We start from the raw sequence: 110,549 nt of genomic DNA on the forward strand, positions 1-110,549 counted from the left end.
AGAACCTTTGGCTGCTTGGCTGCTAGGCTGCTGGGCTGCTGCTGCTGCCATCAAAGTCGCATTCTGGAGCTTCCTGCTTCCTGGCCGAGTATTTATTTAGTGCTTGGCCCTGGCTCTGGCATTATCAACTACCAAAGCCTCATTTGGGGTCCAAGACATTTAAGCACAAGGTCGGTAAGTACAAGTGGGGGTCGGGGGTTATCTAACTAATTTTGCTAGTCTTTTATTGAAAACTTTATTCAGCCCAAAACTAAACTCTATCACCATAATACCTCATTCTCCCCATGGTTTTTAGCCACTTAAAAGATCCCCAGCTTATGAGTTTGAACTTTATTTACAATTTCTGAAAAATATGCAAACATGTATGTATAAGCAACAAAAGCAAAAAATGATGTACAAACTTCAAATTTTTTAACAAGCAAACATAAAAAGGATAAAATGGTGGGAGGGATGCAAATTATGAAATACCCAAAAAAGAAAACAACTAAGTAAAATGCCTATTGGGGGCGGGTTAGTAAGGCACTCCTAACCTAATTCTAAGTATGGAACGCCCACTGTTTTCTGACTAAAGTTGAAAACAAGCAGGTCGTTCTCTAGTGGGGAGTGTGGGACCTAAGGATGATCATTCAAAAAACAAATTTAATTAGGATGGGAACATAGGGAATGGACGGCATCTTTCAAGATCAATGTATGTATATGAGCAAACAGACCAGGGACAAAACAAAGGGTAGAACGGGCATCTTTGGAAGCTCTCCTAGTACCAATAAAATAAAAACAGGGACAGGAACTTCACTTAGGCTTTCCTTAATCTACAACCTAACAAAAGTTTTTTTTCACCCGAAATGGTTACATCCTAACTAGCCTAACTCTATAAAAACATTGATCAGGTCTGGGTTCTGCAGAACGTTAGCACCGCCTGACCAATACAATTGGGCAGGAAAACAAACTCAAACCAAGCTAGTGATGTGTACCCATCTCCTATCGAAGTCCATGCGATATAAACTCTTCCAATTGCATCTGATCTTTACTTTAAGCTGATGCTTAAAGTAAGCAACCAGATCCTGATTGGAAACAGATCCAACCCCATGGACCATGTCAAGATGTGTAATCCACGTCACTAACCTAGCTACTGCTAGAATTGCGAGAAACACCATTCGTTTCTCCCCAGTAAACGGCGGGTCCATGTTGTCGACAACGTATGCCAAATCAAGGGACACCAGCTACTTGGGGTCAATGCAAGCCATTACCTCCAAAACTCCAAAGTCAATTGGAAAGGAAAAAGGCATGTTCTTTGGTTTCATCTATTGTTGCAGTGCAGACAGAAGGGAAGCTTGTATGCTCTTCCTTCATCCCTGGCTAGTTTGTCATAGAGTGGCAGTGCATCCCAGACTAGCCTCCATGTAATAGAAAATTCAGAGTTGTTTAAGTAACTTTGGCTTGGCACCAAATTCCACCATGAGTGAACCTCTTTCCTCCACATGCATAGCCGTTTAACCAATGGATCCTTTGTGGGTCCCATTGCTAAGTCCCGATATAGTCTCTTTCTAGACCAAGCAAGGTCACTGGACTCTGGCAATGCCTTAAGAGCGGCCCAGCATTTGGCAAAAAAAGCGTCTCCCCACCTGGTCTTCGACGACTTTTAGTGGAGTGGTCGGGTATGAATCGAGGAAAGGAGCGTTCGACCACAGGGACCCACAGAGAATCTTCAAGTAACATGCGACTCAGGAAAACCAACCTTTCAGTGTGTCGATGACACTCCAGGTCGGGCATCCCCAAGCCTCCTTCACTAATAATACAAACCTGTCTGCAGACAAACGACTTTCTTCCTTTTCAAAGAAGCTTGAAGAAGTAAGTAAATAAATAAATTAAAAATGTTAAAATAAAAAAGGTTTTTGTAAATAAATAAATCAATTAAAATCTTTCTCGCATGCGTATCTAGCCTTTACATGAGCCGTTCACTTGAAAAATAAATATCTGTGTGCCCAGTATCGTTTTTCCCGGGAGTACCACATTTTCAAGTTAATTTGTACTTAAAAATGTTCATGGTGTAAAAAAACAAAACAGTCTTACAATGAAAATTCCTTCAAAATGGTATTAAAACAGGTTTCAGTTACACAAAAAGTTTGCGCTGCTGAAGAAACAACAAATGCAGTCGGTAGAAAATTTTGGTCAGTGTCTAAAAGACAAAGAGTTAACAGTTTTAACAATAATTGAAAATAGAAAATAGATTAAAAAAAACAATAACAATTCACTCAAATGGCAGACTCTACAAAATATGATATTTATTTTCAAGTTAATCCGAATTATTTTTTCATTACAATAAATCTGCTGAGCCCAAAATAGCCTTGTGGCTTTTCGAGATCTTGTGGCCCCCAGGGAGCCTGCCCCCCCTACAATTGCGGGGTCTGTGGGGGCGTTAAGCACGGCCCTGCTGCTGCTGCTGCTGCTGCTGCTGATGATGATGATGATGATGATGATGATGATGATGATGATGATATTTTGTGTGGTATATCACTGAAGAAGTATGACAATTTTCTATAAAGGGCACTCATTCAGTTTTTTGGCAATTGCAATTATTCGTTGTTCTATGATTATTTATATCAATGCTTGTGTCTAAATGCAAATTATTAAATTCAACCAGAGAATTCTCCATCAGCTTGACTTCCTACATAGGATTCCTATGCAATCTGTTTTGCATAGGCGGCGCAATAACTAAGGTCGGTCCTGATTTTGTCATTGCTTTTCAGCATTTTATTGATGTGTTTCTTTACAATTTTTCCTAAGTTGTTGGTTGAGCTATAGTTCCGTTTTAATTTGCTTTTATTAAAAATTGTATGCAGTTTATTACTTGGTGTAAAGTGTTTACCGATGATATGTAGAAATTTATTGCCTATCTTAATTTTTAACATTAGATTGAAGGAGGGTGTAAACTTAATAAACTTTCAACACTGATTTCTCGACCCATTTGTATTGGTTTCTATATTTCATATTCTTTAAATTAATTTTGTGTATTCACTGTTTTTAGGGTGGTGCTATAAATGCTTTTATGTTTATTAAACGTTACTTCATCTATTCTTACTAATTCTATTTTCTATAGACTTAGGTATGGGCTTAATTATGGAGAGTGGGTGGTTTAGTGACAGATATTCATATATGAAGTTGGCATTTACTTTCATAAGATGTTTATATCTGTTTGTTTCTAGATTAAATATGACACTCAAGAAATCTACCTGTTTAACGTTGCCAGTAATCTCAACCATAAGTCTCTGTTTTTTCTCCTTATGTATTATCTTTCTAATTCTGTCATATTTAGTGTTAGTGGAGTCTCTAAATATCATTACACCATCATTTCTATATAATCCTATATCCCTTACAGCTATGTTTTTATTCTCTGTAATATTGCGCAGTATATATAATCCTGCTAAGTTTGATGCCTCTGCGGAATCCAATGACCTGTGGAAACATTGAAACTTTTGTTTGTTTTTATTTTTGTTTTTTAAGTTATTTATTTCAACAATTTTTCCGGGTATTTCCAGGATGTTGACGTGTCATTGCACAAAAAAAAAAAAAAAAACATAGAATCGAACTTTTATTTCTCCTTTTATGGAGACAAAGAGTAAAGGTTTATTTATCGTTCATTATTTATCTTGGTTTGAATTTTTACCTGCTTCTCAATTGTAACACTATTAAACAGAGTTAGTTTAATGAGTGGCTAAAATCCAGCATCATAGAAGGAGGGTAGTCTAGAATGGTAAAAATAGGTCTGTTAGGGGCGTTTCAGGTGACCGCCAATAGCCCACCCGCTCACTCATTCCAAAGGGAAGATAATGCCTGGGAGCATAACCTTCTAGGATTGGGCCGAACCATTTAAACAAAAAGGTCCTGCATCCTATTGAACCATACACATCAGTATGTGTCGGTAAATCAAAAGGATTCCCAACTCTAAGTAAAATCGGTGTTAAGTCAAAATGTGTTCCTGGTATTAAATATTTCTCATTTGGGTTAAAGATAAATAATCAAATAGATGTTAAAGAATATCAGGCAAAGTTTTTATTTTAGATAATTTATTTTATAAAAGTAACTATTTAAATCGGTGGTTTGATTTATTTCGGAAAATATAATAAAATGGGATCAATTAAAGATTAGATATCCTGTAGCAGAAGACAAAGATTGTCGAACATTTCAAGTGGCACCAGTTGGTCGACCTTGACATCGCCTTTGGTTGTTTGTAAACACGTCAAATAGCAAACATGATCGAATGTTCGCGAGCAAGATTTTTAAAAAAATATATTTACAAAATTTTTAAAGATTTAAAAAAAAATATATACGGTTAACTAAACTGCAGAAGCACCTATTAAGCCACATAAGTTCTATAATTGAATCCCCCTCACGCAAAAAAAAAACCCCGAAAAATATAAAAATGTTTGGTGCTTATGTTTTTGTAAACCGCATTAAAAACTATGAGACAAAAAAAAAAAAGGTCCCCCAATTTGTTGTACTTTTCTTTAACTGTAAGTCATAAAAAAATTGTCAGTCCATAATTTTTTGATTGGTACGCCATGTGAGAAGGCAGTTAGCTCGGTGGAGCAAGCCATCGTTCATGTTGCAGCGCGCGCATGTAGCGTAAACGGAAGCTGCAAAATGGTGAAAAGTAGTTCATAGGTTCAGGGGTTAACACCATGCAAACGGTAAATTTGCCCCAAGTTTGACTATCAGATTCGTTGTCAGCGAACTCAATTACCTATTAAAAACAAATTAGAGTGGTCGGTGTTCTGTTGTAGCGGATCTGGATATTTACCTTCATTTTTATTTAAAAAAAAAATAAAACAAAAAACTTGCTATTTGCTTACTTCTCCATGAAGACAAATTAAGTACAAGTAAGTTTAGCGTCCGAAATTTTCAGTTTCTAATGTTTTGTAATTAATATAGTTCATTCTTTTTATTTTTTTATTTTTATTATGATTATAATTAATTATTATTAAAGTTCTGTAAATATATTTTTTAAAATGCACTCAGAAAGACACCCATTTATTTTATTAAATTTATGTTTTGTGTAAATAGAAAAAAGTTATTTTTTTTTATCCTTAAAAGTTTTGTAAATATTTAATATTAAAGAAACTGTTTTGTAAATATATATTTTTTCTTTTAAATCTTAAAAAGTTTTGTAAATATATTTTTTAAAAATATCTTGCTTGCCAACATTCGCTATTTGACGTGTTTACAAACAACCAACGGCAATATCAAGGTCGAACAACCGGTGTCCCTTGAATTGTTCGCCTATCTTTGTCTTCTGCTACGAGGTATCTAGTCTTTACTTGATCCATAAAATGTTGTTTGCTTTCTTTTTATATATACTTATTTGTATTTTAAATAATTTATTTCACAAAATAAGTTTGAGTTTTTTATTGGGGGAATCAAATAGGTGACTCTTTTTCTTTGTTTTTCAAACATAATAAAATGTTGTTTTTTTTGGGGGGGTTGTATTATACTATGCATAGTTTATTATTTGCTACCAATTAAATAAAGTTGACGTTAAATGGGCTGGTAAACAACAAAACAAAATAAACCAAATACAATACGCAAAAGTCCAGCTATAATTCATCACAACTTTCTCTCTCAACTTCCAGCACATCTCTCCCCACTGCCTCTGCCAACAGACATTTTATCAGAAAACTGACCCCATTCTATTTGCATATATGTGCAGTGGAAGATGAGATCTCGTGAGATTCCGCGAGACTACACCTTATAAATCCATGGCTGCCATCTTTAATTTCTCTTTCTCTCAGATCCCATCCGAAGGTAAGTTGTATGACCGCACAACACAAACACACACACACACACACACACACACACACACACACACGGGGACGCTTTCCTCTTTGATTGTTACATTAAACTCTACACTCTCCCCTGGTCTCTAGACCACACAATTGGCATGGTGGACGCGGTCGTTTGTTGTGGGCACTCCTACGAAGGGGGATTGGCTGGACTACTTCATCTTCATTGGAGCCCTCAGAAGATGTGTCAGAACCATTAGCATCAGCGTTAGGGTGTACAGTCATATCATCAGGCTGGACTTCTTATTCTTCATTGGAGCTCTCAGAAGGGTGCTGGAACTATCAGCGTCAGTGTTGGGGTTCACAGTTGTACTATTGTGGGGAATAGGACAGATCCACGGGTCATCGTTGGACGAGTCACCATCACTGCTACTCACCAACTGGTTCGTATTCAGGGCAGGCTGGATATCCTTCACATGGCGTGGAGTACCATTGACTAGCACGGCTTGCTCACTGATAATGCCAGTGATTCGCCCTCTTTGAAAGCTGCTGGTGCATCAATTATTGGGAGGCTTCACCCAAACAGTGTTCCCTAACTCATACGGTCCTCGGGTTTACTGCCGATCAGGCAGACGGGCATCTTTAATTTCTCTTTCTCTCAGATCCCATCCGAAGATAAGTTGTATAACCGCACAATACACACACACGGTGGCGCTTTTATCAATTGTTAACTATTAAGTATTCACTCAAAAACAAGAGGTCACCAAAAGTCAATAAGGTCAAAATGCCAATGTATACCAACATAACATTCACTTTTCAAAAGTTGATTTTTAGAGATATTCAGGTATGTTTTTAATGAATATCACGTTTCTGTCGCCAACAAGCAGTTTTTATGATATTAAGACCTTTATTATCCAATGTATTCCCTAATGGTTTTTAGTGGTCACCATTTTTTCTCACTTAAATGTGCATATTTGATTTGATTTGCATCGTCAGCTGTGAAAAAAAATGGCGACCACTGAAAGCCATTAGAAAATGCATTGGGCAATTAAGGTCTTAATAGCATGAAAACTACTTGCCTGCGACAATTTTAAATGTGATATTCATTTAAAACAGACCAGAATACCTTTAAAATCAACTTTAGTTGGTAAGTTGTTACACATTGGCAATTTGACCACGCTCTTTGAAAAGTTCTACTACAATTGACACATATGTAGGTTTGGTTAGATATATTGAAGCAGGATTATCTGCCCCTGCATAGACTAGGCGACATGGAGAGGAAAATTCAAAAGGAAGGATGCTACCGAAATCAGCTTAGTGACAGACAATCGATCACCCCTCATAGCTAGTAATTCCTTCAGTTGTAAACTCATTAAATAAGTCATGTTCATATTGTTGATCTCCATGGACTCGTTTTCATCCATTTATTTCTTAATATTTGTTTCTCACTGTTCATATACAGTTTCACAAGATGAATCATGTCAGGTTTTGTATGTGCTCTCCACTTATGTCAGCATTGTTTTAAGTCGTCTTGGACTTCTTGCCATTGTTAACTTCGGTGGTGTGTGCAATTCTAAGAAGTCCATTCTTTCAGACTATTGCCTTGCTGTTTTGACAGGGCTGCCCAGGCAATTTTTGCTATCGAACACAGTGAATCTGAAAATCTCACCGAAGTTATATTACGAATGAAGTTATATTACGAATGAAGTTTCATGTCAGTAACCAATTTTGATCTAACACCATTTAATACGGGCTTTGAGTCGGGAGTACTTCTGGATTGCCATATGAAATGGTTGGCGTCAAAAGTACCGCATGTTTTGTCGCAGATGTCATAGTAGAAATGAAAACAGAGTGATCTCCCTTGAGTTAAACCACGCTTCTTCGTCTGATGTAATCTTTTGACGCGTTTTATCTTTCTGTGTGTGATTTCTTATAAATACGTGAGTAATTGAATATATTTGTCTTTTGTATCTATCTACTAAGCATTTATTAAAAACAAGCTGCTATCGTCTGATATTTGATCTTTTCAAGGAATCCTGTTAGATTTATTTTAAAGTTGATTTATTTCTTAAAACTTCGTTAACAATCTGCTCGTTCATTAATTTTCACCGGTGTTTAAAAAAAAATGGTTTTGTTCTCAAAGAACGAAACATTTAAAAATAGGTAAAGAAAAAAGATTACTTAAATTTGATTATATTTTTAATGAAGAAATATTTGATTTCCACAGTAAGCAACCATAGAATTATTTTAAGCTTTTATTTTGAATAAAGATCAACGATCAATCAGTGCTCGTCGTCATGAATCAACGTGTATAAGAAAAAAAAAAAAAAAAAAAAGAAAGAAAACTAACACGTGGAATTTCTTTTCAAAATTATTTATTTCAATAAATAAAAACTGGAACGGTATGTGTAGAATATGTTTGGGCCTTACGGGCCGTGCTTAAATAATAATTATATTTAGAAAACCATTCTTGAAGGGGGGATTTGTTAACTATTCTGTACTTTCACCTAACAATTTAATAGTAAGCAAACGATACCGTATAAAACTAATTTAACTTGAAAAGTATTTCAGTTCTTGTACAAGAATCCGATCTAAAAAAAATTAATAAAATTTCGAGTGCTTGTCAAAATAGTCGACAGATTGATTTTTTTTTTGTTAATATATGGTTTAAGCAAAAACGACAGTACTTACTTAATTGTCATGTCGAAAATAGTATTTAAAGAAGTGCAGTGTAACCCGGATAAAAGAAATGAAAACGGATATAAGAGAGATTTTCCTTGGTCCCAAAGCCTGTGTTAATATACAGTGTAACCCGGATATAAGAAAGCCGTGAGGACTTGAGCCGAAGTCTCTTATATCCGGGTCACAATGTACAGGGTGGGCCAAAATAAGGGTCCTATTTTTAAAGTTATTCAAATTTAAAGATAGGATCCTTATTTTGGCCGACACTATTAAAAAATTAGGAAAATTCATCGAGTAGAAAATTATTGGTATTTTCTACGACCTGCCCCAGTGCCCCAGTCCCCACTGCCCCAGTGCCCCAGCATAGTATAAACACCCCCAACCACCCCATATATCCACTGTATTCACAATCTTCAAGAACAGCTTTCGGAATAAACACATTCCAACCTCACTATGTTAAGAACGGCTTTCGAGGTTGGGGGATTATTCCGAAAGCCGTTCTTAACATGGGGAGGTTGGGGTGTTTATAATATGTTTGGGCACGTCGTAAAAATTTACCAAATTATTTATAGTTAAAAGTAATTTTTACAAAAGTTGCATTTTCCCTAGATGTGAACACCTTGAAGATTGTGAATACAGTGGACATACTTATCTCGCTTTTCGTCACTTTAATGGCTGACGTTTTGTTTTAGCCGATAGTGATAGACCTTTTTTTTTTACTAAAAACACAGTAGCAGTTGTTCTAATCGATGAATTTTCGTAATTTTTGGATATATTACTATTTTCGACATGAAAATAAAGTACTGTTGTATTTGCTTAAAACCACATATTTGAAAAACCGATTTGTGGACTCTCTTAACAAGCACCCAAGCTTTGTAAAGTGTAGTAGTAGGTGTATCAGAATTTCAAAATGGGGGGGGGGACGGGGGAGGGTGAATTTTAAAAAAAAAAAAACGTTTGTCGAAAATATTATATTTGGTTGATTGGAAAAAGCATAAAATTTCACATTGACCCTGAAAATATCGTAAAAATTGAATCAATAGAAAAATTTTGATAAATTTTTAAAGTTTAAAAATTGAAAAATATTTAACTCGTAAAATTCGATTTCATTACGTTAAAAAAATGGCTGCATTAAGGCGCGCCGGCACTTTGTAAACACTGTTTTTTTTAGAAAAATAAAAAATATTTCTATTATTTTTTAAACAACTTTAATAGTTTATTTTGGAAGTATATTCCATAAAGAAAATAAACAACTCACTTTAAAAAGAGAAATTACGAGTTTTTTATATTTTATTCACAGTTTTTTGTTAGGGGTGTCAAAAATTTCCCCCAAATTCTGATATGCCTAGTGGTAGGGTTCTAGCCCTTGATGAGGGGGTCTACAAGCAGAGGACAGACAGACAGACAACCAGTAAATTGGAATTAGTCATATTTATGAAGAAACATTAGAAGAAAAAAACAATCCCCATCTGGCATCAATTGAAATGAATGGCTCTCGTCTTCAGGAGGCCTCAAGTTTTGACAAGCTTCTGGGCTTGACCATTACTCCTGATCTTAAATGGAACACGTATATCAAATCTGTTGCCAAGGCCGCTGGAAAAATGGTGGGATCTTTCTATCGATCCAGTAGATATCTCACTGCTGATGCAATTCTCTATTTATATAAGAGCCAGGTACGTCCAAGGATGGAATACTGTTGCCACATCTGGGCAGGAGCTGCTAGAAAGGACTTGTCCTGCCTTGATAGAGTTCAAAATAGACTTCGTAGCCTCGTAGGAGATGTCCTTTTCTCTTCCTTGCAACCTCTATCTCACAGAAGAGATGTTGCGAGTTTGTCTCTGATGTATCGTTATTTTCATAGAAAGTGTTCGACTGAGCTTCAATCTATGGTCCCCCCTCGCAAAACTTTCACAAGAAACACTCGTCTAGCTGTAAACACTATCAATAAATCCCCCCACTCTTTATCTGTGCCTAAATCTAATCTATGAAAAAAAAAAAAAGAAAAAGTACAATGTGAACAAGTTCTAATTGAATCGTCCCCCTAAGTAATCCAAGTTACAAAATTCCCACTGTTTACTATGCTAAAATCACAATGACTAATGTATACCTATTAACCCTTATCCTTGAGTGGCCTCTGGGCCTTGATAAGTGGTGACACCCATGTAAAAAAAAAAAAAAGAATAGGTAGTAGGAAACGATTTTGCCAAAATAAAAGAAGGCGACTGAATTTCCAAGTGATTCCTATGAGTGCTAAAAAGCAGATGGCTCTAATTGCTATCCTCTTTCCTTCTCTGCTTCGTTGTAATTCGCTTTCTTCCTTGCTCCCGCAAATCAAGGAAGTTTTCACAGAAACATGGGAACTCTTAATATTTTCAAACAATGAAAATCGTTCCAAACTCGCACCATAAATAAATAAACAAACACCTATATACGAATGTAGTAAGCCAGTGCCAGACTTAAAAATTCCTATACGACTTGGTCAACAAAATCTGTTTTAGACAGACTTTACCAGCCGCGCATGCACAGAAGAACTCAAGAACGTATTCTCTACAGACACCCCCCCCCTCCTCCTGTGCCCATTGGAGCTGGAGGTGGCAAGGCGGAAAGAACTCAATGACTTACATATTAGCTTCTTTCATCTCGTGCACACATTCATAAAGTCCGGTGAATAGAGAGGAATTACTACTCACAACTATATACATAGTAGAAGAACAAGGTAAACCAACACACACACATACACAATGGTACGCTGCCAAATACTCATGTACATATATTGCTTTGTATATGACTTTTCTCTCTATCTAAGGCCTTTGACAGGGTCTGTCATGAAGATCTTATGAAAATTAAATCCTATAGTATTACTGGACGAATACTTAATATAATCAGATCCTTTTTCGACAAGAGAAAAATTCAGGTTATACTTGGTCATACATCAAGACAGCATGATATAAATGTGGGTGTGCCACAGAGGGCGATCCTTGGACCTTTTTTTATTCCTATAAACGGCCTCCATAAGAAACGACTATGACTATTAACCCAACTTCATTCACCAAACGTCTAGGCTCCAAACGTTTGCCCCATCGCTCCAAGGTCACATCCCTGTGGCTGCTTTACAAGTACTTTCATAGAATGTACTTTGCTGAACATACATACACATTCTCGACTAACCCAACAAGCAGCAAAATCCCACCCCATTCACTGTTGAGATTCCTAGATGTCAGAAAGCCTTCTACTCTAATAGTTTCTTCCCTCGAACTGCTGGACTTGGAATTTCTTCCCTGTTTCCTGCTTCCTTGACTCTGCTAACATGCAAAAGTTTAAATGTAATGTGAACATTTTGCTGCTCAACTCTCTACAGTTCCCTGTTAGGTGCAATCACAAATAGTCGCCCCTTACGTTCAAAGTGGCAATATACCTACCGTGTTTGAATGAAAATGAGTAAAAAAAAAAAAGAAAAAACATGTTTGTGTACGAGGGGCGTGCAATAAGTAATGCCCCCTGACCTACTTCCCATAGCAGTAGAGCAACGAAACTTGGCACAGTTATTAGTCTTTCTCTACATAGGAACCACCCAGAGTTATGCATTTCTCCCATCGTTTGATGAAGCTCTGGAGACCATTTTTGTAGAAAACCCCAGGTTGGTCCTCCAACCACGACGTGACTTCAGAAATCAAGGCTGCATCATCTGGGAAACGCTTTCCTTTCAAAAACAACTTCATGGCTGGGAAGAAGTGAAAGTCACAGGGTGCAAGGTCAGGAGAGTAGGGAGGATGAGGTAGGATTTCATAACCACACGCCTGTGCTTCTGATTTGGCGACATGCGAGTTGTGGACCAGAGCATTGTCCTGCAGGAGGAGGGTACCTTTGCTAATCTTCACCGCCTCTTGATTTTGATAGCTTACCTTAATCTCTTCAAAAGCAAAGCATAATAGGCTCCTGTACTTGTGGTACCCTTTGCCAGGAAATCTGTCATCACTACTCCGTCCTGGTCCCAGAAGACTGAGCATGACTCTGCCAGCGGAGGGCTGCACCCTTGCCTTCTTTGGAGGTGGTGAGTCCAAGTGCTTCCACTGCATTGACTGGTCTTTGGTCTCTGGATCATAGTGATGGACCCAGGTTTCATCCTGTGTAATCAGTCTTTTGAAAAACTTTGACTCATCTTCTTGGCACATCTCCAAATTCATCCTCAAGCACTCGACGTGTTCTCGCTTCTGGTATGGTGTGAGCAACCTGGGAATCCATCTGGCAAACACCTTATACATATGCAAATGGTCATGAATGATAGTTTCTACAGACCCTGTACTAATCTTGACATCTTGGGCTATTTGGCGAATAGTAATGTGCCGATCTTCCAAAATGGCAGCCTCAACTTGACGGACAGATGCCTCATCAATGGCAGAAGGGGGTCGACCAGGTCTGGGAGCTGTTTCCACAGACTTCTGGCCATGTTTGTATTCACGATGCCAGCGTTTTACAAGGTCATATGATGGGGCATTATCACCGTAAGTTTCTTTCATTTCATCAAAAGTCTCCTGTGGTGTGTGTCCTTTCAAATACAAAAAACGGATCACTGCTCGACATTCAACAGGCTTCATTTCACACCTGACTCAGTTCAAACATCTGTAAAACAGAAACCACAATTAGTTCAGAGCTGTAGCTGTAATTTGCCACATAACGTGTAGAGATTTAAATCATTGCACATGCAAAATTTCAGCTAGATCAGACAACTGGAAGTGGGTCAGGGGCATTACTTATTGCACGCCCCTCGTAGATGACTGAAAATATTTTTATATTCTTATTTCTTGAATAAAAATGTTTTGTTATAAATTTTTGTTTTTCTCCAATTTTCAGTTATAAAATTCTGTTTATGTTTTAAATAGCACTTGCTACCTGGTGACCCTTCTATTCTCCCATGTTTCATTTTATCTCCATTTTATATGCATGCCCATATCTCTATCTCTGCTATTACATGGAACTGTGTGTGTGTGAGTTCATTCCCTATGGACTTGAAAACACCTGGGTCGATTTTTATGACCTTTTAAACACAAAGGTACTTTATGTGCATTTTTTTTTTATTTTTTTTTATTACATTTTCACCCCAAACAAGGCACATTGCCACTTTGGTGTAGGGGGCTACTATCAGGGGCAGCAACTACTGGGGCACTATGTTGGGATTTGGGCAGCAAGATGTCGGTTCACGTTACACTTGAACTTCTGCATGTCGGTACAGTTAGGGAAGCAGGGACCTGGAATGGAATTCCAGAGTCTAGCGGTTCTGGGGAAGAAACTACTGGAGTAGAAAGATCTTTTACATCTAGGGATCTCTGTGTGGGGGTGGGATTTAGCTGCCTGTCGGGTTTGTCGAGGGTGTCTACGTCATGGGGGCACAAGTGTCTGCCGTTCGTCAGAGCATTCATTATTAAAATACTTGTAGAACAGGCAGAGGGATGCAATGTTTCGTCGATGGGACAGAGGCTGAAGCTTCTTAGATAGGTTTTGTATCAGAATGTCTTCAATAAGTATCAATAATCAAAATAATCTGATGAAAGAAGGAACAATCGATTTTAACCAAAGTTAACATCACAAGTGCATCTGAGAAGTTTTATTACCACACAAGCCAAAAGGCCTAGTGTATAAAATCAACAGTAGGTTCTTTGATATAACAGGGACACATTCAAAATGAATGTTTCTGTTCAAGGCATAACTGCACTATGATACTTGACTTTTTTATTTTAAACTTAAATTCAAGCCATTATCACTGCACAACCAGTAAGGCCAAGCATATCAAATCAACAGTAGGTTCTGTGATATGATAGGGGTGCGTTAAAAAAATTAGTGATTTCATCGATTTCGATGGCAATGAAAATATGGGTGCGTGAAACATTTGTTGATCATGATTCAGTTCAGGAATGCGTTCGAAACACATCTCTATTTAAAGCACAATTGAGCCATGATACTTGACTTTTGAATTTTAAACTTTAATTCAAGCTATTATATGAAAATAATGTTATAAAATCAACAGTAGGTTCTCTACAGTGCAATGTAGACTACAATGTATTATGGACTGTTACTGCATGAAGGTATGTGAAGTTTACTCCTGGTGATCTGCAGTGGGTTCACAACTATAGCAATTAATAGATTTGATTGAAAAATTGGCGATTTCACCGATTCCAGTGACAAAAGTATTGGAAGTATAGAACATTTGTTGGTCGTCATTCAATCTAAGGCAACAGTAAATTAGTAATAGATAATTGTTGACCCCAAAACCCAATGCAGTCGTGATCATGGAAGCATGTAGTTAATTGTTTAAGATTTTGTTAATTAAAAAAAATTCTATTACAATATTATTCGTCATTGTACAGCATCCACCTCTCATGTCAACTTCCTAACAGCAGGATTAAGCAAGGGGGAATTTTTCTCTTGGCACCAAAATCCAACAAAGTCTATGCCGTTTCTGAAATGACCTTTTCCCTGTTGATTGCAATATTTTGGTAGTTCTGTGCAGTTCTAGGAGGGCCCCCCCCCTAAGTTTTGCCTTTTTTTGAGAAAGGTTAGTTTATTGTGAATTGCCTGAGCCACCTCTAACCGGGAATGTTGACTCAGCTTCCCAAGCATTTTTTACAGGCCAGAGTGTCCCTCCTGAGGGAGGAGGGCTGAGCTCTTTAATTCCACTATTCGAGCCTTGTGTCATATCTTACTACCATGGGTGGGAAATAAATAACATCAACTTCATAACACGTGCGTTAGAAGTGATATGATCTCCTGCAACCTGATGTTGGATCTGATTACATTGATAGTATGAGATACTGCCTGATGTTGCCTACACCAGAGTAAAGGACATTCAGAGCACTCGAAATATCAAAACTGGATGGAGAAGAATTTATTGTATTAAAAAGAAATCCTAGGGTTGTATTGGGGGCAGATGTACTTTTATAAGAGAGCGCCATGTGAACCGGGATGTTTCCGATTGTGATTTACGAAATAGATTGGAAATGACTGCGTCATTGCCAAACTATCAATTAGATGTTCATCCGTAGAAAAAACAATGATCATTTGATTATCCTAGAGAGATGGTGTATGGCACACACTGAACTGTGAAACAAGGGTTGCACAATCTCTAATGACTTTTCTTTTTAGTCAGTGCTGCTTGATTTCAGTGGCAAGAAGTCCAAGATGACTTAAAGTGGAGAGCACATACAATACCTGACATGATTCATCTTGTGAAAGTGTGTGTGAGCAGTGAGACACAAATATGAAGAAATAAATGGATGAAAACGATTCCATGGAGATCAACAATATGAATATGGTTTATTTAACGATTTTACAACTGAAGGAATTACTAGGTATGAGGGGGGGATCGATTGTCTGTCACTAAGCTGATTTCGGTAGCATTCTCCCTTTTGAATTTTCCTCTTCATGTCGCCTGGTCTATGCAAGGGCAGATAATCCTACGTCAGTCTTTCTAACCAAGAGTAGATAAATGATGCTTCAAAATGGTTCTTGGCAAGGGAAATAATTTAAGGGAACAACGAGAACGAGTTATCTCCCCTTTCACATAGATTTTCTAGATTTATTTATTTATCCATCTAACAATTCTTTTAGTGTAGTATCTGCTCTGATATGACGCTTCATCTTTTCTGTCCTCCGTTAGTGAAGGAAAAATCCTGAGGCAATTTTTATTTTTGTTCCAACCTGGAGTGCCCCTTTTGGAGGAGCTGAATTTTCTTATTGAAATCTGACCTTGTGTCTAACTATACTCTTGGGGAGGCGACAAGCAAATAGAAACAATTTCCTAACCATATACTTTTTCTAAGTATTTACATATATATATATATTAGTGATGAGTTGATTTCAATATGTTTCCCCAATTCCAAGACAATTACCGATTCTGTTTTAAACTCTACGTCGGATTAACATAAAAACCTACAACATGTTCATATATTTTCGTAAACATAAAAATGCATTTGTTTTAGTTTTATGGATAGTTTAGAATGAATAAATATTTATCATTTCATCATTAATAATAGTCATAGTAAATTAAGTTTTAAAGAAAACCGAACAACAACAAAAAGAACAATTAAAAGAATCGTTTTTGGCATCAGAAATTGGACACAAATTTTTCGGATAACAATTTTTTTGATTTCCGATCCTAACACTAATATGTGTATATATATATATATATATATATATATATATATATATATATGGCAATTAAGCTACACAGAATATTCTGCGTTTCATTCTTGTGAGAATTACAATTTGTCAGGCTTATGAGCTTATGAGCCTGATGAATTCTCACAAGAATGAAATGCGGAATATTCTGTGTAGCTTAATTGCCATACATATTTTTATAACTTACTACCTAGCTCTACCTATGTATTGAGCACTGGTGAAGTAAATACTGAAAATTTACACATAAAATTATGTTTTCATATATTAATTTAAGTGATAAAATGAAGTAGTCATATATATATATATATATATATATATATATATATATATATATATGTATATATCACTAAAACTCTGTAGATCTTGCTTGTTCCCGTGCACAATTGATGATGTCATCAAAATGATGATGTAACTAAAAGATGATGCCTATTAAAACTAAGATGGGAATAACAGAGCATGACAGATGAATTAAAGAGCTGGAAAAGGTGAACTGCTATGAACTGGTGTTGACCATAAAGGTCTGGAAGAAAAGCAGAACTTGATAATAAAGGGAAACAAAATATATTGAACATAAACGCAATAACAACAAATGAAGAGTGTAGGTATACATGTCCGACTGCCACGGATGCAAAACTGGTGCGTAACCCGTGTACTAACATTGCGAGATATTATTCCGGTGTTTATAATAAGTGGAAAAGTTCAATATTGTTGGTCAGGTGGACACACCACATAAACTATTCATTGTGTTGCAGATTGTTGAGCTGCGATAGTAGAGAGTGGGTATACATCAGTCTGACTGCCATAAGTGCAAGACTCGTGCATAACCATTGAGAGAAATATTCTCCCAATGTTTATAGTAAGTGGAAGAGGTCATTATTATCTGCAGGGTGGTCATCACAACATGAACAAAGAAAAACCTGATGACGATTAAAACTGACCTGAAAACCAATCTAGGCTCCCAAATCTTCGAGGTTCACCATTGGAACAGTGAGTAGCTAGAGATCATGTAATTGCTGACTTCAAATCGTCAGGGTTGATCGACCTACATGAGAGAGAGTGGTACGGATGGATGGAGCCGGCTCAACCCATGCCGGGTGAATTCTGTTTCAAGTACAAGTATAGTGATTAACATTGAAATATCGTGATGTCATCTATACACATAATAAATTTGAGTTGCAGTTTCCCTTCTTAAAAGAGACTTGATATGAACTTAACTGAACACTTCAAAATATTTCAAACTCACCAAATACAAAAGCTAAAGTTCATTATTATGCTAATTCTGATCAAATCTCTCAAAAGCATATTTTCACACAGAAAATGGCAAACACTTTACCTCTCTACTTAACCAGTCCTCCTCTTCTCCTCATTTTACCACCATCAGTTTATTTACTAATATTGGTATTCATTTTACACAGCTTCTTAATGGTATGGATGTTCAAAATTATTGATAATCTTTGCATTTCATTACAGTATTAACAAATTATCATCATACACATAAACAATGCATTACACAGAATAATCTTGACATTTAGTGATCACTACAACATTAGAATATCTTTCTTAACATATAATTAATCACACTCTCTACAATCTCTACAAAGCCATTATTTGCCCATACATGGAGTATTAATGCCACATTTGAGCTGGTGCATCTACCACTAGTCTCTCATTCTTACACAGGATCCAAAACAGTCTCAAATTTAAATGGTCCCACACTATTGGCCAAGCTCCAACTTCTGTCCCATCACAACAATGTTGCATCCTTGTACCTGTTTTAAAAGTACTTTAATGGAATGTGCTCTCATCGAACTCATAACGCTTGTGCTTCTTAGACTAATACAACAAACAGCAAAATCCCACTCCTTCACTTCACATAGGAAGATGCCAGAAAGACTTCTATTCTAATAGTTTCTTCCCTCAGACTGCTAGATTTTTTAATTCCCTTCCTGTTTCCTGCTTCCCTGACTGTACTAACCTGCAGAAGTTTAAATGTAATGTGAACATACATCTTGCTGCTCAGCTCCCCACAGTCTCCTGTTAGACACAATTCCAAATAGTAGCCCTTTACATTCCAACTTGCAATATGGTTTGTATGGAGTTAATAAACATTCACCAATAGAATTATGAGTATTATTCACAAAGATACTGATTTTATCTACTTGCCAAAAAACACGAGACATGGTCATCAAACTTCAGTCAACTATTACAGTACCTATACTACAACTCCATTACAGAGACAACAACTACGGATAGCAGTGATTGCTGAGAATGCAGTTAGAAGATTCGAAGTTCCTATCCGTCGCGGTTACCACCTGACGAAGGCCAGAGGAATAGTTGGTAGAAACGTCGTGAAACAACAACTAATAAAGATGAAAATAATAGTCCACAATAAATAAATTAGTATAAATGGTGCTCATCTCAATAATGAATTCCGATTAAAATAATATATATGTTTATTTCATTTTAGTATTTAATTTTTTTTTTTTTTTGCAAAATATTTATCAACAGAAAGTTTATTTTTTTCTCCAAGAAAAGATTTTTTAACCATATATATTGTTAGATATAAGTACAAGTTTTTTTTTGTTTTCTTTTTTGTAACCATATTTTTTTTCTTGTTTTTTTTTTTTTTTCAAGACTTGTTGTTCAGTCAAGTTCTTTTGGTGGCACTGTCCATTTGTACATCTCCAGGAGAAACCATCCTGTACATACAATCTTTTTTTAAGTTTACAATTGTTGTATCGCATTTTGGGGGGACAGCAATTTCTTCTCCTGACAATATGAGATTGTCTGCATCGATGTTTTCATTTCTTTATTTCATGTATAGCTTTATTTTCTTGCCTGTCATTGATCTGTTTGGCGAGTTTGAAAATATATTTGTTTGTCAACTTTTTTTTTTTTCATTGGTTTAGTCGCTTTCTTCCAATTCGGATGTCGTCTACTTCCATTTAGATAGCGCTTTTTCATTGGCTAATCAAACTCCCAAAAATTCAATTAAAAAAAATAATAATAAATAAATAATAAACTAATCAGAAAATAAAAAGTCCCCCCCCCCCGCTTAATATCACCTTAAAAATTACTAAAAACATAACAGAAAAAAAAATTAAATAAATAAAATAAAAAGTTGAGTTAGCGTTTCCACATTTGAACGATGCTCGGGCGACATGATGATTGCCGGTCTCGCCCGATCCATGCTTGACGGGAATTCACGATAATTCAGGTCAAATTATGCAAAAGTACCCAAAATTTAAAACACCTACTTTTACTTACTGTAAAAATATTTATATTTTACTATTAACATTCTTATTTCGTTTTCATTCTGCGGTTAATTGTTTTTCTTTTCTTTAAAAACAAAGGTGGTGGTGGGGGATCCTTTCTTTTTCTTTTCATGCCTTCTTTTTTTTCCATTCTTTTCTTTTTTTCATTCCTTTCTTTTTTTTTCATTCCTTCTTTTCATTTCTTTTTCTCATATAATCTGCCGCAGGTGCCAGTTTTGGTAAGGTGTTTAGGTGCGGTTCTTTTTCTTCTTTTTTTTTTTCTTTTTTTTTTCTTTTCCTATGAAAACGAATTCCTGAGATAACTTCTTAAATTTTTGTTTTTGATTCTTTTGTGAGAGGCGGTTGGGGGGGGGGGCGAATATTACCTCCAGTTTTACAATGTTGCCACTCGAAATTAGGGTTACTGGTTAAAGATTTCATTAATTGTTCAAAACACTACATCGACAGACAATGAAGGATCCAACACTTATGCAGTTAACCAATTTGTTTCGAGAACACCCCGTTCATCATCCTAATGGGAGTACATTTTATTCTATTTTGGGGTGTGGGGAGATGGTGATTACAGCGGTTTTATGGCATTGTCACTTGGACTTAGGGTTAATGGTTAAAAATTTCTCATTTCGAACCGATTTTTCAAATTTCAATTATTTTAAATTTAATTATTGCAGAAACATTTAAAATAAGTGTATCTGATTTCCAACTCTTAACGTCAACATTCCTTTCCCGGGCAACGTCGACACAGAAGCAACTAGTCTATGAAATAAGAATGCTTATGCTGTACTCAAATAATATTTAGGAATCCATTCTTCACATGAAGATGAGAGGGTATTTTTATTTTTTTTTTAACTATTCTGTACTTTCCCCTAACGCTGTAATGAACAAAAGATACCGTAAAACTTGAATTTAACTTGAAACTCCTATTTATAAAATAGCACAGTCCAGTGACGTGAAGAGAACTTTTTCAGAGCAGATTCTCACGTGAAAAAAAAACAAAAAAAACAGTGTTTCCATGGGGCACAGGTTTACAATATTATGTTCCTCTGAGAAGGGCACTTTTAAAATAGAAGTAAACGGGGCAAGGTGCTTGGGCACCCCTAGCACCCCCCTCCCACCCTGGCACAGTCCATAAGTACTAAAATGAAAGAGAGAAGGTGGGGTGAAATATCTATTGTCTACTTACGCCCAGCGAACAAAGAATACCAACAATGGAAGCATAATTATGTGAAAGTTGGAGAATCTGTTATTTCCAAACTGTTGGAAACTGAACTGACTTTGTGATTAAATGTGGTTAAATTGTATGCAAGTAGACAATCTCAACACATGTGGCATTTAATTAAGAACATCTTATTTGTTGTTGTTATTGTTGTTTTTTTTTTTTCTTTTCTTGAATTTTTGAAATGATCATGCCTGTATCCTGTTTAGGGCCTAGAATTACCCGTCTGTGTAACACAATACCATGGGACTGCTTCCTAGCTGACTATAACATGATCGTTTTCAAATCTAATGTTAACAAGTTCTTGTTGAGTCGTCCTCTTAAATAATCAAACACTACCAACTGGCTGCCTGGTACTCATTAGCACTTATCCTTGAGTGACCTTTGGGCCTTGACAAGCAGTGACCTCTACTAGTAGAAAAGAAAACAAAAATATACCCTCTCCTCCTCCTCTAAAAACTTAGTAACTCTGATAAAAGTTAAAGAGAGCCTAATAAAACACGAAAGCAGATAAGATTATTTGGATTCTTTGGACTTCTGGTCTTAACTTGAGTATTATTTTTTACAACGTTTCGACCCGATGTAACCTCCGAACTTCTTCAGGAGTATCTTGTTGAACTCTGGAATCTGCACAGAATTTCGAACGGAACCGTTTATTTAATCCATGGGGACAGCACACTCTCGTTCTGTTAGCTATGATTGAGTAGAAGTCCTAAGTAATTTGCAATTATATTTTGACTGTCGCCCGGACTGAGGATTGAACCTTCAATCTCCAGAACAGTGTAACTTTTTTTTTAACTGGATTCTATCGAAGACCTTATCCACTACAAGAGTTTTAGGTTTGACAAACAGATACCAAAGTTCAACAAGATACACCTGAAGAAGGTCAGAGGTTACATTGACTGAAACGTTGTGAAAATAACACTCAAGATGAGAACAGTAGTTTGAAAACGGCCATGTTATAGTCAGCTGGGAAGCAGTCCCATGGTATTGTTCCACACACAGGTAGTTCTAGGCCCTAAATAGTATACAGGTAGGATCATAGAACAAATATCTCTGAAGATCTTTGCTGTCTATGGATAGATTTGGATGTTGTGGTTGTTTGCATGCTAATAATTTGGAAAAGGTATTAACCCACAATTTACACTCAATTATGGGTAAAATAGCAACTTGTGGTAAATTAATCTATTATATAAAGGAATGTTGTTTTTTTTTTCTGTTTGTTTGCATTGCAAAAGCTCAGAAACTACCAAAGATACATTTACTAACCTTGTATACTCTAGTTTAGAATAATCTCTAGCAGGATATTGTAAAAAAAAAAAATCAGTTAGGAAACATTGGGGAGTAAAAAAGAAACAATTATTTGTAATACCATTCTCACCTTGATTTTTATTTTAACAACATTTCAGCCGATGTAACTTCCGACCTTGTTCAAATGCATCTCTTTGAACCTGGGAATCTTTACATTGAACTATATCCTAGAGACTCCCGAGTTTGGCATAGAGACTTCAGAGTTCTATATAGACTTCCGAATTTAGAATAGAGACTCATCAGTTTAGTGAAAATGGTTGGAGGGTCGTCAGCTGAAACGTAACAACAACTAAGATGAGAATAGTAGTCCCAAAAAATCCAAATTATTCATTTTCATTTGAAAAATTCCGAAACAGAAAAAAACAAAAAAAAAACTTTTATTAAAAAAATAAAGGGAAATAACTCTATAAATATTTTTTTAAAGTTATTTCCCCTAAACCAATTACTAGTAAAAATTACAGAAATTAGAAGGTAAAAAAAAAGAAAAAAAAGGCAAACAAAAAAACTTTTAAATGTTAATATAGTCCTGGGAGTATGAGTAGACAAAGGTCTTTATTCATTCATGGGTAATGCCATGTTACTTGGCTAGTCATATACAAGGGTCGTTCCAGAAGTAAAGCCTCCTATTTTTTTTCTTTTCTTTTTAACACATAAATTTGAAGAGCTTTGATGATGGGAGTCGTACCATTAAAACGAGCAACCTTTTATGCTCCAGAATTTATTTTTCTGCATAATTATCACCATTCTCAATGCACTTTTTTTTACCAGGAATTCAATGACACATCTCTGCTTCTAACGTGCATTCATGACAGGGAGTGCTTTTTTAAGAGTCTCACACCATCAATACTTGCAACAGAGGGATTAAACTTTCAGATCATAAATGTATAAGTTCAGTCATCATAACAATGCAATTTGCAATCCCCTCTGATCTATTTGGGCGAAATAAAAAAAAAAGATAGGAGGCATTACTTTTGAAATGCCCCTCGTAAAATAAATCATTTAGAAATAAGTATTATGTCTCAACAATAAATGACTCCAAAATTGGGTTGATTTGCTGTGAGACAAATTAAGCTAAATATCTTTAAGGAGACAACAGACCAGTAGAATCAAGGTCATTATTAAGGTTGACTGTTTTCTGTTGGGCTGAATTATGGTCCTGTTCATTTCTAGAGGTTCCATCCTTCCAGATTTTATCTTTTCACCTTTTGAGCGAATATTACTAATCTCCCGAGGCGCCCCTACTAGGGAATGACGATGGGGCTGTGCAAGCATTTTTTGTTAGTCAGAGTATTCTTCCTTTATGTCACTGGTTTTTCAAATTCCACTTTCCTGACTTTGTGTCACATCTTCCTGCCATGGGATGGAAATGAATAAAAATTTTTTTAAATCTCCAGAGATAACAGAGCAAAGTTCATTGTATGCATCCCTTTTTTAAACAAGGAAAGCTTTTATCCTATAGTGATTTATTTATTTATTTATTTATTTATTTATTTTATCCCAAATGTAAGAAGGAATATTTATTAAACCTATGGGTCAAGCATAACAAAAATAAAATGTTGCCTTAAATTTGAAGAAGAAAAAAGGTTGTTTACTTTTTTGTATGCCATTTTAAGTTTTTTTTTTTTTTAATAATAAATGTTTACCAAACAAGATGACAATAAAAAATAAATGTATCAACAAATTGTTTAATTTTTCTCCCCAAAATTAAAATTTTATTTTGGTAAAAATCTATTTAGGTTCATATTTAGATTCCGCGACTGGTAGTTAGGATCAGTGAAATAAATAAAATCTTGGGCAATGGAATATTGCATAATATTGTCTGTTGTATATATATACTAGCTGTACATACCCGGAATTGCCAGGTAAAAAAAACAAATTACCAGGTAGAAGGTTTAGTCACATACTATTTAAGATACACCAAATATCCTAAGTTGCTTCGATTTTCCTAAAAGTTCACCATATTTTGGATTTTTGCAAGCATAAAACATAGTCATCTTCGTCTATGAAATTCAAGCAAGGAAATAAAATCCCATAACTTAAAGGAAATAACTCTTATGTTGAATGAAAACTTACTTCCATTTTTAAGCGCAGTTGATGTTAGGTACAATAATAATTGAAAGTAAACTAAATTAAATGCAAATTAAATTAAAAATAAATTAAATAAATCAACTTTACATAATATTTTTAAACAGATTACTTAAAACGATTATATTACTAATTTCCATTAAAAATGTATACCTAATTATTAAAACAGATTTTCTTTAATGTAATATGCAAATGAAATAACCTCTTGAATGTTGATTCCTTTTTGAACATAAATATATAGAAATTATGCTGCAGTAAAAGTATGTAGAGTCCATTTTCAGTATTGAAAACTATTTGTGAAACTTTTTGTATATATTAACAATCGTGAACAAACAGGCAGGAATATGACTTTATTATAAAAGGTATATGCTAAGTTGTGTGAACACCCATTAAGCTTTTACCTTGAAAAGATTGGTCTATAAAAAGAATAGAAACATATATTTTCCCACATCTCTCTTTCTTTCTCTCTCTCTCTCTCATTTATAAAAATGAGAATGTGTGTGTGTGAGAAAGAGAGGACACTTCTCAACCTATATATACTTAACGAAATTTTTATTATAAAGACATGAAATTTAGTCTATAGGGTGTTCAGATATGTGGAAAACTTTTTAATCAGTTTTCATTTGGAAAGAAAGGGCTTCTAAAAGGTAAAAAGGTAAAAATTGGGAGTCATCGGATTTTTCTGTTTGCTGTTTCATGATCGCACATGCGTGAATGATTCATATTACCAATTCCTTATGCTAAGTATAAGTTGGTTTGAAAACACCTTTTCAAAAAGTGTTTCGCACTAGCCGAATGGTAATCATACTTGACTCACTGTCTTTATGTTTTGGTTTCAATCTCGGCTTGAGTATTTTTTTTTTTTTTTTTTTTTTAACTTACAAGAAGTGAACGGTTTAGAAAAAACATAATAATAGCATGCATATGTCTCAGTTTGTGTATGAATTAAAATATAATATTTATGCATATTTTAGAACTGGGCAACACCAGCCGGCCTGCTGGTATATCCATAAAAGTGAGAATGCATGTGTGCAGACACTTCTCAACCTATACAATCAACAAATGTTTGATCTACAGATTTGAAATTTGGTATATAGAGTATTCAGACATGTGGAAAACTTTTTGATCGGTTTTCATCTGGAAAAAAGGGCTGTTAAGGGGTTAAAATTGAAAATTTGGTATGTGGGAAGCCACCGGATTTTTATCTGTTTTCAACTGTTTCATGACTGCACATGCGCGGTTGTGAAATATAGCAGCTTCCTTATGTTAAGTATAAGTTTGTTTGAAAGCACTATTTAAAAGGCATATCTAGTGGGTGTAATGGTTTGCATGCTTGACTCACTATTTTTAGTCTTTGGTTTCGATCTCAGCTTGAGTATTTTTTCACAAAAAGTGAACTGTTTAGAAAAGCATAATACTCGCATGCATATGTCTCTGTTTCTTTCTTTCTTTTTTTTTTCTTTTGCTTGAGTTTTTTAAAAGGAATGTAACATTTAATACCTTCGGTATTTGTTTATAATCAATTAGAATTCTGTATTAATTAAAATATAATATTTATGCATATTTTATGACCGGCAGCCTGCTAGTATATATATACTAGTATATATATATATATATATATATATATATATATATATATATATATATATACGCACACACATGCACACGTTTTACTTTTTTGTGTCAGTTTGTATGTGTTTATGTTGTGTCTGCATTTTTTCATTCACTTAGCCATCATTTTCATTGTAATTGTTAATTGACTTATTAGGATAATTAATTACACTTAAAGACTTTAACAGAAGACAGATTAAATTCAAGCAACCAGCTATTCTCAACGTGTCATTCATGGACTCCTTAATGTTGAATATTCTTATAGTGGTTGTCTATGGGTAGTGTTTCTCCTCTTTCTGGTCTATCAGGACGCTGTTATATGTTATATATGCTGTTACATGTACTATGTATTTTTTCTGTGAAACAAACAGCTGAACTCATGTCATTATGTCTCCTTTGACAACTCTATCTATCAACAATAAAATAAATCGTCTACTTTATAATAAAGGCCCATGTGTATTTATTTTGCATAGGCAGCTGGCTTTGACCACTTTCTACCACTTCGTAATTTAATTTCTTATCACTACTTTAAATCGTTGAAAAAGAATTAATTGATAAAAAAGGCAAAACTAATTGATAAAAAGACAAAACTAATTGATAAAAAGACAAAACTAATCGACACAAAAAAGAACACAAAACTAATCAACAAGAAAAGCAAGGCGAAACTAGTCGACGAGAAAAGGAAGGTGAAACAAGTCGACGAGAAAAGGGAGGCGAAACAAGTCGACGAAAAAAGGAAGGTGAAACAAGTCGACGAAAAAAGGGAGGCAGAACTAGTTGACAAGAAAAGGAAGGTGAAACAAGTCGACGAAAAAAGGGAGGCGAAACTAGTTGACGAGAAAAGGGAGGCGAAACTAGTCGACTAGAAAAGGGAGACGAAACTAGTCGACTAGAAAAGGGAGGCGAAACTAGTCGACCAGAAAAGGGAGACGAAACAAGTCGACTAGAAAAGGGAGGCGAAACTAGTTGACGAGAAAAGGGAGGCGAAACTAGTTGACTAGAAAAGGGAGACGAAACTAGTCGACTAGAAAAGGGAGACGAAACTAGTCGACTAGAAAAGGGAGACGAAACTAGTCGACTAGAAAAGGGAGGCGGAACTAGTCGACAAGAAAAGGGAGACGAAACTAGTTAACTAGAAAAGGAAGGTGAAACAAGTCGACTAGAAAAGGGAGCCGAAACTAGTCGACCAGAAAAGGGAGACGAAACTAGTCGACTAGAAAAGGGAGACGAAACTAGTTGACTAGAAAAGGGAGGCGAAACTAGTCGACTAGAAAAGGGAGGCGAAACTAGTCGACTAGAAAAGGGAGACGAAACTAGTCGACTAGAAAAGGGAGACGAAACTAGTCAACTAGAAAAGGGAGACGAAACTAGTCGACTAGAAAAGGGAGGCGAAACTAGTCGACAAGAAAAGGGAGGCGGAACTAGTCGACTAGAAAAGGGAGACGAAACTAGTCGACTAGAAAAGGGAGGCGAAACTAGTCAACTAGAAAAGGGAGACGAAACTAGTCGACTAGAAAAGGGAGGCGAAACTAGTCGACTAGAAAAGGGAGGCGAAACTAGTCGACTAGAAAAGGGAGGCGAAACTAGTCGACTAGAAAAGGGAGGCGAAACTAGTCGACTAGAAAAGGGAGGCGAAACTAGTCGACTAGAAAAGGGAGACGAAACTAGTCGACTAGAAAAGGGAGACGAAACTAGTCGACTAGAAAAGGAAGACGAAACTAGTTGACTAGAAAAGGGAGACGAAACTAGTCGACTAGAAAAGGGAGGCGAAACTAGTCGACTAGAAAAGGGAGACGAAACTAGTCGACTAGAAAAGGGAGGCGAAACTAGTCGACTAGAAAAGGGAGGCGAAACTAGTCGACTAGAAAAGGGAGGCGAAACTAGTCGACTAGAAAAGGGAGACGAAACTAGTCGACTAGAAAAGGGAGACGAAACTAGTCGACTAGAAAAGGAAGACGAAACTAGTTGACTAGAAAAGGGAGACGAAACTAGTCGACTAGAAAAGGGAGACGAAACTAGTCGACAAGAAAAGGGAGGCGAAACTAGTCGACTAGAAAAGGGAGGCGAAACTAGTCGACTAGAAAAGGGAGACGAAACTAGTCGACTAGAAAAGGAAGACGAAACTAGTCGACTAGAAAAGGGAGGCGGAACTAGTCGACTAGAAAAGGGAGGCGAAACTAGTCGACAAGAAAAGGGAGGCGAAACTAATTGATTAGAAAAGGAAGGAAGAACTAAGAATGGATTTGGAAGAATAAGATAAAGACTTGGCCAGATGCAGTTTAGTTTGGGAGACTACTTCTAAAAGCCGTCCAACACATGTCTGCATGTAAAACAGACATTAAGCTGAATATGATGATGCCCATTGAGGCATAACTCTATTCTGTTCATATACCAGTTATTCAGTAACAAAAGAATATGCACGCAATAGAAACATCTACTCATGTTTTCCCAGTATAGAGAAAACTAAAAGTAATTTTTTGTTTTTTGGCAATAACAAATTTTTGTTACTTTCTCTTCCATCGACACTCCCATAGTTGTCACAGGAAATTCGATAACCTTTCTCTATTCTCTTTCTCTTTTTGTTACTAACACGATTCGGTCAACAACTATCTCATATACAATTTTGAACACAATTTATTACAATTACAATTCTGCCCATGGCTAGAAAAAAGGCAGTCTGTAGTTGAATGGGGTTTTAAGTAGATGATAACATTTAATGCTACTAAGACTAAGCTTCTTTCCTATAACAACTGAAAAAAAAAACCCTTCTCAACCATCAATTGCTAAATAACACCGTAGAGCTCATCCTTCAAACTACTCAACTTTGAAAATGACCATGCTATGGTCAGCTAGCAAGCAACCCCCAACCATAGATGGACTGTTCTAGGAAAGAATTTTTGCTTAGTTTTATGCACAAATAAAGAATGAGGGAAGTTATTGTAACTAGAAAAGTATGTTGGCAAAACCATAAATTGGAGCTCAGTCGAGTGATTAAAGCATTATGCTAACAAAATTAGATCTAGTTTGATAACAATTTTGTGCAAATTATAATTTAAAGACAAAACTATACCATAATAATTGAATTTAACTTTAAAAATCCCATTAAAAAAAATAATTAGATTTTTTTTTTTTTAAATTGGATAGTATTGTTTTTCTTTTTTTAAGGATAAAACTAAATGAAAGTAAAACAGACTGTTTGGGCAATGCTGAGTAGTTACAGCTATTGAACATAAAAAAATTTTTTTTGTTAAACATTCTTGATACTTTGGGCTTGGGAGGCAGGTGGGTGGGTCAAAAGCTTAAATTTACTGGGTTTTTTTTTCTTTTACCAAGCTATTTAAATTTATGGAGTCTAACAACATTGCAGATGAAATTTTATTAAAATTACATTAAGTAGATTTATTACCAGAAAAAAATTATGATCTGAAAATTTCAGATTCAATTCGTAGCAATCGGAAAAGTTTAACAAAAGATGTTTAGTGAATGGCACTGTCGCTCTGCTATTCAATGTTCAATTTTTCTAAAAATTCTCTCTACGAGGGTCGTTCCAAGAGTAAAGCCTCTTATGTTTTGTGAAAAAAAAAATGATTCTATTTAGATTTGATTGTTTTGTAATAAACACAAGTGAAGCATGCATGGTTCCCCATGAGTGCACAGTGAACGAGGCATAAAAAATGACTAAGTTCAGCATTTACCCTCCCCCTTTAGCCCCAAAAGTTCCCAGGGGACGTCAAATTCTGGTGAAAATGAACAAACAATGCAGTTTAAGGCCTTAACATATGTGAATTTGAGTTCTGCACCATGCAAAAAAAAAGAAATAAGTAAGTCCATCATTTGCCACCCAACCATTTAGCCTCAAAAGTCCCCAATGCCTTAATATATTTAAATTTGAGTTCAGCACCATGCAAAACTGCTAAATAGACATACACAGAAAATTTTGGATGAATTTTTATTAGCCCCAAAAGAGCCCCTGGGGCACACCCAAGAGTTATCGCAAAGTATAGACAAACAAAATTATATAGAAATCAGTTACAACTTTTCAGATAGTTTTATAAAAATCAAAGGCATTAATTTTTTTTTTTAATAAGCAGAAAAGTGTGAATTTTAGCCATTTTAACCCGAAAGGCGTAGTTATTGAGAAAAGTGCGGACAGACGAACGGACAAGAGTGAATTCACAGGTCCACTCCCCTTTTGTCAGGGGACAAAAAAATATTTATTTATAAAAGAATATGTGAATGTTAGAATGCAAGAAAATTACTTACATGTGAAAGAACCACATAGATGGTGGCATTTGTTAGTTGATTAAAACAAAGCAAAAAAGCAAAAGTGTATCAGGACCTATAAGAAACAGTCATTCCCTAGAGTTAAATGTTTGAATTCCGATGTTCTTATATTCTTCAGCGGGGAGCAATTATTATTTGGATCTTTTTTTTTTTTTTTTTAAGGAATCACACTTATCAAGGCCCAGAGGCCACTCGAGGATAAGGGTTAAAGAGTGTACAGTAGTCAAAAGGACAATATAGTAATCGGGAGAAGTGTAAATTTGGTAAATTGGATTACTTAAAAGGAACGGCTCATCAAGAACTTGCTTACGTTGGACTTGAAGATGACCATATTGTAGCCAGCTGGAAAGCAGGCAAACGGAAGAGAGTTCCACAGATTAGGAAGTTTGTATGTTTTTTTTTTTTTTTTTTTTTTTTTTTTTTTTACAAAGGCATCACCACATTATCAAGGCCCAGAGGCCACTCAAGGATAAGGGTTAAAGAGTGTACAGTAGAAGTTGGTCAATATAGTAATCATTAGTAATGAAAATTTGGTAAATTTAATAACTTATATGGAACGGCTCATCAAGAACTTATTTACTTTAGACTTGAACAAAACCATATTGTAGTCAGCCGGAAAGCAGGAAAACGGAAGACAATTCCACAGGCGTGCAGTTCTAAGAAAGAAGCTTTGTTCATGGAATCTACGTTTAGGTTTAGGCACAGATAAAGAGTGGGGGAAATTATTGATAGTGTTTACAGCTAGACGAGTGTTTCTTGTGAAAGTTTGGCGAGGGGGGACCATAGATTGAAGCTCAGTTGAACACTTTCCATGAAAATAACGATACATCAGAGACAAACTCGCAACATCTCTTCTGTGAGATAGAGGTTGCAAGGAGGAGAAAAGGACATCTCCTACGAGGCTACGAAGTCTATTTTGAACTCTATCAAGGCAGGACAAGTTCTTTCTAGCAGCTCCTGCCCAGATGTGGCAACAGTATTCCATCCTTGGACGTACCTGGCTCTTATATAGATAGAGAATAGCATCAACAGTGAGATATCTACTGGATCGATAGAAAGATCCCACCATTTTTCCAGCGGCCTTGGCAACAGATTTGATATACGTGTTCCATTTAAGATCAGGAGTAATGGTCAAGCCCAGAAGCTTGTCAAAACTTGAGGCCTCCTGAAGACGAGAGCCATTCATTTCAATTGATGACAAATGTGGATTAGAATGTTGATGATGTAAAGAGAGAAGCTTGGTTTTAGATGCATTAAAAGTAACCAGCCACTCCTTTCCCCATTGTACTACGTGCTCAAGATCAGAGGAGAGAGAATTGGAGAGAACTTGCTCGTTTACTGTCTTAGATGTGGTACCATAAATGGTAGTGTCGTCAGCATAAATGTCTACAAATGATGTAAGGATATGATTTGGAAGATCATTAATGTAGATCAGGAAAAGAGTTGGGCCCAGGATGGATCCCTGAGGGACACCGGCATTAATATTGTGAGCTTCTGATTTTTGCCCCTCAACTACTACTCTTATGAATCTATCAGAAAGAAATGATTTAATAATTGAGAAGACTTTTCCAGCTATACCATAGCTAGCGATCTTATGAAGTAAACCTTTATGCCATACCCTATCAAAGGCTTTAGATATGTCAAGAGCAATTGCCCTAGAAAGATTGCCACCGTCTAGAGATTTGCTAATCCTATGCGATATAACTGTAAGGACATCTGCTGTAGATCTAGCAGAACGGAAACCATATTGAGTGTCACTAAGAAGGTTATTTTTGTTGAGATGTTTGATTACTTCTGTATTTAATACAGATTCTAGCAACTTACTCATGACGCACAGGAGACTTATTGGCCTGTACTGAGAGGGGGATGAGCGATCACCTGAATTCTTAAATACAGGGCATACTGATGAGATTTTCCAGGGAGATGGGAAACTATTCTCCTTAAGACAACGTTTAAACAGTTTTGTAAGTATGGGCGCTAGTTCAGGTTGAAGTTTTTTGAGTACTATGATTGGAATACCATCAGGGCCAGTTGCTTTACTGGAATCAAGGTTTTTGATTAGTTTGGCAACATCACGTACAGATATACGTATATCACATAGCGTGTTTTCTGATACAAGAGGAAATATTGGGGGTTGGCGGTCTTGGTCGCAAAGGGTAGAATTAGCTGCAAAGTTCTTGACAAAGAGTTTGGCTTTGTCTGATGCTGACGAGATTACCTCAGATCCATTGATAATAGTTGGGATGGAGCACACGCTTCTGTTCAGGATTCTGTTTGCTATTTGCCAAAACTGGTGGGAACCAAGCCGCTGCTCAGCTACTTTGGACTTAACAGATTGAGCATACAACTTTCTTGCGTTCCTTATTACTTTCTTACAATGGTTGCTGGCAGTCCTGAAAACGGCTTTAGTTTCCATACATCTATTACGTTTGAAGCAGTGGAAAAAGTGATTTCTGTGCGCAATGGCAGCAGCACATTCTGGAGAGAACCATGGCTGGCTGTTAGGTTTTTGCTGAAACTTTTTAGAGGGTATGAAATGGTCAATACCTACAATTAACCATTCAGTTAGGTCTAATACTATAGAGGACACATCCTTTTTAAACATGGAATGCAGAGGTAGATCAGATATAAATGTACGGAAGCTATCCCAGTCAGCCTTAGTGTATCGATATACTGTACGATGAAGAGGTACGTCTGGGGACTTATTACATTTCATTTTTATCTTAATTGATACAACAGAGTGGTCGGAAGATCCAAGAGGCGACAGAACAGAAACTGAACATAGTTCAGGGCAAGTTGTGAGAAAAAGGTCTAGTAGGCTCGCATACTGGCCGTCATTATCGGGCACACGGGTAGGTTCCTGAACAATCTGAGTGAGGTCATAGGCAATGGAGAAATCATGACAGAACCTCCCCTCATCATCGGTCTTGTTTGAGTGGGTCAACCATTCGACGTTGTGAACATTGAAGTCTCCACATACGTGAATGTTAGCTGTAGGATAAGTAGAAAGGACTTGGTCAATTTTCTCAGATATGCTTTGAAAGATAGTAACTCCGCTGTTGTGGGGGCGATAGAGAGTAAATATAAATGCAGTAGTGTGAGCTAAAGCAACCCGGAAGCACATATAAGGTAAGTTAGGATCTTCCCTGGAGATGTCCCTCCCACATGGAAAGCTATCTTTAATATAGGCACATATTCCATGCCCATGGCGATCTTGGGGGTCAGATTTAGAAGTTAAGTTAGAGTATCCTGTAATTGCAAACTCATCAAGGGAAATAGCCTGTCCAATGCCAGTTTCACTTAAAAATAAAAGGTCTGGTTTAGTCTCCTGTAATTGGGTTTCAACCTCTGGAAGGTTAGAACGTAGACCCCTGATGTTGGAGAAGGAGACATGGTAGTAGGGGTCTACGTTGGAAGTTGGAGAACCGGGTTTAATCGTGTATTTTTTCTTGAAACTTGTCATGATGAAATTTTGGAATTTGTGGACTAGGTCGACAGATTTACTTAGAGCAGGACAGAGAGGGGAAACTAAGAGAGAAAAAGAAACGAAGAATTTTTTTTTTTTTTTGTACCACATGATAAGGTAAAGCCGTAACAATTACCCACTAGTATGGCATCGAGAGGCCCCACCAGAAGCTACTGCATGGTCCAGATTCCATTCACCAAATGGCAATACAGCAGCCCCAGTACTTTGCACCTGCTGATAGGACAGCCTCCTTAGTGGTTAATCCAAGGTTCGGGTCCCTGACTATCAGGCGGATAACGTCAGCCCAGACAAAACGTTTACCTCCAGCACCCTTACTAGTGACATGGCTACAAGGATAGACATAGAAACAGAAAATTTCCACCAACTCTGCCAACTGTTCGCGCAAAAATACTGCCAACCTAGAAAACAGCTTTTTCTTCTCCCTTTGTCAGAAAAATCACTCATTTAAAAATGAGGACTGAGGGACAAATAAGAAGAAGCGAGAGTAACAGGAGCTGCCGATAACGCATCCACAATGCGTTTTCTACTCTCCATTAAAAAAAAAAAAAAAAAAAAAAAAAAAAAAAAAAAATCAAAATAAAATAAAATAAAAAAATAACTATTAAGTATTGTACTTAATAAAAGTCCAACGGACCTGTTTAAGGGAAAGTATGGTGATAGATTCCCCTCCCACGAACTAAAAATGAGTACAATTAGGTAATCTATTTTTGCAATCAACTCGGTAGATAAATAAACATTTATGGACGAGAAAAAAAAAAAAAAAAAAAAAAAAAAAAAAAAATTAAAGCTAGCATTTAATACAACAGAAATACATAAATTAAATACTGAAATAAAATGTAGTTATTAATATTTGAATCTTAAAATAAAAAGTGCGAATTAATAGAGAAAATCACTTATCACAACAACGCATTCCGTCTCCAAACTAGTGAAGAATTTAACTTTTAATAGCGTTCAGAAGATTTTTTTTTTTTAAATTAACCGTTAAGAGAAAGCGTGATTTTATTCTGAACTTTAACTAATCACGTTTTAAGCAACTTATGATATAAAACAAAATCGGATGGGGGGGGGGGGGTTCTTCCGAAGTTAGTTGGTGACGATTATAAGTAATTGCGAGATAAGATGGGAGCCAGAAATTAGGGGTGGGGGACTGAAAATGATAATATAATGGATTGATTATACAATATTTAAGATCAACTTGGTAGATAAACATTTATGGACGAGAAAAAAAAAAAAAAAAAAAAAAAAAAAAAAAAAAAAAAAAAAAAAAAATTAAAGCTAGCATTTAATACAACAGAAATACATAAATTAAATACTGAAATAAAATGTAGTTATTAATATTTGAATCTTAAAATAAAAAGTGCGAATTAATAGAGAAAATCACTTATCACAACAACGCATTCCGTCTCCAAACTAGTGAAGAATTTAACTTTTAATAGCGTTCAGAAGATTTTTTTTTTTTTAAATTAACCGTTAAGAGAAAGCGTGATTTTATTCTGAACTTTAACTAATCACGTTTTAAGCAACTTATGATATAAAACAAAATCGGATGGGGGGGGGGGGTTCTTCCGAAGTTAGTTGGTGACGATTATAAGTAATTGCGAGATAAGATGGGAGCCAGAAATTAGGGGTGGGGGACTGAAAATGATAATATAATGGATTGATTATACAATATTTAAGATCAACTTGGTAGATAAACATTTATGGACGAGAAAAAAAAAAAAAAAAAAAAAAAAAAAAAAAAATTAAAGCTAGCATTTAATACAACAGAAATACATAAATTAAATACTGAAATAAAATGTAGTTATTAATATTTGAATCTTAAAATAAAAAGTGCGAATTAATAGAGAAAATCACTTATCACAACAACGCATTCCGTCTCCAAACTAGTGAAGAATTTAACTTTTAATAGCGTTCAGAAGATTTTTTTTTTTTTTAAATTAACCGTTAAGAGAAAGCGTGATTTTATTCTGAACTTTAACTAATCACGTTTTAAGCAACTTATGATATAAAACAAAATCGGATGGGGGGGGGGTTCTTCCGAAGTTAGTTGGTGACGATTATAAGTAATTGCGAGATAAGATGGGAGCCAGAAATTAGGGGTGGGGGACTGAAAATGATAATATAATGGATTGATTATACAATATTTAAGATCAACTTGGTAGATAAACATTTATGGACGAGAAAAAAAAAAAAAAAAATAAAAATAAAAAAAAATTAAAGCTAGCATTTAATACAACAGAAATACATAAATTAAATACTGAAATAAAATGTAGTTATTAATATTTGAATCTTAAAATAAAAAGTGCGAATTAATAGAGAAAATCACTTATCACAACAACGCATTCCGTCTCCAAACTAGTGAAGAATTTAACTTTTAATAGCGTTCAGAAGATTTTTTTTTTTTAAATTAACCGTTAAGAGAAAGCGTGATTTTATTCTGAACTTTAACTAATCACGTTTTAAGCAACTTATGATATAAAACAAAATCGGATGGGGGGGGGGGTTCTTCCGAAGTTAGTTGGTGACGATTATAAGTAATTGCGAGATAAGATGGGAGCCAGAAATTAGGGGTGGGGGACTGAAAATGATAATATAATGGATTGATTATACAATATTTAAGATCAACTTGGTAAGTAAGGAAGTTGAAATTAAATAATTTCACTGTTTTAAAATTATTTCTTTTGTATCAAAAAAGGAATTGATGCATTTGAGCTATATGAGAGGAGATAAATGTAAGCGAATAAAAATGTTTGCTACCTTCTTTGTGGGAGATGTATTTGTGAGAGGCAGGTGGATTGGAATAAATGTAAGGATTTTTTTTAAAGTGACAAAATGTAATTATTTTTTTTGTGAAACATGCATTAGGAATTGCTGTAAGTGGTTAGTTGAAATATATATTATATTAAGTTTTTGGTTTGAAGCAAAGGAAGGATAAAAACGATTTCACTTTATGTATTAGATGTGAATTTAGCAGAAAAAAACTCCCATTTTCTAAGAAACACATTTTTTTTTTTTGCGTGACATGATCCCTCATTTCCACTTTTTATTTTTTACCACTAAACGTAAATCTCACGTAATTGCCTAAAACAAGTAGGCCCTCCTCCTCCTCCTCCTCAATAAATAATGCACAGAATTTATCTCCCATCCTTGAAATAGTGAAATCATTTTACATTAAACTTATATGCGAAACTGATTCCTCGAGTTTAAATTCTAAAATAATTATTTCTTCTTTCCTATAAATTTTCAAGGTGTTCTCTCATAATCACCTTAAAAAAAGAACAATCATCGCATTTATTTGAAGAGGAGTGGTGATTTAACATCAGGTGTCATATACAAAGTTTTTTTTTTATATATAGACCAATGAAGAGGAACTAATAAACTTTGGTTTTCATTTGTCAGTGAGAATACTAAAACAAAAAGTGGGTTTCACTTTTAATATTGTAAACATTAAAAAAAAAACTATTACTACTTTTAATTACAGTTGACAAATAAGGCATTTGATTAGTTATCTATAAATATAAAAGCGAAAATGTGTGTATGTATGTATGTTCGCTTTTTGTGTATGTCCAAGAAAGGCTTTTTTCCGAGAAGCGATCGGTCGACTCACTTCTTAAAACTTTTTATATCATGTCTAAATGATAATATCTACGAGTTAACAACGGGGGTCGCCTGTCTATTTAATTTGCTCGACTTTGAAAAGATAAATATTCAACATTTTTTGATCGCCACATGTGCATTAAGCTTTTTCGTATAATAAAAGCGAAACTAATTCTGGCGGCATTTTTCTGGAAACGTCCGAAAGCAATCAGCTTTGATCAATGTGGAGTTTCTTCTTATATCAGACAATTGCTATTCAATTTGGACAATTGCCTTTTTATGGGGAGCTGGTTTCCCCCCCCCCAACATCTTGAGGAAACAAAATAAAAATGAAAAAGCTGCCCCGCAGTAAATAAAATACTGCCCCGCAGTCAAAATAGACCTCATTAAGTCATTAAGTATGGGCACCTGCTAATTCCTTAATACTTAAATAAATTCAAACATGTTTCCATCACTATTTTGTGGTGGCCCAGTGGTTAACGTCGCATGTTTTTTTTTCACACTTTAATTTCCAACTTCGCCTCAAGGGTTCCGGTTCGATCCTTCATACTTACCTACCAAAACTTTTTTTTTTATTTTAACCCCCCCCCCGACACAAACACCCGGGCATGCCGGGTACCCCCCACCCGACACAAACACCCGGGCATGCCGGATACCCCCCCCCCACTAGTCTACAATATAAATCTCACCTGTCTGTTTTAGATGTATGTATGTTTGTATGTCTGCCTAAAACTTTCGACAGAGGTGACTGATTTTCACGAGATTGGTATCATTTTGAAGCTTGACATCTCGGATGACAAATATCGAAAAATTGGTCAAAAACATTAATTCCTTCACCCTCAACTGGGCAGAGCGGTCAATTTTTTGCAAGCCATTTTTGCAAGTCATCGTATTGGATGGTGGGATTGACTTTGCCTAATTTTAACGTTCTGAACTTCCGGTCACGTCATGGAGTAGGGGTAAGACGTCAGGTTTTCTTTCACTTTCTTTTCCACCTTTGCATCATGGGTTCGAGCCTGCCTGCCTGCCTGCCTATTACCACTTTTATTTATGTTATTTTTTGCTCAACACACACCTCCAAACACCTAAGCAACTCCGGACACCCAGGCTAGTCTATTATATCATGGGCAAATATGTGTGTGCTTGTATGTCCAGCTAAACAGAAAAAAAATAAAGACCCACAAAAGTGGCATTTTTTTAATCGATGTTGCTCTGAATGAATAATATCAAAAGTTTTAGAAAAAAATGATTCATTCTTTGGGGTCAACTGGGCCATGTTTCAGCATAGGTAGGTTGTTTTTTAGGCCATTTTATTTACTAATTTGAAAATAAAACGCTAATTCATTCCTGAGGCAATCTATTATATAAATGAGAGTTGTCTGTATGTAGACATGTCCCACTACAGAGAAATGAGCTGGGCGGACAATAAGAAGGGTATTGGCAAGGGTAGGGAGAAACAGGGAAAGTGTGGGAAGTGTTGCAGAATAAAGGATAGTATTGGCTAGAGAGAGGTAAAGGAATAGAAGTTTTAATAGAAACATGTTAGACTTTTGCCTTTATCAATATAATATAGTCTATTATATAAAAGGGTAGTTGTCTGTATGTTTGTGTGTCCAGCTAAAAGTCAAAACTACTAATCAAAGATCCACAGTTTATATTTTCTTCATCAGTATTGCCCTGCATGCAAAATGCAAAATTTAAGGGAAAAAATTTTCTACTTGGAGTCGTCCTCCAATATTGCATTTTAATCTCTTGAGGCTATTTTTATTATCAATATAATTTCTTTCCATATTGTTGCGAAAGAAGATGGTACGAATGGAATTACCCAGGATCAAGAATGTCAGTATGTGTCCCCCTTTTTTTTTTTTTTTTTTTTTTTTTTTTTACTCCATGTCCCAGAACAATAAATGTAAAACTATAGTACCACATTTTGTAGGGATAGATCCAGTAAATTACATTATTATTTTTTGTTCAATACATAAAAACAAAAGAGAGGAATGGGTTGGGCAGAGTTTTAATAATTTTAAACTGATGAAAAGCAACTATAAAGACAGGTAATTCATTTCTCATTAATTAATGTTTGCGATGATGATGATGTTTTTTCTTGTGACACCAGACGTCGGACAAATAAATTAATATTCAGATATCAAATTTGTAGATTAACACTCTTATATAAAAATGAGATTTTTATTTTTGTTCTAGGTGCTTTTTTCCTTTTGTTTTAGGTGATTACTTGTTAACAACTTGAAAAACTTGACGGAAATAAAAAATAAAAAAAAACAATAATTGTAGAATTTAGACCGGCAGTTTAATTTCAATACAAAATTTTAATATAAAATGATCATCATTTCTAGAATATTCTAACTTTGTAGGGATCTTCACTAAATTTGTAGCACTAACCCTAAGTATGCCTGGCAAGGTCGTAACTTCCCCTAAAAACACATAGAATTTATCTCTTGGAGAAAACTAATACGTTTTAGCTAACTGCTCTCAAATGCTACAATATCTCATAAATGAAACTCATTTTACAGTAAATTAATGTGAAGCAGATCCTCCCTTCTTAAATGATTGACTTTTTTTTTTGTTTTTGTTTTTCTTCCCATTAAGGTTTTCAGGATGTTAACACATAATCATCTAAAAGGGTGGAATCCTGTTTTAGTTTGGAGGGGTGATTTAGTTTGGAGGGGTGTTAATTTACAACAACAATAATAGTAGGGGAACCTGGGACAAAACGAAATACTTAAGAGAAAAAGAACTGTCGAGTCAAAGGTAGCATTGATATATAAACCATATTCTATGTACTGAACATTCAAAGTATTGGAAAACAACGCCACAACAAAAAAAGATGAGAAATTATTTTCAAAAGAAATACAGATGATTTATTCAGCTAACTGTATTGTCCCGTTTTGCCCCATGCTTGGGGCAAAACGAGACGGATCTTGATCTGAATAAGCCAGTCTTCACAGAGCTCACAAATGAAGATTGGGGTCTTGTTGCATTCGTCTAGACTTGCACAGCCGTAGTGTGCCCATTTCCTACAGTTCCCTTGACAGGCTACCCAGCTTTCTGCACTCTAAGAGTACAGTTCGTCACTGATCAAAATAGATAAATTTTGAATACTTAACCCCTTTTTGATGTACGGGGCTGAATAAAACAATGGTAGATGTTGGTGGCAAGGTGATCTCTTGATCAAATAAATCTGAATAAAACAATGGTAGATGTTGGTGGCCACGTGATCTCTTGATCAAACTGATCAAATTGATCTGAATAAAACAATGGTAGATGTTGGTGGCCACGTGATCTCTTGATCAAACTCCTCACGAAAGAGCTCTCTCTCTCTCTCTCTCTCTCTCTGTTTCAGTTATCTGTGGTGTCTCGTTTTACCCCGCTATCTCATTTTGCCCCATGTATCCCTAATAATAATAAGTTTGTGCATAGAAAAAGAAGAAATCTATTTCTACAAAGATTCATTAAAATATAAGTTTAAATATGAAAAATAATTGGGAAATTTTTAATTCATAAAACAATTTAAATGTCATTAGAATATTTAAAAATACACCTACATTTTGCAAATTTTCAGTCTTTCACATAGGTCTAGTCAGTGGAACATTTATGTGACAAATAAACTAACCAAAAGTTCAATAAACCATGAATCATTTTTTTATTAGTAGTATATATTTTATGGCTTTCTATATCTGTCTCAAACAATCTCAGATAATTTTGTTTTACAATCTGTATACAGACATGTGATGAGAAGGTGGATCTGCCTTTAAGCTGAAAACGGTGAATTACTTGTACTGCCTTAAAGCACCACAGAAATTTCTGAGTCTAAGTGTAAGTAATACAGACATAATCAAAGAAGAATTGATGCCAAACAATATTTTGCACGAAAGTATGAAAATTCAGAAATTGATTTATATCTCATTGAGTTCAAAGTCAACCTTTTCTTATACGTTTTGCCCAACCCTGGCAACTGCTAGATGAGGGATGGACAAAAGTTTGCCGGGCAAAACTCAACTGGACAAAAGCTATGAGCATAAAATAAGTAGCTAAAAAGATTTAAAAAAACACTCTTTATATTCTACTGTTGATTTAATTATAAAAAATGTTTTATTAGTATTTTTCTTGACAAAAATATTTTATTGGACTTTTAAAATATTTTTTTAACATAAACGGCATTCTTCCAAAGTGTACCTAGTTAATTTGCGAAAGTTTCAATTTTGTTTATTTTACGAAAATAAAATACATCATATTTTTATGTTATTATGATCTATAGATTTTAGTCTTACTAATTGCTTAAAAACAGTAAGTTTTTATCAGTAGTACCGGCAATGGGAAATTTAGTTTTCAAAAAATGCAAAGAATCGTTTTTGGAATCGGAAATTAGGCTTATTTTTTTTCCGATTCCTATATTCCCAAAAGTTTTGATTATTCTCATTAATCGTCCCAACACTAATATATAGGTATGCACACATATTTTTTTTTAAATTAAACAAAAAGTTAAATAAAAAATAAATGGCATTTCTCTCTCTCTCTCTCTCTCTCTCTCTTTATATATATATATATATATATATATATATATATAGATTGTTGAATTTTTATTTATTTTTTTATTAGCGATTAATTTCTTTCTTTATACTTCGCTCCCTGAGCGTTTTTATTATAAGAAAGGAGTTATTTGCCCTTTGTTTACATTTTTTTTCGTCCACATTTTAGGACGTATTTACTTTTTTATTTTATTTAAATACTAGCGGGGGTGGGTACCCAGCGTTGCCCGGGTGTTTGTAGGTGTGTGTGTTTTTGAGTAAATGAAAAGAAAAATCGTTGGTTGTGTTTAAAAAATACGAAGCCTTCACGCGCAGTTAGAAAATAGTAAAGTGTGAAAAAAAAACATGCAACCTGGCAAGTGCCCGTTTTTGACGAGTTAATGACATTAACTTTGAGTGCGAGACAGTGTTTTATTTACCGCAAGTCTGTTGGCTTCTTTTTTTTTTTATATGAAAAAGCTTAATAATGCACATGCGGCGATTGTAAGCAATAGCTGTTCAGCAGTTAACATTTTCTGCGGGACAGTTTTTAATGAGATCAATAACCACGGTTGTTTGTTTTTACCTAACTTTGGGGAAAACCAGCTCCCTGTTTATTAGGGGTAGTGTCTCGTCTCGAAATGAAAGCAAGTCTGATATGATGAAGCTGACATCGACCAAACGTTACATCACTTTCTAGACACCACTGATCATGGGCCAGTGATTCAAATTGAGTTTCGCTTTTTTATGCCGAAAAACAAAAGCAACACATGCCGAAAAACAAAAGCAACACATGTCGAATATTTAACGTTTCAAAGTCAAGGCAAATTTGATAGAGAGGCGACCCCCCCCCCTTGTTAAGTCATAGATATTATCATTTAGACGTGATATAAAATGTTTTAAAAATGAGCGACAGCCTTGAGAATCCTCCAGAAAAAAAGCCTTTTGAAGACATATACAAAAAGAGAACATACATATATACACACATTTTCGCTTTTATATATATAGATTATTTATTATTAATTAAACATGCATGTATATAGATGACTTACTTTTATGCACGTCGTAATTATTAATTAATAAATATATATATATACATACACATACACACACAAATTTTATTTTATTTGACGCCCTACAAATGTCAGGTAATTCAGCTAGTTAAAATTCAAGTAGTTTTTATTTTGAAAATATTTTATTTTTGTTTGTTTGATAGTATTACAATGAAGAGTATGACTTAAATATAGGTTGTTTTTTTTTTTGGTGGGGGTAAATAAAACAAATTCGGTTTATGGCCATGTTTAGAACAAGTTAGTGTTTTGATTCAACACATTGTTTTTTTTTTTTTAATCTGGAAATTTTAATAAAATTCCAATTTTCTCTTGTTTATTAACAGAAAAGCTAAAAACTAATCGAAATGTCATCAGAGGAAACTCAAGACGTGGATCAATTGTCTGGTAAGGTTTTTTTTTTTTTTTTTACATTTCGTAGAAGTCTCACCCGTTTGTCTACTTTGCGTCATAAACTTTACTAACCTTGAATACATGAGTTATTTCTGGTTTAAAATATTTGCATTTAACTACAACCAATATAAACAATTTCCCCCCCACTCTCTATCTGGCCTAAATCTAAACACAAATTCCATGAACAAAGCTTCTTTCTTAGAACTGCCCACCTGTGGAATTCTGTTCTGCTGACCTACTTTCCAGCTGACTGCAATATGGTTGTCTTCAAGTCCAATGTAAACAAGTTCTAACTTTTTGTTGAAATGTCCCCTTAAATAATCTAATTCTACCCAATTTCCACTACTAACGATCACAAGCTGTTGTTTCGGCGACCACCGTACACTCATTAATCCTTATCCTTGAGTGGCCTTTGGGGCTTCATAAATGGTAACTTCCCAGTAAAAAAAAAAAAAAATTATTCAATCACACAGTTGGCTGATTTCACATTCTTTCTTTTTGTTATGTATACTAGCCAACACTATCCGGAGCCATAAAAAGAAAAAAAAAAAGAAAGCTGTGTAACATCTTTATATTAAAACTTCTATCTTTCTACCTCCCTCTATCTACTTCATTTTTCCCCTCCTTTTTCTCCTCCACCTCTCTAGCTGAACACACACACATAACTCTGTTTTATGTAATAGAAGATTCTTCAAGGAATGAGTTTGCATTTTCTTTCCAAATTAGTACATAACAAACACTGACCGTGAGGAAACCTGACCCAATTGTCCTCCAGAAAATGAATAATTTTTTTTTCTAAATTTTAGATATTACTAGCAGGCCATCTAGTGTTGCCCGGTCGTAAGATACGTTTAAATATGATATTTTGATTCATGCAGATTATGTATTTATTATTATAGAGATAATTTTCTATTGATTATTATATTGAACCTAATGTGTAGTAGTGAGATCAAAACTAAAAAAATATATATATATTTATGACTTGGGTGCCATCAGCTAGAATCAAAACCAAAACATATAATTCTCCACCCTCATTCCTTAGCCTCTGAGCCATGCTCATACTCTATCGTCTGATTGTCAAAGACAAGATTCAAGCAAGGGTGCATGGTCCACAGAGTTTTATAATTACATCGATTCATTCAGAGCAATGCTGACCAAGAATATACCAACTTTATAGGTCTTTGTTTTGTAGCTTTTGACTTTTAGCTGAACACAAATGCATGCATGCATACATACATACATACATATGCACATAAAACTACCTGGCAAATATACTCGATGAACTAAATGAAAGACAGATCCAAACACTTGCACTTAAAGGGACAGTCAGAATCTTAAAAAGATCTCTCGGTTGGAATATATGAGATAGTGGGTGATTGTTTGGCATCTGGTAGGATGCCCCATTCCGAGCTTGAACAAACTGATCAGAAAATTAAAAAAATACACAGATAACTGCCGTTTATATAATAAAACGATATATAAGCAAACGTTGAACATAACCGAATCCTACTGCTTGATTATACCTGAGTTTTGTTGGGGTTTTTTTTTTTTCAATTTTTCTAATCTTTTTTTTTGTTTGTTTTTTTGTGTCAAAATCAAGAAAATTAATGACACTTTCGATTCTTCATTGAATCATCTGTGAAAAACAAATGAAAAAAAAAAGTGGAAAGAAAGAAGAGAATAAAAAAATTTTAAAAATCAGTCAAAAATGCATTTATGGAAGTTGTTGGTTGTCAAAAGAACAAACCAGTGCAGTTCCAGTAGAATGTTTACAATTTAAATTTTCAGATGCCAGAATCAGTATTGAAAGATAACTTGTAATTTACGTTAAGCATTTTAAAATGTTATTACAGGTTTCATATGTAATGTTACTAATTGTAGGTTGCTGGGTTTTAATAAAAATAACTTTGAGTATTTAAACAAATTTTTTTTTTAATGAACTTCAGAATGTTTTATTTTTATGTTTAATTCTAGACTAATTTTAATTGAATTATCTTTTTAAATTGTAATTTCAAATAAATAATTAATGTATCATCATCATTGCCTCTGTTCAGTCTCGAGAAACAATGCATCCCCCCCCCTGTAAGTGTGGTTGCACGTGTGATTGTGAAGCAAGGGTTGCACAGTCTCTAACCACACCTCTCCTCAATTGGCATTGCTTGATTTCAGTGGCAAGGAGAAATGCAGGACGACTGGAAACAAACGAGTACAAAACAATGATCACATCCTACAAAACAAAAAATAAAATATTTAATTTTCATTCTATCTTTAATATAAGATTATTGATTACAGGAGGGGGCAAATTCTTCATTTTGTGTGAGCCAAAAATTGAATAACTTTGGAAACGTAGAGTGGATATATAAATATTAATATTTATAGAACAATTTTAACCAAATGAAAATGCTCAATACTCGAGATAGAGCATTGATATAAGAATGAAAATTAAAAATTTGTAAATTAGAATTTACAATATTTTGAAGTTTTCAATCTATGTGCTAGCCAGCAAAATTGTGGCCAGCCTATAAATATTATTTTGCCAAGTATTTTCCCACTGGGAATAAGAACCATTTTTTGAAACTCCATGGAATAAGGAAATTTTTATTTTCAACTTGTATTTCTTCTGTTAAATAATAAATGCTGTTAATTCTAATTTGCAAATTTTAAATTTCCTTATATATATATAAAAGAATTATAATAATTTTAGTACGAGAATAAACTTAAAACAAGATATAAATATTTTTAATATTTATATAAACAATACAAACCAGATGAAAAAGGTCAATTATCCAAAAATGGAGAAGAGCTTAAATATAAGAAAATAAAATTTTTCAAATCTGCATATAAGGAAAAAAACAGAAATTTTATTATCAGACAAGGAATACTAAAATAAAAATTTAGAAATGGATAATAAAATTTCTGTTTTTTCCTTATATGCAGATTTGAAAAATTTTATTTTATTTTTTATATATATATATATATATATATATATATATATATATATATATATATATATATATATATATATATATATATAAGGGGATCAAAAAAGTATAAGGATTCTTTAAATGGGGACTTTTCGCTATAATAAAAAGCTTGACATGCAGGTCGATATAAAAGGAAAAGATGTTGATAATAGAAAGATATCTACTGATGTATGTATATTTATTGTTCAATTTGAAACAGGGGAATACACTATAGTGTGTAGGGGTTATGAAATCTCTTTATGCCAGGCATTTCAAAGGCTAATGCTTCTCATCAGAAGAGGAGGGGATGTGCTACGTAAGAAGATATGAATGCAACATCTAACGATAGGCATATTTGTGTGTGTGTGTGTGTGTGTATATATATATATATATATATATATATATATATATATATATTAAGTAATGTGATTTATAATTTAAAATTTTACAAATTTTTTAAATTTTAAATTATAAATCGCATTACTTAATATTGAATTAGCTCTAGGAAATTTAACTATCGAGCTTATTATATATCTAAATTACAACCAGCACTTTCTATTTCCTGTATTTTAATTAAACTAGTAATTTCACTGTTACATTAAAATACACTCAGCTCTTTAGAGTATTGTTCTAATCTCCTTTAAATTATATATATATATATATATATATATATATATATATATATATATATATATATATATATATATATATATATATAATATAAAGGAGATTAGAGCAATAGTCTAAAGAGCTTAGTGTATTTCAATGTAACAGTGAAATTACTAGTTTAATTGAAATACGGGAAAGAGAAAGTGCTGGTTGTAATTTAGATATATAATAAGCTCGATAGGTAGATATCCTAGAGCTGATTCAATATTAAGTAATGTGATTGATAATTTAAAATTTGAAAAATCAAATTTTAACTAAATTAAAAATGCGTTTCATAAGAAGGAACAACAACAAAATCAATTATCTGTATGATCGTTTCGGAAAACAGTGCTTTTTATTGTGGTAGACATCCAGTTACGAACAATAATTATTACATATAGTTTTTTAATAAGCAAGGTCTCCTCGTCAGCAAATTTTGAAGGGTTTTTATTAAATTTAAAAGACACCATAAATAAACCTAGCATTGAAAGTAAGGCAGATGTATCTGAAAAAAATTAAAATAAAATGTCTGGATTTAAAGTTGATAAGAAGTTTAATATAGGTTATAGATAGAAAAGAAAAAGAATAAATATAGATTTGAATTTGAATTATAAATTTGCTTTGAGTACACTATTAAAAATATATATATGCATATATATGAAAAAATAGGCACATATATACATAGATATACTGGTATATACATAAAAAATATAGGTATAAAAATTTACCTTTTAATTTTTCGCCTTTTGAAATCAGGAACTATGGTTAAAATACTCATATATATGTTTGCTATAGTTTTTCACCTCTTTGAATGATGAATTTTAAAAGGGGGGACGTCCGTGTAATAAGTTATTTCCGTTAGTGTACTTTTGATTTAAAGATGCCACGGTTTATATTTCGAATGTTGTTTATATAATTTCATAATGTAAGGGGGGATAATTAGTCATATTTTCTTTTATTAAGGGCGCAAGGTGGATAATTAGTCTAACTTAATTTATTAAAAAAAAAAAAAAAAAAAAGATTGTAATCTATTTTTACTAATAAGTAGTTTTTCATGATTTAAGGTTGTTTATATTTATTAAATTTAAACCTACATGTTTATGACTACATGTAAATATTAGTTCTTGTCTTGAATTTAAAATTGTGGTTGAATTTTTTCTATCTTCGTATTTTAAAATTTTTAGGGTCTCTTTTGTACATAGTGCACAGAATTTATCTCCTGGTTTATATTGTTTGCAAGACTCAATTACTCGCCATTTTAAGTTGAAAGAAATATTGCTATTTTTTAGTTGCCAAATATAGTTGGATAGAGTAGTTTGGTTTGCGTTGAAATTCTATGTTTTATTAGGCCAGATGTCGAACCAAAATATATTGCCTCTTGTTTATTGTGATTATTTTCCGTTAGGTCTAGTGCTGGATTATTATATGGGGGGTTAGTTTGTAATTGATCGGTAGATTGGTTTAAGTTGGTGTCATTATTTAATCTGGTAGTTGAGTTATGGCTGTTAATAGATTCATGTAGATTTGGGGTTTTTGATACTGTGCAGCTATAGATAACATTTTTAATTTTACATGAGCCCTGTAGGGGACATTTATTTTTTCTTCCACAGTTACAGTCTGATGTATTTTGTATAGTTGTATTTTGTAGCTTATTAATTTTCTTATTATTAGAGCTAATTATTTTTTGATGAAGGTTAGGCATAGTAGAGTAAGAGACTTTGATTGTGTTCTTATTGAAAATTTTATTATATATATATATATATATATATAATGTGTCACTGGATAATTATATTAAAAAAAAAACAATATATATGCCGCTCCCCATATGGGGGTAACAAATCGGTTAAAGGGAAAATTATTCCCAACTCACATTTAGGTAAAAATGCACTTTTGTAAATAATTTAATTCATTCAAAACGCGCAAAAACAAAAACAACTAACATTTATATATACACTTCATGCTAAAAAAGCACACACAAAGGAAGGGGTGAACCCAAGGTCAACTGGGCCTTTGTCCTGTAAGTGCCTGCCCATTGGCTGATTAGGAAAGGAGTGGTGGAAACTAGGAATCTGATTGGCTAATTAACAACTCAATAGAAGGTGCGTATATAATAACAACCACAACTCCTTGCATAAACCTGACGAATCCTAACTTGGATGAAACGTGGAATATTCTGTGTAGCTTGATTGCCATATATATTTTTATTACTTACTATATAAATATTTGTATAGGGAGTATACATTGAAGGGAGAGCAGAGGATTATTCAGGGTATTATTAGATAATTATGGTACTTTAAATATGCTAGAGTGCGGCTTTAGTAGGATTGGGTGATAGAGGTATAGAGTACACTTTTAGGAGTAGTTATTATGGGAGTGGATTAACTCAGATGAGGATTTGTAATTTAAATGCTGTCTTCGGTTGTCTGTTTTTGTTCATATGTTACGTTACTTCACCATTATGGTACGGAAAAATCTGTTGGACTATTTCATGTGCATTTCTACATGTGACCAATCAGCTTTTTCTTTGGATTCTACCACATTTTTCGATTTTTCTTTATTGAGCCTGGACTTCATTTGGAATATCCTTTGAACCTATACATTTTTCATTATCAATTTTTTTTTTTTTTTTTAACACAGTGATCACCACTTATCAAGGCCAGGAAGCCACTCAGGGATAAGGGTTATTGCAAGTACATTACGTTAGTGTGGAGATTTGATGAAGTGTTTACTTAAGGGGGTGGTTCATTAGGAATTTGTTAACGTTGGACTTGAACACATCCAAGTTGTAGTCCGGTGGGAAGCAGGCAGACGGGACAGAGTTCCACAGGCGTGCAGTTCTAAGAAAGAAGCTTTGTTCATGGAATCCGTGTTTTGATTTAGGCACAGATATAGAGTGGGGGAAATTTTTCACAGTGGATTCAGCTAGACGAGTGTTTTTCGTGAAAGATTGGCGAGGGGGGGACCAGAGATTGGAGTTCAGACGAGCACCTGCCATGGAAATAACGATAAAACAAGGATAGGCTCGCAACGTCTCTTCTGTGGGAGAGAGGTTGCAGGGTAGAGAAAAGGGCATCCCCCACTAAGCCACAAAGTCTATTTAGTACTCTATCAATCAGGATAGGCTGTTTTTAGCAGCTCCTGCCCAGATATGGCAACAGTATTCCATCCTTGGACGTACTTGGCTTTTATATAGATAGAGAATTGCATCAGTAGTGAGATATCTTCTGGAGCGGTAGAAGGATCCCACCATCTTTCCAGCGACCTTGGCAACAGACTTGATGTACGTGTTCCATTCCAGATCAGGAGTAAAGGTCAAACCCAGAAGCTTGTCAAAACACGGGGCCTCACCCAGACGAGAGCCATCCATCACAATTGATGCCAGATGGGGATCAGAGCGTTGATGATGTAAAGATAGGAGTTTGGTTTTGGATGCATTAAAGGTAACCAGCCACATCTTCCCCCACTGAACCACGCGCTCGAGATCAGAGGAGAGAGAATCAGAGAGAACTTTGTCATTTACAGCCTTTGATGTGTTTCCGTACATGGTCGTGTCATCAGCATAGATGTCAACAAATGATTTAAGTATGTGTTTAGGGAGGTCATTGATGTAGATCAGGAAGAGAGTTGGGCCCAGGATTGACCTCTGAGGGACTCTAGCATTTATATTGCAGGCCTCCGATTTTTGTCCATCTACCAACTTACATACAAATATGACTTCTTGAATAATAATCATCATCATCATCATCATGTAGTCCGTCAGTCTTGACAATGCCTAGTCAGGGCCTCGGTGCTTTATCCTTCAGTGTTGGCATAGTCCTCTTTCTGTGTGAAACATCCGGTCACAGGCACTGCATATGTGGGTGCCAGGGTTGTGTTGTCTATAGTGTCTCAGCTCTAAGGTTTTTCTAATCTTTCTCTCTATTTCTTTCTTTCCTTTGTGGAGACTGTTCCGCCAACCACTCCTTCCTTTGGCTTGTTCCTCCAAACTCTCGACATTGATGTCCATTGCCTTCAGGTGCCGCTTTGTTACATCTTTGTAGTGAAGCTTCTGACCTCCTACCTTGCGGGTTCCATTTTCCAGTTCCCCGTAGAAGATCATCTTTGGAATTCGGTTGTCTTCCATTCTAGTAATGTGCCCGGTCCATCGTAGTTGCATAGTAGCAAGGGTAGCTTCCACGCTATCTAGGTTTGCTCTCCTGAGAACTTCCATGTTGCATAATATATAGTTTTCAATTCATGTGCCAACCAGCAAAATTTATGGTCTGCCTATGAATATCATTTTGCTAACTAATTTTCTCTGAGGATAAGAATCGTTCTTTGAAACTCTATGGAATAAGGAAAATGTTTAAAATGTTTCAATTTTTGTATTTTGTATTATGGGATCTAATTAACTAATTACTGGCCAACAAGAGTTAATTATGCTAAGCTATACAATTAAAATAAAGAATAAAAGATAAAAAAAAAAGAAAGGAAGAAAAATTTTTTTTTTCTTTATCTTTTTTCTTTATTTTAATTGTATAGCTTAGCATAATTAACTCTTGTTGGACCCTAATTAATTAATTAACTACCATACCATATAATACCTACTCCTAAAAGCATACTCCATACTGCTACCGCCCAATCCTAATAAATACCTGGCATAAAGAACTTTCCTAACCCCTACACACTGTATTGCATTTCTTTGTTTCAAATTGATCATTAAATCTATATACACCAGTATATATTTTTCTATTATCAATATATTCTCCTCTTATGTATATATATATAATAGTGAGAATGTGTGTGAGGATATTTCTTAACTTAAATACTCAACAAATTTTTGATTTACAGACTTGAAATTTGGTATATAGGATATTCAGACATGTGGAAAAATTTTAATTAGTTTTCATCCGGAAAAAATGCTACTAGGGGATAAAAATTGAAAATTCGGTACTTGCAGATCATCAGATTTTTATCTGTTTGTCAACAGTTTCACGACTATGCATGCGCGGATCGTTCACATTACGTTAAGAATAAGTATGTTTGAAAACGCTTTTTAAGATCATGTCAAGCTGGTCTATTGCTTATCGTACTTGTCTTACTGTCTTTAGGTTTTAGTTTCAATGTCAGCTCGAGTATTTTTTTTTTTTTTTACTTAGAAGCATTGAACTGTTTAGAAAAAACATAATACTCACATGTTTCAAATTCCTTCCGGGTTTTTTGTTTTGTTTTGTTTTTCTTTTTACTTCATTTTTTTTTTTTAAAGGAATTTAGTGTACCATTTAATATGGGCAATGCTGGGTATATCTTCTAGTATATCTATATAAAGGGAGGGGTAGTTTGCTTGAAGCATTACTGGTAAACAAATATATGAATGTTTAGGCTGATAGCAATATAGGATACTGGGATGTTGAAGTGACATACAAACAAAAACAGATAATCAAAGGCTGCATTTAAATTACACATCTTCATGTATCTGTTTATTTTTTCAAATAAATTAGTAAATATAGACTCACTCTTACTCAGATGGTACAATGTCTTTGATAATTTTCCGATTGCCTGCTTTCCAGCTGACTACAATCTGATTGTCTTCAAGTCCAATGTAAACAAGTTCTGGATGAACCGTCCCCCTAAGTAATCCAATTTACAAAATTCCCACTACTTATGTTTACTACGCTATAATCACATTGACTAATGCATACCCATTAACCCTTTATTCTTTAATTGCCCCCGGGCATTGATAACTGTTGATTCCTGTGTAAAAAAAAAAAAAAAAAAAAGAAGTAAAATCATCTTTTTCCAAAAGAAAACAAATTTGCCATAAAGATGAAACAACAAATATAAATCCAAGATGGCTATCTATTTACTGATTTATATGTGGAAGGTTTTTGGAACAATCAATATATATATATATATTGAGCACGGACTCTTTTTCTATTCTTAGTCATGCTCATTCATTATATCACCTTAAGATCTTGGAGACTATTCACGTTCGACTTAGAAAACCTTCTCTTTGCAAGCAAAGGGAATGCTTCCTGGGTTTGAACGTGATTAATCTCTAGGGTATTCGATCATAACGCTGTTTTATTTTAATCGTTTTCCCACTTTTTTTTTTTTTCTTTCTTTTTTTCTTCCCGTAAATTGAATAAAACGCAATTTTAATCGCTTTTTCATTCTTTGTTTTAAAAATTCCCTCGATACAGCTTTGAGAAGTGAGAGTCAAAACCGGTCAGCTGGCTCCCCATTTCTCTTTCTTTCCTCTCCTGTTTCCCCTTCCCCCCACCCTTTTTTGGAGAGAAGATTAAAGGAATATATATATATTTATATATATACAAATTTACTTTTAATCATGAATCATGAAAGTCTTCCCTTCGTAATTGCAATATATATATATATATATATATATATATATATATATATATATATATATTATTTTTATTTATTTATTTATTTTTTTACATAGGAGCCTTCACTTATCATGGCCTAGAGGCTACTCGCGGGTAAGGGTTAATAAGTGTACAGCCAATGGGGCAACATAATAGTAATCATTAGTAGTGTACATTTGGTAAATTGGATTACTTAAGGGGAACGGCTCATCAAGAAATTGTAGTCAGCTGAAAAGCAGGCAAACAGAACAGTTCCACAGGCATGCAGTTCTAAGAAAGGAGCTTTGTTCATGCTATCTACGTTTAGGTTTAGGCACAGATAAAGAGTAGGGGAAATTAGTAGTTTCAGCTAGACGAACGTTTTTCATGAAAATTTGGCGAGAAGAGGGGAGCATAAATTGGAGCTCAGACGAGGATTTGTAATTTAAATGCTGCCTTCGGTTGTCTGTTTTTGTTCATGTGTTACATTACTTCACCATTCTGGTACGAAACAATCTGTTGGACTATTTCATGTGCATTTCTATATCTGACCATCTACTAGTTGGCTAGTTGTGTACAAATCCCAAGAGCGATAGGAGCCTTTTATCATGTCTGAAAGTGACACAATGTTCAACAAACAAGATTGGAGATGCGCCTCTGTGCAACTCATGCTCTCTACTGATCCAAGTTATGACAACAGGACCATTGCCAGCACCTCCAAAATGCAAATCCGGATGGCTCAACACTTGAGGACACTGCTCAATGAAGTTTCCAGCCATGGTTATGGTCTTTGGTGTGGTTTTAAGTGAGGGTCACATCATGCCACCTCACATCTTCAAAGTCAGCTAAATAATCAACACCAAAATGTACTTAGATATGTTGAAGAGTTTGGTGATCCCCTGGTGCAATCAGGTGGCCGCTGGCAGATCCTGGGTGTGACGGCAAGACGGCACTGGCCCACAAGTCCAAAGAGATCCAGGCTTGGCTTCAGAAGGAGTGCTATGACTTTGTACCCTTCTCTCACTGCCCCCTCCCCTTCCTCCAACCTTTAAACAAAATCAAATAAAAATAATAATTAAAAGAATCGTTTTGGCATTGGAAAATCTGTACAAATTTTATTGAATTCCATTACCCTCAAATATTCCAATTTTTCTGATTCCCGATTAATCGTCCCAACACGAGTAAATTTACATATTAACACCTTCCACTGAGTCATCTCCCACTCAGTTTTATTGATATTGTACTTTTCTTTTAAGTTTTACAGAAAGAAGAAGACGAAAAAAATAATTTTGAACTTAGAGTGGGGGATCAGTTTTGTATTTTTTTAATGTAAAATGATCCCCCATTGTCTGGCCATTCTAACTCATTGTAGCAGTTAATTTTCTTATCATTAACTCAGTGTAGTATCTATTCTTCAGATGCTACACTTCAATTTCTTGTCTGTCAGTGGAGGGAGAAATCCTTCACGACTGAGACAATTTTTATTTTTGTTCCTTTTCTCCGGGTTAAAAAACGACCCTGGTATTTAACTCTATCCTGTGGGGAGGCATTGTAAATAGGAACTCTTAAGTTCAAGTGACACGGTCTTAAGCCTCCCCTCGCCCCTTCCTCTTCCCCCCCCCATCCCATAAAATAAACCACAGCAGATTTTGCTTTCATCTATATATATAAAAGCCAAACGTCTGTGTGTATGTATGTATGTTTGTTTGTAACGCTAAAACTTTTGAAAGACAGAACCAAACTTGACAAATTTGGTATCATATCGAAACCCAATCACCCGGATGACAAATATCGAAATTTCACATCAAACAGACTACTAGAAGTTGGTCAACTGATCAGTTATCTTCGAGGGGGGGGGGGCCCCAAAAAAACCTGTCATTATATATATAAAAGACAAATGTTTGTTTGTAACGCTAAAACTTGAGATGAAAGATTCCTCTCCCCTAAGAATAAAACATATGTTCAATATCTGCTTTTGTTTTTTCATTGTTTATACGGTCCCGAGCAACGCCGGGTAGCCCTGCTAGTAGCTAAATAAAAAAAAATTGGTTAACTGTCATAAGATGTTAAAAAAAAAAAAAAAAAAAAAAAGATTCACAAAAATATTTTACGAGAAAATTGCATCATGTATTTTCTACGAAGGAAAAAAAAAAATGCTGTGCAGTTTTAGTTTCACTTATGTGTTGTTATATAAACGTTATCTCTAAGTGATATTGCATCAGAGAAACCAGAAACGTCTTGAAAGGTAGGTAGAGATCGCTGCCTCTCTGGTTTCTTGTGTACAAATAACTTTATACAACATGCATTTTCTCCTTAACTCACGGACCCCTTATATCTTTTCGTCTCTTCTTTCCCCCTCCACCTCCTTTCAAGATCTTATAATAGTCCCTACACCACCTCCATTGTGATTGTTCTACCAGGTCCGTCGCTTGAGTGTTTTTAGAGGTGATACAGCTACAAGTAATATTTCTTGCAGATTTCACAAATAAGCATTGCTTTAAGTTTCAACCCATATCTAATAGGTCCCACACTATTGGCCAATCTCCAACCTCTGTCCCATCACTGCAATGTCATATCCCTGACCCTGTTTTACAAGTACTTTAACGAAATGTGCTCTGATGAACTCATAATACTTATATCCTCTCGATGTACATAATCCGTACTAATCCGCCAAGCAGCAAAATCCCACCCCTTCACTGTTGAGGTCTCTAGATGCCGGAAAACCTTCTACTCTAATAGTTACTTCCTTTGGACTGCTAGAATTCCCTTTTTCGTGACTGGACTAACCTGGAGAAATTAAAATGTAATCTTAACAGACATCTCGTTGCTCAACTCCCCACAGTCACCTGTTAGACACAATCCAAAATAATAGTCCTTGCATTCCAAGTGGCAATATGCCTTGTTTGGGGGTGAAAAAGAGTTTTATAAAAAAAAAAAAAATTCAGGTATAAATTATATAGCCATATAAAAAGATCCATTTTGTTGCCCCCCCCTCCCCAGACAAAAGGAACTGTAAATGCACCCCTGTCTGTTTGTTTGTTTGTCCATTCATCTATCCACACTTTTCTCAATAACTACGCATGGAATTTTGATAAATTTTGCACAAACATTAAACATGATATGAGTAAAAAGTAACAGAACGGATTTTCCAGGAAAACGCTCCCCCCCCCCCTCTCTAGGGGTGCCTTTCGAGTGAAAATGGCTAAAATTGACACTTTTGTGCTTATTAAAAAAAAATTGATGCCTTAGATTTTTATAAAACTTTCTGAAAAGTTGTAACTAACTGATTTCTATATAATTTTCTTTGTCTATACTTTGCAATAACTCTTAGGTGTGCCCCAAGGGCTCTTTTAGGGCTGATAAAAACACTCCATTTTTGGGACTATTTTACCGTATTTTTCCAAGGTTTTCTGTATGTCTATTTAACAGTTTTATATGGTGTTGAACTCACATTTAAATATGTCAAAGTCTTTAGGCAGGGCTCTATGGACAGATTTATCTTTAGTTGACCTTTGACAACTAAATATTTTCGTTTACTAGCCAAATAAAAAAGTTACTAGCCAAACCCATATGATTTTTAGAATAGGACGTCTTCGTTCTATGACGAGTATGTACACCATAAAGATTTTTCTGTGAGTGTTTTTTTTAATAAGTGTAATTCTAAATATATACCGAATTTTATGTTGATACTTGAAGGTATAAACATTTGAATTTCCTTAGATGTTTTTTAAAACAGCCTTTGTTAAGTAAAAAGTATGTTATTTTGTTAAACCTTTTATTGTTTAAATAATTTGATTCTGCTCGTTTTATTAAAACAAAAAAGTTGAAAAGGTATTTTTCACTCAGTAGTGAGCTTTGAAAGATTGTCATTGAAAGAAATACAATCGCCAAAAGATAAGCGTTTCATTATTTCTAGTCGCCACTTTGAAAAATCACTCGCAATCTAGAGCCCTGTTTGGACTTTGGGGCTAAATGGGAGGGGCAATGATGGACTTCCTCATTTCTTTTTTGCATGGTGCAGAACTTAAATTTACATATGTTAAGGCCTAAAACTGCACTGTTTCTTCATTTTCACCAAGATTTGATGTCCCCTGGGAACTTTTGGGACTAAATTGGGGGGGGGGGGGATACTGAACTTTGTCATTTTTTTTATGCTTCGTTCACTGTGCACTCACAGGGGACCATGCATGCTTCATTTGTTTTTATTCTGTTTGATTGTATATCAAATTTTTGGTGGCGACTTATGACACAATACACCTCACTTCTTTTTCCACCCTCCAAATATTTTTTTACTGTGTTTTTTGTGGTCGGTGTAACCTGCAACCTTCTTCAGGTGTTGAATTCAGGAATCTGTACAAAGTTTCGAACAGAACCTTTTATTTAATCCACGGGGTTATCTTTGTCTCGTTCCCTCAGACATGAGAGTATGCTATTCCTGTGAATTGAATAAAGGGTTCTGTTCGAAATTCCATGCAGAAAGATTCTCGAGTTCGACAAGATACACCTAAAGATGGTCGGAGATTACATCGGATGAAACGTTGTGAAAATAACACTCAACATGAGAACAGTAATCTGGATTATACAAAATATTAATTTAAATTACTCAAATAAAAAAATAATTTGAACTAGCTTTAAAATTTCAGCAAATCCTTGTGTATTAAAAGATTAAAAGTGTTAAAGGATATATACATCTAATTATTTTATAAATAAAGATTTAAAAAAAAAATAAACATTAACAAATTACATATCGTATGTTAATACTTTAATTGAAGTAATACTTTAATTGCTAAATAATACTGTAGGTAATAATTTAAATATCTTTTTGAAAAAATAATTTATGTCAAAAACATAAAAAGAAAACCCCATAGTTTAAAAAAAAAAAAAAAGTATCAAAACAAAAATGGAACTAAACACTCCCAGACAATCCCAGGTAGAGACAGCTATTATCTTTCTCTTAGTTTGTCTGTCTGTTCTACTTTTTGTTGGAAACTACTGGTCGATCTGATTGAAATTTTGTGTGAACCTTTGTTATACAAAGGTTCACACAAAATTTGATGCATCGAAATAAAGTGCAGCGAACTAAGTATTATGGTATCTGTCCAATGCACAGTTAGGGATTAATAGAGATTAGTACTTAATGCAAAAATGGGCATAAATTTAACCATATTCAAGTTTCAATTTGGCATAAAGCACTCAGATTATAGTTTTTACCTGATTTTAGTGGGCTGAAAAGTCTAGTTTAAAAATAATAGTTGTATAAAATTGCATCGTTTTCGTGGCAAATAAAATAATTTCCTGGAATGCCAAGCAGATACTTTACTTTTTCTCTCTTTTTCTACATGGCATTATTTTAACTGTTTTTATTTCCTCTTTTTTCTACCTTATTATCTAAATCTTTTAATCTCAGGTTGCATTTCTTGGCTTTCTCTCACTCTATTTTCTCAACTTTTTTTTTCTAATCATTTTTATTTAACTTGGTTTTGTTTGTTTTTTTCTTTTACTTTATTTTCTTTTCAGTTTTAATGGCTTTTTCTTCAAATTTTTAAATAATACTTTCCATCACTTTCTTAATTTGTTTTTTTTTATATATTTCTTTTTCTTCACTTTCTCTTTTTCTTCACTTTTTTCTTTTTCTTTACCTCTTTCCCACCTTTTTTTTTTTTCACATTTTTTTTTTTTGTCAATTTTTTTCATTTTCTCTTTTTCTTCACTTGCTCTTTTCTTTTTTCACTTATTTCTTTGTCGCTAATTTTTTGCATTTTTCTTCATTTTTTTATTTTTCTTCATGTTTTTCTTCACTTTTTCTTTTTCTATTTTTTCTTTTTCTTTTTAATTTTGTACTTTTTATTCACTTTTTATTAAAATTTTTATTCACTTTTTATTTATTTTTCCTTCATTATTTATTTTTCACTGCTTTTTCATTTCCTTTCATTTTTTTTCTCCCTTTTCATTTTTTCTATGCTTTTTATTTCAGTTTTCTTCTCTTTTTTTATTATCATACACCAACACTTGATAAATACACTTGAGCACAAAATTATATATTTTTTATTTCCACTCTTGGATAATAAATGCAATTTATAATGCTTTTCAAACTTAATCCATTATTGTCTATAATACTTCTTTATTTTTGTCTATTTCTTACTTTTTTTCCTTGTTATTTATTTTATACCTCTCCCTCATTCTTTCTTCTATTTTTTGCATTTTATTACATTATTCCATTTTCTTTAAACATTTTATCTTGTTTAACTTTTTAGTCTTATTTTCTCTTACCTTTTTTTATTTTACCAGATATTTTTTCATTTAAAAACATTTTATCACAACCGCAGAAATGTTTTGTTTTTGTATCTGTCAAACTTTTAAATTTCCTTTTAAATATTCATTTTCTCTTTTGTAGACGGTGTTTCAGATATGGAGATTAAAACTGATCTTAGTCTTGACGAAAAATATCACTTAATCTCAAGAAATCTTCAGGTTAGTTGTGCTTTATATTTGCTCAGAAAATGTTCTTGTTTTTTTTTTCTATTCATTATATGTCATGTGTCAGATGTATTTGATATTTCTCAAACTCACTTTTCAGCCTGTCAACTTGAGGCCCTACAGTACATGAATCAAGTACGTTAACTAGATAAATATGCAGTTTTCACAGCTAAGCTTAAGGAATGTTAGAATATACATTTTTGAAACAAATGGACACACATCCAAAGCAATAGCAAAAACCCTAGAGGAAGATCTCCAATCTGTAGGGGAATGGGGATAAAAAATGGACGGTTACATTCAATGCTGCCAAAACTAAGCTTCTTTCCTTTAATAATTACAAGAAACCTTCTCAACCACTAATAGCCATGGCTAATGATACATTACCTGAAAATACTTTGTTCAAACTCCTTGACTTCACGTTTACAGGGAACATGAGTTGGAACATATACATTGAGGGCATTGCCAAGGCTGCTGCAAAGAAGGTGGGATCTCTCTACTGTGCTAAAAAGTTACATATACCTGAGAGTATCCTGTACCTCTACAAAGCCATCATTCGCCTATATATGGAGTATTGTTGCCACATTTGGACTGGAGCATCTGCTACTATTCTCTCACTCTTAGACAGGGTTCAAAGGAAAGTCACCGCCTTATAGGTCTCGCACTGTCAGACAAACCTGAGAAGCAGCAAAATCCCACCCCTATACAGTAGAGATCTCCAGATGCCACAAAGACTTTTACTCTAATAGTTTCTTCCCTAGAACTGCTAAACTTTGGAATTCCCTTCAAGATTCATGTTTCTCTGACTGTACTGACATGCAGAAGTTCAAGTATAATGCAAACAGACATCTTGCTGTTCAACTCCCTACATAGTATCCCTGCAAATTATGTCCCAGATAGTAGCTCCCTACATTAAAGTGGCAGTGTGCCTTGTTTGTGGTGAAAATGCAATATAAAAAAAAATAATAATAATAGATAAATATTTGACAGAAAGGAGTTTACGGATGATATCAATAAGCAATAACAGACAACCTCAGCTGATCTAAAACGTCAAAAATGACACAATTGGCAATTGTCTAGATAGAAAAGAGTCAAAGTTTTAGGAACTAAGAAAACAGTTGGTCATATAGGTAATGACAGAATTAAATGAGAGAGTTTGGGAACAAGCGAAGGAAACCAAAATAACTATCAGATGTAGCCCCAAGAAAAGACAATCCAGTCATGCGACTCAACCCAACATGCGTCCGAAAATAAAGCTACATTGAAAATAAAGCTACATTTAAAGCTGCAACAAGAAATTGCCTTCTGTGTTCCATTCACACGCTACTCAATTTCTGTGATGTTTATTCTACCATCCACAAGGCAAGTGAAGTAATGGACAAACTCAGCAACAAAGAAACACAATTGAAAGTATGCTTGTCAATATGTCTCTTTGTCTACACTCTCATTATTTTCATGGAAAGTGCTTGTCTGAGCTCCAATCTACCGTCCTCCCCTTGCCAAACTTTCACAACAACACCACTCGACTAGCTACAACCACTATCACCAATTTCCCCCACTCTGTATGTGCTGATTCCATGAACAAAGCTCATTTCCTAGAATGACCTGCCTGTTCCACTGACATGCTTCCTGGCTGATTACAATATGGTAACCATCAAGTCCAATGTAAACAAGTTTTTATTGAGTCGTCCCCTTAAATAATCCAAATTCTACCCAATCTACATCATTAATGGTTACTACACTGTCACCTTACATTCATTAACACTTACCCTCGAGTGGCCTTTGTGTCTTGATACATTGATAACCATTGATGCACGTTCCATACACATAATGACTATGAAACAGTGTATTTTAATACATACATGTAGACATAAGCATTGATGGACATATGACAAACTTTCTGTAAATTTCACTCTGTATTAGTGATGGGATGATGCCAATATTTTTCCCTGATTCTCGCAGTTGGTCATGTCGGATTCAAATTCTGCACAAGTACCAAATTTTCTGCAAACAAACAGTTTTCCAGATATTAGGCAATATAATTCCTTATGTTATCAGTAGTGGTCATTGTTGTATGCGCATACATGTGCATATTTAGCTATCAACTAGCAATTTTACAATCTGATGTTAAGTGCAAACGCATACAGAATGGGAACCTGACGATGACTCAGTGACACACCATTTTGGATGGAGCTCGCAAAACTTAAAAAAGTCCTATTTTGTTGTTTGGATATTTCTTCCTTTAGGCTGCATAGAGAATTTTGTTGCTAATGCTCACATAATCTTTACCTCCAGGCGTCATTTTTGAATATTTGTCATCATCATAGAATGCTTGAACAGACTCAAAACCTTGTTGGGAGAAACTTCTTCCTTTCTTCTTGTCAGTTAATGAAAGAATACTGCGGCTTTGTTTAAGTGCTCATGCTTCATGGACTATGCATTCAGATACATTGAAGTAACCTGCAACCTTCCTGTGCTACCAACTTTTAGGAACCAGAGTCATCAGTTGAATTTTTTCACTTATGCTCATACCATTCTTCAGTTTGACCTGCATAGCATCCGGCAGATGATTCAAGTCAGCTGTCTTGGCAATCAGTTCTCTTTCACTCACCCTGCTTTCAGTAGGGCTTTCAAGTTCAGGGCTTTCAATGTCAAGAATTTCAACAGCAACTTTTTTCTGATTTTCATAGCTCCTCTCCAGTTTCTTCTGTACCATGCAGATTTGTGTTCGTTTCTGCACTCCAGGAGGTTTTAATGGAGAAATATTGAACATGGTCAAACCCTCATTCAATTCTGTGCGCTTTTCCTCTTTCTCCAGCTTAATTACCGCAATCGTCGTTTTCTTCAGTCAAACTCTCTTCCGTATCCTGTGCAACTGTGGTGCAATGACATCGAAATTTCCATCCAGGTTTCACATTATATCTATGACTGTTCAACATCTGAGCCATCTTTAAGTTGATTTTGCGGTCATCCACTGCCTTCTTTTTGTGTTTGCTGAAGCTGTCACAGCACTGTTTGTGATCATTCTAAAAGTATTCTACCAGGCGAAGCTGATGATACCTGTAAATATTGAGAACAGAATCATCAGTGACACCAGCACTCATCTTGAAGATGGTTTGTTCATCGGCATTAAATTCACTCACACAACACTGATTTGTTGAAATATTGTCAAGTATACAATTTGCTAGGCAAAAAGTGTTTTTTCCAGATGATTTCCTATTAACATGTTTCCGATGTGAGTTTTTCCTATTTTTTACTATTTGTGGCCAAAAATAGATTTTTAAAAAAGTCTATTTTAGGTGACAAAAGTTTTCAAACCCTGATTTAAAACAGCGTTTTCAGTTTTTGTGATGTTTCTCAGGTACAATTTGAGCTGATTGCCATCAGTACGTTATAATTGTCTAAAAAAGCAATGACTCAAAATCAAAACTTAGTTACTGGTATTTTATGTGCAATACAACAGTATGTGGCAAGTGACAAAATATTCCAAATTTTTTCTCATTTTTTTTCAATATAATTGTAATAAAAACTTTTTGCCTCCAGCAACACTCAGAGAGCTTCATTTGATGAATAACTATCTCATTAGGCTACAAGAAATTACCCAATTTAAAAGTAAATACTTGCCAAGAATTTTTGACATTTGTGACTTTTTCTAGATTTTCTGAAAAATTATTGAAAATATAAAAAACAACTTTTTTCTGAAATCCTAAATTAAAAATCTGGTGCATACAAAAGTTACCTATCCATATAAGGAGCAACTTTTATGAGTCAGATCTTCAATTTTGGTCTTTTAAAAATGTTTATTTTTACATAGATGTTTTGCCAAAAAGTGCCCAAAATTGAGCGCTCTTGTATCTTGGGTTCCTATATAATTTTTTAAATTTTCAGATTTTGAATTGAAATGCCCAAATTTGAATTTTTCATTGAATTTTAATCCAGAAACATGTATAATAATGTGGTATATCATGCCTGTTCAAAATCGGTAAATTTTGTTTTAAAGTGTGCCTAAGATTTTGAAATGTGTCTTATGCATGTCAGTACCCAAAGACTATTCTTAGTTGAATGTTTTTAAGTTTTATTAGACAGGAACTGCATAGGAAAGTCATTGAAAGTCTCTTTGGCAATAACAAACTGATAAAGAACACCACAAGCAAAGAACAACTTAGAAAATGCTAAAATTCTGAACAGCATAGCTTCGCCCTTTGAAAACTCAAACACGACTTGGAATAAAATTGTTATTTCATACACAAATAACTAATATACTACATGTAGTGAGATCTGTAATGACAAAATTCAATTGTAAAGTGAGTTCCAAAGAGTTCAAATTCTATGTTTTTGTTCTACTACTCAAGGAAATCACACTAGTCTGTCACAAATATCGCAATCTTCTTGCTTAAACCGAGAAATTATTTTGAAAAATACCAAATTTTGGGATTTAAATATGCCAGAATAGTGGTAATGCCAAGAGATATTTTTTGATTTTATGAAAGTTTCATCCTATTTTATTTCAAAAATCCAAAAGTTGTTCCAGGAAAAGTACCACAATTATCCTTTTTTGTTCCTCTGCTTTGGAGGGCCAAACAGCCTTTTAAAATGTGCCATGGTGGCACATGAATTGGTCAAGACGAGGTCTTTCCTTTCATGTAGTGCCGTTCTAACTATGATTTTTGGATTCCTCATCCTTAAAAACATACTTGAATGAAATTTAGGCCCAAGAGGATTATTTTTGGCTCCAAAATTGAAAATTTTCCAGAATATCCAGGTTTTAAGACAGGGTGTCGTGACGCACAAATTTCTGATTTCTGGACCAAAACCAATCCTTTGAAAAAATGGATCCCTTTATTCAAATATAGCTGAAAATGCAGATTTCTCTTAGTTTTTACCTAAATTTTACGAGGTGTTCATAAGAAAAAAAAATCTGATGGGGGTGTTGTCAGAGCTGGATGATATGGGCTGAAATGTCCCGTAAGAGTTATTTCTCATTTAATTTTCTTAGAAACAGATGGGTGTGTTTTGTGCTTCCCTAAATCCAACATGTGGTCCATTTTCAGGAAAATCCTAACAAGTTAGAATATTCGGTGTATCTTAAATATGTGACTGAACCCTCTGTCCGGCAATGTTTCAACCTAACAACGCAGGGTATATACAGCTAGTATAAATTTAAACTGTTTACTTACAGTGGTGTACAGATGCATTTATCTCTTTTGGAGAGATAATTGGTTTGCATGCTAGAAAGTGTGTTTCTTGCATGTTTGGACTTGAAATTGATGACAAGCCTAAATCATTGCAATGGTTGCTACAATTTTATCTAATTGTAAATAACTGTGTCAGAAACATCCTAGCCCCCCCCCCCAAAAAAAAAATATTTTAAAATTATTTTTGTAAAACTAATGTAAAAAATTATTTTTCTAAAACAATATATTTTCATAAATAAAACCTGGTGCTATATCGGATCAGGTTGTCTGAGGATACTAGTTTCCTGACCCAAAATGCACCAAACATTGATGTTATTGTTTTTTTTTGTTCTGTTTCCCTTTTGCAAAACTCAATCATGTTCGGCAAAGTCAAAAGCAAAAAAAATTTTCCTCTATAAAACAACAAAGCCAAACACCATGAATAAATATTTAAAAAAATTTTTTTTTTTATTCCGTTTTCACCCCAAGCAAGGCACAGTGCCACTTTTATGTAGGGGACTACTATCGGGGTCATAAGTTGCAGGGTTGCTATATAGGGAGTTCAGCAGCAAGATGTCTGTTCACATTACACTTGAACTTCTGCATGTCAGTACAGTTGGGAAAGCAGGAACTCTAAAGGGAATTCCAAAGTCTAGCAATTCTGGGGAAGAAGCTATTAGAGTAGAAGACCTTCTTACATCTAGGGATCTCTACTGTGTAGGGGTGGAATTTTGCTGCTTGTCAGGTTTGTCAGGGGTATTTACATCAAGCGGGTACAAGGGCTTGTAGTTCATTAGAGCATCCACCATTAAAATACTTGTAAAACAGGCAGAGGGATGCAACATTTCATCGATGAGACAGAGGCTGAAGCCTAGATGACAGTTCAAGACCTATCAAGTCGGCGACTCTTTTGAATCCTGTCCAGGATTAGTAGCGGATTCATCAGCCCAAATGTGACAACAATACTCCATACATGGGCGAATAGAGGTACAGGATACTTTCAGGTGTAAGTAACTTTTTAGGAGGGAAGAGAGAGCCCACCTTCCTCGCAGTGGCCCTGGCAATGCTCTCAATGTATCTGTTCCAACTGATGTTCCCTGTGAACGTTAAGCCAAGGAGTTTGAAAAAAGTACTTTGAGGTAATGTATTTTTAGCCATAGCTATTGGTGGTTAAGAAGGTTTCTTGTAATTATTCAAGGAAACAAGCTTAGTCTTGGCAGCATTGAATGTGACCATCCATTTTTGTCTCCATTAATATAAAGAACTTAAAACATAAAATCTTTTCAAAAATTAAAGGATTTGGCATTAAATAACCAGAAAAGGGTTCATATGCTATAAAACAAAACAACTAAATCAAATATTATGAATACATATTTGAAGATATAAAGAACTCAAAGCATAAAAAACTTTTTTTCCAAAATTAATGAATTTTGCATTAAATAACCCAAAAAGGGTTGATATGCCACAAAACAAAACAGCAAAATTGTCTGTCATTTGATCCATCATGCATAAGTTTGAAATAACATTTTGTCTGTCTGCCATGCTTCATTTTGGAGTAGCTAATTACACATTGGGCACATCTTAAAAATATATGTTTTTATTTTTTTAATTCCAGGAAGTTCTTGGTGAAGATAAACTGAAAACAATCTTGAAAGAGCGTGATGTGAGAATCCACTGGGGAACGGCCACTACAGGCAAACCACATGTTGGTTACTTTGTACCAATGACAAAAATAGCAGACTACCTAAAAGCTGGTTGCGAAGTAAGTACAATCATTTTATGATTAATGCCTTTTGAATAAATTTGGTAAAACTATTTTTCCCATTCAAATTAATATCAATCCAATGGATCTGTTTGCCTACACCCAGATAATGTTGTGTTATTCTAGTATAGAAGAAATGGGTAGAGTGTTTAATTGCATATGTAAGAGCATAGATTTTTGTTTCAAAGAGCATTATGCATTAGTTTGATTGTCTATCAATACCTGCAGTTTCACAAAAGCACTGGAAGCAACCTGCAGGACTAAAGATATCACCAACTGTAACTGTCCTGTTAATCCTATGACGAGTTATATATATATATATATATATATATATATATATATTGAGACAAGTGTTATTAAAAACCACAGAATTTTTCTGTTTCACTATTTTTTTTATCTTCTCCAATGTCTGAATAATTTTTTTTTTGCGTTTTTCTCAAAATTTCCAACAAAAATAAATATATCATCCATATACCAAACATAAAAAAAGGCTTCTCAATAACACTTATCTCAATGAGAATACGCTGCCTAAATATACCCAATATATATATATATATATATATATATATATATATATATATATATATATATAATCACCAGATCACTGAAGTAAAGCTACGATAAGCCTGGCCAGTACCACATGGGTGACCATTTAAGAATGCTAGGCAATATATTACCGTGCCAGACGTAGAAATTTCTAGGCTCGTATATAGGGGCACGTTAAATCCACTGGGATAGATTCACTCTTAGTCTTCGTTAAGACCTGCATCTATGAGAAGGAAAACGCTTATGTAAAAACCTGAGGTTTACTGTCTGCTCTGTCCTGTGGCAGCCATTGCACCGACTGAAATTAGCAGTTGTACCAAAAAGTGTGGCAGGTTCTGCACAGAGCCTTCACCACTATAAACAAATCATCTGTGCAGATTTCCGAACAACTTAGTTGTTGTGGCGGAACCCATACCTTGAAATCGATGGGAGAGTCCATCACTTTGAATATTTTATTAAATTAAAATAAACAAATAAAATTAAATTAAAAGCAGTTTGAATTCCTAGGGATACAAAATTCAACATATCGTAGACTTAGTGCTTGCATAAACCAACTTACTGCTAAAAAAATTCACATATAAAAGCGAAATTCTAGTATATATAACAGACACAAAAAAATAAAAACATAGACCTTTAACTTAAATTGTAAAATAGAAAATGGATATTCTCAGCTGTTGACCATGAAATTTAAAAACAAGACAGCTGTTAAGTTTATGGCTCTGGCTTACCAATGGAAAATACCACTTCCCCAATAATGAAATGTAGAAACAATTCAGTTACTATTTCATTAGTATATAAATTAAAAAAAATAACTATGCACATGATAATAATACTATTTAAAACTTATTCTGAAGAATTATTCTATGACTTTTATGATATTTTAATTCATGCAGATTTCGTATTTATTATTGCAGAGCCAAATCTATTGAATATTTTATATATAATGAATGAATGAATGACAAAAGTCTATATTCCAAAGTTCATGATGTTAACCATCTTATAATTTACTCCTTTAATTCAGTTGACATTTACAATTCTTAACAGTATCTGTTTTGTAGCGCAAAATCAATCACTTAATTATTATATTGATCAGTGAATCTATTATGCCCTTAACTCATCAAAAGAAATAGCAACAATCAATCCATCAAAAAAAAATAAAGGGTATTTTGACATGCTTAAAATCTGAAAATTGGGAGAGAAGCTGTAAATACCTTATAATATGTTTCCGTTACGGCATTTTGAATTTTAGAAATAAAGTCATTAAACCCATCTATTCATGCTACGAAACAGATATTGTCAAGAATTGTAAATGTCAACTGAATGAAAGGAATAAATTATAAGTTGGTCAACATTATGAACTTTGGAATATAGACTTTTGTCATTCATTCATTATATTGCTCTGTAATTATATTGAGCTTCTTAAATAAGGATTGGTATATATTATAAGAAAATAAAATATATTTCCACAGATATATATATATATATATATATATCTGTGGAAATATATTTTATTTATATAAAAAAAAATTTAAAAAAAATATATAATAACATGTCATAAAAAAATAATAAAAACAAAAATTGTGTACTACTAAAAAAAAAAAAAGGTGTTGTTTTTTCTGATTGTATAAATTATATATATATATATATATATATATATATATATAGTACTGATTTCAAATGTTTAAAAATAAATAACTTAGGTGTCATCAGCTAGAATAAAAAAAAAAAAACATTTAACGCTTTAGCTACATTCCCACATCAAGCTATGAATGAATTTGCACAAAAATAATAGAAATATTTCGGCAAGTTGAAATGAACATTTTTGCACTTCAACTTGCCAACATATTTCTGTACACATTATTTATCCATTCAAAGATTGTAATTGTTATAAACCATCCTTGGTTTATGATTTATATTTCCTGTTAATTTCAATGTCACTAGTATTTAATAATTTACCGATTTAATATTTTCACATACACACATACATACATACATCTACTATTTTATTTATATAAATATGTTAGTTACCATATAAAATCATACAGAAATAAAGATGCAGATATATAGACATATATACTGTTTTTAAAATAAATGTTAACAATTTATTATACCTTACAGACACTAGTGTTTTATGCTTATGCAATCATCAGTATAGGAAATGATAATTACTGTTGTTTGGGAGATTCAAACCCAGTCATAACACCGCACCCCACCCCTCCCGCCTGGACTTTGTAGACTAGCATCTTTCCTCCCAGCCACTGGCAATTAACACAGGAATAGAAAGAAATTAAGTACCCATGAGTGTCATGTCGGCAGGCATTCACAGTAAACAGACATGGAGAGTATTCAACGACAGGAAGTCGGAATTATGCGTAAGGAAAAGTTTAAATTGATAAGCTAAAACTATTCATGAGTTATGCTGGGTGAGATTAATCGGCATATATTTATAGTAAGAAATGGATAGTGCTAGCAGGAAGACCCGACATGGGATTAAATGAGGATCATTACTGAGTACTATTTCACTATGCCCATATTACTATCTTTGTTTTGCCTCCTAATATGGTTGGAAGAAATAGAAATGTTAGAAAATTTCTTACACATATGGTTTAAATTTCATTAAAATCATATATATATATATATATATATATATATATATATATATAGGGAAAATTAATTAGAATCAAGAATCAGAAAAATCAGAACTTTTTGGGGTATCAGAATCGGAAACATTTGTGTCTATTTTCTGATGTCAAAAATGATTCCTTTCATTATGTTTTTCTTTTTATTTGATTTTTTTTTAAGACAAAATCTTCCACTGCTTTTAGTAATAATAAAATAATAAATATTTATTGATTTTTACTTACCAATTAAACTAAAATCTACCACCCCACAAGTGGGTTTTTTCCGTTTGAGAAAATATATGCACATTTTACATGTGTTTTTATGGTAATCGCGAAAAAATAACTTTATAGTTAAATATTTAGAGATGTATAAAAATCAGAATCAGTAATTTAGTATGAAATCGAGGAAAAATATTAGAATCATCCCATTACTAATATATAATGTTCCATGAAACTTTTTGATCAAAGGACCACTACCATCGTGACACTATTGTTAGCCAGGGAGTATAACTTGATTTGTGCATGCCATGGGAATGTTTCTGGAAGGGTTTTTACTCTCTTGGCATGGCACTAGCTGCTCCCTGGAGGACACGATAGGTACATCCCATTTAAATGAAGGAGCTGCTTCGTCAACTTGCTCTTAATAGGTCTTTGGTTGGATTTTCAGCATCATTAATTTTCTCCAGAGAATAAATATATATATATATATATTTATAGGATAGATTTTAAAAGAATCATAACTGAGAACCATAAAAGTGAGGCACAAGTCCCCTCACCTCTTAAAAAGAAATAAAATCGAGAGTATCCGGCTCTCACAAAAGGATGCTTATCGTTGTCACACCTTGAGATGATTAAATTTGATTCAAAATTGATCTTTGATCAACTACAAAGTCTAAGACACTTTCAATAGTTATTTTTATACCATGTTTTGTTGAAATCTCTTCATTAGTTACTAAATCAATAACACAGGCATTTTTATTTATACAAAAGACTAGCCTGGGTGCCTGGCGTTGTCTGGGTGTTTGGAGGTGTGTGTTGAGCAAAAAAAAAAAAAAGTGGTAGTAGGCAGGCAGGCTCAAACTCGTACCTTGAAGGAGGAAAAGAATGTAAAAAAAAAAATGTGACATCTTTGGCGTTGCATCCATTGCCAAACCGGAAGTGACAAAGGTTTAAATAAGGGTAGTCAATCGAAAAGAGGGGATGACTTTAAAAAATATTAGCGAAAAAGTGACCCCTCCCTGTAGAAAAGTGCCCAGTTGAGGGTGAAGGAATTAACGTTTTTAGCCAATTTTTCGATATCTGTTGTCCGAAGGGTTGAGCTTCAAAATGATACCGATCTCTAGAAAATCCGTTGCCTCTGTGAAAAGTTTGAGGTAGACATACAAACATACATACATTTAAACACAGGTGGGATTTATATTATAGATAAACTTTGATTAGATTACCTTATAAGTAAATAAAAATTGGTACTAATCTCTGATTTTATGCAGCATGTAGAGTCCAGTAGCAGACAAAAAAGAATTTTTAAAAATACAATGGCTGCTGTGACTAATTATATTCTTGTAGTTCTAGTGAAGTAACGAGATTTCTTGTCACCTCGTATGCAAACAAGATGCTGCTGACTTGAATAAAAAGCCTGTTTTTCAGAGGCAGTTGCCAATTTGAAAGCAGGGTGTCAAATTTGGTGTATTTTTTTTTTTTTTTACATAGGCATCACCACATTATCAAGGCCAAGAGGCCACTCAAGGATAAGGGTTAAAGATTGTACATTAGAAATTGGACAATATAGTAATCATTAGTAATGAAAATTTGGAAAATTTGATAACTTATATGGAACGGCTCATCAAGAACTTATTTACGTTAGACTTGAACACAACCATATTGTAGTCAGCCGGAAAGCAGGAAAACGGAAGACAATTCCACAGGCGTGCAGTTCTAAGAAAGAAGCTTTGTTCATGGAATCTACGTTTAGGTTTAGGCACAGATAAAGAGTGGGGGTAATTATTGATAGTGTTTACAGCTAGACGAGTGCTTCTTGTGAAAGTTTGGCGAGGGGGGACCATAGATTGAAGCTCAGTCGAACACTTTCCATGAAAATAACGATACATCAGAGACAAACTCGCAACATCTCTTCTATGAGATAGAGGTTGCAAGGAAGAGAAAAGGACATTTCATACGAGGCTACGAAGTCTATTTTGAACTCTATCAAGGCAGGCCAAGTCCTTTCTAGCAGCTCCTGCCCAGATGTGGCAACAGTATTCCATCCTTGGACGTATCTGGCTCTTATATAGATAGAGAATAGCATCAGCAGTGAGATATCTACCGGATCGATAGAAAGATCCCACCATTTTTCCAGCGGCTTTGGCAACAGATTTGATGTACGTGTATTGAGCTTTGACATCAGTTTGTGTCAAAGGAAATTGTTAGTCGAAAGTACAGAATAGTTAATAATCCATTTCGGAAAGTGCAGAATAGTTAACTATTGATTATTTAACCACAACCTTGTCTACTCCTTCCTTAACTTATACTCGGTACATGATGGTCTTGTCTCTCATTCAGGTGACCATTCTGTTTGCTGACCTCCATGCCTATCTGGACAATATGAAGGCTCCGTGGGATCTCTTGAAGCTACGAGCAAAATATTATGAAAGTGTAATCAAAGCAATGCTGAAATCATTGGGCGTCGCATTGGAAAAGCTCAAGTTTATACATGGAACAGACTACCAACTTGGCAAGTGAGTATTTAAAACAATAATTCTGTTTGTGTTTTTGTTGATGCAATTTTTGACTGATTGGTGAGGGTTATTAGTTTAATTTTCAATAATTGAGTTGTTAAATCTACGACATAAACGTTTCACATCGTATTAAATATGGCGCCATGTTAAATTTAGCGGGTTTGTAAAACTCGGAAGAGAAAAGTATGAAATCTAGGGACGAAGTATCGAATAAGACCCCCTGGAAGCCGAGAGATTCAGAGGGGGACATATTTCAATCGACACCGGTTGACTGCCAACGCAAGTGTCATTTATAAACAAACATATACAATCTGAGTTGTTTGTTTTATTCGTTGATTTTAAATATTAAGAAAAGATTTTAAGAAAAGTAGAGGGAATATATTATGTCGGGTTTGTTTTTTCAGAGATGAGGTGGGGGGGGTTAACAAAACTTTTCAGTAAACGAACATAGAGATGCTATATATCAAGTAATTTCTCGTTTTAAAATGAGTTCATCCTGCACAATCATTGGTCCCCCAAAAAAGGAGAGATTAGACCTAGTAATTCACTCCTGTTCGTCCGTTCACATTTTTCTTAATAACCATGCTGTGGACATTTTAGAAATTTTGCACAAACATTAGTCATGGTGAAAGTAAATTTTTGCCAAAATTAGTTTTCCAGGATAACTCTAGTTGCCTCCCTACAGGGCATTATAGGGGTAAAATTGCTCCAAAATCATTCATCCACTCATTTGTTAGCACTTTTCTCAATAAACGCACTTTGGAATTTTTTTTTAAATTTTGCGCAAACATTAGTCATGGTGAAAGTAAATTTTTCAATCGTGGCGGAGGAGGACCCTCGCATGCTCGGCTACATTTCTTTTTTTCTTTTAGGCATTTAGGAAAAAATATTAAATATTTATTTTTTAATGTAAGCTGCATTTTTTTCTTTTCTTGGTTCTCATGTACTATTTGTATCCCTGTTTCTACTCTCGGTTTATCTTGCTCACATTGCCCTATTCCGAATTCATAACAATGGGCTGCCATCAATGGACTTCTTTTTTGTTTTTTTTGTTTTTTTACCAAAACCGTCCTTAACAATATTTTTTTCTTTTCAAACTGATATAAATTATTGCACAGTAGAAATAATTAAATTAAAACAAAAATCAATTTTCTCATTTCGCAGCAACAATTTTTCTCTACAAAACAACCAAACCAAACCCCATGAATAAATATTTGACAATATAAAGAACTTGAAACATACCTTTTTCCAAAATTACTGGATTCGCACATTAAATAACCCCAAAAGAATTGATATGCCATAACTCCAAATTAACCGGGCAATGCCGGGTAACTATGCTAGTAATAGTAATAAATAAAACACAAACAAGTTACGTTGATATGAGAAACACACACACAAAGTTTTCTTATAATTTTCTTAGTAGTTTATTGCATAATGATTTTAACGCATATTTTTCTTTCTATTTTTCTTATCCAGGGAATATACATTAGATGTTTACAAACTGTCCTCGTTGGTTACTGACCATGATGCACGTAAGGCTGGAGCTGAAGTGGTCAAGCAGGTTGAGCATCCATTACTGAGCGGTTTACTCTACCCTGCACTTCAGGTAAGATTGGTTACGTATTCAAAAGTTGATCGTTTTAACTACATTTTCTATATCTACCAACATTCAGTGTGTGTGTGTGTGTGTATATATATATATATATATATATATATATATATATATATATATATATATATATGATGATTGCTACTTCTTCACAGAAGCTTGCTATTTCTTCAGATTGATGTAGCGCATCCATATGCATGTAGATGGCTCTTTAAACAAGCTACACTTTTGCAAAATCGTTCACAGAATTGATAGGGGAGTTTGCCAGTATTTGATGTTGTTTGTGGTGAAACTCCATTATGCACCTTTCAGAATCTTGTCAAAATGCTTGCTGAATTAGAGACGAAACCAGAGATATTACAGCAATACTTGTGTGGTATAGAAAACAGTACAACCTTATACAATTGTTTGTCATGCCTGACATTGTGTGACCTCACATGGTTTACTAAACCAGCTTTAGACAGAAGAAATCCATCACAGATTTCAGTTCTTGTTGCGATTTGGCAGAAATTGCAGATTTATTCTGCTTCTGAAGGCACGTTTCAATACTGCATGCTTAAAATGCTTTTCCTCAAATTTTCTGCATCCGTCTGTAATTATTTTTCTCCATTTATTTCGATCCCCAGTTTGAACTTCCCAATCGTTTATAACAATCTCTAGCAACGAGGTTTGCCCTCAAGACGTCCTTAAACCTTTTCGTAGGTTTATGCTGCAGTCTCCTTCCTATGGAAACTCACTATAAAACATATATATGGACCAAGTAGGGAATAAGGAGTCCGGTCGGCTTCACTTAGAAAGGAACATATTTTGGGTGATACCGCTTTAACCTTCACATTGGTACGTTTAAGTGATTTTTCGCGACCAAAAATACATTTTTTTATATATGTATACAATTTTAATTAATCTTTGGATTGATATTTTTGTTTTAAAAAACAAGTAAATGAAAATAAATAAGTAATAATAATAATTTTTTTAACAAAATTATTCAAACAAAAATTTGAATTGATATTTTAACCGTGTTTTGAACGAATATCACATTTAAAATTGTCACCAACAAGTAGTTGTTTACAAGTAATACATTTATATATTTACAAAGCAAAACAAAAAATAATTACCAGCATAATAATTTAAAATTTAGAACCTTTTAAATAAAACTATTTAAACCAAATTTTTTTAAGGGCAGAAACAAATATAAAATAACTGATTTGTTTTGATGTTTGCAAATGTTTCATGGATTTTTTGCAACCAAGATTGATTTTTTATTTTTATATAGAGTCCATTTTTTTTTTTTCTGTGTGCGTTTTTATTAAAAATCAATATTTATTTAATTATCCTTTAAAACATTTTTCAAATCTCAGTTCTTTATACTTGTTGCTTATATTTCTGATTTTATTATGCATAAAATTGCCTCAGTCTAGAAAGAGTTCTCCTTCACTGACTGCCAGCATGAGACATAAGTGTCCTAAACTTTCAATTATTACGTTGTTTTTTTCTTATTATTGTTTGTTTTATTTTTGTAAATATATAAACGCACTCTACATAAAAATTAATCCTTGTCTCGAATAATTTGATTGAATATTTTTTTTTTGGGGGGGGGGCTATTTCCAAAATTTTATAATAAAAATATCAATCAACATTAATCTAAATTTTTGTTAAAATAGTTTTCTTTAAAAAAAAATTGTAAATAAACGTACTCTCCATGAAAAGAAAATCAATCTTGGTCTCAAATAAATAATATAACTCGCTTTTATTATTATATTTAATGAAAATACCAATTTGCGAAATTTCACCCCAAAATTAAAACCTTTTGTAAATGTATAAACGCACTCTGTGTCATGAAAATCCACTTGAAAATTTAAAAGTGTTACTGGTATTGTTGCTAAAGTTAATGTTTTAAAGAGTAAAGAACACCAACTTCGACTACGGCGCTTGTGCAGTACGGCAACATACCAGAACCAGATTATTATTCAAAACTGTAGCAAGACTCGCTCAGCTACTTTAACGATATATATCCCTTTTGCGGGACATATCGGAAAGAAACTTTGTTCATGTAAGCTTTGTTTGGTTTTAGGTACACAGGGGAAGAAAGGAAAATTATTTTCAGTGGTTTTAGATTGTAGGATCAGGAAGGACATATCGACGCCTCCAAAGTTATGACTTTACAATACATTGCTGTATGACAAGTGAAACCCTAACCTTAATACTGCTGTCAGCTGTGGTCTCCACAGAAATCTGCAAAATAGAAGCACCCCAGAGAACATTAATCAGCAAAATATGTGGAGTAGATCAAATGAATTACTGGGAAATGCTGAAGAAACTGCAACTGTATTCACTACAACGTCAGAGAATGATGTATTATCATCCATATATGGAAAATCTTGGAAGGAAGGGTCCCAAATACAATAGTAGAAATAACCCACCAGTGGAGAGGAAGGATGTACTATATATAAACCACATCTGGAATTACACAGAGGATCAAGTCCTCATCCACCACAGCTTCACCTACAGTGGCACAAGAAGGCACATTCAACAATGTATTCCAGCCGCAATAAGAAATATAAGTCGAGTGTCCCCCGATACTTTTAAGAAACATCTGGACATCTGGCTGGAAAAGATACTTGACCAGCCACAAACACTAGGCTACCATAGTCCCAACCATAGTCTCAACCTTAATCATCTAGTGGGCTGGACCTCTATAGCTCAAGGGAGAAGGTAATCTGATGAATAAGAGTACACCTGACTCTTTCCTCTGTACAAGATTATAATTGGTTGACTAAGCCATACATATCGACAGGTAAAGCCACCTAGGAACAGATGTCAAAAGGTATGCAGGCTTCACACAATGAATACCAATTTCGACTATGGCACTCGTGCAGTACGGCGACATACCAGATTGTTACTTCAAACTGTAGTAAGACTCGCTCAGCTACTTCAACGATATATATCCCTTTCGTGGGACATATCAGTTATCATGTAAGAATGAATCCATTCTAGAGAAGAACTTTTTAAATTTTTTTTTATTTCTTTCAATAAATTTTTCATGATAATATGTGGTCAATTTCAGGCTTTGGATGAAGAATACTTGAAAATAGATGCACAGTTTGGTGGTGTTGATCAAAGAAAAATCTTCACTTTTGCAGAAAAGGTAACGCCTCATTTGCTTACATCTCTCTCTCTCTCTCTCTCTCTCTCTCTCTCTCTCTCTCTCTCTCTCTCTCTCTCTCTGATATTAACAGATCAGGCTGTCGGAAGGTCTGAAGGTTATTTATCTCCTATGGCGGAAGCATGTGATACAAAAATCAGAAAGTAGGATTGAAGATTTTTATCCTGGGCCCCACCAAAATCAACAGAGATTTGACCATTCCTGTAATGAACCAGTCCCTGCTGATTTTGCGGTGGGAGTTTAGTTCTGTGCAATTCTAGGAGGTTCACTTTCCAAGGCCTTACCTTCTTTCTTTAAGAAGGGGTTAGTTTATTGCTAATCGCCTGAGGCACCCTCACCAGAAAATGCTGACGGGGTTGCCCAGGCACTTTTTGCAGGTCAGAGTGCCCCTCCTCTGGGACGCTGACTTCACAATCCCACTTTCCGACCCAGGTGTCAAAGTTCTTGCAGTGGAAAGAAGCTAAATACTTTTAAAGAGCCTGGTCAGCAAAAAATGCGTAGGCTGCCAATCAGGGCGTTTTAGGTGATTAAACGATAAACTAACCCCTTCTTAAAGAGAGAAGGTAAGGTCTGGGAGGGTGGACTTCCTAGAACTACACAGAACTAGCAACATACTATAGTCAACAGGGAAAAAGCCATCTCAACAATGGCCTAAACTCTGTTGAATTTGGTGCCGAGAGAAAAATCCCTGTCTATACAAGCTTCCTGATAAAATATGCATCAAACATTTACGTTATTGTTTTTCTTTTTTTTTTTCTTCTTTTCTCTTTGCAAAACTCAAGTATGTTCTTTAAAGCCAAAAACAAAAACTAACAATTTTCCTCTACAGAACAACCCAACCAAACACCATGAATAAATATTTTAAGATATAATGAACTTTAAGCACAAAACTTTTTACCAAAATTACTGGATTTGGCTTTAAATAACCCAAAAAGGGATTAATATGCCCTAAAACAAAACAAACTCTCTCTCTCTCTCTCTCTCTCTCTCTCTCTCTCTCTCTCTCTCTCTCTCTCTAATTAAATTATTTGATGTAAATAGCTTCTAATATTTTCAATCTTTTAATACATAAGTATTTTAAAGCTAAAAATGATTTCCATTTGAAGAGTTTAAATGCTTGGAAATTCCTTTCAAATTTCAAAGGGTCACAAATTCTCTCTCTTGCCCTCTCTCAATCTCTCTTCCCCTCTCTCAATCTCTCTTCCTTTCTTTTTGTCAGCATGTCTTCAAGTTTTTATAGAATCCTTACAATCTATTTTTGAATTAAACTTTAAACTTTCCACAAACTATTTCAATATATAAAACTGAAAGTAAATTCTGTTGATATAATCTATCTATATATCTATAAAAATGAGAATGTGTGTGTGTGAAGACACTTCTCAACCTATATACTCAACAAATTTTTAATCTACAGACTTGAAATTTGGTACATAAGGTATTCAGACATGTGGAAAACCTTTTAATTGGTTTTCATCTGGAGAAAAGGGCTGTTAAGTGGTCAAAATTGAAAAATTAATATGTGGAGGTCATCTAATTTTTATCTGTTTCTCAACTTTTTTATGACTGCGCATGTGCGAATTGTTCACATTATGTTAAGAATAAGTAGGTTTGAAAACACTTTTTAAAGATTGTGTCAAGCTGGTCTGATGGTTATCGTACTTGACTCATTGTCTTTAGGTTTTGGTTTCGATCTCAGCTCGAGTATTTTTTTTTACTTAAAAGAAGTGAAATCTTTAGAAAAAAAACATAATACTCACATGCACATGTCTCTGTTTCTTTCCGTTTTTTTTTTTGTTTTTTTTTTTTTTTTTACACTTCATTTTTTAAAGGAATTTAACAGTACATTTAATACTGTAATTGTGTAGCATTTAGGATAAAACACTTTTAGCAAATTTACTTGTATTTATATATGTAAAACTGAGCTCGCCTCTGTGTGTGTACCTATTTACTACCCACGGGACAGAGTTAGACACCAGGGTCGTTTTTTAACGTGGAGAAAAGATACAAAAATAAAAAATTGTCTCAGTCCTGAAGGACTGCTCCTCCAACGAAAGAGAACAAGAAATGGAAGTGCAGCATCTGAAGAACAGATACTACACTTTGATCTTGCCTCTGTGTGTGTATGTGTGCATGGAAATTCTCTACCAAACTACTCTCTGAATTTTTGGTCTCTAGACTTGAAATTTGATGTATAAGGTATTTAGACTTGTGGAACAATTTCGATTTGATTGTTAGCCAGTAAAGAGTCAAAATTAAATAAAAACAAGTGAAGCATGCATGGTCCCATGAGTGCACAGTGAACGAGGCATAAAAAAAAAAATGACTGAGTTCAACATTTCCCCCCCCCCCCGCCCAATTTAGCCCCCAAATCCCCAGGGGATGTCAAATCATCGTGAAAATGAACAAACGGTGCAGTTTTAGGCCTTAACATATGTAAATTCGAGTTCTGCACCATGCAAAAAAAAGAAATGACTAAGTCCATCATTTGCATCCCCCCCAATTTAGCCCCAAAAGTCCCCAAGGCCTTAACATATTTAAATTTGAGTTCAGCACCATGCAAAACTGCTAAATAGACATACACAGAAAATTTTCGACAAATATAGTAAAATAGTCCCAAAAATGGGGTGTTTTTATTAGCTATAAAAGAGCCCCTAGGGCACACCCAAGAGTTATCGCGAAGTATAGACAAACAAAATTATATAGAAATCAGTTAGTTACAACTTTTCAGAAAGTTTTATAAAAATCCAAGGCATCAATTTTTTTAATAAGTACAAAAGTGTCAATTTTAGCCATTTTAACCCGAAAGGCACCCTAGAGGGCAACCAGAGTTTTCCCGGAAAATCCGTTATTACTTTTTTACTCATATGTTTAATGTGCAAAATTTCCAAGACGTAGTTATTGAGAAAAGTGTGAATGGACACTGGTGAATTTACAAGTCCACCCTCCTTTTGTTGGGGGACCAATAACATTGACCTTAGCCTGGCATGTCGACTACTCCCATTTCCTTTTTTGCGTTTGTATATGTATAGATTTAGGTCATATGCTAACGGACAGCTGTATGGTTTTGGTTTCAATTCTAGCTGATGGCACCTAAGTAATTTTTTTTTTTTTTTTTTTTTACTTTTGAAATCATTTCATCTATTAGGTACAACGGCTCTATGATAATAAATACAAAATCTGCATAAATTAAAGTATCATAATAAAGCCTATTTTATGACCGGGCAATGCCAGGTATCCTGCTAGTTTGGTATAAATTGATACTCAATTAATGCTTTTTTCTTTTTCTCTAGTACCTGCCACACTTAGGTTATGCGAAAAGGGCTCATTTAATGAATCCAATGGGTAAGTGAGTTTTTCTGTTTTCTTATTTTGCGCATAAATCAATTCTAACCTGACATGTCATTTAGGTGATTATTTTCATTATTCCATCTTTAGAATTCATGCATCCTTACATTCTATGAACGATGTTTCTGGCACAAGGGAAAGAACTGTTGTTTTCTAAGTCAGAATTTTATCAACACCTTATCGTTGGCTTGATTGTGATCTTGAAATAGTATTTTTATTTTTTGGCTCCTTGAAATAGTATTTTTATTTTTTGGCTCCTTACTGATGTTTTCATTAATGAGAGATCAATAAAACAAGTAAAAGTTTAAAGTCTCTGTTTGCCTATGAGGGTAGAAATCTGTTCTTAATGTGAGCAAAATCAAGCTCTTCACAAAAAAAGAAAGCAAAAATAAAAATTGCCTCAGTTTAGAATGATTTCTTTGTTGCTGACTGAGGACAGAAAAGAAGTTGGAAGTGATTCATGAAACATCCAAGCTCAGCATGGTGTACAAAGACAAAAAAAAATTAAAATGAATTAAATTAAAATGAAATAGTTTTCCTTTAAATTTCAGTACCCGGTTTAACGGGAGCGAAAATGAGTTCATCAGAAGAAGATTCCAAAATTGATCTGATTGATTCGGCGGCTCAAGTGAAAAAGAAATTGAAACGAGCTTTTTGTGAACCAGGAAATGTCAAAGACAATGGAATCTTGTCATTCTGCCAACATGTCCTTTTCCAGTTGCCAATGGTAGAAAAAGGTAAGCGGCTTCTCTCTATCTCAGGTTGAATCATATGATTCTAGTCAGAATATTTCTTTGGTTTAGTATCATCTCTTTACATCCTTACTACCAGGAATTTCCATTTCAAGATTTAGCATTCATTTTGGATTTAAAGTACAATATCTTTTTTTCTGCCTCAATATCTAATTCCCTTCTTCTGTGTATCTAAAATGTTTTAAAACCGTTAAATTTTCTATCTTGATTGCTTTTAGCAAATAAGGTGCAAACCAATAAAAAACGTTTGCTAATATTTTTCCTCTGAGGAGATGAATAAGCATCGAAAACTCATGGGTTAAGGAAATAGGATTTATTCAATTGTATTCTTTGTTTTCAAACAATAAATTTTATATTTGAAGATTAACCTTTTGAAATCATAAAATTTAAATACGTAAATTTTGATTCATGTGCGCTCTATCTTGTATATTGGGCAATTTTATTCAGCTGGGATTGTCTTATATAAAATATTACATCTAATTATATTTTGTAAGACCGAAAAATCACTGAATTTGCATATCAGTAGATACATTTCATTTCATTATTCTGAAGAATATATATATATATATATATATATATATATATATATATATATATATATATGGAAAAGGCAGAATATTTCCATTATTTGGACTACTTTTCTCATGCTCAGTGTTATTTTCACAATGTTTCAACCGATGTGACGTTCGATCGATGCAAAATTTGATTGTGGAATGTACCTATTACAGTTTGCTTGACATGTGTTAGCTGATAGACTTTCTTGTGTGTGACTTGGTTGCTCAGGTGACATAGTATTCACATGCATGCAAGAGATTCAGGTTTCGAATCCCGAGTTCGGGTTAGGGTTCAGCTGATGAGCCCAAATGAGAGCGAAACTCAAGTTTATTTGCTTTTATGGCTCATGTGAGCTGCAGCGTTGTTTGACTATGGGAATAATTATACCATCTCTCGCATTCTGAGACTTCATACATAGAAAATATATATTTACTCTACAATAGTGTTGAGCACTTTCTTCAGGTTTTTACTAATTACCATTTTTGCTAAAAGGCTAAAATTTGGACTACCGTTCTTGTATTCAGTGTTACTTTCGCATTTCAGCCGATGTGACCTCTGACCTTCTTCAGGTGTATCTTGTCAAACTCAAGGAATCTGTATGTAATTTCAGACAGAACCCTTTATTTCAACCCTGGGGGTAGCATGCTCTTATTCTGGATAGAAATCTCAAGTAATTTGCAATTGTATGTTTAGTGTTGTTTGCACTGAAGATTAAACCTTCAACCTCCAGAAGAGTGTAACTTACGACTGAATTTTACTAAGTACTTTACTCACTGATTGAGATTGTCAGACTGACTTCCTCATCTTGGTTGTTATCGTCACAACGTTTTGGCCGTTTTGCCCTCCGGCCTTCATCAGGTGTTTTGTATCAAACTGGGGAACCGTTTGTTAGGAGTCTCGAACCCAACCCTTTATTATTAATACAGACAATTACTGTACTCACTATACCATACGTCCTTAAAGACAATTCCATTATGAATTTTGGGAGCCTTGAACCTATTATCACTTTAATTATTAGGCCTATGACAACAGCATATTCTTCTCATTATATTGATTCTCAGCTATATATCGATTGATATCTTATATGTTTTTTATGTAGAGTGATGTGGTTCTCGGTTAATTGTGTCTGTGTCAGATATATACTCGAGAGTAAAAAGTAATGTAAATAATTTGCTGTTGTCCTAGCCTTATTTATTATCATTTTTATTATTATTATCACTTCTATTATCATCATTTGTATCATCATCATTATCACTTTTATCATCATCATTATCAGTTCTATTATCATCGTTAACATCATCAGCAGCAACAAATTTTCAGATAAAATAAAAATGATTTTTTGAAAGAAAAAATACAAATTCAGTTTTTATCATGTGAATTCGGTTTTCTATCCAAGTTTAATGTAAATAGAAAAAAAAAAAATTGCTGCACATATAATGTTTAACCAGGCATGTCAAACATACAGGACGTAAGCTGCATGCGGTCCTTTGCAAACAGATTTGTGGCACCCCCCCACATAAAAGATACTGTATTTTGTCATTCAACAACCAAAGTTATAGTTTTTTATATCTTCCTTTTAAACAAGGTACAAAAAAGAATTTCTAGCCTATTTAGGTCCCACACTATCTGCCAAGTTCCTGTTTCTGTTGCATCACCTCAGTGTTACATCCCTATATTTGTTTTACATATGCTTCCACGGAATGTGTCTCAATGAACTTATTGCACTTATACCCCCTCAGCATAAACACCTCGACTTTTGTACTCTAATGTAACGTGCCTGTTAATTCTCTTAAACATTGCCGTTACATTTTAACACTCAAACCCAACACGTTGTGTCTGGGGCAGTCGCAAGGAAACAAACAAAGGAAGCTCGACTCAGCTTTTTTTTTTTTCCAAATTTTAACAAAAGGCATTTATTTCCGGTACTTTCTAACAACTCATTCCATATTGTTTTAAAAGTTCACCATCCAATGTGCAGAAATTTAAATGTAATATGAACAAACATTTTGTTGCACACCTTCACCCCCATACATGCAGATTTTCTCCTTATAAACCTAGCCCCTATCACAGTAGCCCCCTAATACTTCAGTTGCAAGATTACTTATTTAAAGTTAACAAAAGTATAAAAGATTTTAAAAAATCTTAAACCGTACATCTTTCACTGAAAAACGGCATACTTTTTTTTTCAGAACATTTCTTTCACTTAAAAATCATATATCATATTTTATCCACTTTAAAAATTTATTGTAGTTTTGTACAAATTTTTTGTCATTGTAAAATTCGTTTAGTTTTCTTTTGTTAAACTATTTTGTTTTGCTTTGCATTTGTGCAAATCCTATAAAAAAATCATCTGTTTACACATTCTATGTTTGAAATTTGGAAAACAAAATCACTCTTCTTCAATTTTTATTAAACAGCTTCCTTTAGTAGCATGCGGCCTTCATAAAAATAAAAATAACCCCACGTAGCTCTCAAGAACTTGACATTTGATATGCCTGGTATGGGTTTGGTATGTTTCAGCACCGTCAATTTGGCATCAAATTAGTGCTTCATTGGTCTAAAGATTCTTTTTTTTTTTTTTAAATTAAATTCAGTAAACGAAGATGTTTTTTGTCCTCCAATTTATCAGAGAGGGACCTATGTTTTCAGTGGCGTCTTGCTTCTGTGCGTCCATTAGTCCAGATGATTGCCAGGTAACCGTCCATTAGTTTTTCCTGAAATTTTGCCACAAATTATATTTTATTAAATAGATGTGCACAGTAAAAAAAAAAAAAAAAATTTGCAAAAATTACCGGTGCGTCCTCAGGGGCTCAAAAGAGGTAAAAAATGATCCAAAACATGCCTTTTTGGAACTTTTTTTCATATTGCTCAAAAACTTGATATGTATGTCTATATAGTAGTTTTCCATGGTGCTGAATTCAAATATGCATGTCTTAAAACATTAAATGGCACCGTTTGTCCATTTTCACTGGGATTCGGCATTCCCAGTAGCTCAAAAGGGGTCACAAATGCTCCAAAATTGCAAAAACTGACACTTTTTATCCCTTAATTTTTGCCCCATCCATTAAATTTTTCTGAAGCAAAAATGTGAAGTCAACATTGGTCCTTCACACTTTTCACATTCATCATTTCTTCATTATTTTTTGTGGCGTCATCTCACATGTAGCATCAGAGGGGGGGCACACGCACGCATGGCTTGTTTTCTTTGAATAGAATTGAAATAAAAATTATTAAAAGAAAAAAAATTTAATTTGATTCAAGAAAAAAGAACTTAAAAATAATCCTGTTTATTTAAAACACAATACAAAAGCAAACAACACTCAGTCGTCAACGAGATTATATTTTCGTATTGTTTTTATTAATTTGAAAAAAAAAAGAATTAAAAATATTTTTAAGTTTTTAATCCTTAAAAAATTAATAAGAAAAAAAATTAACCAGAAAGAGTTGTTGCAAAAAAATAATTTTTTAATAAATGATATATTTTCACACTGTTTTTCTTCATTAAAAATAAAAAAGTTATGAAATCTTTATATATACGAGAATATTTATACATAAAAATATATATATATATATATATATATACTCAAAGAATATAGATACGCAAGAATATATGTACACTAGAATTAGGGGTAGGCTATAGAAACAAAATTTTCGAATAAATGCCAAAAGTGGCTTATTACCTTCATTTATATGTAAATAGATGGGAACAAGTGATTTTTTTCAAAACGGGTCAAAATTGGAGGGTCGCTGGCCCCAAACGTGATTTGACCGCGTCAACGCATGAAAATGGCCCAAATTTCGCCCCCGAACACACTTAATCATTTATTGAAAGCCACAGGGTGCATTTTTTGACTATAAATGCATTTGTATCATTAAATCTAACATTCCCATTGGCTATCCCACAAGTATAGGGCTTTTTAGGGTATATACGAGAATATTTATACATGAGAATATATATACATAAAAATATATATATATATGCATATATTTATACTCAAAGAATATAGATACGCAAGAATATATGTACACTAGAATATATATATACACAAGAATATATATACGAGGGGTATGCAATAAGTAATGCCCCTTACCCACTTCCAGTTGTCTGATCTAGCTGAAATTTCGCATGTGCAATGATTTATATCTCTACGGGTTATGTGGCAAATTACAGCTCTGAACTAATTGTGGTGTCTGTTTTACAGGTGTTTGAACTGAGTCAGGTGTGAAATGGAGCCTGTTGAATGTTGAGCAGTGATCCAGTTTTTGTATTTGAAAGGACGCACACCACAGGAGACTTTTGATGAAATGAAAGAAACTTATGGTGATAATGCCCCATCATATGACCTTGTAAAACGCTGGAATCGTGAATTCAAACATGGGCGGAAGTCTGTGGAAACAGCTCCCAGATCTGGTCCCCCCCTCCTTCTGCCGTCAAGTTGAGGCTGCCATTTTGGAAGATCGGTGCATTACTATTCGCCAATTTAAAAAAAAAGAATTAAAAATATTTTTAAGTTTTTAATCTTAAAAAAATTAATAAGAAAAAAAGTTTTTGCAAAAACATGATTTTTCTTAAAAACACTTAAAGTGATATATTTTCATATTGTTTTTAATTTAAAAAAAAAAAAAAAACTTATAAAATCTTTATAAAAATGTGACTCACATGGTTGATGCCGAATCGTCCCTCCACCGAAACACCTCATTCCTGCCTGGTGTAAACTCTTTATAATCATACAGCCTCATATCTTGTTAGGATCTGCTTAATATGAAGATTTAGCATTTTCGTCATTTTTTTTTTGTGATAAAATTACTTTTTTCTTTATAGGTTTTGAGGTAAAAAGGTGTGCCGAGAATGGTGGCGATGTCATCTACCATACTTATGCAGAAATGGAAGAAGCTTTTCTCAAAGAAGTAAGTCTTTTGCTAACCAGACTATCAGCAAAATTCGATCCCTTCACTGTAGAGCTCCCCAGATGTGGACAAAACTTTTTACTCTAATAGCTTCTTAACTCGGACCACTTGTCTTTGGAATTCCCACCCTGCTCCCACCGACTATAACAATTTGCAGAAATTTAAATGTAATGTAAACAAACATCTTGCTGCACAACTCTCCACTTCTAAACCACCTGATCATAGTAGGACCTTAAATCTCAGTAGAAAATATGCCTTATATGGAATAAACGAAAGTAATAAAATTTTTTTAAAAATGGGTTCTTGTCCAGAATTGCCCCAAATAAAAATTTTTTGAATTTGTATGATGTACGTATTTGTGACGAAACGAAAATATCATATTCCAAAAATCACATAAATTGGTTGAGTAGTTTTATTTTTAAACATGAAAACCAAATTTTATGAGCAGCCAAGGAGTAACTTTCACTCTCCATTTTAGGAAAAAAATCTTTAATAAATAACTAAATAAAGGGAGATGACTCAATAATAATTCATACTTAACTAGATTTTCTTATAATGCCTATAAAATCCTATTAATCGTTTAAAAATTATTTTCTTTATAAAAATAAAGCTATTTGATCAATTAATATAATTTTTGGAATATGATGTTTTTGGCTCATCATAGGCACGTGCATCAAAAAGATTTTTATTATTTTTATTTTTTTTAATGTAGGAGGAATTCTGGACAAGAACCAAAAGATTTTCATATTTTTGAAAATCATTCTATCTTTTTATTGTAAAATTATCACAGAAAAAACTTGGTTAATCAAATCAAATTACGTGTAGATTTCGTACTAATGTCATGGAATAAACTCTAGAAAATATGCGATTTTGAACACAATCGTCTTCTTGTATAAGAATCTGATATATACTAAGATTGCGTACTGTTGCCTCATCTGGAGAGGTGCCACTTGGATTACTCTTTCTCACCTTGTACTTATATTTCAGCATTTACTCTGTGTTATATAGTAGGGTTCTGCATAACATGGAGCGGGTATATATTATGTATGTGTGTCTAAATCCGTATATCATCTATTGGTAAAAATGTTCTTCTAATGAATGTGTGTATACAGAGTGTATATATTAGTGTTAGGATGATTAATCAGTATCAGAATCAGAAAAATTTGAACCTATTTTCCGATGTCAAGACTGATTCCTTTAATTATCTTTTTTTATTTGATTTTGGTTTAAGAAACGTCTTCCACTGCTTGTAGTAATAATAAAATAATAAATGTTTATTGATTTTAAACTTCCAGTAAGACTTAAGTCTCTAGGTCACCCTCTCACAAGTGTGTTTTTACGTTTGAGAAAATACATGCACATTTAAGATGTGTTTTTATGGTAATCGGGACAAAATAACGCTTTTATAGTTAAACATTAAGAGATTTCTAAAGAATCGGAATCAGTAATTGTATCAGAATCGGGAAAAATATTGGAATTGTCCCATCACTAGTATATATGTGTGTATATATGTGTCACAGTTTCACGCTTCTGTATGGGTGTGAGACCTGAACTATATACCAAAGTGATCTCATTAAACTCGAAAAATTTCACCAACAAAAACTTTGAGCTATACTGAACATCAAATGGCATGACTATGTAACACAAGCGTTCGTGAGAGAGCAAACAGCTTCAGTATTGAGGCCACCACCATGAGGCACAGACTCCGTTGGTTGGGGCATATCCTCAGAATGGATGAAAACAGACTCCCTCGACAAACCCTGTACTCAGAGCTAGCCACAGGAAAAAGACCTATCAGCCACCCTCTACTGCGATATAAGGACCAACTCAAATCCACCCTAAAAAAACACTGGATTTGATCTTCACATCTGGGAAACATCTCAGGATCGGTGCCTGTGGCACCAATCCATCATACATGGTACCAAAGGATACGAGGCAGAAAGAAGAAGACTGGTGGAGATCAAGAGGCAGGACAGAAAAAAATGTGCTGAACAACAACGCCCCCTGCCAAGTATTGCTTGCCTTTTCTGCCCACACAAATTCCACGCTCAGATTGGTCTGAGAAGCCATCTACGATCCAAACACTGAGGGAAGAGGAAACTGAAATTCTCGGATACGAGAAATCGGCCGCCGCTGATGTGTCACAGTCATTTCTATGATGTGTGTATGTACATTTGTTCGTCTAATCTAGTTCTAACATTCGTTGAATTGATGCGTGTATAACACTTACAACAGTATTGATATATTAACAGAGATAGTTTAACAACGGACGTGTAACATTTACAACAGGAAGAGACAAATAACAGTTCTCCAGGATTTTAACATCGGATCAATGGAGAAAAATACCTGGTTCGTCTTTGGTCTTGTTTGATGGAAAGTTGCAAACAAGATTCATCCCAAAGAATCAACAAATCTCAGGTTTTCTTTTCAGCAACTTTATTACAGATGTTTCCCCGGTGGAAAGGTGCAATGCTGGTTCTAGACTGACGCCACTTCTGATCTCCTCTACTGGGAGTCATCACGATCTGGAGACCATCTCTTTCGCCCTCTGGCTACTGACTCTGTCTGCTCCCTCTCACTCCTGACTCTAACGATGATACATGCCTTTCACGCACTACCTTAAGTGCAAATCACTTTAAGTGACCTCTGCATAAGACTACATCAGACTCTAGACCTATTTTTAAATTATTGTTTGTTTTCTAACGTTCTTTCTTATTAGATATCTTAACACAAATAATTTTATCTGTAAATATTTTTGTGATGATAGCATTCTTTCTGACATTTATCTTTACAAATATCAATAACGATCATAATAATCCTCGACCAGTACACCTTTCGGCATTGCCTGGTCAATATCTAACACTTGCAGTGGTTGATCAAGTTCCATCTAGAGAATTTACCAAACAATATTATAAATTGCTATAGTGGAAGATAGCTTGACAGAAAAATATTCTAACTGAAATTCATTATATATTTTTTTTGGTTTATTTGAAGATATTTTGAATGTTTTTTTTTCTTCTTTTTCATTGCCTTAGACTATGTTTTGACCTGAATTAGTAACAGAATTTTATTTGTTTCCTAGGAACTGCATCCTGGAGATTTGAAAGCTGCTATGGAGGTTTACCTCAATATATTGCTGGATCCAATCCGGAAAGAATTTGACACTCCTAAGAATAAAAAACTAACAGCATCCGCCTATCCTCCAGTTAAGAGTATGTTAATAAATATTTTACGAATCATTCTGTAAATACTTGGATCAAGATTTTTGATCAAGATAGGTAAATCTGGAAGTCTATTCCTAAAAGCTGTCCAACACATGCCAGCATGTAAAAGAGATGTTAAACCGAATATGATGATCAAAAATCAATCTTTCTTTCTTACCAAATCTTTTTTGGGGGTTCATACATTAGATCCATTGCTCTTTCTGCTTCTTGTATAGCAGGTTCCCTCTATCGCTCTGAACACCTTTGAACACCGAAAACTATTCTCTATTTCTACAGATCTACTATCAGACTATATATGGAGTACTGTTATTTGGGCCGGTGAATCTTTGTACAATTTCATGATTTTTTATAAAGTGCAAAAACATTTGATTGGCTCCACTGTTTTTTCTTCTACTCTGCAACTTCTATCTCAAAGATGTGATGTTGCTAGTATCAGTCTTTTGTATAAATACGATTATGGCACGTGTTCTCCAGAATTTTCTGATCTATTCCCTACTTCTATTGTCCCTGCTTGTTTGACATGTTAATCTAGGTGTCTTTAATTCCCTGTTTTAGTACCTCATTGTAATACAGCTTTCTATTCAAGTAGATTCTTTCTTAGAACTGCAGGTTTGTGGACTCTCTTTATGCTGAATGTTTTCCCCTTACTTTTAACCTTGATATTTACAAGACTAAGGCTAATAGGCCTCTACTGTCATTGTGATAATTATCTTTCATTCTTATTAGCTCCTTATATTAAGTGACTTCATGCCTTGTCTGGAGCAATTTCCATAAAAAAAACATTAAATAAAAATCCCTTTGTAATTACATTGATAAAAGTTAAGTTTTTAAATATTTTGATTAGGGATCTGTTTTTAAATATTTCGATTAGGGATCAATTTTTAAATATTTCGATTAGGGATCAGTTTTTACATATTTTGATTAGGGATCAGTTTTTAAATATCTTGATTAGGGATCAGTTTTTAAATATCTTGATTAGGGATCAGTTTTTAAATATCTTGATTAGGGATCGGATTTTACATATCTTGATTAGGGATCGGATTTTACATATCTTGATTAGGGATCGGATTTTACATATCTTCATTAGGGATCAGTTTTTACATATCTTGATTAGGGATCAGTTTTTAAATATTTTGATGGGGATCATTTTTTTTAGTATTTGATAAGGGATCAGTTTTTTTCAGTATTTTGATTAGGGTTCAATTTTTTTTAGTATTTTGATTGGGGATCAGTTTTTTTAATCATTTTCATTAGAGATCAGGGTTTTTTTTATTATTTTCGTTAAGGATCAATTTTTGTAAATATTTTGATTAGGGATTATTTTTTAAATATTTTGATGGGATCATTTTTTAAATATTTGGGTTAGGGATCAGTTTTTAAATGTTTTGGTCAGGGATCAGTTTTTAAATGTTTTGGTCAGGGATCAGTTTTTAAATATCTTGATGGGGATCGGTTTTTACATATTTTGATTAGGGATCAGTTTTTTAATATTTTGATGAGGGATCAGTTTTTTAATACGTTGATGGGAGGGGTCAGTTTTTAAATAATTTGGTCAGGAATTATATGTATTTTAAGAAGAAATTCAACTTATTTTAAATAGTTGATTATTAATTATGCTGCAAATATAGAAATAAAAAATATTACTTGAGAGCATTTCATGTCTTTACCAATGTTATGGGCAATAGGATTTATGTAATAAAAAGATTTTTTTTCCCCCAAATGGAGATGTTTTTTTAGTTGATGAAATAATTCTGTTTATTTAAACAAATTTAAATATTTTTTGTTAAACTTTACAGAAGCAACAGTTGGAGAAGAAATTACGCCAGCCCGTCTTGATTTACGTGTGGGAAAAATATTATCCGTCGAAAAGGTAAACTCAGAAATATGTTAACATTGTCTCCTTGCCCTTTTGACTGGAATCAAAGAATACTATCTTTTCTGTCCTTGCTTGTTGAAAGAGAAATCCTTCTAGACTGAGTCAGTTTTTATTTATTTATTTTTTTTTTTTGTCCTAATTCAAAGTGCTTCTTTTTTGTTGAGATGAATTTTTCCCACATTAGATGTGATCTTGTGTGTAACTCTGCCCTTGTGGGAGAGCATATAAATAACTTATAAAAAAAGGTGCTTTCATATTATAATAACAAAAAAAAAATATTGAGTTTCAAGTAAAAACTAGTGGTGCCTACATGATTGTCATGTCGCAAACAGTAACATTCCCAAAAATTATGGAAAACAATAAGATAGGAAAATAATCTAAATATACAAAAGCGAAAATGTGTGTATGTATGTGTGTTTGTATGTCTCGCAAAAACTTTCAACACTGGTCACAGATTTTTGCCAGATAGGTATCATTTTAAAGTTCCAACCTTCGCCCGACAAATATCGAAAAATTGGCCAAAAAACATTAATTCCTTCACCCTAAAATCATCAGTTTTGTACAGGGAGGGGTGCCGAAAAAATCGTCCCCTTATTTTCTCTGCTCCTGTTACTACAACAATGACGTCATGTTTGATCTAGAAAACGTTTGCGTTAGTTTCAACCACCTGAAAGTGTTTTTAAAGGTTTAATTTTATCCGTTATTAAGTGTATGTCTCTTTGGCGTAGGGGTAACGTGTTGGGCATTTTTTTTCTGCCTTAGCCTCGAAGTTTCGCGTTCGAGCTAGTCTTTCTACCTAAACTTTTTTTCCTCTTTTACACATTTTTTTTTTATGTTTGTTTGCTGTTTTGCTTTGTATTAGTGTTTTCAATTTTTCTTAACATCGTGTTTTTTTTTATAATATTAAAACAGGGTCACCTTCTCCTACATACATCCCCTCGCCAAACACCCGGGCAACGCAGGGTACCCCCGCTAGTTATTAATAAAAAACAGTTTTCAATAAAGTTTAGATGAGGAATAAAATTTGTCCGACATTTTAAATTATGTTCATTACGTGATGTAAGCAACAGAACGTAATTATCTCCCCTGTCACCTTATCTCTTTTTCTTTTTTTAGTATAAGTGATTTTGCTTCATTTTAACAATTTCTTTTTTCATTAATAATTATTTTTCCACCTACATAATTTTTGGATATGTTATTATTTAAGACCTGATAATTGTGTAGGTACCATTTGTTTCACTTAAAATTTTATATTTTTCATAATTATAATATAAAAGCACCAAAAAGGATTTTTTGATGAAATTTCAACTTTCAGGAATTATCTTTTTCTTCCATTTTTATTTACTAAAAATAAGGCACTTACATAATATGGGTCACAGATAAAAATCACATTTGTAGTAAAAATGCTTCATCAGGCAAAAAGTAAGTAGCAGGAAAAATGATCATGTATAAATAAAATTCAATTTCATTGTAACTTGCAGTTTTATCACATTATCTGATTTTGAAGATTTATCTGAAAACAGGGGAGATAATGCAGTTTGCCATTTCACTAATTTTCAGAATAATTTTTACAAAAACTTCCCCATGTTAATGACATTAGAAATAATAACGTTACCATTTTTACAGCCATTCTTGACATGGGGGGAATAAAGTAATGGGGGTCATGTTATGACCTCACAAGAGTTACCTCCACTGTTTCAGGTAAATGTTAAGTACAAGCCATAGTGACTCATACAAAATACGATAAAATTGAATTTTACTTTTAATTCGATTTTTCAATAATTTTTTTTTTAATTTTTGTTGAGGGTACTTATATTTTACCAATATGTAAGTATATCGAAGAATTTTTCTTTGAAACGAGATTTTCCTTTGTGCTACCCCCTACTGTCTATAAAAAAAAATAATCATAAATTTAAAAGCATAGCATAAAGATATAGTGCTTTTAAGAGAGGTGGTTTCATTTACTTCATAATATATATATGACTTCATGTACTTTAGAGGAGATATATAAGGAAAAATAAGTTTCATAAAGGTAATTATGAAACACTAGTTAAACAAGTCTATGTCAGGTTTCTTAAAATTTTTCTCCTCTCCAAATCAACTTGACTAAAAAACATTTTGATACTTATGCGCATAAGCCTGAAGAGTCCTAGAGTGGATGTATGTATGTATATATATATATATATATATATATATATATATATATATATATATATAGTAAGTTATAAAATATATATGGCAATTAAGCTACACTGAATATTCCGCATTTCATCCACTCTAGGATTCTTCAGGCTTATGCGCATAAGCCTGAAGAGTCCTAGAGTGGATGAAACGCGGAATATTCAGTGTAGCTTAATCGCCATATATATTTTATAACTTACTAACTAGCCTTACCTACGTATTGAGCACTTTTGAAGTAAATACTTAAAGTTTACGCATAAATTTGTACTTTTGTATATTAATTTTATGTGAGTAAATGAAGTAGTTATATATATATATATATATATATATATATATATATATATATGATTCCAAGGTTATGAGGGTATTTTGGAGCATGAAAATGATGTTCTTTTTATATTTAATATTTTATTTTTATATTTCAAGCGGTCCTCCGTTCTTGTTCACAAAAAAGTATTGAAATGAAAATAAAGACGTTGAAAAAAATTGAAATTTGTATTTTGGACAGCGTTCATTTCTGGCAACAATATTTGAAAGAGTTCACATGAATTATTTTTACCTTTTGTGAAAGAAGAATGTTGTTTGATTTATTTTTAAAAAAATTTTTGCAATGCATTAATGTTCATTTCAACCGGCAAAAAAAAAAAAAGATGCAATTGATTTCAATATGTATAATAAATGATTAAAAACTGAAAGAAATGTGTAAAAATAATAATATTAATAGTTCTCATAGTAATAATAGTAATAGTTGAAACAAAAATAATAGTAAATAAATATAGTAAAGTAATAATAACAATGGTTATAGTTATAATAATAATATGATATTGCTAATATTATTGCTCCTATTTACTTGTCTCCCCACAAGGCATATATATATATATATATATATATATATATATATATATATATATATATATATATATATATATAAAAAGATGTTATGTTTTCATTTTAATAAATAACCTATATTATTATTTTCTCTGCATTAAAATGGATACAAATAATAAATTCTTGTGCATACATGTTTATAATATTTTACAGCATCCTGATGCCGATAGTCTGTACATTGAAAAGGTTGACCTTGGAGAGCCTTCACCTCGGACAGTGGTCAGTGGTTTAGCTGGTCTGGTTCCAATGGAAGAACTTGATGGTCGGATGGGGGTGTTTCTTTGTAACCTGAAACCCCAAAAAATGCGAGGAGTGGAATCTCAGGCTATGCTCATGTGTGCTTCTATGTAAGTTATTTAACATTTATTGCAAGTTATTACCTACATTTAACATTTCAGAAAATATGTTTACTTTGTTATAACTGTTTTCTATCAATTTATCTGATTTCTGATTCTTTCTTTCTTAAAAATCTCTTTATATAAAAGCCAAAATGTGTGTTTGTGTGTGTGCATTTTTTCTGTATGCCCGCCAAAGGCTTTTTTCCGACTGCTTCTTGGCTTGCTCGCTCATTCTTATAACTTTTTATATTCTACCGAGATCATAATATCCAACACTTACGAAATGACATCATAAATTTCTTTTATTTCGGCTACTTTTATCTTGCAACAAAATTTGCGCTCTGAATTCGTTTTCTCGGCTCCTGCTCCTGCATGAGATTTAACTTAGAAAACCACCTTCGCTTTTAAATGCTTATTTTCCACTGTTTTTAAAGTCCCTGGCTTAGTGGCGTCATGCTATGTCTCAAGGCTTCAGGTTCGAGCCTACCTACCTCCCAAAACTTTTTCGCTGTTTTTTTTTTTTGTTCTTTTTTTTAATATTTAACGCGAGCAATTTGTTTTCGAGCCTACCTTCCTACCAAAACTTTATTTCTTTTTTGATCTACCCCCGCCCCCAACACACACACCCACCTACAAACACCCGGGCAACACCGGGTACCCCCGCTAGTCTATTATATAAACGGCAGTTGTATGTGTGTGTGTGTGTGTGTGTGTATGAACATCAGGCTATAATTTCAAAATCTACTGAACCTGCAAAGATTATATTTTTTTAAATCGTTGTTGCTAGGGATGTATGATGTCTAACATTCAGAAAAACAATATTTACTCTTTGTGGATCAACTGGTCCCAGTCGTGGGGAGCCGGGTTTAAGTTTTTTTTTTTTTTTTGCTGCAGTTTCAATGTAATTATGTACTAATTTGGCAAAAATTGCAGAGTTATTCTTTGAAAACTTCCATAAACAACATCATTTATCTCCAATTTATGGTGAAGGCAGGGAGGGTGATAAACTCTATCAGGTTTGATATAGAACTGCTCTGGATGCCTTAATTTTAGTTGGGTGTTTTCAGTAGTAGTAATTACCATTAAAATATATGGCATAATCATGTTGGGACATCAGTTCCTGCCAGATCACTGAAGTTAAGCAACAAATGAACCTTGCCAGTACCAGATGAGTGACCATTTGGGAAAACTAGGTGCTGTATGTACTCTCCACTTATCTGGGCATTGTTTCCAGTCTTCTTGATCTTATATACTTGTACCTATTTACTATGCCTCCCCACGGGACAGAGTTAGACACCAGGATCGTTTTTTAACGTGGAGAAAAGGTACAAAAATAAAAATTGTCTCAGTCGTGAAGGATTTCTCCTCCACCAAAAGAGAACAAGAAATGGAAGTGCAGCATCTGAAGAACAGATACTACACTTTGATCTTGTCCCGAAGGCCAAGAAATTAAATACGGTGCCGACTCAGGAAAGTTATAGTTGGAGATATGCAACTCTTGCCACAAAAATTTCCTGTGCAGGCACCCTTCAATGGATATCCATAGTTTGTCAAGACGTTTTTCATCACTATTACACACACTATTTAATTTCTATTTAATCTATTGGCACTTGTACAGTTTAATCAAGACATTAAAAAAATGAAAATATCGAAAAAAGCTTATATTGTACATATCCGTTTTGGACTGAAGATCTCCAGAAAAAAATTTCACTTAATTCAATCGAGTAGTTTTTTTTTTTTTTTTACAGTGGAAAAACACATTTTTATGAGAGCACGTTGAAGTCGGCCATCTTGGAATCTTTTGAACACGCCACGGGGAGATAACTCCATGTAAAGCGCCGATACTCCCTCCCCATCTTTAATCCTAGCTTTTCTTCCTAAAAATCGAGCCTTTTGCTTGATATCATGACAAATAGTTTTTTCGCTGTAAAAAAGAAACTACTTGATGAAATTAAGTTAAATTTTTTTCGGAGGACTTCATTCCATAACAGATATGTACAATATAACCTTTTTTTCGATATTTTCATTTTTTAATGTCCTTATTAAAATGTACAAGTACCAATCTATTATATAAAATAATAACATTTAAGTTGACAGATTCAATTTTGAATCTGACTAACCAGATTTCATTTATTTATTATTGTTTGCTACAATTTGTTTTTACATCTACTCTTATTACTATATTACTTACCATATTTATTAACTATTTCTTAATGAATCATCATAAGGAAAAAATTAGCTAAGGGAAATAACTGTTATACTTTTAGAAGAGTTATCGTTCTTTGCCTTTATTTATCCATTTATTCCTACGTACATCTTGCTTTATTCTTATTACATCAAAACCGGGTAGATTTTTACTTTAGATACTGGACATAACAAAAAAGGTATACAAATATTTACAAAAGAAATTTGAACTTATTGGATCTTATGCAGTGCTGGTTTATTGCAACTTATATATACTAGCAGGCCGCCCAGCGTTGCCCGGTCATAAAATACGCTTAAATATTATATTTTTATTAATACAGAAACTGAGACGTGCATGCAAGTATTATGTTTGTTCTAAACAGTTCACTTTTTGTAACTAAAAAAAAATGCTCAAGCTGCAATCGAAACAAAACCTAAAGACGGTGAGTTAAGTACGATAACCATTGAAGCAGATTGACGTAATCTTTACAAAGTGTTTTCCAACCTATTTAACTTTAACATAAATAAACTGTCATGTTTCACAGCCCCGCATGCGCATTCGTGAAACAGTTGACAAACAGATAAAAATCCAATCATCCCCACATACCAATTTTTTTCAATTTTGACCCCTTAGTTGCCCTATTTTCCAGATGAAAACAGATTAAAAGTTTTCCACATGTCTGAATGCCCTTTGTACCAAATTTAAAGACTGTAGATCAAAAATTTGTTGAGTATATAAGTTGAGAAGTGTACTCACACACACATTCTCAAATTTATTCATATATATATATATATATATATATATATATATATATATATATATATATATAATATAATCTGAGGTTATTGTTTTCCAGAGATTAATAGCCAATAATATTTAACAAGGTTAATAAAAGAGGGTTCAATACCAAAGTTGAGCAAGCTATACTTTTTATTTGTTTTTACATAAGCAGTAATATATTGCTACAAGAGTGTATATACAGGGTGACCCAAATAAACGAGCCCCAACTCTAATTAGGCTCCGTTTCTTAGTGTTTTGTCCGAATGAAATGAAACTTTGGTCATAACTAGTTTATTATCTTCAAAACATCACATCAAAACACTAGGGTCTTTGGCCTTTTTTTCTCTGTTGACTGTAAATGCTCAGAAAAACAATTGAATGCCCTCTGTTTTTGGGGGGGGTCACCCTATATATATATATATATATATATATATATATATATATATATATATATATATGCAATAGAAAAATGTGAGCATGAAAAGTAATATGATTAAACTTAAACATGGAAAAGTAAAGAACTAGTTGTTAAAATTGGAAAAGAAAAGGGACAAGATATTCTAGTAAAAAATATAATAAATTTATAACTTAAAATATTGCAGCATTAAGAATTGATTATATAATGTTATAAATTGAATTTTTTTTTAATTCTTAATGCTGAAATATTTTAAGTTATGAATTTATTATATTTTTTACTAGACTATCTTCTCCTTTACTTTTCCATGTTGAAGCTTAATCATATTACTTTTCATGCTCGCATTTTTCTATTGTAATCCATGATTTTTCCAGGCATAAATTCACTTGCTCTTTGTTTAATTTCAGTCTTATTTTTTCCCCCATAAACACATATGTAATAATAATGTACAACACTCGTCTGCTTTCAATAAAATCCCCCAATTATCTCCCTTTCATGCTTTCATTCTCTCTGTTTCACTTGTTACTTCTCGTTTCGCAACAGCAGTGAATTAGTAGCAACAGTAGTAGCTGAAGCGATGTGGTTGCTATAGAAACTAGTCATAAAAAGCGTTGTTCACCTCCTTACATATTTTTATGATTTTGAACACCAGATAATTCATAATTTTTGTTTTACTGAATGAAAACTGAAAAACAATTTTTCACAATATTGCTGAGAAAGTGTACTACTTAATAATTGTTTAAAATTTGGTCGAAAAATGAGTGAGCTGTAAAGCTTTAAAGCAGGTCTATATGACTAAAACTGCCACTTAACTATATATTCAAACACTACCGTGTTTGAATGATATATACATACACTTTGGGGATTAGAACAAGAGTCTAAAGAGCACAGTATATTTTAATGTATTAGTGCATTCAATAATACATTAAAATAAAAGAAAACAGTGCTTGTTGTAATGTAGATATATAATAAGCTCGATAGGTATAGATATCCTAGAGCTATTTTAATATTAAGATAATTGATAATTTATAATTAAAATGAAAAATTAAAAATCAATTTCATAAGGAAGAACAAACAAAATTTTGTTTGTTCTTCCTTAATATATATATATAACAAACAAAAGGTCGTATTAAGATTATAATAAATCTTAATATATCTTTTTATCAGTAATCTGGTCTTATTTTGTATTCCTTATTCCATTTTTATGGCATGCTGTAAAAGAGCCGCTGATGCTGGCGGCAGCAGCAGTTAACAGTTAACATATGCAAATGACATCATAGCCGAGATGAGAAATCACATGTGGCCGGAGAAGCAAAAATAAAAGTTTTCTGTTACAAATTAAAACAGCGAGTTGAATTTCTTTCCTTTTTTCCATTTCCCTGTGATGAAGTCTAAATGCTTACAGCAACGTTACAATACTTTTGGTTTTCTTTCTGAAAAAGAAAGGTACTTCTCAAATTTGTCAAAGACATTTTGCCAACCCGGTTACATTAAACAGTAATTCCATATTTACTGATTTATATATGTGAAATGTTTTTAAAAATAAATAGATATACAAAGATATATAGTCTAAATATGACCTATGCTCATTTGTCTGTTTTTGTTCATATGTCATGTCACTTCTAACAGCTTTCTTATATACAGTTACATATTTATTTACCAGCAATGCTTCAAGCAAGCTATCTTTCCATTATATATATATATATATATATATATATATACACACACACACACGTTTTATTTGGTTTACATGAGCATTAAAAAAGAAAGGAAGGAAAAGATGGGAAGAGCTTCACATTTTTTCCTTCCTTATTTTTTTCCTCTATGGGTTTTCCTCTGTTTCTTTTTTCTGTTTCAATACAAACCTTAATCCTCACCCCTTCTTTCCCGTCTTCTTCACATATATTAAAGACCATTTCTTATTCTTAATGACATGTCATGTGACCGCCTGATAAATATTTTTTGTGATCACTGAATCCCTGAATAGTTTTCATTATGGACTAAGCTTTTGTATAAGCAATATCACCTGAAGAGGTCTTTATCTTGCTCTACATCGGTATTGAGCACCCTTTTATTAACCTCATTAATACTTCACTGGTTACTTTACCTATGGAAAATATTAATCTGGAATTATATATATATTGATTTTGTGGACTAGTCTCTTCTGTGGAAAGCAATCATTTATTAAGTCCCCTGATGAGGACTTCTGGTTTTAATTTACCATTTATCCGAAAGATTAACATGTCCAGTGTCGCAGCCATGTAAATTTCTTTATATTAATAAAAATATATCTTGCTCCTCTTTTATTGAGCACTCTTAATAACCTTGTTAAATTCATTAGTTATCACTCTTGAATACCTTTAACCTGGTATATATATTAAACTCTTGTTCCTCGTCATTTTAATTATCAAATTTCAATGTATGAAGTTATATTGTCAATGTCAAATAATTATCAAATTATTGTGTTTTTAGTGACGAACCCCGTCAAGTGGAACCTTTATCACCACCGGAAGGTTCCTCTGTGGGAAACGTTGTTTTTATTGAAGGTTATGAAGGTAACCCTGACGATGAACTCAAACCCAAGAAAAAAATCTGGGAAAAATTACAGGTGAGTTGACTATTTTTGTTTCTATATTTTGTTGTCACTGAAAGTGTTCTTAATTCTAACACGACTTTGAACAAGCAATAAACACAAATGTTCAAAGCTTGTTCAAGCAATGTATAGTAATTTAGTAAAGTGGTATCAGAATTAACAACACATTTAGTGAGTTTGAATATTAAGGTAGGAGTACATCAGGGTTCTGTACTCAGTCCATTGCTCTTCATTTGTGTCTTAGAAGCATTTTCCAGAGAGTTTTGTACAGTTTATGCATTTTTGAGATGAGGATTGGTTATTCATATTATTTGAATTCTTCGGACTATTGTTCTCATATTACGTGTTATTTTCGCAACGTTTCGATCGATCTAACCTCCAACCTTCTTCAGGTGTATCTTGTTGAACTCAGGACTATTTCTATCGAACTCATGAAATTGAACGGAATTTTGATCGGAACCCTTTGTTTATTTCATGAGGTTAGCGTGCTATAGTTGCATCAGTCATCACTGGATAGAGGTCCTAAATAATTTGCAATTGTATTTTTTTGGTTGCCCACACTTAGAATATAAATAATAGATAATATATACAGTAATAAGTAAACAATATGATATATATATATATATATATATATATATTCTAGTGGAACCGGTGGAAATTCCACAGCGGACTCTTTCATATGTAATATATTGATGTTGGCATTCTGTAATTGTTCAGCATAAACGGAGACACCCTGATATTATTGTCGATCTTTTGTTAAAACTACAAAAATATTTATCCAAGTTAGCAGGGATACCCGGTATAGCCCGGTCATAAAATACGCTTAAATATGATATTTTAATTTATGCAGATTTTGTATATATTATTATAGTCAATTTTCTATCGATTTTTATATATTAATTGTAAAAAGTTGTGATTTTTTTTATTTTTACAAAGGAGTTACCACTTATCAAGGCCCGGAGGCCACTCAAGGATAAGGGTTAATGAGTGTACAGTAGTCAAGGGGCACATCGTAGTCATCAACAGTAGTGGAAATTTGGTAAATTGAATTACTTAAGAGGATGGCTCATCAAGAATTTGTTCATGTTGGACTTGAAGACAACCATGTTGTAGTCAGTTGGAAAGTAGGAAAGCAGAACAAAGTTCCACAGGCATGCAGTTCTAAGAAGAAAGCTTTGTTCATAGAATCTACATTTAGGTTTAGGCACAGATAAAGAGTGTGGAAATTATTGATAGTGGTTTCAGTTAAATGAGTGTTTTTTGTGAAAGTCAGAACAGGGGGAACCATAGACCAGAGCTCAGATGAGCACTTGTCATGAAAATAATGATAAAGCAGAGACAGGCTGACAATGTCTCTTCTGTGGGAAAGAGGTTGCAGGGAAGAGAAAAGGGCATCTCACACTAGTCTATGAAGTCTATTTTGAACTCTGTCAAGGCAGGATAAGCTGCTTCTAGCAGCTCTTGCCCAGATGTGGCAACAGTACTCCATCCTTGGACATACTAGGCTCTTATACAGGTAGAGAATTGCATCAGCAGTGAGATATCTACTGGAGTGGTAAAATGATCCCAGACAGACTTGGATCTGATAATCTCAGATTAACAGGTTCAGTTGACAAAGGGGATGCCAAAGAAAACCTGGGAAGAAGTGATAAGAATGGCCATGAGAGAAAGAGGGGTAAATAAAGTTCTTGGTCAGAGATAAGTTAGTTTGGAAGTCAATATCTAAAAGCTGTCAAACATATGTCAGCACGTAAAATGGACGTTAAACTGATGATGACGGTTCTGATAAAGTGCACGAGACTCTATTCAAATTCTAGTAACTTGAAAACTAGCGTTTCGAAGAAACTGTCCATTTTGTGCCGAGGCTAAGCAAAAGTGTCTGGTCTTAAAACGTTGTGCGTGATTAAACAAATCGATATGTGGCACAACGGATAAAGGTGTTAATAAGAAAAAAATCATTTCTAAGTGACAGTCTTCTGTAACATCGTCGGGACTCACACATATGCAGACAGTTGCAAGAAAACAAAGACAATTGAAACAACAGACCTTTATTTACAGGTACTTCCAGAATAACACCTTATCTCTTGTTCAAAAGTCTTTTTGTAATCTGATGTGCTTAACAAGCCTCTGCCGTGTGAAATATGTGGTACTCTGTCCATGTTTAGGACGTGTCTTTCCACGTCTATTTCTCTCCTTGTGTCTCGAACCCTCTATGCCTCAGACATGTCTCAAATCCCTCTTCTCTGAACATGTGTGTTGTTTTTATCTCTGCTGTCATAACGCGCAGATGCCGGAAAGCCTTCTAATCTAATAGCTTCTTCCCTCAGACTGCTAGGCTTTTTTTTCTTAATTTTTGGTTGGAGTTTAGAAATGTCACTGGAGATAACTCCAGTTAAAGCGCCGACTCTCCCTCTCCATCTTTATTGCTAGCTTTTCTTCTTAAAAATCGAAGCTTTTGCTCGGTATTATAACAAATTGTTTTTTCGCTGTAAAACAAAAACTACTTGTTTCCGGAGAACTTCATTCCATAACGGATACATACAATATAATCTTTTTTTCGATATTTTCATTTTTTTATGTCTTGATTAACCTGTACAAGTACCATATATATATATAATATATATATATATATATATATATATATATATAAGAAATTTATTACTGTGAGTCCAGAATGAGTTTACATATTGTTTCAACTAGAGGAAGATCCTCAAAGAGAGGAAATATCCAACTAGCATCGTCAGAATTCATAGATGGACTCTATCATCTATGAATTCTGACGATGCTAGTTGGATATTTCCTCTCTTTGAGGATCTTCCTCTAGTTGAAACAATATGTAAACTCATTCTGGACTCACAGTAATAAATTTCTTATATACTGCTCTGGCTACACATTGAGCACTCTAGTCCGGTTTTTTCACCACTGGTAAATAAATGTATATATATATATATATATATATATATATATATATATATATATATATATATATATGGATAAATATATCTAGTACATTATTCATATCAAGAATTCAAACACAGCAAATATTTGGAATATTTTATTTTTATACTTTTAGATAATTCCAAAATGTCTCTTCTCAAAGTGACAAGTAGAAAGTTGGGTTTCCTTTCAGCAGCATCATAACTCTCACTTCCCTAATTCTGTCCTTTTTCTTTTAAATGGCAATTGCTCCAGACATAGCATGAAGCCACTTAATGTAAGAGGCTAAAAAAAAAAAATACTGCTTCAAGGTCAGAATCTGTCCAGCAATAAGTGTTAAATGAATAGATTTCGAATAGCAATTCTTCCTTCTTCGTCAGAAACCTCACTCTTGATGGAATATGAGAATAAAAGACAAAATAAGGAAAGCGAAAGTCACAAGGCTGAAAGTATATTCACATTCTGTGAACGATATTTCTGACAAAGGCAGAAAAATTGCTGTTTTCTGGGTCGGAATATATCTAACATTTCTCATTGGTTAGTTTTTGACCTTGATGCATTTATTTATTTTTTGGATAGCTTCTTACATTAAGTGGCTTCATGCCTTGTTTAAAGCGATTTCCGTAAAAAAATGTCTGTATTTTGATTTTACCTGTATTTAGAAATTTGGAGAAATTCTATTGTAGATTTATACTCTATTTGAGTAAAAAATATTTTACAAGAGTGATAATAACCAAATACAGGGTTACAGCAAAATCCCACCCCTTCATAGTATGGCAACGAAATTCGATACTTGACAAAAAAGTAAACAAAATACCAGAAGGAGCGTGGTGAAGTCCTCAATGGATGAGATCGCTGTCACTAAAGAGGGTACAGGTTTGTACAGCATATTTAAATAAAAAATTGAATGAATTGGTGCATGCAGTACAAAAGATTGGTCACTTCTGATTGAAGTGATGTTTATTTTTGTAATAATTTTTTCATTTTTTTTTTCATCCACAGCCTGACTTCAAAGTGAATGCAAATCGGGTTGCAGAATGGAGTGGTTGTTCCATGCTAACCGAATTAGGCAGTGTAACAGCTCCAACAATGGTAAATGCACCCATCAAGTGAAAACTAAATTGGTTCCACGTCATAGCAGGTTGACTATGCAGATTGGCGACGACTGAACTTCTTGAACAATTGACACTTTCTAATGTGCTCTGTTTTTTTAAATAAATAAATCAAAATAATAATTTCTAACAGAGAAATGTCTTCATCAGAACAACAACAAAAAAAAGACAAAAATTTAAATTCTTTATTCATAATTTTTATTAATTCTATTTTTTTTTTTTTAAATTAACGATTTTTGAATAAAGGAATTGAAAAAAAAAAATGAGGATTTTTTTGTTTGTTTGTTAAATGATTTAAACTTTTGGAAAGTTTGTATAATGAAATGACTGCCTCAAAAGATAAAAAGAAAAGAATTAATTGGAAATGTAGCTTTTTTTTTTTTTCTTGGAGGAGAGATTTACTTACAACTCTCTCTCTCTCTCTCTCTCTCTCTCTTTCTCTCTCTCTCTCTCTCTCTCTCTCTCTCTCTGCAAAGTATTCAGGGCATTTTTTGGAAAGGGAGGAAACTCATATCTTGGCAAATAATTTATAGCTTCAAAATTCATTTTTTAGAGCATCATTTGCTGAATTTAGCTCATTCAAAGAAACCACACTAACCCTCCAGGCTGGACGTAAACCTGGAGCATGCAATTTTAACTGTGTTTTGAGAAACACTTAAACAGCAGTTTGATACTGACGATCTGTTCATCCTCAGTATTACAGAGAGGTGGTACAATTGGTATCTTTCTCAACTGTTTTCCACTCAAAATAATTCATGGGATTGCAATTTGGAGAGTTGGAGAATCAGATGTTGGGACTGGTGAAGTTGTGGAAGTTCTTAGACAGCCTCTTCTGGGTTTTCTCGGGAGTGTGATACAGAGCAGAAACCTACTGCCACACGTATGGCCTTCTTGCAATCACCCTTTCCAACAGTGCACAGCAACTCAATATAGCCATCTGAATTGAATCGGAGTTTTTTTTCAAAGATATGAGGTGGCCTGAAGTGGCTTTTACTTGAAACACATTCTAATAACCAAAGTTTGAGGGAGCTTGGTCTTTATGATGTGCAGAACTGGTTGGAAGAAGCACCAAGGTGGTCAACTAAAAATTTGGCTTGCGACAATTAAAGCAGATATCGAGATCGTGTCCAGTTCTCACGTTTTTTGGTGTCCGTCGCAGTAGAGATCCGTAGATGTAAGAAGGCCTTCTACTCTAATAGTTTACTCCCTAGAACTGCTAGACTTTGGAACTCCCTCCCGGGTTCCTGCTTTCCCAACTGTACTGAGCTGCATAAGTTCAAGCATAATGTGAACAGACATCTTGCTGCTCAACTCCCTGCATAGTATCCCTGCAATTTATGTCCCCGATAGTAGCACACCCTACAACAAAGTGGCACTGTGCCTTGTTTGGGGTGAAAATAGAATAAAAAGGGGGGGAAGAAAGTGGAACAAGAACAATATACGTCATGGTCCAGCTGCTCTGTTCTTGTTTTACTCAGACCAAGTACAATCTCCAGGCTTTTCAAATTTGCCACTTGCATTTATTTCCTTGGTAAATAAAAGATGATATCTATCATCTTTAAACGAGTTTCGGTGTATGTCATTCTTCTTTTGCTAGTGCTGTTATCTTTTTGCCTCTGTGTCTACTTTATAGTTGTACTAGCCTGGGTGCCCAGCATTGCCCGGGTGTTTGGAAGTGTGTGTTGAGCAAAAAGAAAAAAAAAAAGTGGTTGTAGGCAGACAGGCTTGAACCCATACTGTGAAGGAGGAAAAGAATGTGAAAAACAAAACGTGACGTCTTTGCCATTGCGTCCATCACCAAACTGGAAGTGGCGAGAGTTTAAATTAAGGCTAGTAAATTGAAAAGAGGGGATGACTTTTGAATATATCGGTGAAAAAACTACCCCTCCTTGTAGAAAAGTGCCCAGTTGAGGGTGAAGGCATTAATGTTTTTAGCCAATTTTTCAATATTTGTCGTTCGAAGGGTCAAGCTTCAAAACGATACGGATCTCGTGAAAATCTGTCGCCTCTGTCAAAAGTTTTAAGCAGACATACAAACATACATACGTACATTCAAACAGACAGCTTAGATTTATATTATAGACTAGCCTGGGTGGCTGGCATTGCTCGGGTTTTTGGAGGTGTGTGTTGGGAAAAAAAAAAGTTGTAGTAGGCAGGCAGGCTCAAACCCGTGATGCAAAGGCGGAAAAGAAAGTGGAGGTGTGTGTAAGGCCATTGGTTGAACAAATAAAAAAAGGAAAATTACAAACACAAAAAAAAATACAAGCAGGAGTAGTTAGCAGGCTCGAACCCGTAACGTGCCAGAGGAAAAAGAGGTGAAAAAAAAAACTGTCTTACCGATGTGCCTGCCATGGTTGTGACGTCACAGGTGGTTGAAATAATGTCTTTTAAGCGACGTTGTGAATGCGAGGGTTGAATGACTTGCAAAAAATGTCAGCAAAAAAATCGACCCTCTCTGTAAAAAAGTGCCGAGTTGAGGGTGAAGAAATTAATGTTTTTGGCCAATTTTTCGATATTTGTCGTCCGAAGGGTTGAGCTTCAAAATGAAACCAATCTCATGAAAATCCGTCACCTCTGTTGAAAGTTTTTGCGAGACATACTTTCATGCATACATTGTGACGTGCCCCTTCTGAGGTTTGCTTTATTATCCGACCATAATAAGTTAATTTAAAAAAAAATTTTTTTCTCAGTTTGCATGGAAGTCCGTATTTGATTTCCTCTATCAAAAGAGCATTTTAAATGGAGATAAGAATTATCTGCCCTTCTTGACTCAAACACGGTCTATATGCTTGTTTGTTGTATAAAATAGATATCAGATGAATAGATAGATTTATTTAGCAATCGGCTGTCTGTTGCTGTAAGAAATGGTAGGTTAAAGAAGTTTCAGCATATATTTTTAACATAAAAAGATAATCAATTCAACGTGTGTGTGTGTATATATATATATATATATATTCCTGATTTTTTTTACTTAGATACACAAGGCCACCTGGGTATCGCCTGACCATGTAACAGAGAACCAGATTGACTACCTCTGTATCAGCAAGACGTTTAGGCGGTCTCTTCAAGATGTACGAGTGAGGAGGGGAGCAGATGCGGCATCAGACCACCATCTTCTGAATGTGAGACTCAAACTGATGCTAAGGAGAACCGTCCGGCAGGCAGAAGGTAGGGCAGAGTACAACATCAACCTACTGAAAGACCAAATGACTTGGGAAGCCTTGACTGTAAGCCTGAGTAACAGATTCCAAGTACGGCAGGAGCTTACCAAAGACACCAATGCCCACGACCTTTGGAAGGGAATAAAAGACATCCTTAGGGAACACATGCCAGGAAGGGCTTGGTCCAAAGAAGAACCAACACAAAGACTGGATCTCTATGAACACCTTACAGAAGGTTCAAACCAGAAGACTCAAGAAAAAGGCAGTGAATGAGAGCCGTACAAGGGGCAGCAAAATGACAGCCCAAGCAGAATATACAAGAGCCCACAAGGAAGTGAGGGACAGCATAAAGAAAGACAAGAGAAACTATATAGACAGCCTGGCAGGAGAAGCGGCAACATGAAAGACCTGTACATGATAACTAAAAAACTAGCAGGTAAGTATAACAGACCAGAGCGACCGATTAAAGACAAGCAAGGACAAACCATCACAAACTCTGAAAAACAACTTGAGAGGTGGGCGGAACATTTCGAGGAACTTCTCAACAGACCAGCTCCCGAGAACCTTCCAGACATTACTAAAGCAGACACTGATATTGATATAGACTGTGATCCACCAACAAAAGAAGAGATCACCCGTGCCATCAAGAAGATGAAAAATGGCAAGGCAGCCGGCCCAGATGGAATTCCAGCAGAAGCCCTCAAGGCAGATGTAGAAACAACAGCTGGCATACTACTGCCGCTCTTTGAAAAGATCTGGGAACAGAAAGAGGTACCGACAAATTGGAAGGACGGACACATAAAAAGCTGCCCAAGAAGGGATATCTTAGGAATTGTGAGAACTATAGTGGCATCACTCTTTTGTCAGTACCAGGGAAGGTGTTCAACCGGATTCTGTTGGAGAGGATGAGAAATGCAGTGGATGTTAGGCTCAGGGATCACCAGGCGGGCTTCAGGCGCGATAGATCCTGTACAGACCAGAGCGCCACGTTACGCGTTATAGTTGAACAGTCCCTAGAGTGGAATTCCTCGTTGTACATCAACTTCGTGGACTTCCTCAAGGCTTTCGACAGCATACACCGCGACACCTTGTGGCAACTCCTCAGGTTGTACACGGGGGACAGCTGAGATGATGTTTCAACATTAAGACTGGCGTACGACAGGGAAGCTTTCTATCGCTGTTCTCGTTTCTCCTAGCTATTGACTGAGTGATGAGACTAACGACGGATGGATGGAGGGATGGCATCCAGTGGACCCTTTTGGACTCAGCTGGATGACCTTGACTTCACTGATGATCTCGCTCTGCTCTCCCACAAGCAATAACAAATGCAGAGCAAGACTTCTAGACTGGCCATCTACGCTTCTCAAGCTGGTCTCCACATACGCCCTAACAAGACCAAGATCCTGAAAATCAATGCATTCAGCAAAGAGGCAGTGGAGTTCGGCAACAAAACTTGGAGTAGGGCAACTGCAGGCACGTGGGTACTCCATCATTTTGTACAAAAACATGTGTCCATGTGTGTTTATTCTGAGGAAGGTGAATCGTTGTCTTTTATGCCCTTGGTTCAACATGCAAGGGTCTTGACATGTACTTCTTCAAGTGAGACGTATAACTAGTCAAGTCTAGCGTGCTTCTAATTGCAGTTGGTGCAATCATTTGTTCTGGTAAAGTCAGAGGTCTTCCATACACAATCTTGGCAGCTGTAAGTCCAATGTTCATTTTAATGGTAGATCTGATACCGGGAAGTACGAGAGGGAGGAATTCCATTCAATTACTG

General features: G+C 34.1%; 1 protein-coding gene across 4 annotated transcripts; it reads left to right on the forward strand.

Annotated features, from left to right (window-relative positions):
* Positions 1 to 7,615: 7,615 nt before the first annotated feature.
* On the forward strand, positions 7,616 to 105,874 carry LOC145248185 (tyrosine--tRNA ligase, cytoplasmic-like). Of its 4 annotated transcripts, XM_080110040.1 has the most exons (16): positions 7,651 to 7,717; positions 41,237 to 41,328; positions 43,417 to 43,477; positions 59,833 to 59,909; positions 66,702 to 66,848; positions 72,575 to 72,750; positions 74,227 to 74,356; positions 77,424 to 77,504; positions 80,813 to 80,864; positions 81,419 to 81,604; positions 86,997 to 87,082; positions 90,165 to 90,294; positions 92,103 to 92,176; positions 95,405 to 95,598; positions 101,442 to 101,577; positions 105,502 to 105,874. In XM_080110040.1, the coding sequence occupies exons 3-16, from the start codon at positions 43,438 to 43,440 to the stop codon at positions 105,610 to 105,612; spliced, it is 1,620 nt and encodes a 539-aa protein (XP_079966166.1). In that variant the 5' UTR covers positions 7,651 to 7,717; positions 41,237 to 41,328; positions 43,417 to 43,437; the 3' UTR covers positions 105,613 to 105,874. The 4 variants fall into 4 exon arrangements, with proteins under 4 accessions (XP_079966165.1, XP_079966166.1, XP_079966167.1 ...); XM_080110039.1 differs by lacking the exon at positions 41,237 to 41,328 and having other exon boundaries at positions 7,616 to 7,717; XM_080110041.1 differs by lacking the exons at positions 7,651 to 7,717; positions 41,237 to 41,328; positions 43,417 to 43,477 and adding an exon at positions 55,466 to 55,683.
* The last annotated feature ends 4,675 nt before the right edge of the window (positions 105,875 to 110,549 follow it).

This window comes from Euprymna scolopes, chromosome 26, assembly GCF_053919585.1.
Source record: "Euprymna scolopes isolate OS-2025 chromosome 26, ASM5391958v1, whole genome shotgun sequence".
Taxonomy (NCBI): Eukaryota; Metazoa; Mollusca; class Cephalopoda; order Sepiida; family Sepiolidae; genus Euprymna; species Euprymna scolopes.

Coding starts and splice junctions, on each gene's coding strand:
- LOC145248185 (XM_080110039.1), top strand. CDS start 43,438: ATGTCATCAGAGGAAACTCAAGACGTGGATCAATTGTCTG. Junction 92,177..95,404: donor AAATATTATCCGTCGAAAAG/GTAAACTCAGAA, acceptor AATATTTTACAG/CATCCTGATGCCGATAGTCT. Junction 95,599..101,441: donor ATGCTCATGTGTGCTTCTAT/GTAAGTTATTTA, acceptor TTGTGTTTTTAG/TGACGAACCCCGTCAAGTGG.